At 46.6% G+C, this 144179-nt stretch overlaps 3 protein-coding genes across 7 annotated transcripts in view; 2 read left to right on the top strand and 1 right to left on the bottom strand.

Moving 5' to 3' along the window:
• The window catches only part of SDE2 (SDE2 telomere maintenance homolog), a 26576-nt gene extending 20459 nt beyond the window's left edge, over positions 1 to 6117 (bottom strand). Inside the window, exon 1 of the mRNA XM_056568514.1 lies at positions 5597 to 6117. Within this exon, the coding sequence (XP_056424489.1) occupies positions 5597 to 5818 (222 nt within the window). The 5' untranslated portion in view covers positions 5819 to 6117. The remainder of the gene's footprint in view (positions 1 to 5596) is intronic.
• Positions 6118 to 27339: 21222 nt separating this feature from the next.
• Positions 27340 to 53263, top strand: LOC130363128 (histone H3.3A). Of its 2 annotated transcripts, none has more exons than XM_056568509.1 (4): positions 27340 to 27493; positions 28976 to 29130; positions 35052 to 35205; positions 52776 to 53263. In XM_056568509.1, exons 2-4 carry the CDS (start codon positions 29003 to 29005, stop codon positions 52902 to 52904), a joined length of 411 nt encoding a protein of 136 aa, XP_056424484.1. In that variant the 5' UTR covers positions 27340 to 27493; positions 28976 to 29002; the 3' UTR covers positions 52905 to 53263. The 2 variants fall into 2 exon arrangements, with proteins under 2 accessions (XP_056424484.1, XP_056424485.1); XM_056568510.1 differs by lacking the exon at positions 27340 to 27493 and adding an exon at positions 28812 to 28833.
• Positions 53264 to 57589: 4326 nt separating this feature from the next.
• Positions 57590 to 143364, top strand: LOC130363127 (nuclear RNA export factor 1-like). Of its 4 annotated transcripts, none has more exons than XM_056568505.1 (22): positions 57590 to 57662; positions 80832 to 80898; positions 82397 to 82456; positions 82539 to 82638; positions 83691 to 83774; positions 91261 to 91365; positions 91455 to 91565; positions 93502 to 93571; positions 106964 to 107052; positions 109774 to 109881; positions 112141 to 112250; positions 112358 to 112394; positions 116101 to 116169; positions 117531 to 117586; positions 123779 to 123886; positions 129542 to 129603; positions 131316 to 131431; positions 135408 to 135435; positions 136710 to 136785; positions 137357 to 137539; positions 140311 to 140371; positions 142861 to 143364. In XM_056568505.1, exons 1-22 carry the CDS (start codon positions 57605 to 57607, stop codon positions 142924 to 142926), a joined length of 1824 nt encoding a protein of 607 aa, XP_056424480.1. In that variant the 5' UTR covers positions 57590 to 57604; the 3' UTR covers positions 142927 to 143364. The 4 variants fall into 4 exon arrangements, with proteins under 4 accessions (XP_056424480.1, XP_056424479.1, XP_056424482.1 ...); XM_056568504.1 differs by having other exon boundaries at positions 135408 to 135450; XM_056568506.1 differs by lacking the exon at positions 57590 to 57662 and adding an exon at positions 62254 to 62389 and having other exon boundaries at positions 135408 to 135450.
• The last annotated feature ends 815 nt before the right edge of the window (positions 143365 to 144179 follow it).

The following is a 144179-nucleotide window of genomic DNA, read 5'->3' as shown; positions in this document are numbered from 1 at the left end:
AATGTATGATGTGGGGGGGGGGGGCAGTGGCGTGTGTGTGTATATGTATATGGGGGCAGTGGCGGGGGTGTGTGTGTATGTATGATATGGGGGCAGTGGCTGGTGCATGTATGATATGTGTATGCATGAATGTTTTGTATAGGAGCGGACTGTCACGTCGGGCATTAGGGCAGTTGTACCATCTCATTTTATTTATTTTTAGTGGCACCCGCACTAAATTGCACCCCCAGAATCCCCCCCTTCATACTCACCCGCCAACCAAGAGCCCCACGGATGCACACAAACACCCCCGAACCAAAACTACAACTCCCAGCATGTTACACCATAACCTTAACTGCAGAACTATAAAGTGCAACATGCTGGGAGTTGTAGTTTTGGTTCGGGTCAGCTGCAGAGCTATAGGATGCATCAGGGCATGCTGGGTGTTGTAGTTACTATCTGTAATTCCCAGTATTCCTTGACACAGACTATGGCTCTGCAGCTGACACAAACCAAAACTACAACTCCCAGCATGTTACACTATAACCTTAACTGTCCTACTATACAGTGCAACATGCTGCAACACCCACACAACCATAGGCTACATCAGGGCATGCTGGGTGTTGTAGTTACTATCTGTAATTCCCAGTATTCCTTGACACAGACTATGGCTCTGCAGCTGACACAAACCAAAACTACAACTCCCAGCATGTTACACAATAACCTTAACTGTACTACTATACAGTGCAACATGCTGCAACACCCACACAACCATAGGCTGCATCAGGGCATGCTGGGAGTTGTAGTTATCTACTAACTAAATGCAACTTCCAGCATTTTCTGACACAAAATGCACCATATAAACTGGAGAAGCAGAACCCCCCCCCCCCCCCCCCCCCCCAGTAACACATAAGTCCCTATGAAGACTGAAAAATAGTGATTAAAATATTTTAAAAAGTGCGTATATATGTGAATAAGCCCCTTTCCTAATAAAAGTTTCCAATTTTCTTTAAATAAAAATAATGTACAAAAATAAACATAAGTGGTATCGCTGCATGTGGAAATGTCCAGACTATTAAAATATGATGTTAATTAAACCGTACGGTGAACGGTGGAAATGTAAATAATTGTCCAGAATTGCTAATTTTTGGTCACTTCATATTAGACATTTTTTATAAGGATCAAAAAGTTACATCTAGACTTTTCTGGTCTTGTCTGGGGGGTAAGAGGATCTACAGCTCTCCCCCCCGCTAATATCCTGACATACTGCGATCACCTATTAACCCATTACATCACCGCTGTCAGCAGTGTCTAAAGGATCTTATATCCATCCCTGGTGGTCTAGTGGGGGGGATCGTACTATTTTGGTTGAAATTATTTTATCTACCAGGACAAGTGGATTTTCTTGAGGGACAAGTAGATTGTGTCCCGCTTTAGTCTCTTGGACAAGTAGTTTTTTTTTTTAATTTCCACACTCCTGACAGTCATGGCCGTAAATGTTGGCACCCCTGAAATTTCTCAAGAAAATTAGGTATTTCTCACAGGAAAGGATTGCAGTAACACATGTTTTGCTATACACATGTTTATTTCCTTTGTGTGTATTGGAACTAAACAAAAAAGGAGGAAAAAAAGCAAATTAGACATAATGTCACCAAACTCCAAAAATGGGCCGGACAAAATTATTGGCACCCTTTCAAAATTGTGGAAAAATAAGATTGTTTCCAGCATGTGATGCTCCTTTATACTCACCTGGGGCAAGTAACAGGTGTGGGCAACATAAAAATCACACCCGAAAGCAGATAAAAAGGAGAGAAGTTCACTTAGTCTTTGCATTGTGCGTATTTGTGCGACACTAATCATGGACAACAGAAAGAGGAGAAGAGAACTGTCTGAGGACTTGAGAACCAAAATTGTGGAAAAATATCAACAATCTCAAGGTTACAAGTCCATCTCCAGAGATCTAGATTTGTCTTTGTCCACAGTGCACAACATTATCAAGAAGTTTGCAACCCATGGCACTGTAGATAATCTCCCTGGGCGTGGACGGAAGAGAAAAAATGATGAAAGGTGTCAATGCAGGATAGTCCGGATGGTGGATAAGCAGCCCCAAACAAGTTCCAAAGATATCCAAGCTGTCCTGCAGGCTCAGGGAGCATCAGTGTCAGCGCGAACTATCCATCCACATATAAATGAAATGAAACGCTATGGAGGAGACCGAGGAGGACCCCGCTATGGAGGAGACCGAGGAGGACCCCGCTATGGAGGAGACCCAGGAGGACCCCGCTATGGAGGAGACCCAGGAGGACCCCACTATGGAGGAGACCCAGGAGGACCCCGTTATGGAGGAGACCGAGGAGGACCCCGCTATGGAGGAGACCGAGGAGGACCCCGCTATGGAGGAGACCGAGGAGGACCCCGCTATGGAGGAGACCGAGGAGGACCCCGCTATGGAGGAGACCGAGGAGGACCCCGCTATGGAGGAGACCGAGGAGGACCTCGCTATGGAGGAGACCCAGGAGGAGGACCTCGCTATGGAGGAGACCCAGGAGGAGGACCCCCCCCATGGAGGAGACCCAGGAGGAGGACCCCCCCCATGGAGGAGACCCAGGAGGAGGACCCCCCCCATGGAGGAGACCCAGGAGGAGGACCCCCCCCATGGAGGAGACCCAGGAGGAGGACCCCCCCGCTATGGAGGAGACCCAGGAGGAGGACCCCCCCGCTATGGAGGAGACCCAGGAGGAGGACCCCCCCGCTATGGAGGAGACCCAGGAGGAGGACCCCCCCGCTATGGAGGAGACCCAGGAGGAGGACCCCCCCGCTATGGAGGAGACCCAGGAGGAGGACCCCCCCGCTATGGAGGAGACCCAGGAGGACCCCCCCGCTATGGAGGAGACCCAGGAGGACCCCCCCGCTATGGAGGAGACCCAGGAGGACGACCCCGCTATGGAGGAGACCCAGGAGGACCCCGCTATGGAGGAGACCCAGGAGGACCCCGCTATGGAGGAGACCCAGGAGGACCCCGCTATGGAGGAGACCCAGGAGGACCCCGCTATGGAGGAGACCCAGGAGGACCCCGCTATGGAGGAGACCCAGGAGGACCCCACTATGGAGGAGACCCAGGAGGACCCCACTATGGAGGAGACCCAGGAGGACCCCACTATGGAGGAGACCCAGGAGGACCCCACTATGGAGGAGACCCAGGAGGACCCCACTATGGAGGAGACCCAGGAGGACCCCACTATGGAGGAGACCCAGGAGGACCCCACTATGGAGGAGACCCAGGAGGACCCCACTATGGGAGGAGACCCAGGAGGACCCCACTATGGAGGAGACCCAGGAGGACCCCCCCCCCCTATGGAGGAGACCCAGGAGGACCCCCCCCCCCCCTATGGAGGAGACCCAGGAGGACCCCCCCCCCTATGGAGGAGACCCAGGAGGACCCCCCCCTATGGAGGAGACCCAGGAGGACCCCCCCCTATGGAGGAGACCCAGGAGGACCCCCCCCCCTATGGAGGAGACCCAGGAGGACCCCCCCCCCTATGGAGTAGACCCAGGAGGACCCCCCCCCCCTATGGAGGAGACCCAGGAGGACCCCCCCCGCTATGGAGGAGACCCAGGAGGACCCCCCCCGCTATGGAGGAGACCCAGGAGGACCCCCCCCGCTATGGAGGAGACCCAGGAGGACCCCCCCCGCTATGGAGGAGACCCAGGAGGACCCCCCCGCTATGGAGGAGACCCAGGAGGACCCCCCCGCTATGGAGGAGACCCAGGAGGACGACCCCGCTATGGAGGAGAGCCAGGAGGACCCCGCTATGGAGGAGAGCCAGGAGGACCCCGCTATGGAGGAGACCCAGGAGGACCCCGCTATGGAGGAGACCCAGGAGGACCCCGCTATGGAGGAGACCCAGGAGGACCCCGCTATGGAGGAGACCCAGGAGGACCCCGCTATGGAGGAGACCCAGGAGGACCCCGCTATGGAGGAGACCCAGGAGGACCCCGCTATGGAGGAGACCCAGGAGTACCCCGCTATGGAGGAAACCCAGGAGGACCCCTCTATGGAGGAGACCCAGGAGGACCCCACTATGGAGGAGACCCAGGAGGACCCCACTATGGAGGAGACCCAGGAGGACCCCACTATGGAGGAGACCCAGGAGGACCCCACTATGGAGGAGACCCAGGAGGACCCCACTATGGAGGAGACCCAGGAGGACCCCACTATGGAGGAGACCCAGGAGGACCCCACTATGGAGGAGACCCAGGAGGACCCCACTATGGAGGAGACCCAGGAGGACCCCACTATGGAGGAGACCCAGGAGGACCCCATTATGGAGGAGACCCAGGAGGACCCCACTATGGAGGAGACCCAGGAGGACCCCACTATGGAGGAGACCCAGGAGGACCCCACTGCTGACACAGAGACCTAAGAAAAGCAAGACTACATTTTACCCAAAATTAACTTGAGTAACCAAAATCCTTCTGGGAAAACATCTTGTGGACAGATGAGACCAAGATAGAGCTTTTTGGTAAAGCCCATCATTCTACTGTTTACTGAAAACAGAATGAGGAAAGATAAGAACACAGAACCTACAGTGATATATGGTGGAGGTCAGTGATGTTTTGGGTTGTTTTGCTGCCTCTGGCACTGGGGGCCTTGAATGTGTACAAGATCATGAAATATGAGGATTACCAATGGATTTTGGGTCGCACTGTACAGCCCAGTGTCAGAAAGCTGGGTTTGTGTCTGAGATCTTGGGTATTCCAGCAGGACAATGACCCCAAACATATGTCAAAAAGCCCCCAGAAATGGATGACAACAAAGTGCTGGAGAGTTCTGAAGTGTCAGCAATGAGTCCAGATCTAAATCCCATTGATCACCTGTGGAGAGATCTTATTATTACTGTTGGGAAAAGGCGCCTTCCAATAAGAGACCTGGAGCAGTTTGTAAAGGAAGAGTGGTCCAACATTCCGGCTGAGAGGTGTAAGAAGCTTATTGATGGTTATAGGACGCCACTGATTTCACTTATTTTTTCCAAAGGGTGTGCAACCAAACATTAAGTTAAGGGTGCCAGACCATTTTTGGAGTTTGGTGACATTATGTCCAATTTGCTTTTTTTTCCTCCTTTTTTGGTTTAGTTCCAATACACACAAAGGGAATAAACATGTGTATAGGAAATCATGTGTTACTGCAATCCTTTCCTGGGAGAAATACTTCATTTTCTTGAAAAATATCAGGGGTGCCAACATTTACAGCCATGACTGTGTGTGTGTGTGTGTATATGTATATATATATATATATATATATATATATATATATATATATATATATATATATATACACACACACACACACACTATGGACCCCATACATCTCTACTATATAAGAGCGCCATCTAGTGGAGGCTCAGCACATCATTGTCACCCCATAGTGGTGGCTTAGAACATTATTATGTCACCCCATACTCACTATTGACCCCATAACTCTCCCTTAAATAACAGCGCCATCTAGTGGAGGCACATTACACTATAACTTATGTCACTCTACTTACTACAGACCCCATTACTCTGCCCTATATAACAGCGCCATCTAAAGGCGGCTCGGCACATTACCGCCACTCACCGAGTTCCCACCAGGCAGTAGATCCCGCACCAGAGCTCCCGGTGCCGCCTCACACACCGCCGCCCGGCCGCTCTCCGCTTCTCTCAACCACACCAGCACCGCAGCCATCTTTCCTTCTGGAACTGCTGCAGCAAACACGTCTCGATCAACAAGGGGGCGGAGCCTCGAGGAACCTACGTAACACGTCACGCAGAGGGGGACGGGAAGGAAAGCGGCCGCCATGTTTAGTTAGGGAATCCCTACCTTACGCCTCCGGATACAACATGAGAGAAGATTCTAGAAAGTAACTGCGCAGACAGACAGAAAACCACAGAACCCGAGCCGCGAAAATTACCTAAAAATCTGCACATTTATGTGTATTTTGTGTTATTACCTCTCAATAAAGATTTTGGCCTTAACAAGGATTTTGTATTCGCCAAAAAGTGCGTAGCGACGGGAAAAGGCGAAATGTTGTGTATTTGTTTTCCCCAAGGTTATTGGAAAAGACACCATTATACCCTGAATAAAGATGGCGGCCGCGATCACAGCCGTGGGCGGGGTAGAGTGGTTGATGACGTCTCGCGTTGTGACACGCGGTTGGGAAATGTAGGCGTGGTTAGGGGGGAGTGTGCCTGAGACGCGTCAAGCTGACTGGGGTGTTGTTAGGTGACAGGATGTGAATGTTTTCTCCACATTTCTTAACTTTTCATTTGTAGTTTTGTTGAAATGTAGTTTTTATCCTAAACTTTTATTTTTGTATGATTGTTTTATTATATTTTATCATTATGATTGTTTTATTATATTTTATCATTATGATTGTTTTATTATATTTTATCATTATGATTGATTGTTTTATTATATTTTATCATTATGATTGTTTGAATAGTATTCCAGGATTTGCTTGTCTTCGGGTTAGATTGGAGAAAGTGTAAAGATTCCCAGATGTCTTTCCTGAAAGTCTAAATATTAGTTAAAGTATTATTTTATAAACTGATTATTTATTATTATAAAAAAAAAATTTTATCCCAAAAGTTCTGTGTTTTTCCCAGGCCTTCTCATCTGTAGTTCCTCACCACCTCTGCTTGCTGTCAGTGAAGGGAATGCCTACTCTACAGACCATGTACTATCTCACCTACACTATTCCTAGAATTGTGTAATACAGGATGTGGTTAATCACAAGTATCTACAGGGTATTCACTGATGGCTTATACTACTGGTTACCTACAACTTGTTTCACAACTCCAATCCACCCCTAAGTACCCTAAAATTACAGATATCATTACATTACTGATCCTGAGTTACATCCTGCATTATACTCCAGAGCTGTACTCACTATTCTGCTGGTGAGGTCACTGTGTACATACATTACATTACTTATCCTGTACTGATCCTGAGTTATATCCTGTATTATACTCCAGAGCTGTACTCACTATTCTGCTGGTGAGGTCACTGTGTACATACATTACATTACTTATCCTGTACTGATCCTGAGTTATATCCTGTATTATACTCCAGAGTTGTACTCACTATTCTGCTGGTGAGGTCACTGTGTACATACATTACATTACTTATCCTGTACTGATCCTGAGTTACATCCTGCATTATACTCCAGAGCTGTACTCACTATTCTGCTGGTGAGGTCACTGTGTACATACATTACATTACTTATCCTGTACTGATCCTGAGTTATATCCTGTATTATACTCCAGAGCTGTACTCACTATTCTGCTGGTGAGGTCACAGGAGGCAGTTTGGGGCAGGAGGCAGTCAGGGGCAGGAGGCAGTCAGGGACAGGAGGCAGTTTGGGGCAGGAGGCAGTCAGGGGCAGGAGGCAGTCAGGGACAGGAGGCAGTTTGGGGCAGGAGGCAGTCAGGGACAGGAGGCAGTCTGGGGCAGGAGGCAGTCAGGGACAGGAGACAGTCTGGGACAGGAGGTAGTCTGGGACAGGAGGCAGTCTGGGACAGGAGGCAGTCAGGGACAGGAGACAGTCTGGGACAGGAGGCAGTTTGGGGCAGGAGGCAGTCAGGGGCAGGAGGCAGTCAGGGACAGGAGGCAGTTTGGGGCAGGAGGCAGTCAGGGGCAGGAGGCAGTCAGGGACAGGAGGCAGTTTGGGGCAGGAGGCAGTCAGGGGCAGGAGGCAGTCAGGGACAGGAGGCAGTCAGGGACAGGAGGCAGTTTGGGGCAGGAGGCAGTCAGGGGCAGGAGGCAGTCAGGGACAGGAGGCAGTTTGGGGCAGGAGGCAGTCAGGGGCAGGAGGCAGTCAGGGACAGGAGGCAGTCAGGGACAGGAGGCAGTTTGGGGCAGGAGGCAGTCAGGGGCAGGAGGCAGTCAGGGACAGGAGGCAGTTTGGGGCAGGAGGCAGTCAGGGGCAGGAGGCAGTCAGGGACAGGAGGCAGTCAGGGACAGGAGGCAGTTTGGGGCAGGAGGCAGTTTGGGGCAGGAGGCAGTCAGGGACAGGAGGCAGTCAGGGACAGGAGGCAGTTTGGGGCAGGAGGCAGTTTGGGGCAGGAGGCAGTTTGGATTTATCATAACCTGTGTAGAGAAAAAGTTAAAGGGGTATTCCAGGAAAAAACTTTTTTCATATATCAACTGGCTCCAGAAAGTTAAACAGATTTGTAAATTACTTCGATTAAAAAAAATCTTAATCCTTTCAGTACTTATGAGCTTCTGAAGTTAAGGTTGTTCTTTTCTGTCTAAATCCTCTCTGATGACACCTGTCTCGGGAAACGCCCAGTTTAGAAGCAAATCCCCATAGCAAACCTCTTCTAAACTGGGCGTTTCCCGAGACACGTGTCATCAGAGAGGATTTAGACAGAAAAGAACAACCTTAACTTCAGAAGCGCATAAGTACTGAAAGGATTAAGATTTTTTTAATAGAAGTAATTTACAAATCTGTTTAACTTTCTAGAGCCAGTTGATATATTTAAAAAAAGTTTTTTCCTCGAATATCCCTTTAACCAGTTGCTCATAACAACCAATCAAATCTCTTCTTTTCTTTTTTATAAAGGTCTCAAAAAAATAAAAAATAAATAAATGATCTGATTGGTTTCCTTTGTTCAGTTTTTGATAAATCTCCCCCTTTGTGTTTTTGTGAAAAAAAAAAAAAAAAAAAACAGAAAAAAGCCATATGCGCTGCATGGCATTTTTGGGCCAAAAACACTGCGGCCAGATTGTAGCTAGGAGTCTGTAGGGCAGTGGTCTTCAACCTGCGGACCTCCGGATGTTGCAAAACTACAACTCCCAGCATGCCCGGACAGCCAACGGCTGTCCGGGCATCCTGGGAGTTGTAGTTTTGCAACATCCGGAGGTCCGCAGGTTGAAGCCCACTGCTGTAGGGAATTATGAACACCACACCCACATGGCATTTTTTTATTTTGCCATTTTTTCATCTTTTTGTAGCAGTAAAGGGGTACTCCGCTCCTAGACATCTTATCCCCTACCAAAAGATAGGGGATAAGGGCCCTTATTTACTAAGAGTGGAGTGTAGGTTTCTTTGTGGGTATGACACAGTGGTATGACACTTATCCCCTATCCACAGGATAGGGGATAAGTGTTTGATTGCGGGGGGGGGGGGGGGGGGTCCGACCGCTGGGACCCCCCTCGATCTCCCTAACGGGGCGCCACCATTAGCGCTCATGGTTACGTAGTGTCGACCTAGAGGTCGACGGTGATGCCCCGTCTCCTCCCCGTCCCCCATACAGTTCTATGGGGGATGCGGGGAGGAACGAACGCTGCCTCTCCCGTAGAGATGAATGGAGGAGCCGTGCCGGCTGCAACGTCATGCTGCGGCCGGCACGCCCCCTACACGGGACAGCCGCGACCCCGTACAGAAGATCACAGGGGGTCCCAGCGGTCAGACCCCCCACGATCAAACACTTATCCCCTATCCTGTGGATAGAGGATAATTGTTAATCACGCTGCAGATGTCCTTTAATTCCCTACAATTTTTTTCCCACGGTATTTACTAAGGTTTCCCTACATTTTCCTCTTTTCCCTACATTTTCCTCTTTTCCCTACATTTTGCTTTTTTGTTTTACACATGCTCTGATCAGTCGGGTTTTCCTCAGCTGAAATCCACCACATTTTCTTTGGAAACCTTAGTAAATATGTTGGGTTTTTGTGAAAATGTCGGGAACACGCCCCTTTTCAGACACCACGCCCCTTTTTCGGGTTTTCTTAGCAAAATGGAAAGTTAGTCGGGATTTCTTTCAATTCTGGAGCAAATTCTGGCGCAGAATCTGGCGCAGACAAAATTTCTGGCGCAATGCGACAGAATCTGGCGCACAACCCGACAAAACATGTCGGGTTTGCAATAGTAAATGATGGCCAAGATGTCCGATGGCGGGGATCCGCCGCTGGGACGCCCGCGATCTCTGTGGAGCACCCAGCATTTGTTTAGAATGCTGGGTGCGGGCGGCGGGGTCATGGCGTCACTGCCACACCCCTCATGATGTCACACCACTCCCCTCAATAAAAGTCTATGGGAGGGGGCGTGGCGGCCGTGACGTGGCTGTGACGTGATGAGACTCCGCCCGCTCCAAGCATTGGAAACAAAAGTACCCCTTTAAAGGGATACTCCCACCCTAGACATCTTATGATAGGGGATAAGATGTCTGATCGCGGGGGTCCCGCCTCTGGGGACCCCCACAATGTTGCATGCGGCACCCACCTGTTCCTTGTCCGGTAGCGCTGGAGGGTCTGGGTCATGACCACTGGAACGTAAGTCCGTGACGTCAGGACTCCGCCCCCGTGTGACATAATTCTCCGTCCCCTCAATGCAAGTCTATGGGAGGGGGCGTGACGGCCGTCACGCCCCCTCCAATAGACTTGCATTGAGGGGACGGGGCGTGATGTCACACAGGGGCGGAGTCCTGATGTCACGGACTTCCTTTCCTGTGGTCGTCACGCCCCCTCTCCCATAGACTTGCATTGAGGGGACGGGGCGTGACGTCACACGGGGGCGGAGTCCTGACGTCACGGACTTCCGTTCCCGTGGTCGCGACCCAGACCCTCCAGCGCTTCCGGACAAGAAACAGGTGGGTGCCACATGCAACATTGCGGGGGTCCCCAGCGAACAGACATCTTATCCCCTATCATAAGATGTCTAGGGTGGGAGTACCCCTTTAAGGCTCATTTGCCGTATGCCGTGTTTTTTCTCGCAGAGATGCCGTGAGTTTGATATTTTCTGGCGGTCCCGTGATGAAAGACTCACATGACTTGTAATGAAAAAAAAAAGTAGGCGACATAACGCCAAAGAAAAAGTGCCAATACTAATTCCCACAAGTTTGGATGAAAACACCACAAAAACTGCATCTCGGGAGGGCTGTTTTTTTCGTGGTGTTTTTTTCATGTTAAAAAAAATGGTGAATTTGGGTAAACACTGCATTCCTGCAGTACTTATCCCTCCAGTACTTATCAGCTGCTGTGTACCTTTAAAGTGGTACTCCAGTGGAAAAAAAAAATCTAAATCAACCGATGGCAAAAAGCTCTACAGATTTGTAAATGACTTCTATTTAAAAATCTTAAAGGGGTACTCCAGTGGAAAACAATTTTTTTTTTTCAAATCAACTGGTGCCAGAAAGTTATACTGATTTGTAAATTTCTTCTATTTAAAAATCTTAATCCTTCCAGTACTTATCAGCTGCTGTATGCTCCACAGGAAGTTCTTTTCTTTTTGGAGTTCTTTTCTGTCTGACCACAGTGCTCTCTGCTGACACCTCTGTCCATGTCATGAACTGTTCAGAGTAGGACCAAATCCCCATAGAAAACCTCTCCTACTCTGGACAGTTCCTGACATGGACAGAGGTGTCAGCAGAGAGCACTGCGGTCAGACTGGAAAGAACTCCAAAAAGAAAAGAACTTCCTGTGAAGCATACAGCAGCTGATAAGTACGGGAAGTATTAAGATTTTTAAATACAAGTAATTTACAAATCTGTATAACTTTCTGGCACCAGTTGATTTGAAAAAAAAATTTGATTTTCCACTGGAGTACCCCTTTAAGATTTTTAAACAGAAATAATTTACAAATCTGTATAGCTTTCTGGCATCGGTTGATTTTGAAAAATATTTTTTCACTGGAGTACCCCTTTAAAGGGGGCAGCAAAACAGTGTGGACCTACCTAATACTAGCATTGGGACTTCCATCAGACCCATCCGCCGGGATCAGGCTGAAAACGCAATGCTTATGTTAAAGGGGTACTCCGGTGAAAAACTTTTTTTTTTTTTTTTTTTAAATCAACTGGTGCCAGAAAGTTAAACAGATTTGTAAATTACTTCTATTAAAAAATCTTAATCCTTCCTGTACTTATTAGCTGCTGAATACTACAGAGGAAATTCTTTTCTTTTTGGACCACAGTGCTCTCTGCTGACATCTCTGTCCATTTTAGGGACTGTCCAGAACAGCATAGGTTTGTTATGGGGATTTCCTTTTACTCTGGACAGTTCCTAAAATGGACAGAGATGTCAGCAGAGAGCACTGTGCTCATGATATCAGCAGAGGGCTCTGTATTTCAAACGGAAAAAAATTTCCGCTGTAGTATTCAGCAGCTAATAAGTACTGAAAGGATTAAGATTTTTTTTTAATAGAAGTAATTTACAAATCTGTTTAACTTTCTGGTACCAGTTGATTTAAAAAAAAAAAAAAAAAAAAATGTAAAAAAAATTTTTTTTCACCGGAGTACCCCTTTAACAGTAACAAAGGGCAGTGAATGCCATTCATTTCAATGGCCGAAGTTCGGAGCGTTTGCGCTATTTTCAGTGGACTGCTTCGAACTGAGTCACCAGGTCTGGAAAATGTGCTTTACATGCTGTTTTCAGTTGGAATATACTATATAGCAGTGGTCTCCAACCTGCGGACCTCCAGATGTTGCAAAACTACAACTCCCAGCATGCCCGGACAGCCGTTGGCTGTCCGGGCATGCTGGGAGTTGTAGTTTTGCAACATCTGGAGGTCCTCAGGTTGGAGACCACTGCTATATCGTATGCCATTTTTTTTATTTATATATATATATATATATATATAATATATATATATATGTGTGTGTGTATGTATATCAGGGAGTTGTAGTTTTGCAACATCTGGAGGTCCTCAGGTTGGAGACCACTGCTATATAGTATGCCATTTTTATATATATATATATATATATATATATATATATATATATATATATATATGGTATAGTTCACATTGTGGCAACAAAATACGCTGCATAGCCTGTGGTGTCGTTGTTTTCCAATATAAAAATCTGCTGAGGGAGCGTAGCCTTACGTCTGCATAAACCATTACACATTTGCGCTTCTTCTGTGGCGACGGGCAGGCACGCAGCTGTTGATCTCCGCACAGATGGGCTACGACAGCCTGTGACAGGGCGTAGCTGCCTGTAAATGCGGCCACACCCAGACGTCGGCCCTGTTCCTGGTGTGTAAATACAAGAGTGTCAGCTGCAGACATGATGATAGGCCTGTGACGTGTATAGCCTGCAGGTCAGTACCTGACACACGGTCATCCTGCCTTATACGGTTTACTTCCCATGATCCTCTGCTGCGAACTCGTCCTGCGCCACCGACCGATCGACTAATTACTGTGTACATTGCGTTCTCATGAAACTTTCCTGTAATTAAATGGATGTTACAGAACAATTCACCTCCATCTGTCTGCACTATATGGCGACACAGATGATGCCTCTGTAGCTTCCAAAGCTGAGTTTACACATATTTAAAGGGGTACTCCGGTGAAAACCTTTTTTTCTTTGAAATCAACTGGTGGCAGAAAGTTAAACATATTTGTAAATTACTTCTATTAAAAAATCTTAATCCTTCCAGTACTTATTAGCTGCTGAATGCTACAGAGGAAATTCCTTTCTTTTTGGAACACCAATGACATCATGAGCACAGTGCTCTCTGCTGACATCTCTGTCCATTTTAGCAACCATGCTTAGCAGATGTATGCTATGGGCAGCATGGTGGCTCAGTGGTTAGCACTGCTGCCTTGAAGTGCTGGGGACTTGGGTTCAAATCCCACTAAGGACAACACTAAATAAAGTGTTATTATTATTATAATAATGTCAGCAGAGAGAACTGTGGTCGTGATGTCATCAGAGAGCATTCCAAAAAGAAAAGAATTTCCTCTGTAGTATTCAGTGGCTAATAAGTACAGGAAGGATTAAGATTTTTTGATAGAAGTAATTTACAAATATGTTTAACTTTCGGCCACCAGTTGATTTAAAAGAAAAAAGGTTTTCACCAGAGTACCCCTTTAAAGGGGTTATCCAGGAAAAAAATTCTTTTTTTTATTTATTTTTTTTATCTATCAACTGGCTCCAGAAAGTTAAACAGATTTGTAAATTACGTCTATTAAAAAATCTTAATCCTTTCAGTACTTATGAGCTTCTGAAGTTAAGGTTGTTCTTTTCTGTATAAGTACTCTCTGATGACACGTGTCTCGGGAAACGCCCAGTTTAGAAGAGGTTTGTTATGGGGATTTGCTTCTAAACTGGGCGGTTCCCGACACACGTGTCATCAGAGAGCACTTAGACAGAAAAGAACAACTCAACTTCAGCAGCTTATAAGTACTGAACGGATTAAGAATTTTTAATAGAAGTAATTTACAAATCTGTTTAACTTTCTGGAGCCAGTTGATATATATAAAAAAAGTTTTTTCCTGGAATACCCCTTTAACGCACAGACTCTATGGCGGTAATACACAGAGCGGTTACCATCCGATCACAATAGATCTCAGTGTGGTACCGCACATTATCGGCGCCGATATTAGCCTTTGGTTATGTACGTGCCACTTTGTAAGGCTGCGATTTTGCCACATGTCAGATTTGTTGCGATTCAAAAGTGCAGGAACTCAGTTCCCACACGTTCCTGCAGGACTTGAGCCCTGACTGTACCAGGTATTTGAGTCACATTCTCCATTAGAAGTACATCTCCGGGTGTATGAAAGGCGACAAAAGCCAGGTGAGACCTTGAGAGCGTATGCTGTCCAAAAATAGAGAGAGAGAGAGAGAGACTGTCCAAAAATTAGATGGTATAACCCCCGAGCAGGGCAACAAGGTGTTAAAGGGGTACACTGGTGGAAAACTTTTTTTTTTTTTAAATCAACTGGTGCCAAAAACTTAAACAGATTTGTAAATTACTTCTATTAAAAAAATCTTAATCCTTCCAGTACTTATTAGCTGCTGAATACTACAAAGGAAATTATTTTCTGTTTGGAACACAGAGCTCTCTGCTGACACCATGACCACAGAGCTCTCTGCTGACCTCATGACCACAGTGCTCTCTGCTGACATCGCTGACCATTTTAGGAACTGTCCAGAGCAGCATATGTATGCTATGGGGATTTTCTACTACTCTGGACAGTTCTTAAAATGGACAGAGATGTCAGCAGAGAGCACTGTGGTCATGATGTCAGCAGAGAGCTCTGTGTTCCAAAAAGAAAGGAATTTCCTCTGTAGTATTCAGCAGCTAATAAGTACTGGAAGAATTAAGATTTTTTAATAGAAGTAATTCACAAATCTGTTTAACTTTCTGGCACCAGTTGATTAAAAAAAAAAGTTTTCCACCGGAGTACCCCTTTAATGGACAGATTCATTGATGGAGCCCATAACAGGTGGTACAAGGCCCAGCTGAGAATGTTCGCAGTCCAAAACCCCAACATGTCATTCCCTGCTTTTAAAAGACTGACTATCCAAGTGATTGAGTCCGGGACTGAGTTAGAGGAGGTTTGTTCTCCCCTCACACCTGTTCAAGAGCCACTAGGGGCGGTAGCCAGACCAATACATCACTGTCCCCTGTCCCCGCCGCAGTGCAGCCCACTTTGCCGGCCCTCAGGAAAACAGTCACCAGGCTCAACCCCTGAACGACCTAAATCAGGACTCTCACTTTATGTCGCCTCCTGCCCCTATGTAAAAGTCATTGTAGAAGGTGTACCTCTAGAGGCATTGATAGATACAGGGTCACAAGTGTCTACCATATATAAAAGTGTTTTCTACCAACATTGGGATGCTAGTTTATTGTGTGAGCCTGATGAGGTTAATTTCAGGGTAGTTGCAGGTTATGGGCAATCAGCCCCCAGACATGGATACTGGGAGCCAACTATTCAATTGGGAGAGCATGTACTTACCGGACAGGGAGTGATTGTAACTAATGTGACAGATAAGGGGTCTGCTGAGTTTATATTGGAGATGAACATTATGAAGAATTGTTTACTGAAGTGTTAGATGCCTTGCATGTCTCTTCCCCATCTGTCCCCGTAAGGCCAGCGGGCTGCGCAGCACCACTTGAAAGTTCTACGAGCGCAGCAGAAGTTTGCCAACAAGCAAGGTGAAATCTGCAGAGTACGAGTTCAAGACATCAGGTCGGCGACTTAACAACCCAATACGGAGACCACCATCTGGTGTCGTGCTCATCCTGGAGTCAAGAATAGGGACCGTTAAGCCCTGCTGGAACCTTTGCAGTTAGAAAATCATCCTCTTGTCCGAGCTGCAAGAAGTCTTGTCACTGTCACCAACGGGAGAGTCCCAATGCGGTTAGTAAACCTTTCTGATTCTGCTACTGTCTTACCCAAATACACTCCAGTGGCTCAGCTGTACGTCTTGGTTCCGAAGGACATTGTGACAGAACGTCTGGTGGCCCGACAGCATGCAGCTTGAGTTTTGGAGGGATCCAGTGCAAACCCCCCCCCCAGAGCTCTGATGGGGAAAGCTCCAAGTTGGGGACGACACTACCCCAAGGGACCGAGTCAATCAAGTCATCGATGTCTCCAAAAGGTATCACGAAGCTTTCAGCAAACACACCACAGACTTTGGGAGGACTTCGATGACCGCATCCTCACAGGCGGCAGCCCGCCTATCAAGGAAAGGCACCGCCCAGTCTCGCCAGGCATGTACCAGACTGTCAAGAAGATGCTGACCGATATGAAAGAGGCAGATTTAATACAAGAAAGTCAGAGTCCCTGGGCGGCACCACTTGTCCTGGTAAAACAGAAAGACGGAACCATACGCTTCTGTGTCGACAGGAAGCTGAACAATGTCACAAAAGGACGCTTATCCTTTGCCAAGGATCGAGGAGTCGCTTACAGCCCTCGGGTCTGCTGCTTACTTCTCCACACTGGATTTGACCAGCGGATACTGGCAAGTGCCCATGGCCATGGAGGATCGGGAGAAGACCGTCTTGTGACACCCATGGGGCTGTTCGAGTTTAAAAGTATGATGTTAGGGCTACATAATGCCCCTGCTACGTTCCAGCGTCTGATGGAAAGGTGCCTGGGTCATTTGAATTTCCAAAGTTACTTGTTGTTCCTGGACAATGTCATCGTGTATTCTAAGTCTTTCCAGGAACACCTCATCTGTCAGACGTCTTTCAAGTCTTAATCAAGCATGAATTGAAGATCAAACCATTGAAATGTCACTTGCTCAAACCTCAAGTCCATTACTTGGGCCACGTTGTCAGTGCAGGGGGAGTCCAGCCAAACCCTGAAAAGGTGAATGCAGTCAAGAACTGGCCTACCCCGTGCACGGTGAAAGATGTCAGGAGCTTCCTGGGATTCGCCAGCTACTACCGCCGCTTCATCCCACACTTCGCTCAGAGTGCAGAACCCCTGCATTCCGAGCTCTTAAACGTCTGCTGACAGGACCACCCATCTTGGCGTATCCAGACTACAGTCAGCCGTTCCGGCTATATACTGATGCCAGTTTTGAAGGTCTGGGAGCTGTCCTGTCCCAAGTCCAGGAAGGACAAGAGCGAGTAATTGCCTATGCCAGTCATAATCTGCGAGGAGCAGAGAAGAACAATGCTAATTACAGCTTCTTCAAATTGGAACTTCTCGCCCTTGTATGGGCCGTGACAGAAAAGTTCAAAGACTATTTGACCGCCACGCCATTTACTGTTTCCACAGATAATAACCCGCTGGCCCACCTGAACACTGCCAAGTTGGGTGCCATCGAACAGCATTGGGCTTCAAAATTAGCTAATTACGGCTTCACCATCAAGTACAGGAGCAGAAAGTAAAATGTCAATGTTGATGTACTATCTTGAATGACCCCCATTTTATCAACGGTTCATGAACCAGAATGTTGTGACCGCCTTCATGGATGGTAAACTCAGGTCTGAAAAGGTTAAAGAAGACCTATACATCTGGAAGACTCTTCAAGATGAAAGTCAAGACATGGGGGATCTGTGGACTACTTTCTGGCAAAAAAGGTAACAACACATCTACGCCGGGCCAAGTGTGATTATGAGTTGAAAGGTCTGTGGCGACAATGAAAGTGACTGTTTGTGCACAAAGGACTGTTGTACTGAAATTCTTTGGATCCGGTCTCTGGTGATCGACTTCATCAGATTCTGGTTCCCCGAAGAGATGCGGCGGTGGTCCTCAACGCATACCATGACCAGTCTGGACACTTTGGAGTCAACAAGACCGAAGCCACTGTCAGGCAAAGATTCTATTGGATCGGAATGCGGAGCGACATTAAGAAATGGTGCAGTGAATGTGCTGCCTGTAACTTCACCAAGAATGTGCGCAAGGACGCAAGAGCACCCCTCCACTCCATCCAGAGTGACAGAGCCAACCAGTTGGTCACGCTAGACCATGTGAAATTGTCTCCTACCCGGTCCAAGTATACCTATGCTCTCACCATGGTGGATCATTACTCCAAGTGGGTTGTCGTTGTAACCGTCAAAGATCTCACAGCCAAGACAGCAGCCCAGATGTTCTATTCCAAATGGGGGGAAATCCTTGGGTGTCCTGGGTCTGTCTTAACTGACTAAGGAACGGCCTTCGAGGCCCAACTCTTCCAAGAACTGTGTCAATTCCACGACTGCAAGAAACTCCGGACCACCGCCTATCACCCTTAGGGGAACGGGCTCTGTGAACGTATCAACCAAGTCTTCATCCATATGCTGCGAACAGCTTCTGTGTCGAGGCAAGAAGAATGGCCCCGGTTACTGCCCGAGTTGTTGGAAATCTACAATAATACAGTACACTGTTCCACCGGATACACCCCCTTCTTCTTGATGATGGGTCAACATGGGCAGCTGCCAAAAGACCGAATGTTTGGATTACAGGTCCTGATTAACAATTCTCCACAAGCATCCCTGGAGTGGGTCTCCGACCATCAGAGAAGGATTCAAGCGGCCAAGGAGATTGTCAGTAAGAAATTGGGCGAGCCCAACAAAGGCAACAAGACGACTACAACCATCATGCCTCTGCCAAACCACTCCAGATGGGTGATAAAGTCTGGCTGTGGAAGTTCCCGAGAACTAACAAGTTAGATTCCCTCTAGGAGACAGAACCTTATACGGTGACGGCCATACCCTATCCTGAGTCCGATGTGTACGAAGTACAGAAACTCAGGTGTGAGCCCCAAGTCGTTCACTGGAATCGCCTCAAGATCTGTCTTAAAGATTTACCAGTCCTCCCAGCACCGCCTCCTCCAGATGTCAGACCTGCAAGGGAGTATGTTCCTGGCGAAGGAATCCACTCGTCCATGGATTTTCCCATGTTCTCCCCAAGTCAGCCAGCGTTCTTCTGTGTGCCTCCGACCCAGGGAATCAAATCCAGCTTCTGAATTCGTTGAAGAAGGATCACCTGAAGCTCCAGAGGATTCGAGGGTTCCTGATTCTCCAGAGGTGGTGCTGCGCAGATCCCAAAGGTCAACACAGGAACAGTTACCAGCCAGGTACAGAGAATAGTAATAGTACCTTTGTATAAAGTTATCAGTATAAAATACTATGATATCTAGTCAGTCTTGCATAGATAATGCTAATGTCATGTACATAGTGCTTTGTGTATAACCTAGTCAAATGTCATGCCTAGGTAGGACTGTAGTTAATCAGTCTATAATCCCAGTCCATAATAGTCAATAATGTCAAATGTGTAACCACTTTCCTGTCCATCATGTATAGGGTACTCTACTGGCCAGAGAGTTCTCCTGGGAGCTAGATAAACACATATAGTGACAGAGCTACCATGTATAAAGGTAATCTTATGTTATCTAAAAATGTGTATCCTTGTGTATAACGTTCTGGGGAGAAGTAGGTATAGCCGAAGGGCCCCAGCAGCTAAGGCATTCGGGTAGAAAGCCTCCGGCAGCCCAATCCGAATCAAATGTGTTTATGTATGCAGTTGCAAGACTCAGAAACGTCATATGTCCAACCATGCCGGTTATCTATACCCTCACAAAGGAGCCTGTTAGGACATTCTCACCAATGCCACATGGACTCGTCCCCAGTTATTTGTTGTTTATTCCTCAGACCTGAGAAGGATATTCGGTATCAATGCCCCAGGAATGTTTGTATCACCAGGACCCAGTGGCCACTTTATTGTCATCTCCTGATGCCATCTCATGATCAAAACCAATCAAGCGGTGTTGGAAACCAATACAGTGATCCCTCAACTTACAATGGCCTCAACATACAATAGTTTCAACATACAATGGTCTTTTCTGGACCATTGTAAGTTGAAACCAGACTCAACATACAATGTTACGGACCGTCCAGATCTGTGAAACGTGTCAATGGCCGGAAGAACCGACCAATCAGAATGGGCAATTTACTGGTAAAACCCCTGTATTACTGAAGTGTATGCACTGACTGGTGTCTGGTAGCGCAGTACAGGGAGGTACATGTTCTGTACACTTTACCTAGGCCAGGGTTACCTGCTCCTTTGGACACTAGGTGAGGGCGACTCCATGTTACTTTTTTAGGACATTTTTAGAGATGAGCGAACTTACAGTAAATTCGATTCGTCACGAACTTCTCCGCTCGGCAGTTGATGGCTTTTCCTGCATAAATTAGTTCAGCTTTCCGGTGCTCCAGTGGGCTGGAAAAGGTGGATACAGTCCTAGGAGACTCTTTCCTAGGACTGTATCCACCTTTTCCAGCCCACCGGAGCACCGGAAAGCTGAACTAATTTATGCAGGAAAAGTCAGCAACCGCCGAGCCGAGAAGTTTGTGACGAATCGAATTTACTGTAAGTTCGCTCATCTCTAGACATTTTGTTTACTGTACAGGACCCGGAATAAGCTCCTGTCCTCTGCATAGACCAGTGTTTCCCAAGCAGGGAGCCCCCAGCTGTTGCAAAACTACAACTCCCAGCATGCCCGGACAGCCTTTGGCTGTCCGGGCATGCTGGGAGTTGTAGTTTTGCAACAGCTGGAGGCTCCCTGCTTTGGAAACACTGACATAGACAGTGATTTACAGCTCCCAGCAGATCTTTCTTACTTTTATATGTAAGGATTTGCTTTATCTGCATTAGTTATCTACTTATTTTTCTTTAATCCTCACCTTTTCCTATTTTTGGATGACATTTTGGTGCCTTTAGAACCAATTACTAGGTTTCCATAGAGTTCTGGTCTCAACATACAATGGTTTCAACATTGGTCGTCCCAGAACCAATTAATATTGTAACTTGAGGGACCACTGTAATTGTGTTTTCCCCATAAAATCTTACATTTCTTGTGAGACAGACCACCTTATAGATTGCGCATATCTTGCTTGGAATGCAAGAAGCAATACGTAGGTTCAATGGTACATAGACTGAAACAAAGACTCTCAGAACATATTGCAGGTGCACGTGTGGATGGTAGTATCCACACTCGTGCACTGTCTGGTGCGTCTCGGTACTTAAAGGGATACTCCGCCCCTTGACATCTTATCCCCTATCCAAAGGATAGGGGATAAGATGTCAGATCGCCGGGGTCCCGCTGCTGGGGACTCCGGGGATCGCTGCTGCGGCACCCCGCTATCATTACTGCGCAGAGCGAGTTCGCTCTGCACGTAATGACGGGCGATACAGGGGACGGAGCATCGTTACATCACGGCTCTGCCCCTCATGACATCACGGCCCGCCCCCGTCAATACAAGTCTATGGGAGGGGGCGTGGCGGTCTTCACGCCCCCTGCCATAGACTTGCATTAAGGAGACGGGCCGTGATGTCATGAGGGGCGGAGCCATGACGTCATGCTGCTCCGTCCCCTGTATCGCCCGTCATTACGCACAGAGCGATCTCGCTCTGTGTAGTAATGATGGCGGGGTGCCACAGCGGGGATCCCCGGGGTCCCCAGCAGCGGGACCGCGGCAATCTAACATCTTATCTCCTATCCTTTGGATAGGGGATAAGATGCCAGGGGCGGAGTACCCCTTTAAGGTAATGTCACACAAATGAAGGTTATACCAATAGAACGTCACCAAATCCCTAACAGGCAGAGATAGAACCCACAAATGATGCACTAGAGAAGCGTACTGGATCATGAAGATGGCGACACGAGTACACGAGGGACTCAGAGGTTACATATAATGTTATTTTTTATTCATTATGGTCCAGTACATTGTTATTTGGAGCTTCACGTGAGTTCTGTAATTCTACATATATATGTATTTTTTATGGTTTCCAAATCTTTGATACTATGTGCTAGTAATGTGTGAATTTAGGGTTAATTTCAGGATCGATACAGGAAGTGATGTGCACAATAGGGAGGAGCTATATATTTACCTGTATATTTATTCGGCACCATGCATGTGTTCAGACAGACCATGAGAAAGGCTACATAGCCGAAACGCGTCGATCTTTGGTCTTATCCATTTTTGCTACCTCAATGTTTTTAATAAGGAAGAAATAAAGTTTGTGTTTTATTCATAATCGTGTGTGGAAGTGCTGGGACCATCGCTCCTACTCAGCAGTTATCTTCTATTACAAGTGTCAATAATAAAATAAACTGTACAGGCACTATAGTATGTGTCAGGCAGTAGTACTGTGCAGTCATCGTGTCAGGCAGTAGTACTGTGCACTTATCGTGTCAGGCAGTAGTACTGTGCAGTTATCTTCTATTACAAGTGTCAATAATAAAATAAACTGTACAGGCACTATAGTATGTGTCAGGCAGTAGTACTGTGCAGTTATCGTGTCAGGCAGTAGTACTGTGCAGTTATCTTCTATTACAAGTGTCAATGATAAAGCAAACTCTACAGGCACTATAGTATGTGTCAGGCAGTAGTACTGTGCAGTCATCGTGTCAGGCAGTAGTACTGTGCAGTTATCTTCTATTACAAGTGTCAATAATAAAATAAACTCTACAGGCACTATAGTATGTGTCAGGCAGTAGTACTGTGCAGTTATCGTGTCAGGCAGTAGTACTGTGCAGTTATCGTGTCAGGCAGTAGTACTGTGCAGTTATCGTGTCAGGCAGTAGTACTGTGCAGTCATCGTGTCAGACAGTAGTACTGTGCAGTTATCGTGTCAGGCAGTAGTACTGTGCAGTTATCGTGTCAGGCAGTAGTCCTGTGCCATGTGTCAGGCAGTAGTACTGTGCCATATGTCAGGCAGTAGTACTCTGCCATGTGTCAGGCAGTAGTCCTGTGCCATATGTCAGCAGTAGTCCTGTGCCATGTGTCGGCAGTAGTACTGTGCAGTTCTCATGTCAGGCAGTAGTACTGTGCCATGTGTCTGCGGTTGTACTGTGCCATGTGTCGGCAGTAGTACTGTGCCATGTGTCGGCAGTAGTACTGTGCCATGTGTCGGCGGTAGTACTGTGCCATGTGTCGGCGGTAGTACTGTGCCATGTGTCGGCGGTAGTACTGTGCCGTGTGTCGGCAGTAGTAGTGTGCCATGTGTCGGCAGTAGTACTGTGCCATGTGTCGGCAGTAGTCCTGTGCCATGTGTCGGCAGTAGTCCTGTGCCATGTGTCGGCGGTAGTACTGTGCCATGTGTCGGCGGTAGTACTGTGCCATATGTCGGCGGTAGTACTGTGCCATGTGTCGGCGGTAGTACTGTGCCATGTGTCGGCGGTAGTACTGTGCCATGTGTCAGGCAGTAGTCCTGTGCCATGTGTCAGGCAGTAGTCCTGTGCCATGTGTCGGCAGTAGTAGTGTGCAGTTATGTCAGGCAGTAGTACTGTGCAGTCAGGCAGTAGTCCTGTGCCATGTGTCGGCAGTAGTCCTGTGCAGTGAGGCAGTAGTACTGTGCCATGTGTCGGCGGTAGTACTGTGCCATGTGTCGGCGGTAGTCCTGTGCCATGTGTCGGCAGTAGTAGTGTGCAGTTATGTCAGGCAGTAGTACTGTGCAGTCAGGCAGTAGTCCTGTGCCATGTGTCGGCAGTAGTAGTGTGCAGTTATGTCAGGCAGTAGTAGTGTGCAGTTATGTCAGGCAGTAGTACTGTGCAGTCAGGCAGTAGTCCTGTGCCATGTGTCGGCAGTAGTAGTGTGCAGTTATGTCAGGCAGTAGTACTGTGCAGTTATGTCAGGCAGTAGTACTGTGCAGTTATGTCAGGCAGTAGTACTGTGCCATGTGTCGGCAGTAGTAGTGTGCAGTTATGTCGGCAGTAGTACTGTGCAGTCAGGCAGTAGTCCTGTGCCATGTGTCGGCAGTAGTAGTGTGCGGTCAGGCAGTAGTCCTGTGCCATGTGTCGGCAGTAGTACTGTGCAGTCAGGCAGTAGTCCTGTGCCATGTGTCGGCAGTAGTAGTGTGCCATGTGTCGGCAGTAGTACTGTGCAGTCAGGCAGTAGTCCTGTGCCATGTGTCGGCAGTAGTACTGTGCAGTCAGGCAGTAGTCCTGTGCCATGTGTCGGCAGTAGTAGTGTGCGGTCAGGCAGTAGTCCTGTGCCATGTGTCGGCAGTAGTACTGTGCAGTCAGGCAGTAGTCCTGTGCCATGTGTCGGCAGTAGTAGTGTGCAGTTATGTCAGGCAGTAGTACTGTGCAGTCAGGCAGTAGTCCTGTGCCATGTGTCGGCAGTAGTAGTGTGCAGTTATGTCAGGCAGTAGTACTGTGCAGTCAGGCAGTAGTCCTGTGCCATGTGTCGGCAGTAGTAGTGTGCAGTTATGTCAGGCAGTAGTACTGTGCAGTCAGGCAGTAGTCCTGTGCCATGTGTCGGCAGTAGTAGTGTGCAGTTATGTCAGGCAGTAGTCCTGTGCCATGTGTCGGCAGTAGTAGTGTGCAGTTATGTCAGGCAGTAGTACTGTGCAGTCAGGCAGTAGTCCTGTGCCATGTGTCGGCAGTAGTAGTGTGCAGTTATGTCAGGCAGTAGTAGTGTGCAGTCAGGCAGTAGTCCTGTGCCATGTGTCGGCAGTATATGTCAGGCAGTAGTACTGTGCAGTTATGTCGGCGGTAGTCCTGTGCCATGTGTCGGCAGTAGTAGTGTGCAGTTATGTCAGGCAGTAGTACTGTGCAGTCAGGCAGTAGTCCTGTGCCATGTGTCGGCAGTAGTAGTGTGCAGTTATGTCAGGCAGTAGTAGTGTGCAGTCAGGCAGTAGTCCTGTGCCATGTGTCGGCAGTAGTAGTGTGCAGTTATGTCGGCAGTAGTACTGTGCAGTCAGGCAGTAGTCCTGTGCCATGTGTCGGCAGTAGTAGTGTGCAGTTATGTCAGGCAGTAGTACTGTGCAGTCAGGCAGTAGTCCTGTGCCATGTGTCGGCAGTAGTAGTGTGCAGTTATGTCAGGCAGTAGTCCTGTGCCATGTGTCGGCGGTAGTAGTGTGCAGTTATGTCAGGCAGTAGTACTGTGCAGTCAGGCAGTAGTCCTGTGCCATGTGTCGGCAGTAGTAGTGTGCAGTTATGTCAGGCAGTAGTACTGTGCAGTCAGGCAGTAGTCCTGTGCCATGTGTCGGCAGTAGTAGTGTGCAGTTATGTCAGGCAGTAGTACTGTGCAGTCAGGCAGTAGTCCTGTGCCATGTGTCGGCAGTAGTAGTGTGCCATGTGTCGGCAGTAGTACTGTGCAGTCAGGCAGTAGTCCTGTGCCATGTGTCGGCAGTAGTACTGTGCAGTCAGGCAGTAGTCCTGTGCCATGTGTCGGCAGTAGTAGTGTGCAGTTATGTCGGCAGTAGTACTGTGCAGTCAGGCAGTAGTCCTGTGCCATGTGTCGGCAGTAGTAGTGTGCAGTTATGTCAGGCAGTAGTACTGTGCAGTCAGGCATTAGTCCTGTGCCATGTGTCGGCAGTAGTAGTGTGCAGTTATGTCAGGCAGTAGTCCTGTGCCATGTGTCGGCGGTAGTAGTGTGCAGTTATGTCAGGCAGTAGTACTGTGCAGTCAGGCAGTAGTCCTGTGCCATGTGTCGGCAGTAGTAGTGTGCAGTTATGTCAGGCAGTAGTACTGTGCAGTCAGGCAGTAGTCCTGTGCCATGTGTCGGCAGTAGTAGTGTGCAGTTATGTCAGGCAGTAGTACTGTGCAGTCAGGCAGTAGTCCTGTGCCATGTGTCGGCAGTAGTACTGTGCAGTCAGGCAGTAGTCCTGTGCCATGTGTCGGCAGTAGTAGTGTGCAGTTATGTCGGCAGTAGTACTGTGCAGTCAGGCAGTAGTCCTGTGCCATGTGTCAGGCAGTAGTACTGTGCAGTCAGGCAGTAGTCCTGTGCCATGTGTCGGCAGTAGTAGTGTGCAGTTGTCAGGCAGTAGTACTGTGCAGTCAGGCAGTAGTCCTGTGCCATGTGTCAGGCAGTAGTACTGTGCAGTCAGGCAGTAGTCCTGTGCCATGTGTCAGGCAGTAGTACTGTGCAGTCAGGCAGTAGTCCTGTGCCATGTGTCGGCAGTAGTAGTGTGCAGTTATGTCAGGCAGTAGTACTGTGCAGTCAGGCAGTAGTCCTGTGCCATGTGTCGGCGGTAGTCCTGTGCCATGTGTCGGCAGTAGTACTGTGCAGTCAGGCAGTAGTCCTGTGCCATGTGTCGGCAGTAGTAGTGTGCAGTTATGTCAGGCAGTAGTACTGTGCAGTCAGGCAGTAGTCCTGTGCCATGTGTCGGCAGTAGTACTGTGCAGTCAGGCAGTTGTCCTGTGCCATGTGTCGGCAGTAGTACTGTGCAGTCAGGCAGTAGTCCTGTGCCATGTGTCGGCGGTAGTAGTGTGCAGTTATGTCAGGCAGTAGTACTGTGCAGTCAGGCGGTAGTCCTGTGCCATGTGTCGGCAGTAGTAGTGTGCAGTTATGTCAGGCAGTAGTCCTGTGCCATGTGTCGGCAGTAGTCCTGTGCAGTTATGTCAGGCAGTAGTACTGTGCAGTCAGGCAGTAGTCCTGTGCCATGTGTCGGCAGTAGTAGTGTGCAGTTATGTCAGGCAGTAGTACTGTGCAGTCAGGCAGTAGTCCTGTGCCATGTGTCGGCAGTAGTCCTGTGCAGTTATGTCAGGCAGTAGTACTGTGCAGTCAGGCAGTAGTCCTGTGCCATGTGTCGGCAGTAGTAGTGTGCAGTTATGTCGGCAGTAGTACTGTGCAGTCAGGCAGTAGTCCTGTGCCATGTGTCGGCAGTAGTAGTGTGCAGTTATGTCGGCAGTAGTACTGTGCAGTCAGGCAGTAGTCCTGTGCCATGTGTCGGCAGTAGTAGTGTGCAGTTATGTCAGGCAGTAGTCCTGTGCAGTCAGGCAGTTGTCCTGTGCCATGTGTCGGCAGTAGTAGTGTGCAGTTATGTCGGCAGTAGTACTGTGCAGTCAGGCAGTAGTCCTGTGCCATGTGTCGGCAGTAGTCCTGTGCAGTTATGTCGGCAGTAGTACTGTGCAGTCAGGCAGTTGTCCTGTGCCATGTGTCGGCAGTAGTACTGTGCAGTCAGGCAGTAGTCCTGTGCCATGTGTCGGCAGTAGTACTGTGCAGTCAGGCAGTAGTCCTGTGCCATGTGTCGGCAGCAGTAGTGTGCAGTTATGTCGGCAGTAGTACTGTGCAGTCAGGCAGTAGTCCTGTGCCATGTGTCGGCAGTAGTCCTGTGCAGTTATGTCGGCAGTAGTACTGTGCAGTCAGGCAGTAGTCCTGTGCCATGTGTCGGCAGTAGTAGTGTGCGGGAGCGTGTCTTTGTGTTTGTACACACTCTCCCCGGTGGCTGGGCCTTCCCTCCATTGTTTCTGATTGGCTGGCCGGGTGAGGGAGCTCTCGGCAGGCTTTGTGGCACTCACCAATGTCAGCCATTTTTCAATTGTGTTTGCAGCCAGAAGCCTGTGCTCTCAGCTAGCGGGGAAGGTAAGTTTTCTATGTGCTGATCCCTGAACCCAAACCGGACCCAAAACTCCCGAAACCGAGCCTGGCCCTCCGCCCCCCCTGCCTGGGCTCCCCCCGGCCGCCTCCCGACCCCCCACACAAACTTTTTGGTGTGTACAGAGCGGCGGTGCCCGGTGCCTCCTCACACCGCTCCTGCCCAGCTCCCCCTCCACTACCCGGGGCTCCTTCACTCGACAAAATCCCCCAACCCAGCAGGAGCTGCCCCCCCAGACCGGCACCAGTCTCCCCCTCACACCCCACTCTAACAGGTTGGCCTCCCCCCGGCCTCCACACTTGGGGGGAAAGTGCCTAAAAACCGATGCAAAATGCCCCCCTAATGTCCCCGTGCTCCCCAGTTGTTGCTCAGCTTCACCATCTTGTCTCTCTCTCCGGTCACCATATTTATTCCTCTATAGCAGCTGAGGACAGGGGCCCCATGTGCTTCCCTCTGGGGGGGGCCCTTACAGGTCAGTGGGCCCCACTCTGGGCACCCAGTACCCCTCCCCGTCCTCTGCTCCCCCTCCTCCCGGGGGGTTATTTACACGTGGTCACCTTGATACATTGTATCCGCTTTTAGAATGTTTATTGTATCAGTTTGAAATGTTCACAAGGCGCCGCGGATTAACGGTCACCGCGCGAGCCCCCCGGACTGTCCCCACCCACAGGACCCCCCCAAACTTCTCTCTAAACCCCCCAATACTGACTGCTGTGTAATCATGGGGGGGGGTCCTGCCATCACTTGGGATCAGTTCATAACAGCTGGGACCTGCCTGGTGGGGGAGGGGTGGCTGTAAAGTGCCTGTGCCCCGCAGTTTGCCCTTCTAGGGGGTGATTGTTAGGATTTGTACCCCCCCCCCCCCCCTGAGAACAATGTCCGGGCTTTGTCCTGGTCTGATTTATTTTGTTGTTTTTTATTTTATATTTTTATTTCATTTTTATGTAGTATTATGTCTCATTGCTTGGAGTATATATATATATCTATCTGTCTGCTGTTTCTTAGGGTTCTCAGTATTGGGGGGGGGGGTCCTTATAAAGCTGCATATTTAGGAGGGTGTGGGGAGTTTTTGGGGGTCGATGCTCCCCTTGTAGGATGTATTTTTTGCCAATGTAAATAGAAGCTCAGGAGGAGGAGATCTCAGGGTAGTGAAGCGCCACAGTTTGAAAACCGGTCATGTTAGGTCAGTGGTCTTCAAAGTGTAACCCTCCAGCTGTTGCAAAAACTACAACTCCCAGCATGCCCGGACAGCCGTTGGCTGTCCGGGCATGCTGGGAATTGTAGTTTTTTGCAACAGCTGGAGGGTTACACTTTGAAGACCACTGTTGTAGGTGAATGGGAAGAACTGGAGGTGATGCTGGAGACCATGTTTATTCCAGTCTACTAAATTCTGATTTTTATTTCTGCCCCCCTCCCCTTCCTCCTCTTCCTCCCTCTATGCTGCTGTTATTGGGGTGGGGGGGGAGCAGGTTTAGGACTCCTCTGTTCTCTACACCATGGCTCGTACCAAGCAGACAGCCCGTAAATCCACCGGTGGAAAAGCCCCCAGGAAGCAGCTGGCGACCAAGGCAGCAAGGAAGAGCGCGCCCTCTACTGGAGGGGTGAAGAAACCGCATCGTTACAGGTAAACTGAGGATGAAGGAAGGGGGGGGGGGGGGGGTGACGCGGGGGTTCTACCACTGCGCATGCGTGCAACAGTCAAATCAATCATAACTTACAGTCCCCAATAGATCTTATATATATATTTAAATGTTTTGCATGGACTGTGATACTGAATGGTGACACTGGGAGTTGTTTTAAGAATATTTTTTTAATTTATTTTTTTATTTATGCAAAAATTAAATAAATAAAAAAATGTAAGAAAAAAAATATATACATTTTTTTTTTAAGTGCATTTTATTTTGCATGCATATTGCTGCTGATGGGGAGGGGCATAGCACTGTGCATCGATCAGGGGGGCTTGAAGGGGTTAAATTGGCAAAACTCCCCCTCTTGCTCGCAGCTTGATGCAAAATTGATACAGTTGTGTTTAGTGGTGGAGTGTAGGGGGTTTATGGAGGTTTTTGTGTTTTTTTTTTTTTTTTTTTATGGATTATTTTAGTTTTTTTTTTTTTTTTTTTTGTAAATTGTCCATGTTGGATCAGGTCGGGGTGAGGGATGTTGGATCTTATGTGTTGGGATGGGTGGTTGTGGAGGGAGATTTGGACGTGGTGGGGGGCGGGGTGGAGGTGGCCGCATCCGCCGCTCTGCTCGGTCCGCTCCGCTGCTGTTGGCTCAGTTCCCACCTGATCCGGCGGCAGACACTGTCGGGTGCGCTTGCACAGAGCCGCCGCTAGAGGCCACTGGCGTGCACGGCAGCCTTTACACTGACTGTTCTTGCTGTGTTTACCCGTTGTGTGCTGGAGAAAGTTAATTACCAGCGGTCTAACCTGTCTGACCCAAATCTAGTGAGGTTTTAACAGAGCTGGAATACATTTTTGTTTTGTTTTTGGCAGCAGGGAGAAGGCAGATGTTTATGTAGAAATAAGATTCTGACCCATGCAAGGATTGCAAACCTTGTATATTTCATCATATAGTATCCTGTTTATGTAAACATGTGTAAATGCATTGCTGATCCTGAGTTACTTCCTATACCAGGCTTGCTGACTGTTTATAATGACAACCAGCAGAATAGTGAGTACAGTGAGCTCACCAGCAGAATAGTGAGTACAGCTCTGGAGTATAATACAGGATATAACCATGGATCAGTACAGGATAAGTAATGTATGTACACAGTGACCTCACCAGCAGAATAGTGAGTACAGCTCTGGAGTATAATACAGGATATAACTCAGGATCAGTACAGGATAAGTAATGTAATGTATGTACACAGTGACCTCACCAGCAGAATAGTGAGTACAGGTCTGGAGTATAATACAGGATATAACTCGGGATCAGTACAGGATAAGTAATGTAATGTATGTACACAGTGACCTCACCAGCAGAATAGTGAGTACAGCTCTGGGGTATAATACAGGATATAACTCAGGATCAGTACAGGATAAGTAATGTAATGTATGTACACAGTGACCCCACCAGCAGAATAGTGAGTACAGCTCTGGAGTATAATACAGGATATAACTCAGGATCAGTACAGGATAAGTAATGTAATATATGTACACAGTGACATCACCAGCAGAATAGTGAGTGCAGCTCTGGAGCACAATACAGTCTGTAATGCTGATCAGCATAAGATTTGATGTTGTGGTTCCTAATCCTGCCTTTAATGCACTTGCACTGACTTGTCACCAGGTGGCGTTCTGCATGTCTACAGTATAGTCACGAGAAGCATATATTTTAGGAACTGTCCAAAGTAGGAGCAAATCCCCATAGAAAACCTCTCCTGCTCTGGACAGTTCCTAAAATGGGCAGAGGTGTCGACAGAGAGCACTGTGGTCAGACAGAAAGCAAATTCAAAAAGAAAAGAACTTCCTGTGGATCATAACAGCAGCTGATAAGTACTGGAAGGATTAAGATTTTTTAATAGAAGCAATTTACAAATCTGTTTAACTTTCTGGCACCTGTTGATTTAAAAAAAATAAAATAAAAATTGTTTTCCAGTGGAGTACCCCTTTAAGGGGTTTGTGGTCGTGGGTGACCTTCCATTCTGTTATCGCTGCAGTCAGTGACTATGTAAAGGATCCCTTTATCTCCTGTTTCCTCAATCTATAGGAACATTGTTAGAGTGTAGGGTTCAGGGAGCAGCAGGAAACAGGGCAAAACTGTTGCAAAACTACAACTCCCAGCATGCCCGGACAGCCTTTGGCTGTCCGGGCATGCTGGGAGTTGTAGTTTTGCAACAGCAGGAGGCATGCTAGTTGGGAAGCACTGCTGTAGAATGCTGAAAGATGAGTTTACATTTTAACATTCAGCAACATTCTAATGTACGTTCAAGATCTCTGCTTGCTGTGAGTGAATGGGAACATGCATCTTTACGTTAATGTGATAATTTCGAGCTGGTCTTGTTCACACAGCTGAGCATTTGTTGCAGTGTATTATTCTAGATCAGTGTTTTGTGGCTCTTCAGCTGCTGCAAAACTACAACTCCCAACATGCCCTTAGAGCTAGCTTTAGTTTTGCAACATCTGGAGAGCCACAGATTAGAGGAACACTGAGACAAATACACTGCAACAAAGTTTCAGCTGTTAAAGGGGTACTCCGGTGGAAAACTATTTATTTATTTATTTATTTATTTATTTATTTATATATATATATATATATATATATATATATATATATATACATACATTTTATTTTTTTTTATTTTTTTTAATCAACTGGCGCCAGAAAGTTAAACAGATTTGTAAATTACTTCTATTAAAAAATATTTACCCTTCCAGTACTTATTAGCGGCAGTATGCTACAGAGGAAATTCTTTACTTTTTTCATTTCTGTTTTTTCTTGTCCACAGTGCTCTCTGCTGACACCTTATGCCCGTATCAGGAACTGTCCAGAGCAAGAGAAAATAGCAAACCTATGCTGCTCTGGACAGTTCCTGACACGGACAGAGGTGTCAGTAGAGAGCACTGTGGACAAGACAAAAAATTAATTCAAAAAGAACTTCCTCTGCAGCATACAGCTGTTAAAAGGTACTGCATGGGTAAAGATGTTTTAATAGAAGTAATTTACAAATCGGTTTAACTTTCTGGCATCAGAATTTTTTTTTTCCACCGGAGTACCCCTTTAACAAGACCCAGTCAAAGTTATCACACTAACATAGAGACGCATGTTCCCATCTTGTTACAGTGTATCAGTAGAGAAGATCCGTATTACCACAGACAATAATATAGAGCAGTGTTTTCCTACCAGTGGCATGCTGGGAGTTGTAGTTGTACAGCTGAAGAGCCAGGGATTGGGGAAAAACAGCTCTAGACTGATACACTGCAACAAACTTTCATCTGTGTGAGCGAGACCAGGTGAGAGTGATCACACATTACTGTATAGATGCATGTTCCCCGTTCAGTCACAGCAAGCGGAGATCTTGAAAGTGTATTAGTATCTTGCTGTAGAATATTGAAAATTGGGGCAACATTCCAGTGTGATTTTCAAGAGCTCTTCTTGCTGCAGTCAAATGGATGTTTATGCAGACGGCGATGCAAAATGTTTTATTATTTTTTAAACTTTTTGTGGTAAAATGGGGGGGGGGGGAGGGACAATTTAGATTTTTATTGGGGGAGGGGATTTTTCATTTTTTTAAATACTTTTTCTTTTATTTTACACTTTAATAGACCCATATTTATAGCAATCATTTGATTGCTAATACTGTTCAGTGCTATGTATAGGGCATAGCGCTGATCAGTATTATCGGTGATCTACTGCTCTGGTCTGCTTGATCTCAGAGCAGAAGACCCCGGGAGACGGACGGAGGCAGGTGAGGGGACCTCCGGCCACTATGCTGGATGATCGGATTTTATTTTATTTATTTATTTATTATTTTTCTGACTGGAAATGAAGAATAAAAAAAAACATTTCTAAATATTGTAGTTCACATATTGACCACTAGGGGCACACAACAAAGTGTTTACTTGCACATCTTTGTTGTTGGTGCTGTACAGACTGAATGCTATCAGCAGGGTCAACCCTTTATCAAGTGTTTCTCAATCAGGGTGCCTCCAGCTGTTGCAAAACCACAACTCCCAGCATGCCCGGACAGCCTTTGGCTGTCCGGGCATACTGGAAGTTGTGGTTTTTCAACAGCTGGAGGCACCCTGATTGAGAAACACATGATAAAGGGATGACCCTGCTGATAGCATTCAGTCTGCACAGGTTGTGTTGTAGTATTGCAACTCGGTCCCATTCATTTCAATGGAGTTCAGCTGCAATACCAGGCACAAACTGTGCACAAGAGTGGTGCTGTTATTTTTATTTATTTATTTATTTTTTCTTCTAATCAACTGGTGCCAGAAAGTTATACAGATTTGTAAATTACTTATAAAAAAATCTTCATCCTTCCAGTACTTTTCAGCTGCTGTGTGCTCCAGAGGAAGCTGTGTAGTTCTTTTCAGTCTGACCACAGTGCTCTCTGCTGACACCTCTGTCCATGTCAGGAACTGTCCACAGCAGGAGCAAATCCCCATAGAAAACCTATCCTGCTCCAGACAGTTGCTGACGCGGACAGAGATGGCAGCAGAGAGCGCTATGGTCAGACTGGAAAGAACTACACAACTTCCTCTGGAGCATACAGCAGCTGATAAGTACTGGAAGGATTAGGATTCTTAATTAGAAGTAATTTACAAATCTGTAGAATTAATTAGAAAACCATTCAAGTTCCCTTTTAACCCAATTTCTGCTGCTCCTTCTGCAGTGTCTTGAGATTATTGACATAAGGATGCGCGCATCTAGTATTGCAGTTCTAAGAAAAAGTTGCAACACCCGGAACCTTGTGTAATCTACGTATTTTAAAAGGAATTGTCATTGTCATTACCAAAAAAACATGACAAGCTCTCTTGTCTTGCAGAAACAGTACCACACCTTTTTTATTAATTTTTTTTTTTTTCTCCATTAATGTGGTGCCAAACTGCAGTACCACAAATGACCCCTGAGGACTGGTGGCGCTATTTTTGGGATTAAAACGGTCATGTTTTTCTAATCCTAGACAACCCTTATTAGTCGCCAATCTATGTACGGTAGATGTCAGTGAAATGCCGTCCAGCAGCGGTTCTACCCATACGTATGCACACTTGGCTTGGTTTAGCGTGCATGAATATTGAATAGTCCGTGTCAGTGGTCACCAAACAGTGGCCCTCTGAATTATGCAGGACTACAACTCCCAGCATGCCCGGACATCCATTTGGCACCTGCCTCCAGAATGGGGTTCCCTGACCTGAGGTAGAGAATGATTAGCACAGTGTTTTCCAACCAGGGTGCCTCCAGCTGTTGAAAAACTACAACTCCCAGCATGCCCAGACAGCCTTTGGCTGTCTGGGCATGCGGGGAGTTGTAGTTTTGCAGCAGCTGTAGTCACCTCTCGCATAACCATAGAAATAATGGCAATTCCCAAATTTAAAGGGGATTATTGCAAATGGAGTATAGTTCCTAATATACAAGCTTTTTGTTCCTCATCATTTCAAACACTCTTCTTGCTACACACAAGTCGGGGATGTTTAGCTCACAGAGCATTGTCTAGAATGGATACAATTGTATCACTTCTCAGCTGAGAGCAGGACTAGCTATGTACAATGTATCAGTCTGGAGTCCAGGATGTTTAGCTCACAGAGCATTGTCTAGACTGGATATAATTGTATCACTTCTCAGCTGAGAGCAGGACTAGCTATGTACAATGTATCAGTCTGGAGTCCAGGGTGTTTAGCTCACAGAGCATTGTCTAGAATGGATATAATTGTATCACTTCTCAGCTGAGAGCAGGACTAGTTATGTACAATGTATCAGTCTGGGGTCCAGGATGTCTAGCTCACAGAGCATTGTCTAGACTGGATACAATTGTATCAGACTCTTAGCTGTAAGACTGAATAATGATTTCACGTAAGTTTCCGTGTTGTCTTTCAGGCCGGGTACTGTGGCTCTTCGTGAGATCAGACGTTACCAAAAGTCCACTGAGTTGCTGATTCGCAAACTCCCGTTCCAGCGTTTGGTTCGTGAAATCGCTCAGGACTTCAAAACAGACTTGCGCTTCCAGAGCGCTGCTATTGGTGCTTTGCAGGTAATTTTGTGAATTTGGATATGGGATAAGTAATGTAATGTATGTACACAGTGACCTCACCAGCAGAATAGTGAGTACAGCTCTGGAGTATAATCCAGGATATAACTCAGGATCAGTACAGGATAAGTAATGTAATGTATGTGCACAGTGACCTCACCAGCAGAATAGTGAGTACAGCTCTGGAGTATAATACAGGATATAACTCGGGATCAGTACAGGATAAGTAATGTAATGTATGTACACAGTGATCTCACCAGCAGAATAGTGAGTACAGCTCTGGGGTATAATACAGGATATAACTCAGGATCAGTACAGGATAAGTAATGTAATGTATGTACACAGTGACCCCACCAGCAGAATAGTGAGTACAGCTCTGCAGTATAATACAAGTTATAACTCAGGATCAGTACAGGATAAGTAATGTATGTACACAGTGACCTCACCAGCAGAATAGTGAGTACAGCTCTGGGGTATAATACAGGATATAACTCAGGATCAGTACAGGATAAGTAATGTATGTACACAGTGATCTCACCAGCAGAATAGTGAGTGCAGCTCGGGAGTATAATACAGGATATAACTCAGGATCAGTACAGGATAAGTAATGTAATGTATGTACACAGTGACCTCACCAGCAGGATAGCGAGTACAGCTCGGGAGTATAATACAGGATATAACTCAGGATCAGTACAGGATAAGTAATGTAATGTATGTACACAGTGACCTCACCAGCAGGATAGCGAGTACAGCTCTGGAGTATAATACAGGATATAACTCAGGATCAGTACAGGATAAGTAATGTAATGTATGTACACAGTGATCTCACCAGCAGAATAGTGAGTGCAGCTCGGGAGTATAATACAGGATATAACTCGGGATCAGTACAGGATAAGTAATGTAATGTATGTACACAGTGATCTCACCAGCAGAATAGTGAGTGCAGCTCGGGAGTATAATACAGGATATAACACATTACATTACTTATCCTGCACTGATCCTGAGTTATATCCTGTATTATACCCCAGAGCTGTACTCACTATTCTGCTGGTGAGGTCACTGTGTACATACATTACTTATCCTGTACTGATCCTGAGTTATATCCTGTATTATACCCCAGAGCTGTACTCACTATTCTGCTGGTGAGGTCACTGTGTACATACATTACATTACTTATCCTGTACTGATCCTGAGTTATATCCTGTATTATACTCCAGAGTTGTACTCACTATTCTGCTGGTGAGGTCACTGTGTACATACATTACTTATCCTGTACTGATCCTGAGTTATATCCTGTATTATACCCCAGAGCTGTACTCACTATTCTGCTGGTGAGGTCACTGTGTACATACATTACATTACTGATCCTGTACTGATCCTGAGTTATATCCTTTATTATACTCCAGAGCTGTACTCACTATTCTGCTGGTGAGGTCACTGTGTACATACATTACATTACTTATCTTGTACTGATCCTGAGTTATATCCTGTATTATACCCCAGAGCTGTACTCACTATTCTGCTGGTGAGGTCACTGTGTACATACATTACTTATCCTGTACTGATCCTGAGTTATATCCTGTATTATACCCCAGAGCTGTACTCACTATTCTGCTGGTGAGGTCACTGTGTACATACATTACATTAGTTATCCTGTACTGATCCTGAGTTATATCCTGTATTATACTCCAGAGTTGTACTCACTATTCTGCTGGTGGGGGTCACTGTGTACATACATTACATTACTTATCCTGCACTGATCCTGAATGTACACAGTGACCCCCACCAGCAGAATAGTGAGTACAACTCTGGAGTATAATACAGGATATAACTCAGGATCAGTACAGGATAAGTAATGTAATGTATGTACACAGTGACCTCACCAGCAGAATAGTGAGTACAGCTCTGGGGTATAATACAGGATATAACTCAGGATCAGTACAGGATAAGTAATGTATGTACACAGTGATCTCACCAGCAGAATAGTGAGTGCAGCTCTGGAGTATAATACAGGATATAACTCAGGATCAGTACAGGATAAGTAATGTAATGTATGTACACAGTGACCTCACCAGCAGAATAGTGAGTACAGCTCTGGGGTATAATACAGGATATAACTCAGGATCAGTACAGGATAAGTAATGTATGTACACAGTGACCTCACCAGCAGAATAGTGAGTACAGCTCTGGGGTATAATACAGGATATAACTCAGGATCAGTACAAGATAAGTAATGTAATGTATGTACACAGTGACCTCACCAGCAGAATAGTGAGTACAGCTCTGGAGTATAATAAAGGATATAACTCAGGATCAGTAATGTAATGTATGTACACAGTGACCTCACCAGCAGAATAGTGAGTACAGCTCTGGAGTATAATAAAGGATATAACTCAGGATCAGTACAGGATCAGTAATGTAATGTATGTACACAGTGACCTCACCAGCAGAATAGTGAGTACAGCTCTGGGGTATAATACAGGATATAACTCAGGATCAGTACAGGATAAGTAATGTAATGTATGTACACAGGGACATCACCAGCAGAATAGTGAGTACAGCTCTGGAGTAGGGGTGTGAATCGCGATACCAGTGTGGCGATTCGATATATCCCGATTCTGTTTAAAAAACAGTCTTTTACGCTTTTATTAAAACTTTATTTTATTTTTTGTACACTTTATTAGTCTTTTAGGAATCATTAGATTCCTCTGACAGATGAATAGAGTTCTATTGAACTCCATTTATCTGCGATCCATTGATAGAGTCTGGTAGGGATGTAAGAAAAAGTCGATTCTCGTGATAATCGCGATTTTTCATTTGCCGATACAGAATCGATTCAAAATATTTTTGAATCGATTCTTTTAGGGATGTGAAATTTTTATCTGCGGACGCCCGTATCTTACCTGCCAACGAGCCCCCGGAGCTCCGGTACAGGTGTTCGGTCCCCGGGCTGTACTCTTCTTACTTCCTGTTAGTCCGGCACGTCACATGGAGCTTCAGCCTATCACCAGCCGCAGCGATGTCCCGCCTCCGCTGGTGATAGGCTGAAGCTCCATGTGACGTGCCGGACTAACAGGAAGTAAGAAGAATACAGCCCGGGGACCGAACACCTGTACCGGAGCTCCGCGGGCTCGTTGGCAGGTAAGATAAAGTGCGTTTTATTTTATTTTGCAGCCCGGACGGGATAACATGAGAAAAGTGTGCACCGGAGTACTAGATCGCCGCTGTCAAAGCTGACAGCGGCGTCTATTGGGATCTATGAATGCTCCCAGGTGGGCGATATATCGGGATATATCGCGATGTATCGTCACCTAGACGGTATCGCGATATATCGGGATATATCGAATCGCCACACTGGTATCGCGATTCGAATCGAATCGCCAAATTCTTGGCGATTCACACCCCTAGAGTCTGGTCCAGCCATGATCTATCAATGACAGAGCCACGGAGAGCATACACATCTCCCTTTAGACGCCGCTGTCAGCTTTGACAGCGGCGATCTAAAGGGTTAATAGCCAGCCGCGGCGATCGCCGCATGCTGGCTATTAGCGGCGGCCCCCGGCTACTAAGAACAGCTGGGGACTGCAGAGTATGGAGCGGGCACGAGTCGGGAGCCCACTCCATACACACTGCAGAGCGCCGCATGCTGGATATTAGCGGCGGTGATGCATCAGCGGCCCCCGGATACTGAAATCAGCTGGGGGCCGCAGAGTACGGAGCGGGCACGAGTCGGAGCCTGCTCCATACATCCAGATACATCCAGATACGTCAGATCTGGCTGACAAAATGTGGAACTTGTATCTCCTGATGCCCGGGACATGCTGTTCTGTGCATCAGGAGATACAAATTCCACATCACTAAAGCGATTTTTCACTTGCCGATACTGAATCAATTCAAAATATTTTTGAATCGATTCAGTATTGGCAAGTGAAAAATCGTGATAATCGCGGAAATCGATTTTTTTTTTCTTACATCCCTAGTACATAGTGACCTCACCAGCAGAATAGTGAGTACAGCTCTGGTGTATAATACAAGATATAACTCAGGATCAGTGCAGGATAAGTAATGTAATGTATGTACACAGTGATCTCACCAGCAGAATAGTGAGTACAGCTCTGGAGTATAATACAGGATATAACTCGGGATCAGTAATGTAATGTGTATATACACAGTGACCTCACCAGCAGAATAGGGAGTACAGCTCTGGAGTATAATACAGGATATAACTCAGGATCAGTACAGGATAAGTAATGTAATGTATGTACACAGTGACCTCACCAGCAGAATAGTGAGCACAGCTCTGGTGTATAATACAGGATATAAATCGAGATTTTCCTAGCTTGTGACGGAAAATATTAGTTATATGAAGACAGGAGGCGAGTATCTTATGCATTATTCTTTCTTTAATAATGCCCATAGCAGAACAAAATTCAATAACAATCAGTGTAAAGAAAAAACTACAACTCCCAGCAGTCCCGGGACCACAGCAGCCACTCCTCGTCTGTAGCCCCTATATAAGGACTGCCCACATATGGATCCTCCTCTTTCTTCACGCGAATCAGAGCCGCATAGGAAGCCGAAACGCCAGCCAGACATCCACACCGCTCCTTCAATCTTCGGCCAGTAAGGCCAGAACTCAGAAAACGAGGCCACTCGACGGCCTAACTTCGTCCCAACGGGGACTGTAGAGAACTCCAGCAGTGCTTAACCAACAGGTTATTAGTAGACAGGAAACCAGCCAATGCCTTCAGTATCCTGAAAAGACAATAAAAAAATCATAACAGGGTGGGTAGGGAGGGAAGATACTCGCCTCCTGTCTTCATATAACTAATATTTTCCGTCACAAGCTAGGAAAATCTCGATTTATATATCAGACAGGAGGCTCATATCTTATGCAAGTTCAAAGCTAATAAGTATCGACAGAGAAACAAAATCAGAAATAGTATTACAAAACTGACATGGAAACATGGTCCTCCGGTCTGAAGTAGAACCGGCGAAAGGTAGACTCTGAAGACCAATCAGCAGCCATGAGCAAGTCAGAAAGGGAGCCCCCTGCTGTGACTATTTTGGTAGCCATCGCACCCCTAGAAGAATGAGCTCCAAACAGGGAGACGTCTATGCCCGCCATATCCATGGCGGAACGCACCCAACGAGCCAAGGTAGCGGAGGCCACCGGATGGTGAGGTCTGACATAGGATATAAGAAGTTGTGAGAAATCCGGAGACCGTAAATCTGCAGTCTGCGATTCATACGCCTGTAGGCAACGAACCACACAAAGTCGAGGATGCGCGGGAAAAAACGGGTAAAAGACCGAGTGGATACCTGTCTTGGTCCGTCGGACCACGGAAAACTTGACTCCCTGAGGCGAAAATTGTCGCCTAGAGACGTCCAAAGCCTTCACGTCCGAGACGCGTTTGATAGACACCAAACATAAAAGGACCGTCAGTTTATACGACAGCAGTTTTAGGGGAAGATCGTCATTGTCTTCCCAAGAGACAAACATCTCGAGCAACCTGGAGACATCCCAGGTCGACTGATATCTCGGCCGCGGGGGCCGGGTAAACTTAATGCCACGCAACAGTCTACATACCAGTGGGTGTTTGCCCACCGGCAAAGAGTCCACTGGGCAATGGTAAGCCGCGATAGCCGATCGGTAAACGTTGATGGAACTATAAGATTTGCCGGATTCAAAGGAATCCGCCAAGTAGTTCACCACTACAGACACAGGTGCATGTACGGGATCAATCTGTCGTTGATCACACCAACGAACCCAGAGCCTCCAGGCTGATCGATAAGCCGATCTAGTCCCGGGGGCCCAGGCCAGGGCGAGGAGATCCCTAGCTGATCTTGAAAGATCCTGGTCCGCATCCGGGACCCCGAGACCAACCACGCTAGGAGAGGAAGGTTGCCCTCCAACACCAGAGGGTGGAGATCCCCGGCCGGGTTGGAGAGGAGCTGTGGAAATTGGGGCAGAAGTCTGGGGTAGTCCACTGCCATCCCCAGAAGGAGAGGGAACCACGGTTGTGTGGGCCACCAGGGGGTGATCAGTACAATCGTCGCCTTCTGGTTCATCGTATGTAGAAGAACCCTGGAGATCATCTGGAATGGGGGAAACGCGTAGTGCGTTCCCCTGGGCCAGATGAGACGGAAAGCGTCGACTGCCGACGCCTCTGGGTCCGGTCTCCAGCTGAAAAAACGAGGTAATTGATGGTTGAGGCGAGAAGCGAAAAGATCCGTACACAATGGACCCCAAAGCTGTCTCAACCGTAGAAAAACTGATCGATCCAGCCGCCAATCGCTGGAGTCTAGCAAGTAGCGAGAATTCCAGTCGGCCACCGTGTTGGAGACCCCCGGAATATATTCCGCCACCGGGATAATGTTGCGATCTAGACAGAAATGCCAGAAGTCCCTGGCAAGATCTGCAAGCATCTTGGACCTGGTGCCCCCAAGGCGGTTGACGTATTGGACCGCCGCCACGTTGTCCATGCGTAACAAAACGCAACAATTGGACGCTTGTGGCAAGAAGCTCTTGAGGGCAAAAAATGCCGCTAAGAGTTCCAAGGCATTGATGTGCAGGGCGACCTCCGTGGCGGACCAAGTCCCTCCTGTGGAAGCCTCCCCGCACCGCGCGCCCCAGCCGAGACGACTCGCGTCCGACTCTATGATGACGTCCGGGCAGGAATTGAATATGGTTTTGCCGTTCCACTCGACGGCATGACGAAGCCACCACTGCAACTCCTCGATGGCTGCCGGACAAAGAGGAACTTCGTCCGCATACCTGAGGCCCTGGCGCAGGTGCATAATCTTGAGTCTCTGAAGGGCCCTGTAATGCAAGGGGGCCGGGAAGATGGCTTGGATAGAGGCTGCTAATAGGCCCACCAAGCGCGCTAGTACCCTTAAGGATAAGGACCCTCTGCGTAAGACCGCTCTGATTTCCTTGCGGATCAGGGCCAGTTTGGATTTGGGAAGGCGGAGAACGGCTTGATTGGTGTCCACCAAGAAGCCAAGGAACTCCATCTCTTGCAGAGGGATCAAAACCGATTTTTCTCGGTTGATTATGAATCCCAGATTCTGCAGAAGTAGCACCGTCCATGACATGTGGAGAGAAGCTTGCGTTTTGGAGCGGGCCATGATGAGGAGGTCGTCCAGATAAATGATCAGACGGACCCCTCTGCTCCTCAAGGATGCCACCACTGGTTTCATCAGTTTGGTGAAGCACCACGGAGCTGATGACAGGCCGAACGGAAGGCAAGTAAATTGCCACATGTGGTTCCTCCAGAGGAAACGAAGAAGGTGCTGGGAATCTTGGTGGATAGGGACGGTGAGGTAAGCGTCTTTCAAATCCACCTTCACCAGCCAATCGCCTGGTTGTAACAAATCGCGAAGGGAGTGAATTCCCTCCATCTTGAAATGGCGATACGTGACATGTTGGTTTAGTTCCCGAAGGTTTATGACCGGACGGTAACCGCCCCCTTTTTTCTTCACTAGGAAAAGGTTGCTTACGAACCCCAGGGAAGAAGGGTCGATCTCTCGGATCGCCTGCTTGGACAGGAGATCTTGAATCTCGTTGTCTATGAGCAACATGTTGTGTTGTGAAAAACGGATAGGGGCTGGCTGTATACCCAGGACCGGTAGAGATTGGAGTTCTATGTGAAATCCCGCTACTGTCTGTAGGATCCACGCGTCTGCCGTAATCGCAGACCAGGCGTGGGAAAAATACATCAGGCGCCCCCCCACAGGGATGTGAGCATGTGGAATATCTGGCACACTTACCGGTAGTTGGACGGGAACGGGGATATCCGCGTCCGCCACGTCCGCGCCAAGGTCGACCTCTGGGAGGGAAGAAAGGCGACGGTTGTGCCATTGGGACAGTGTAGGACGGAGGAGCCTGAGGGTACTGGTATTGGGCAGAGGGTCTGCCTTGTGGCCTATAGGAGGGGGTGCGGCCGGCAGATCGGCCTCTACCTCTGCCGGCCCGAGGAAAAAGCTTATTTGCCCCCGATCTCTTTAATGAGGTTTGGGCTTTATCCAGCCCTGTAAACAGGCCGACAAACCTGTTGATGTCTTTCATCAAGTTGTCCCCAAATAGCATTCCTGCTGCTGCAGGCCCAGACTCAGTTTCAGCTAGGTGGGACAGCTGCGGGTCGAGGCGCATAAGGATCGACCTACGACGTTCAGTCGAGCAGGTGGTGTTGGCCGTACCTGCCAGGCATATGGCCCTCTGGGCCCACCCCCGGAGTTGACGGGTATCGACGGGCTGATCTGTCGATGCGGCCTGCTCAGACAGGTTGAGTATCTTGGTGAGAGGGCCCATTAAGTCTAAGATACGCTCCTGGATAGTTTTAAATGAGCGTTCTATTCCCTTCTTAGGGAATTTACCCGATTTCATTAGGTATTTCATCAAAATGGGGTCCACTTCGGGGGTTGCCACTACTTTATTGGGAATAAAGGGCCTGGGACACTCAGCTCTCAGCTTGTTACGGCTGGTCCTGTCTAGGGACTTACGAGCCCAGAGCTCCACATACTGGGCCACGTGAGGAAGTGGGGACCATTCACCCGATCGTGGATGAGAGATGGAATCAGGGTGAAAAAGGGGTTCACCTAGGGAGTCTAGGATCACAGTGCCCTGTGTAACAGGGTTGGCGTCGGTGTCGAACGCCGTATCCCCAGCATCCTCGATATTAGGGTTTGATTCAAAGTCGTCAGACTCGCTGGATGATCCCGACGAATCCTCGTCAGAGGAATCTACGTAAGAGTCGGGTTTGGTCCGTCTAGCGGATCTGTGCCTCTTCTCATGTAACTCCCTGAGGCCCAGGGGTCGAGTGGAGTCTGATGGATGCTGGGGTTGGCAGGCCGGGGTAGGGGCTGCCTGGAGCACATTATTATCTTCCCCTGCCGGGGAGTCAGATGCCGCCAATGTGTGTTTCCTTTTATGGGAAACCTTTCCCTTCTTAATTGGCGGTTCACCGCCTTGGAATGGCGGGACAGATGCACAGGATACCGCTGGTAGTGATCCAGAGGTTACCATGGCGGAGGCCAAAGCCGCCTGAACAGACTTATTAATTAAGTCTTGTATCTGGTTGGCGGTCATAAATTGGGCCGAGTCTAAAGAGCTCTCCCCTCTACTGGGAGCAGATGAGGGTTCCTCAGCCATAGTGACTAACAGGTAATCTGAGGGAGAACTAGTGGGAAAGAGAAGGATTGATGAGGGGGAGGAATAAATTCCTGAAATCTACTAGGTTATCTGTAGGAGAAACTAGAGGGAAGAGAGAATGGTAGATGAGGGGAAGGAATAAATTCCTGAAATCTACCTACAATATATGTAAGGGAAGTATTGGTACAGGCTCCGTCCTCCACACCGCTAGCGTTGCACTGACGCAGCGGTGGGAGGTGAGCCCAAGAGTCCTTGTACCCGGGGACGAAGTCTCGCGAGACTACGTCCGGCTGGGCGTTGATTGGAAGGCGCAGGAGCGCGGTCCAGTGACGAAAGGGAACTCCGCCCCTCTCAGCGTGTAGGCCGCGAAGAAATGCGGCCGGCACGCGAAGATCCGCCCCTATCCCGCGCGCGCGAAGCGCAGAAACGTAGGAGAAGAAGGTAAAATGGCGCCGGGAGAGGGGGGGATGGAAAGCGGTGGAAGGTATGAGGAGCGGAGAGTTGGAGAGAGAGAGTGAGGTGATGAACCGGAGTAATGAGAAAACTAGCGCCGGGGAAATAGTTGTCCGAAACGGAGTAAAAATCGCATAGAATGCGAATGGGTGAAGATAATCGCGAATATCTTCTCCCAACACCACAATATCTATAATAGGTATGACTAACAATTAAGGAAAATATCAAAGTATTAATCACAGATAGCACTTAGCTTGTATGCTCTGCCATGAGCAGAAAGAAAGAGGAGGATCCATATGTGGGCAGTCCTTATATAGGGGCTACAGACGAGGAGTGGCTGCTGTGGTCCCGGGACTGCTGGGAGTTGTAGTTTTTTCTTTACACTGATTGTTATTGAATTTTGTTCTGCTATGGGCATTATTAAAGAAAGAATAATGCATAAGATATGAGCCTCCTGTCTGATATATAACTCAGGATCAGTACAGGATAAGTAATGTAATGTATGTACACAGTGACCTCACCAGCAGAATAGTGAGTACAGCTCTGGAGTATAATACAGGATATAACTCAGGATCAGTACAGGATGTCATGTAATGTATGTACACAGTGACCTCACCAGCAGAATAGTGAGCACAGCTCTGGTGTATAATACAGGATATAACTCAGGATCAGTACAGGATAAGTAATATAATGTATGTACACAGTGACCTCACCAGCAGAATAGTGAGTACAGCTCTGGAGTATAATACAGGATATAACTCAGGATCAGTACAGGATAAGTAATGTATGTACACAGTGACCTCACCAGCAGAATAGTGAGTACAGCTCTGGAGTATAATACAGGATATAACTCAGGATCAGTACAGGATAAGTAATGTAATGTATGTACACTGTGATCTCACCAGCAGAATAGTGAGTACAGCTCTGGGAGTATAATACAGGATATAACTCAGGATCAGTACAGGATAAGTAATGTAATGTATGTACACAGTGACCTCACCAGCAGAATAGTGAGTACAGCTCTGGAGTATAATACAGGATATAACTCAGGATCAGTACAGGATAAGTAATGTAATGTATATACACTGTGATCTCACCAGCAGAATAGTGAGTGCAGCTCTGGGGTATAATACAGGATATAACTCAGGATCAGTACAGGATAAGTAATGTAATGTATGTACACAGTGATCTCACCAGCAGAATAGTGAGTACAGCTCTGGAGTATAATACAAGTTATAACTCAGGATCAGTACAGGATAAGTAATGTAATGTATGTACACAGTGACCTCACCAGCGGAATAGGGAGTACAGCTCTGGAGTATAATACAGGATATAACTCAGGATCAGTACAGGATAAGTAATGTAATGTATGTACACAGTGACCTCACCAGCGGAATAGTGAGTACAGCTCTGGAGTATAATACACTATATAACTCAGGATCAGTATCTGATTGGTGATTACTATGTTGATCAACTCAGTAGGTGAATAAATTATATTTATAAGCTGCTTTCATTTTGCTACTTATTTGTGTGGTTACAAAAGTCTGGCTATGTAATACCACCTTTCACCTGTAGTGGCTGCTGACACCATTTTCCTCTGTCCCAATTAAGTTAACCAGGGGGGTGGGTAGTCAGACCCATTTCGTTTTTGGTTGCGATAAGACAAAACCCCTTATATATTAGACATCTTTATTTATTTGCTGCTGTTTCTTTAACATGATGGTTGCTGATGGACGCGTCAAACAATGACTTGTATATCGCAGCAGTAACGTAATAACCGAGCACGCTGCATTTGTATAATGGCCGCCGCGCTACAGTATGCGGGTTTATTTTATCGGAGCCGTTCTTTATATTTGGATTTTTATTAAAATAGCCCATAGCTCTTTTTGTAATGTGAAATCCTCGTCTGTACATTGTGCGGTGCTCCGCTGCGCGGCTTATTGATATTCAAGAAGCGGCTTCCTTGCCGCCTCTGAACTAAACACAAGACGATCCATTAAAGGGGTATTCCCATTTTAGGCTGCTATTGGCATTTTTGGGCACAGAATGAGTGAAAAGATTGCTGTTTATGCATCGGAGGGCACCGCACATGCATAGTCCAGTGTTTTCCAACCAGTGTGCCTCCTGCTGTTGCAAAACTACAACTCCCAGCATGCCCGGACAGCCAAAGGCTGTCCGGGCATACTGGGAGTTGTAGTTTTGCAACAGCAGGAGGCACACTGGTGGGAAAACACTGCTCTGAGCATTGCTGTTGGTCTCCCATTCACTGCCCAGACCGTGATACCTGCTGTTTAGCATGCTGGGAGTTGTAGTTTTGCAACAGCTGGAGGCACCCTGATTGGAAAACACTGACCTAATCGTTCTCCACCTGGATGTGGTGGGCATCTCTTTGGGCAAGTCAGGGGACCAGCAGGGTCAGGTTAGGAGAAATATACAAGAAATCTGGTTAAGTATAAAACTAAACTGCAGGGTCAGACTACGCAGGGTTTGTTTGTAGTCTGTTGCCATGGAGACGTATAGTATTACAGATATGAGGTTAATAATTATCTACTAATTTGCTCTCCCAGCATGTATGCAGGCCTATTTTGTATAGAAAGACCTGGTAGTGCAATGGACCAGCAATACTGATATATGTATGAATGTGAATTAACTGATGTCACAAAGTTAAACAGATTGGTAAATTACTTCTATTTAAAAATCTTAATACTTCCAGTACTTATCAGCAGCTGTATACTACAGAGGATGTTCTTTTTTTATTTTTTTTATTTCTTTTTTGTCTTGTCCACAGTGCTCTCTGCTGACACCTCGGTCCATGTCAGGAACTGTCCGGAGCAGGAGAGGTTTACTATGTGGATTTTTTCCTACTCTGGACAGTTCCTGACATGGACAGAGGTGTCAGCAGAGAGCACTGTGGTCAGACAGAAAATAAATTCAAAAAGAAAAGAACTTCCTCTCTAGCATACAGCAGCTAAGTATTGGTAGGATTAAGATTTTTAAATAGAAAGTTAAACAGATTTGTTAATTACTTCTGAGACCAGTTGATGAAAAAGCAAAACAAAAAACTTCCATTGGAGTACCCCTTTAAGGCTGGTGAATGGGCTGGACAATCTAATGCTATGTATGCAGCTAATACACTTTTGGAGTTAAGGATTCAGGATATAAGTTGCAGTGAGATGGGTGACTGGGTCTAACATACCTGTGCTAGTGTTGATGGGTTTGCAATATAATGATGATTTTCTACCCGGGCTTAAAGGGGTACTCCGGTGGAAGAAAAATTTGTAAAATCAACTGGTGCCAGAAAGCTAAACAGATCTGTAAATTACTTCTGTTTAAAATTTTGAATCCTTCCAGGACTTATCAGCTGCTGTATACTACAGAGGAAGCAGACCACAGTGTTCTCTGCTGACACCTCTGTCCATATGAGGAACTGTCCAGAGCAGGGGCAAATCCCCATAGCAAACCTCTCCAGCTCTGGACAGTTCCTGACATGTCCAGTGGTGTCAGCAGAGAGCACTGTGGGCAGACAGAAGAGAACAATTCAACTTCCTGTGGAGCATACAGCAGCTTGTAAGCACTGGAAGGATTAAGATTTTTTTAATAGAAGTCATTTAAAAATCTGTTTAACTTTCTGGCACCAGTTGATAGGAAATTTTTTTATTTCACCGGAGTACCCCTTTAAAGGACATCTGCAGCAATACAAACACTTATCCCCTACCCTCAAGATAGGGGATAAGTGTTTGATCGCGGGGGGTCCGAATGCTGGGGCCCCCGGCGATCTCCTGTACGGGGCCGCGGCTGTCCCGTGCAGGGGGTGTGCCAGCCGCAGCATGACGTTGCGGCCGGTTTGCCTGCTCCATACATCTCTATGGGAGCAGCATTCGTGCCTCCCCGCATCCCCCATAGAACTGGTCGCCTCTAGGTCGTCGCTACGCGCCTTAGCGCTCACCATGAGCGCTTATGGCGGCGCCCCGTTAGGGAGATCAGGGGGGGTCCCAGCGGTCGGACCCCCCCCCCCCCTGTGGATAGGGGATAAGTGTAATCCCGCTGCAGTTGTCCTTTAAGTGTCAAGAAGGTGGAGCAAGGATAATGAAGTGCCGCAGCATCACTTGATTGACATTCAGGACCATTTTCTAAAAAGGTTATATCAGACCATACCATGAGAATATCTATGTAACCTGTAAACGTCCTTGTGACACTAAGGGTGCGTTCACACGACTTATTCAAGAGGAATTTACTCGAGTAATTCCTCTTGAATTCTCCGCTCCAAATTAATGCCCATCTCCTCTGCCCATTGACTTTGATGTTTTTTCGCTGTCCTGTTCACACTGCGGAAATTCTGCTAGCGGATTTCCGACGCTGAATTCCGTTCCGCTTGAAGAAAGAGCATGTTCATTCTTCAAGCGGAATCCGCTAGCAGAAATCAATAGAAGTCAATGGTGAAGAAAATTTTTTTCCCGACGTCGCGTTTGCGTGGAAATGGCTGAAAAATCCTTCACTTCTTTCTCCCCCATTTCCTCGCGATTTGCTTGCGAAAAGAAAATTCTTTTTTCGGCAAGTACATTTTTCAGCATGAATTCCTCATGATTTGCTCAGTGTGAACGCACCCTTATAGTGTATGGCGTGCGCATTATAAAAAAACATTGTTGCATATTTTGTTCACTTTGTACTATTTTATTTTTATTTTTTCCTGGGTTCATTGTAGATTTTATGGTGAAATTATTGAGGTCATTACAAAGTAGAATTGGTGGCGCAAAAAACATGCCCTCATATGGGTCTGTAGGTGGACAATTGAAAGCGTTATGATTTTTGGAAGTTGAGTAGGGAAAAAACAGAAGTTCAAAAATGAAGAAAAAAAAAAAAAAACTGTGGTCCTTTTAGGGGTAAAGAAATCCTGATCCAGTGATCGCCATCAGCCACTCATATTCCCTGCAGTGACCACTAAAGGAGAAATGCAGTATTACACGGAGGTTTTGTCGGTGAATGAGAGGAGAGTGCTGAGCAGGAGACGCCCTTCTTTAAAGGGGTACTTAGCAGAAATACATCCTTCGGATTGGGGTTAAGATGTCTGATCGCAGGGGGACCCCCGCGATCTCCGGGCCGGCAGTAGCTGTGTCTGGAACATGGAAACTTGGAGCTTCCGTGTTCGTGACGTCACACCCCTCCATTCATGTCTTTGCCAGGGGGCGTGATGGCTACTACGTAGCTGTCATGCCTCCTCCCATAGACATGAATGGAGGGGGCTTGCGGCTGTAGTCGCCAGTCATCTGGCATGGAGCAGAGTATGCTCCGTTCGTGGAAGACTGGGGTGCTGCGCCAGAGATTGTGGGGGTCCCCAGCGGCGGGACCACCTCGATCAGACATCTTATCCCCTATCTAAAGTATAGGGGATAAGATGTCTGATCGCGGTGGAGTACCCCATGGTGTTTGATACGAACGGGTCCGTTCTGTCGCTCCTGCACGTGTATTCGGGTAGAAGGCCATTCTTATTCAACGCACTGTCTCTTTAATTATCCATGAGATGCGGCGCTCATCCATCGCCTCCATTGACTGTTAGTCTTCTGCAGAAAGCTATTCGGCAAAATAATTGCTTTTTAAATTATTCCCGTATAAAACAGATGAGCGTAATAATGGTAATAATTACACCCGGTCTTCTGTTTTTTCGAGGCCACATAATTGGACTCCAGGATGAAGAGCTTTGTTTACGCGCCAATTAAAATTATCAATGCTTCTAGGTCAGACTAATAGTTAAAGGAAATAGGCAGCCATAACAACTTATCCCCTATCCACAGTTTAGGGGTTAAGTGTCTGATTGTGGGGGGTCTGACTGCTGGGACCCCCTGCGATCTCCTGCACAGGGCCCCGGCATTGCCTTGGCTCTCCCATGCAGGAGGCGTGCTGGCCACAGCATGATGCCGCGGCCGACACGCCTCCTTCATGTAGTCCTATGGGAGAGGTGGGGAGGCAGCGTTCCTGCCTCCCGCCTCTCCCATAGAGCTGTATGTGGAGGGGGCGCGCGTTAGCAGCTCTCACAGAGCGGTAATGCCAGGGCCTGTTTGGGAGATCGCCAGGGGGTCCCATCTGTCGGACCACCCCTGCGATCGAACACTTATCCCCTATCCTGTGAATAGGGGATAAGTTATGGCTGCAGTTGTCCTTTAAGCTCTCAGGATAACGCTATTGTATAGAACAGTCTTTTGTCCAAACAGTGTACCTCCAGTTGTTGCAAAACAACTCCAAGAATGCTACGCAGCAGGTATCCTGGTCTGGGCAGTGGATGGGAGACCAACAATGCTCAGAGCAGGATGTCCCATACAATAGCCATCATTTACTATTGCAAACCCGACATGTTTTGTTGGGTTGTGTGCCAGAATTTGTGCCAGAATTGAAAAAAAAAAGAAAAGTAACTCTCCATTTTACTAAGAGCACCCGAAAAAGTGGCGTGGCTGTTGGTAAAAGGGGCGTGGTAACTGAAAAAGGGCATGTACCCCACATATTCACAAAAAAAAAACAACATATTTACTAAGGTTTCCACAGAAAATGTGGTGGATTTCAGCTGAGGAAAACCCGACGGATCAGAACATGTGTAAACAAAAAAACAAAATGTAGGGAAACCTTAGTAAATACTGAAGAAAAAAATTGTAGGGAATTAAAACCCACAAAGAAAACTACACAACACTCTTAGTAAATAAGGGCCATTGTGGGGGAGATTTATCAAAACCTGTCCAGAGGAAAAGTTGCCCATAGCAACCAATCAGATCGCTTCTTTCATTTTCCAAAGGCCTTGTTAAAAATGAAAGCAGCGATCTGATTGGTTGCTATGGGCAACTCAGCAACTTCTCCTCTGGACAGGTTTTATAAATCGCCCCGTGTCTCCAGCCAAAGGCTGTCCAGGCATGCTGGGAGTTGTAGTTTTGCAACAGCAGTTAAACCCTGCTATTGCAGCTCCTTAATCACCATTATAGACACGAACAGGATAGAGATGGCTTCTATGTCTCTGTCTCATAGGGCCTAAACTTTGGGGATCTGGAAACCAAATACACTGCACCCTAACATTAATACATATCCTCCTTAATGGGGTACGCCGCCCCTAGACATCTTATCCCCCTATCCAAAGGATAGGGGATAAGATGTCTGATTGTGGGAGGGGGGTCCAGCCGCTTAGACACTGTGTAATGCTTAATTTCTCCTGAGGTGGCGCTGCAGGGAAATGTAAAAGCAGCATTTATGCCAAATCTGCTATAAAAAAAAAGCATAAATATTGGCTTTATATAGGGGGAGATTTATCAAAACCTGTGCAGAGGAAAAGTTGTCTAGTTGCCCATAGCAACCAATCAAATTACTACTTTCATTTTTTCATAGGCCTTCCTAAAAAATGAAAGCAGTGATCTGATTGGTTGCTATGGGCAACTCAGCAACTTTTCCTCTGGACAGGTTTTGATAAATCTCCCCCTATGGTTGTACTTGGGCCTTGTTCAGACATGGCCTATCCCCTATGCACACAGGTTATTCTTTAGGGCGGTGTTTCCCAACCAAGGTGCTTTGAGCTAGGGATCGACCGATTATCGGTATGGCTGATATTATTGGCCGATAATCACGATTTTGGGCATTATCGGTATCGGCAATTACCTTGGCAATTAAAAAACCGATATCGGTCGATCCCTACTTTGAGCGCCTCCAATACTACAACTCCCAGCATTCTGGGAATTGAAGTTTTGTAACACCCGTTTTTTTTCTTTTATAGAAATGTGATGTTTTAGGTCAGTGTTTCCCATCCAGGGTGCCTCCAGCTGTTGCAAAACTACAACTCCCAGCATGCCCGGACAGCCAGCGGCTGTCCGGGCATGCTTGGATTTGTAGTTTTGCAACAGCTGGAAGCACCCTGGTTGGAAAACACTGTTTTGTTATTGTAGATCAGTTTTTTTTCCAGTATATTTAAAAAATGTTATGTCTCCTTTTTGTCTTATAGGAGGCTAGCGAGGCCTACCTGGTCGGACTGTTCGAAGACACCAACTTGTGTGCTATCCACGCCAAACGCGTCACAATTATGCCAAAAGACATCCAGCTAGCACGCCGCATACGCGGAGAACGCGCTTAAAGAAAAAAAAAAGAGAGAAAGAAAGAAAAAAAAATTCCTATCTTGTCATCTTCAAACTCAAAAATAAATCTCTTCTTCCTTGTAATTGGTAGTTTGAACGTTAGATATATATATTTTTTTTCTTTTTCCTCCGTGGGGTTAAAGGTACCTAAATATATGGTTGTGAATGGAAATGTAGGGGACAGGTTCAGGTGCGGGCAAACTTCTTCCATTTTTTTTTTTTTTTTCATTTGTGTGTTTTTTTGTTTTTTTTCCCTCCCTTTTTTGAAAGGCGGGGAATGACATCCTCCATTTTAGAGCATATCTGAGGCACAGCTGAGGCAGCCATTTTGTGAGCTGAACTTTTATTCAGCCTGAAATTCAACAGGAACCCGGCCGCCGTAGAGGCATATGACGCACCTCTCCTTCGCCTCTGTGGCGTCTCCAGTTCTTATTGAAGTGGATTTGTTTCATAAACACTGGTGCTGCCCTCCGTAAAATGGCTGCTTCCTCTCTTTCAGCTCACAAAATGGCTGCCTTGGCTGTGTAGGGAAGGTTGGGCACATTTTCTATATACTGTTAACAGCTACAGAAGATCTTTCAGTGGGTTAATAACATAAAACATGTCAAGTTTATAAGAAAAAAAATTATAAATCGGTTAGATTTTTTTGTTTTTTGTTTTTTTCTGGACAATGCCAGCATTTGGAAATTACTATAACTTTTTTTTTTTTTGAGTAAAATTCCTATTGAAGGCGACTTAAGTGTTTGTAGCATTTTTTTGCCATGTCGTAAAATTCCATCCATTCACTCTCCTTTATTTTTTTTTTTCTAACGGAGTCGTCCGACATTCAGCTACATGTTTTTAATGTTGTCGTCTGTCTTCTGTGCTGTCCTGTAAGTTTGCTATTAAAATACATTAAACAACTTTTTTTGTTTTTTTTTTGGAGATTCTTATTTTTTTTTTTATAAAAATGGAATTTGGTAGCAACAAGTAGGTGAATAGGTCATCCCCTTAAAGGGCATCTGTACTGTATCTAGAGCGGAGTTTTCCGTAGCAAAGTTTTTTATTTTTTATTTTATTTTCATGGTTAAAGAAGCACTCCAGGGTTTTTTGTTTTAATTTTTGCCCATATTGCGCATGCTTTCCATCACTAGTCCTACAACGCCATCTGATTTATTCCGGCACAGCTGCAACCGTGCATTTCATTACTGTAACTGGCTCATGTGATCACCAGTCTGACCCAAAGAAAATCACAGTGCTTAATGGGGTTATCCAGGAAAAAACTTTTTTTTTTTTTTTTTTTTTTAATATGTCAACCGACTCCAGAAAGTTAAACAGATTTGTAAATTACTTCTATTTAAAAAATCTTAATTCTTTCAGTACTTATGAGCTGCTGAAGTGGAGTTGTTCTTTTCTGTCTAAGTGTTCTCTGATGACACGTGTCTCGGGAACCGCCCAGTTTAGAAGCAAATCCCCATAGCAAACCTCTTCTAAACTGGGCGGTTCCCAAGACAGAGATGTCAGCAGAGAGCACTGTTGCCAGACAGAAAACAACTCAACTTCAGCAGCTGATGATTATTGAAAGGATTAAGATTTTTTAATAGAAGTAATTTACAAATCTGTTTAACTTTCTGGAGCCAGTTGATATAAAAAATTTTTTCCCTGGAATACCCCTTTAATGTGTCCTGTGCCAGCTCTATCTCTATACTGCTGCTGCTATCTCTATGGGATCAGGACATATAGTAGTTATACACCTCCCCTCCAGCTCTATCTGTATACTGCTGCTATCTCTATGGGATCAGGATTTATGGTAGTTGCACACCTTCTCTGAGGTTGTGTTCACACATTGCATTTCATGCTGAATTAGTTTTTACTATGGGTCTCCCAAAATCGTGGCAAAAATTTAGCTATTTTACTGAAGTTGTGCAATGTTTTTTTTTTTTTTTTTTTTTTTTTTATATTGTAAAAGCATGAAAAATACAGTAAAAATTCAATGCGTGGACATAGTCTTCCTAAAACACCTCTGTTGTGACTATGGGTCAAATAATTTTCACCTCATGATATTTCTCTAAAAAACGCATTTTGAATAAGAGAACCCATCAAAACTGCACATGTGATCAAACCTTAACCCACTTGTGAGTCTTATTAGTTCACTTGGTTGACCTCAAGCTCCAGCAGCCTAATTAGATGACCAGGTGCAGGGATCAGACTCCACCCCCTCTCTCTGCAAAGTCAAAGGATTTACTAGAAATTTAGGCAGCGTTGGGAATTAATTTCAGTGATTGAGTTGCAAACACCCAATGCCTGACACATTCGGAAAAACAGGTAAGCACTAGACATGCACAAGAACCTCTATATTCTCTAACAGCCTATCCTGCACTATATAAGCAAACAAAAAAAATTCCTGGAGTGCTTCTTCAAGATGTCACACACATCATCTGTTTCTTTCTAGAAACACAACTTTTTGAGATTAAGGCTATGTTCACACGGTGGAATGTCCGCATGGAAAAGTTCTGTCAGGATATTCCACAGACAGCAGAGCGCATGCCGGCGCTACGACCACTCGGAAATGTGCCGTCGCATAAGCAGTAATGCATTTCTGAGCGGAAAGTCTGCTGTGAGAACAGAGCAGCTGAATCCCATTGAAATCAGGCTCTTATAATTTGGTGTGCCCAGTAGGGTTGCCACCTGGCCAGTATTTTACCAGAACAGCTGGTATTTTGGCCACCCTGCCAGTATTTTTATATAAAAAATGCAATTGCCGGTATTTATCCAACCAATCCTCCAACTCCAGGAATGTTGTACCATAAACTATACCAGTGTTTCCCAACCAGAGCGCCTTCAGCTGTTGCAAAACTACAACTCCCAGCATGCCCGGACAACCAACGGCTGTCCGGGCATGCTGGGAGTTGTAGTTTTGAAACAGCTGGAGGCACACCGGTTGGGAAACACTGGTCTATACTATATACTACTATAAGGTCCAACATGCTGGGAGTTGTAGTTTTCATTTGGGGCAGCTGCAGAGCCACAGGGTGTATTGGCATCCTGGGAGTTGTAGTTAGTAACCAACTGCAACTCTCAAATTTAATTAAAAAAAATAAAACTATCAAAAAGTCCCCATCAAAACAAAAATGGTACTGTAAAAATATACAGACTGGGGCACAAAAAAATGAGCCCTCACACAGGCCGTATAAGGAGAAATGAAAAGGTTATTGGGGTCAGAATAGGACAAGTTCCCCCGCATATGTGTATCCTGTGATGTCACGCATAAATAATTATGCAAATTAGAATGGTCAGTAATTATTTTTTTTTTGCAAGAAAGGTGTCAAGATGAGCGAATTTACAGTAAATTCGATTTGTCACAAACTTCTCGGCTCGGCAGTTGATGACTTATCATGCGTAAATTAGTTCAGCTTTCAGGTGCTCCGGGGGGCTGGAAAAGGTGGATACAGTCCTAGGAAAGAGTCTCCTAGGACTGTATCCACCTTTTCCAGCCCACCGGAGCACCGGAAAGCTGAACTAATTTATGCAGGAAAAGTCAGCAACTGCCGAGCTGAGAAGTTCGTGACGAATCAAATTTACTGTAAGTTCGCTCATCTCTAGTGTCAACCCTAGTGCCCAGATACATTTGGCCTAAAACTTGTTAAAATGAAGACTGCAGACATTGGGAGAAAACAAAACCCTGTGAAGGAGATTTATCAAAACCTGTGCAGAGCAAAAGTGGTGCAGTTTCCCATAGCAACCATTTAGATTGCTGCTTTTATTTTTATATACACATATAATTTATTTATTTTTATTAAAGAAGCAATCTGGATGGCTGGTGCACAATTATAGACTCACTGGGGGAGATTTATCAAAACCTGTGCAGAGGAAGAGTGGTGCAGTTGCCCATAGCAACCAATCAGATTGCTTCTTTCATTTTCCACAGGCCTCTTTAGAGGCTTTCAGGTGCTCCCGTGGGCTGGAAAAGGTGGATACAGTCCTAGGAAAGAGTCTCCTAGGATTGTATCCACCTTTTCCAGCCCACGGGAGCACCGGAATGATGAACTAATTTATACAGGATAAGTCATCAACCGCAAAGCAGAGAAGTGCGTGACGAATCAAATTTACTGTAAGTTCACTCATCTCTAGTTGCTACCTTGCTTGCCCCAAAATACCAGCCATGCTAATTTGCATAATTAATTATATATGTGTGATGTCACATTAATCGCCTCCCCCTCTGACCCCTGTACCATAATCATTCCAGTTGATCCCCTCCCCCTGTGCAATACTCTTTTACTCATTTCAATTGATCCCCCCCTCTGAACCCCATATCTTAACCATTCCAATTGATTCATTCAACTGATCCCCTTGTGCCATAAACAGGCAAACTGATTTATTGCCCCTCCCACCGATCCCCCTTTGCCATACTCATTTAACCATTTCAATTGTTTCCCCCCCCCTTGTGCCATACTCTTTTACTCATTTCAATTGATTACTTACAAGCCCCCTCCATGTATCTCTGGGATTTATGTGGGGGCTTGTCGGCCACCGCATCATGCTGGGGACTGACACGCCCCTTTCCTTTGCACTGCCGGGGACCCGAACTGGAGATTGCGGGGGGCCCAGCGGTCGGACACCCCCCCCCCCCCTCCTGTGTGCTATAACTTATTCCCTATCCTTCAAATAGGGGATAAGTTATATACCACTACAGTTTTCCTTTAAGGCTGCAGTGAAAGTAATGACCGGTTCTCTTTCTGTGGCCCCTAGGGGTCCGGTCTGGAGTCTGTATTTATTAGGTGAGTCTGTCTTTAGGTTTTTGTTTTTTTATCTGTATTTGTTAAGAGGGGCAAGTGTGGGGTCTGTATTTATTCAGGGGGTCTGATTTGGAGTCTGTCTTTCTTGAGGGAGTCTAGTGCCTGTATTTCTGGCCTGGGGCCTGGTTTATGGTCTTTGTTTAGTGGGTCAGTTTTTAGTCAGTTTGGTTTGGGAGCTGTATTTATTTAGGGGGTTTATGCTGAACTATGTATTTCTGGCCTGGGGCCTGTATTTGTTTAGAGGGTTGTCTCTGGGGTTTAAGTTTCTATAGAGCAGTGATGGCGAACCTTTTTGAGCCCGAGTGCCCGAACCGTAATGCACACCAACTTTTTTCCCCTCAAAGTGCCAGCACAGCAATTAAATCAGAATACACATTAGCTTGGCAGTATAGTTCCCCCACATTAGGTGCAGTATAGTTCCCCACATTAGGTGCAGTATAGTTCCCCACATTAGCTTGGCAGTATAGTTCCCCCACATTAGGTGCAGTACAGTTCCCCCACATTAGGTGCAGTATAGTTCCCCCACATTAGGTGCAGTATAGTTCCCCCACATTAGGTGCAGTACAGTTCCCTCACATTAGGTTGGCAGTATAGTTCCCCCACATTAGGTTGTCAGTATAGTTCTCCACATTAGGTGCAGTATAGTTCCCCACATTTGGGTTGGCAGTATAGTTCCCCCACATTGGGTGTACTATAGTTCCCCACATTTGGTGCAGTATAGTTCCCAGCACATTAGGGTTGGCAGTATAGTTCCCCCACATTGGGTGCAGTATAGTTCCCCCACAAGGTTGTCAGTATAATTCCCCCCCCCCCCCCCACACACACACACAAGGTTGGCAGTATAATTCCCCCCCACAAGGTTGGCAGTATAATTCTCCCCACAAGGTTGGCAGTATAATTCTCCCCACAAGGTTGGCAGTATAATTCTCCCCACAAGGTTGGCAGTATAATTCTCCCCACAAGGTTCGCAGTATAATTCTCCTCACAAGGTTGGCAGTATAATTCCCCCCACAAGGTTGGCAGTATAATTCCCCCCACAAGGTTGGCAGTATAATTCCCCCCACATTAGGCAGGCAGTGTTCCCCCCCACATTAGGCAGGCAGAGTTCCCCCACATTAGGCAGGCAGAGTTCCCCCACATTAGACAGGCAGTGTTACCCCACATTAGACAGGCAGAGTTCCCCCACATTAGGCAGGGAGTGCTACCCCACATTAGACAGGCAGTGTTACCCCACATTAGACTGGCAGTGTTGCTCCACATTAGACTGGCAGTGTTGCCCCACATTAGACTGGCAGAGTTCCCCCACATTAGACAGGCAGTGTTCCCCCACATTAGACAGGCAGTGTTTCCCCACATTAGACAGGCAGTGTTCCCACACATTAGACAGGCAGAGTTCCCCCACATTAGACAGGCAGAGTTCACCCACATTAGACAGGCAGTGTCCCCCCACAGACATACAGCCTCCAGCCATATACAGTGTATGGCTGGAGGCTGTTTGTCTATGTTGGCACACCGAAGATGACGTCCCGCTGGTCACTTACCATGCGCGCGTCATCCTCGGTCCTCCCCGATGCTCTGCTCTGCTTTGCTTTACGGGCGCATGCATGGGACGTCAGTGACGTGACATCCTTGCATGCTCTACCTCTCGGCGGTCCCTGCGTTTTTAAAGCTAACGCGGGACCGCAGAGAGGTAACCGGGACATCCTTGTGTCCCGAAATGACCTTTCGGGACACAGGGATGTCCGGAATGTGACAAGGGGCCTGTGGCCACGTGCCCACAGAGTGTGGCCTCCACGTGCCCGTATGACCTCCCTACAACGCCTGGACATGCTCCTGATGAGGTGGAGGATGGTCGCCTGAGGGATGTCCTCCCAGACCTGGACTAAAGCATCCGCCAACTCCTGGACAGTCTGTGGTGGATGGAGCAAGACTTCCCAGATGTGCTCAATCGGATTCAGGTCTGGGGAATGGACGGGCCAGTCCATAGCATCAATGCCTTCCTCTTGTAGGAACTGCTGACACACTCCAGCCACATGAGGTCTAGCATTATCTTGCATTAGGAGGGACCCAGGGCCAACCGCACCAGCATATGGTCTCACAAGGGGTCTGAGGATCTCATCTCGGTACCTAATGGCAGTCAGGCTACCTCTGGCAAGCACATGGAGGGCTGTGCAGCCCCCCAAAGAAATGTCACCCCACACCATTACTGACCCACTGCCAAACCGGTCATGCTGGAGGATGTTGCAGGCAGCAGAACATTCTCCACGGCATCTCCAGACTCTGTCACATGTGCTCAGTGTGAACCTGCTTTCATCTGTGAAGAGCACAGGGTGCCAGTGGCGAATTTGTCAATCTTGGTGTTCGGAGTTGGGATGTAAGCACAACCCCCACCTGTGGACGTCGGGCCCTCATACCACCCTCATGGAGTCTGTTTCTGACTGTTTGAGTGGACACATGCACATTTGTGGCCTCGCTCTACCTGAGCCACTTGTGTGGGTTGTAGACTCCATCTCATGCTACCTCTAGAATGAAAGCACCGCCAGCATTCAAAAGTGACCAAAACATCAGCCAGGAAGCATAGGAACCGAGAATTGGTCTGTGGTCACCACCTGCAGAATCACTCCTTTATTGGGGGGTGTTTTGCTAATTGCCTATAATTTCCACCTGTTGCCTGTTCCATTTGTACAACAGCATGTGAAATTGATTGTCAATCAGTGTTGCTTCCTGAGTGGACAATGTGATTTCACAGAAGTGTCATTGACTTGGAGTTACATTGTGTTGTTTAAAGGGGTACTCCGGTGCTTAGACATCTTATCTCCTATCCAAAGGATAGGGGATAAGATGCCTGACCGCGGGAGTCCCGCCGCTGGGGACCCCCGTGATTTTGCACGCGGCACCCCGTTTGTAATCAGTCCCCGGAGCGTGCTCGCTCCGTGTCTGATTACGGGCGACCACAGGGCCGACGGCATGTGACATCACGCCTCCGCCCCCGTGTGACATCTCGCTCCGCCCGTCAATGCAAGCCTATCGGAGGGGGCGTGACAGCTATCACGCCCCCTCCCATAGGCTGGCATTGATGGGCGGAGCGTGACATCACACAGGGGCGGAGGCATGATGTCACACGCCGTCAGCCCTGTGGTCGCCCGTAATCAGACCCGGAGCGAACAGGCTCCGGGACTGATTACAAACGGGGTGCCGTGTGCAAGATCACGGGGGTCCCCAGCGGCGGGACTCCCGGGGTCAGGTATCTTATCCCCTATCCTTTGGATAGGGGATAAGATGTCTAGGCATCGGAGTACCCCTTTAAAGGACATCTGCAACGGAAAACACTTATCCCCTATTCACAGGATAGGGGATAAGTGTTTGATCGCGGGGGTCCGAATGCTGGGACCCCCGTGATCTCCTTCAAGAGGTCGCAGCTCTCCCATGCAGGAGGTGCGCCGGCCGTAGCATGACGTGGCAGCCGACACGCCTCTTCCATGTAACTCTATGGGAGAGGCGGGGAGGCAGCGTTCGCGCCTCCCCGCCTCTACCATAGAACTGTATGGGGACTTGGCGTAACCAGCGACCTCTCAGGTCGACGCTACGCGCATTAGCGTTCACACTGAGCGCTAATGCCGTTTAGGAGATCACGGGGGTCCCAGAGATCGGACCCACCACAATCAAACACTTATCCCCTATCCTGTGCATAGGGGATGTGTTTTCCGCTGCAATTGTCCTTTAGGGCTGGGTTCCCACTGTGGAATTTCTGGGCAGAATTTCTGACGGAGATCGAACCAGTGGCACTAGGACCGCGCAGACTACATTGCCGTCCCCTTGGATGGCAATGCATTTCTGAGCAGATCTCCCCAAAGATCCACCCAGAAATGCATTGCAGTCTATGGGGGCAGCAATGCAGTCTGCTCGGTCCTAGCGCCACTGGCTTGTTCTCCGGAAGAAATTCTGCCCGGAAATTCTGCAGTGTGAACTCAGCCTAAGTGTTCCCTTTATTTTTTTGAGCAGTGTATGTTGCTTTACAGGTCCCTAATCGCCCCATTGCTTCTTGGGATTTTGCTGACATGTATTGTATCTTCTCCCCCTTGGCAGTCCGGGCATGCTGGGAGTTGTAATTTTGCAACAGCTGGAGATCCACAGTTTGGCAACCACTGCCCTAGAATATCGTCTTTGTAAAAAATAAGAGTAGATTTACTTGTATTTTACATTTGGATTTATGGCGCGTCATCTCTATGGCCGCATCATTACACTTCGTCTGACAATAACGTATGCAAACTTCTGGACTTGACCTCGTGGCAGCGCCGCACAATTGTCACCTGACCAGGATGGCGCAACAGGGAAGCTGCATACAAATGGAGAAATTTTCACCTTATTGTAAACGTTTTATGAAATCCTAATTTATCCAAATTTGAATGGAAATAATAACAGAAAAAAAAATTTTTTAGAAAAATATTTAGTTTATTTCTCATTGCCCCTCATTCTCTCTCCCCCCCCCCCCCCCCCCCCGCTGCCATATTCATCTGCACGTCACAATTATTTATCTAAGTCGCCTAGCAACAGCTACCCCTTTCAATAAAACTTTATTGACAACTGCAGCACGCCTCCCGCTCAGGCGCTTGTTCGGGGGCGGTGACTTCTCTGACGTCATCGGAAGGCGCCGTGCGCGGCTGCGTGCAGGCGTGGTGATGACGTCAGAGGTAGTCGGAGTTCCTGCGGTAAGTAGTGAGTACATGGCGGGTGTTCTGACGGTGTTATACGGGTGTATGTTGCCCTATAGAGGGTGTGCAATGTCCCATACTGGCCTCTAATCACCGGGGGGAGGGGTGTCAAGAGCAATGGCGACCCTATAGGACACAGTGTAGAGTGCAAAGGGGGGGGGCACACTGCAATTGAGGGTCCCTGGTACTCTAAAGCGCGCCCCCTATGGGTCTCTCTTGCAGTCCACCAGTAATGGCTACAAAACTTATAGGGGGAGATGTATCAAAACCTGTCCAGAGGAAAAGTTGCTGAGTTGCCCATAGCAACCAATCAGATCGCTTCTTTCTTTTTCCAGTGACCTTTTCAAAAATGAAAGAAGCACTCTGATTGGTTGCTATGGGCAACTTTACCTCTGGACAGGTTTTGATAAATCTCCCCCCTCCATAATATGTCTTATAGGAAGATTTTTTTTGTTGCCCATAGCAACCAGCCATTTTACCATAGCAATATGAGATGTGAAAGTTGAGCTGGGAATGGTTGCTATGGGCTACCAAGAGATTCTTACTATTAGACGCACTACAGAGGTGTGGAAATAAAAAATGGAGCGCAATCTACCTCCATAGTGGACCCCTACCCGCGATCACGCTGTGGGGGGGGAGGCTAGATCCACCCCACTAGACCACCAGGGATGTTTATAAGAAACCAGGCTATTAGCGGCGGCCCCCAGCATCTGAAATCAGCCAGGGGCTGTTAGGTATGGAGCGGCCGTACACCCTGAGCGCCAGTGTGAGGTGCAGACTTGCGTCCCATGCAAGTCTGCACCCCCCTCCTCCCGTCAGTCTGCACCTCACAACGGCCTTTTTAAAAAAAATAAAGTCGGTCCGGTCCTGCTAACCCCATACAGGGCTAAATGTATGAAAAATTCACCTGCCTGGCGCCCGGAACTACATGTCCTGGGAGTCGGGCGATAGATTTCCACATCCCTGCACTAGGAGAGTCCCTGGGAGGAAATAAAAAATAAATAGCACCCCCCTGTGGAACACTTGGTATTACTGCATCAGCTGGTCATTGATTGACTTGGGCGACGACCTAAACAGTCACCAGTGTGCTCAGAGATATGTGCGAATTGCGACAAGAATTTGCAGTCTGCGTCTATCCCGCCACAGCTTTAGAGGTTACCTATCGGATCGAAGAGGAGACCCACCCACTGATCGCTAGAACGGAAAAAAAGGTGATCAGCAGAAAGTCGATGAGACCTCATAGATCAGAACAGTGTTTCCCAATCAGTGTGTGCATCCAGCTGTTGCAAAACTACAACTCGCAGCATGCCCGGACAGCCAAAGGCTGTCCGGGCATGCTGGGAGTTGTAGTTTTGCAACAGTCGGAGGTACCCTGATCTAAGGGTATGTTCACACAGGACTCAAATGCTGCCGATTTTCCCATTTATCTTTAATAGTGAAATAAAAATCTGCAGCGTTTCAGTCCTGTGCGACCATAGTCCTTATGGCAAAACTGTCCTTGTTGCCTGTAATGACCATTCAGAGATCAGTTTACCAAAGCAGTAAAGAATTGAAAGGTTGCTATAGGCAACAAAGACAGTTCTACCATCATACAGCTTTTATAAATGAGGCCCATAGACCTCCCTTGACGCCAATCACTCCCGGACTGGTTGCACATTAGAGGCTTCTTATGAAAAATAAAAAATAAACAGTAAGGCTATGTTCACACGGTTAAATGTCCGCAAAGAAAGTTTCCATGCGGACATTCCACCAACAGCAGAACGCCGGAGCTAGGACAGCTCAAAAATGCGCCGTCACATAGATGCCACTGCATTTACGTGCGAACGTAGCCTGAGGCTTTACAGAGGAGCTGTAATACTTAAAGGGGGTTATCCAGGAAAAAAAAAATGTTTTATATGTCAATTGGCTACAGAAAATTAAACCGATTTTGTAAATTACTTCTATTAAAAAATCTTAATCCTATCAGTACTTACGAGCTGCTGAAGTTGAGTTGTTCTTTTCTGTCTAAGTGCTCTCTGATGACACGTATCTCGGGAGCTGTCCAGATTAGAAGCAAATCCCCATAGCAAACCTCATCTACTCTGTGCAGTTCCCGAGACAAGCAGAGATGTCAGCAGAGAGCACTGTTGCCAGATAGTAAAGAACAACTCAACTTCAGCAGCTGATAATTATTGGAAGGATGAAGATTTTTTAATAGAAGTAATTTACAAATCTGTTTAACTTTCTGGAGCCAGTTTATATATATATATATATATATATATATATATATATATATATATATATAAATAAAAAAGTTTTTCCCTGGATAACCCCTTTAAAGTATTGGTATTGCGCTTTGAAATTCCATTAGAAAATTCCTGTGCGGTAGAATCCTATTGCTGGTAATGGGATTCCACTGCACAGTGCACACTACAGAATTTTTGCGGCAGACATTCTGAAATTCTGCCGCGGAGAAGAATGATCTTGTTCATCTTTTCAGCGTAATGTGTCTGTAATGCTTTGCCGTCTATGGAGATGACAATGATTCAGTCGGTGCAGGCTGTCCGGGCATGCTGGGAGTTGTAGTTTTGCAGCAGCTGGAGACACCCTGGTTGGGAAACAATGGTTTATGTAGAGGACAGGAACTTCTTCAGGGTCCTATACAGTACACACACTGTCCCAAATGGAGCCCCCCTTACTTGGTGTCCAAAAGAGCAGCTAACCCTGGCACAGGTAAGGAGTAGTACAGAACTTGTAGTTTCTCCCTGTACTGTAGGGGGCGCTACCAGACACCAGTCAGTGCATGCACTTCAGTAATACAGGTGATTTACCAGTAAAATGCCCATTCTGATTGGTCAGTTCCTCCAGTTGTGACACGTTTCGCAGATCTGGACTGTCCGTACATTGTATGTTGAGTCTGGTTTCAAGTTACGATGGTCCAGAAAAAAACATTGTATGTTGAGGCCATTGTAAGTTGAGGGATCACTGTACTTGAATATCTGGAGACATCATGAGTGCAGCGGGCAGTGAGGATCTCAACTGTACTATGACTGTGCAGACCTGCACCGTTCACATTGACGACAGTGCAGACTGAACAGAATTCCGCTGACACAATGGACAGGTTCGATTTTCGGCAGAATTCGATTCCACGGAGGAACTTCTGATGCTGAATTTCCGTCGTTTGAACGGTGCAATGTAATCCCATTGACTGCAGAGGGAAGCTGCTTCAATTGGATTTTGCGTAGGAGATTTGGAGAGTGTGGACTGACCCTTAAAGGAGTAGTCCGGCAAAATATACCTTCTAATCGTGGGGGTCCCATCGGTCGAAACCTCCGACGTCAGACACTTATCTCTTGCCCGTCACCTCAGCAATGGGAAACGAGCATTTATATGGGACTGATGAAAGACCTGAGTACAGCACTTGGGTCTATCTGTCGACCCTATAGAAATGAATGGAGGGTGTTTGTCTGTAGCACGTGCTCCTTTCACGTTGTTGGGGCGCCGGGCAGGAGATCATGGGGGGTCCCAGCAATCGGGACCGCTCCCCTGCGATCAGACTCTTATTCCTTCTCCTGAGGAAAGAAGATAAGGTGTATTTCATTGGCCATGTTCACACATGCTGATTATGCTGCGGGTTTTCTGCTGCAGATTTGATCACTGACTTTTCTGCAGAAAATCTGCTGCAAAAAATCTGCAGCGTTTGCAGTATAGTTCATGTGAACATACCCTTTCTACTTTGAAACAAATTAAAGTATTTAAAAATCATTTTCAGAAAGTCCGCAGCATATATAGTACATGAAAACATATCCTAAGGCAGGTTCAAACAGCGTAAAATATGCCTATGAATGCCGTAATTGGAAGAAAGTAAAACAGGCATTAAAGGGGTACTCCGGTGGAAAACTTTTTTTTTTAATCAACTGGTGCCAGAAAGTTAAACAGATTTTGTAAATTACTTCTATTAAAAAATCTTAATCCTTCCAGTACTTATTAGCTGCTGAATACTACAGAGGAAATTCTTTTCTTTTTGGAACACAGAGCTCTCTGCTGACATCACGAGCACAGTGCTCTCTGCTGACATCTCTGTCCATTTTAAGAAATGTCCAGAGTAGGAGAAAATCCCCATAGCAAACATTTGCTGTTCTGGACAGTTCCTAAAATGGACAGAGGTGTCAGCAGAGAGCACTGTGCTCGTGATGTCAGCAGAGAGCTCTGTGTTCTAAAAAGAAAACAATTTCCTCTGTAGTATTCAGCAGCTAAAAAGTACTGGAAGGATTAAGATTTTTTTAATAGAAGTAATTTACAAATCTGTTTAACTTTCTGGTAACAGTTTATAAAAAAAAAGTTTTCCACCGGAGTACCCCTTTAAAAAAGGCGTTTTTTTTTTTTTAAATGTCTGTGAATTTTACAATGTGTGAACACGGCCTAAGGCTTCATGCACATGGCAAAACTAGGTGGGAGCAGAAATCCTGCATGGTGCCATTGTGTGTCGGCTTAGATCAGAGTTTTCCCAACTAGGGTGCCTCCAGCTGTTGCAAAACTACAACTCCCAGCATGCCCGGACAGCCGTTGGCTGTCCGGGCATGCTGGGAGTTGTAGTTTTGCAACAACTGTAGTTACCCTCATTGGAAAACACTGGCCTAGAGTCACATGCAGAAGATCTCATTCACAAGCGCGAACAGGAGTTTTACGCCTCTCCTAAAAAAACGTACGTAAAAACTGCACTTTTTGAACAAAGCTTAAACGTTATGTAAATAAAGCTGAATCTTTGTATATATTTACTGTATATTTATATTCCTTATTGTTTTCAAGTTTCTGCCGAAGGCTTGATCCCATTCATATGGTAATTCGGCAAGAGATTAAAATATGTCGCATACAGCATTTTATTCATCTGGCGAAACCACACAGGAGGGCGTTTATGCCAGAGGGTAACGGATCCAGCTTGCAGCATCTGGGACAACGTACATATGTGAGACGCAACCCAGCCAACCAAAGGCGGCATTCACACCACGTTTTTGCGACACAGTTCCTATATACGTGTTCAATTTGAAAACCGTACAGAACCGCATTGAAAACCGTATGCACTGACTCTCCATTGAAAACCGTATGCCAAAAGATGCATCTGTTTGCATCCGTTTTGCGTCCTGTACGGTTTTGTCCGTTTTTTTTTACCGTCCCCAAAACAGTAGCCTATCACGGTTTTTGGTCCGGGTGAAAAACCGTATATGTTTTTTTTTTAACATGGGAGTCAATGGGAACCGTAGAGAACTGTATGTGCGTACGGTTCCATCCGGTTTGCACCATACGGTTTCTGACTTCTTTCTTGGAATTTCAATCAAACAAGTGAATCTTTATTCCTAATGGAGTGAAGAGTTAAAAACGTATAAGTTTTTTCTTAAAAAAACGGATGCAACCGGACATCATTTTTTAAACCATGAAGGGGTTAAAATTTGTACACACGTTTTGATACAGTTTTGTCCGGTTTTGAGGAATCAGTTTTTCATCAAAAACCTGATATGGGAACTGTATTGCAAAAACGTGGTGTGAATGAGGCCTAACCCTTATCAGGTTTTTGATGAAAAACGGATTCCTCAAAACCTGACCAAACTGTATCAAAACGTGTGTACAAATTTCAACCCGTAAACAGTTAAAAACCGTATACGGTTTGAAAAATGACGTCCGGTTGCATCTGTTTTGTAAGAAAAAAAAGTATACGTTTTTAACTTTTCACTCCATAATGAATAAAGTTTCACTTGTTTGATTGAAATTCCAAGAAGAAAAACTGTGCAAAGTCAAAAACCGTATGGTGAAACCCGGATGGAACGTTGCGCACATACAGTTCTGTATGGTTCCCATTGACTCCCATGTTAAAAATAAAAACGCATACGGTTTAATACAGTTTTTCACCCGGACCGAAAAACGGGGTAGACTACGGTTTTGGATACGGGAAAAAACCTGACAAAACCGTACAGGATGCAAAACGGACACAACCTGATGCATCGTTTGGCATATGATTATCAATGGAAAGTCAATGCATACGGTTTTCAATACGGTTCCGTACGGTTTTCACATTGAAAATGTATACGGGAACTGTACTTCAAAAACGAGGTGTGAATGCCGCCTAACCTGTTTTTTGCAATACGGCTCCCATATCAGTTTTTTTGTTAAAAGACGTATGTCTCAAAACCGGACCGAACCATGTACAACCGTATATACCTCTGTATGGTTTTAAACCGTATACGGTTTGAAAATGGATGTCCGGTTGCATACGGTTTAATACGTTTTTTGAAAGAAAAAAAAAAGGATACGGTTTTATGTTTGTCCTTAAAGGGGTACTACCCCCCGACCCCCCCCCCCCCCGGCATCTTATCCCCTATCCAAAGGATAGGGGATAAGATGTTAGATCGTCGCGGTCCCGCTGCTGGGGAGCCCGGGGATCGCCGCCGAGGCACCCCGCCATCATTACAGCACAGAGAGAGTTCGCTCTGTGCGTAATGACGGGCGATTCAGGGGCCGGAGCAGCGTGACGTCATGGCTCCGCCCCTCATGACATCACGGCCCGTCCCCTTAATGCAAGTCTATGGCAGGGGGCGTGACGACCACCACGCCCCCTCCCATAGACTTGTATTGATGGGGGTGGGCCGTGACGTAACGATGCTCCGTCCCCTGTATTGCCCGTCATTACGTGCTGAGCGATCTCGCTCTGCGCAGTAATGATAGCGGGGTGCTGCAGCAGCGATCCCCGGGGTCCTCAGCAGCGGGACCCCGGCGATCTGACATCTTATCCCCTATCCTTTGGATAGGGGATAAGATGTCTAGGGGCGGAGTACCCCTTTAATTAAATAAAGTTCTTCTTGTTCTATTTGTGGGAAGAACTTTTGGCGTGCCCTGCGCATGTGCACACTTCAAAACCGGATGTAATCGGACGGACATGCGGTTCAGTGCGGTTCTCATAGGCCGCCATAAAAAAAAAAAAAAATAAAAAAAAAAACTGCGTATGGTTTATATACAGTTTTTCACCCGGACATAAAACCATAGTAGACTTCGGTTTTGTGTTAGGGAAAAAAAACGGATAAAACCGTAAATTATGCAAAACGTACACAACCTGATGCTACGCTTGGCATACGGTTTTCAATAAAATGTCTATACATACGGTTTGCAATACGGTTCCATACGGTTTTTACACTGGAACCGAATTGCAAAAACGAGATGTGAATGCAGCCTAAGGCTGCATTCACATCTCATTTTTGCAATACGGATCCCGTATCAGGTTTTATGTAAAAAAAAAAAAAAGTGTGTCTCAACACCGGTCCGAACTGTATACAACCGTGTACAACCATATATACCTCTGTACGGTTTTAAACTGTATACGGGTTGAAAACGGATGTCCGGTTGCATACGGTTTAATAAGTTTTTTTTTTTTGGAAAAAATAAATAAACGGATACTTTAAATAAAGTTCTCCTTGTTCTATTTGTGGGAAGAACTTTCGGCGTGCACTGCGCATCTGCCAACTGCAAAACCATATTGTGCAAACCGGATGGAACCGTACGCACATACAGTTCTGTACGGTTCCCATTCACCACCATTTAAAAAAAAAAAAAAAAAAAAAACATATACGGGTTGTATCCAGTTTTTCACTCAGACATAAAAATGTAGTAGACTACGGTTTTTTGTACAGGAAAAAAACTGATAAAACTGTAAATGATGCAAAACGTACACAATTGCATGCTACGGTTGGCATACGGTTTTCAATGACGCGTCTATACATACGGTTTGCAATACGGTTCCATACGGTTTTTACACTGAAACCGGATACGGGAACCGTAATTGCAAAAACGAGATGTGAATGCAGCCTAAGACTGGGTAAAAATGCCCACTTTTATCCCTGACTGAAAAATTATATAACTTAAAGGGGTACTCCGGTGAAAACCTTTTTTCTTTTAAATCAACTGGTGGCAGAAAGTTAAACATATTTGTAAATTACTTCTATTAAAAAATCTTAATCCTTCCAGTACTTATTAGCTGCTGAATGCTACAGAGGAAATTCCTTTCTTTTTGGAACACTGATGACATCACGACCACAGTGCTCTCTGCTGACATCTCTGTCCATTTTAGTAGCCATGCATAGCAGATGTATGCTAAGGGCAGCATGGTGGCTCAGTTGTTAGCACTGCTGTCTTGCAGTGCTGGGGACTTGGGTTCAAATCCCACTAAGGACAACAATAAATAAAGCGTTATTATTATTATTATAATAACGTCAGCAGAGAGAACTGTGCTCGTGATGTCATCAGAGAGGATTCCAAAAAGAAAAGAATTTCCTCTGTAGTATTCAGCAGCTAATAAGTACAGGAAGGATTAAGATTTTTTAATAGAAGTAATTTACAAATATGTTTAACTTTCTGCCACCAGTTGATTTAAAAGAAAAAAGGTTTTCACCAGAGTACCCCTTTAACTTTTATCAGTACGTCTCTTCTTAATCTTGTGAGCTACAAAAATTGGAGTGTGAATTAAAAACCCAGCACATGCGGACATCCATGTATAATTGTTTGCTGATCACCATACAGTATGGAGGAAACGTTACCTGCAGTGTATGCATAGGTTATGATGCCTGGACTTAAAGGGGTATTCCAGGAAAAAACTTTTTATGTATCAACTGGCTCCAGAAAGTTAAACAGATTTGTAAATTACTTCTATTAAAAAATCTTACTCCTTCATTCCAATAATTATCAGCTGCTAAAGTTGAGTTGTTCTTTTCTGTCTGACAACAGTGCTCTCTGCTGACATCTCTGCTTGTCTCGGGAACTGCACAGAGAAGAGGTTTGCTATGGGGATTTGCTTCTTTACTGGGCAGTTTCCGAGACACGTGTCATCAGAGAGCACTTAGACAAAAAAGAACAACTCAACTTCAGCAGCTCATAAGTACTGAAAGGATTAAGATTTTTTTAATAGAAGTAATTTACAAATCTGTTTAACTTTCTGGAGCCAGTTGATATATAAAAAAAAATTTCTTCCTGGAATACCCCTTTAAAGGACATCTGTAGTGCAATATAACTTATCCCCTATCCGAAGTTTAGGGTATAAGATATAGATCGCGGGGGGTCTGAGTGCTGGGGCCTCCCGGGATCTCCTGGATGGGGCCACGGCAGTATGGGGGAAAGGGGGTGTTCCGTCCCCGCATGACGAGGCAGCTGACATGCCCCCTCCATGTACCCCATAGAGATACATGGAGGGGGCGTGTCTGCCGCGGCTTTCTGCTGGGGATGAAACTGCACTTCCTGCAGACTGCCGCGGCCGCGTACAGGAGATGTCGGGGGTAGCCCCAGTGCTCGGACCCCCCCGCGATCAATAACTTATACCCTATCCTTTGGATAGGGGATTAGTTTATGTTGCACTGGAGTACTCCTTTAGGGTGCGTTCACACGCTAGTAACTAGTAGCGGGTTCCCCAATACGAGTTACACTACCATTCATTTGAATGGGTCCACGGACAGTCCGCGAATCTGACACTATTGCGGACATGTCTGTGAACCGAAATAAATCAATGGTAGCGTAACTCGCAGCAGTATTCCCACAGCGGGAAACCCGCTGCTAGTAATAGCGTGTGAACGCACCCTTAAAGGGGTACTCCACTGGAAAACATTTATTTTTTTAAAATCAACCAGAAAGTTAAACAGACTTGTAAATGACTTCTATTAAAAAATCTTAGTCCTTCCAGTACTGATCAGCTACTGTACGATCCATGTATGTATGTATGTTATTAAAGGGGTACTCCACTGGAAAACATTTTTTTTTAATCAACTGGTGCCAGAAAGTTAAACAGATTTGTAAATTACTTCTATGAAAAAAATCTTAATCCTTCCAGTACTTAGCTGCTGTATGATCCACAGAAAGTTCTTTTCTTTTTGAATTTCCTTTCTGTCTGACCACAGTGCTCTCTGCTGACACCTCTGTCCATTATAGGAACTGTCCAAAGTAGGATCAAATCCCCATAGAAAACCTATCCTTCTCTGGACAGTTCCTATAATGGACAGAGGTGTCAGCAGAGAGCACTGTTGTCAGACAGAAAGGGAATAAAAAAAAAAAAAAAAAAAAAAACTGCCGGCGGAGCATACAGCAGCTGATAAGTACTGGAAGGATTAAGATTGTTTTTTTAATAGAATTAATTTACAAATCTATTTAACTTTCTGACACCAGTTGATTTAAAAAAAGTTTTCCGGTCAAGGGCGTACACGTAAAAAAAAAAAGTCAAAAATTGCGTATTTTTGGTCACTATACCCTAAAAAAAAATGTAAAATGCGATCAAAAAGTCCCATCAAAACAAAAATGGTACCGATAAAAACGTCAGATCACGGCGCTAAAATTGAGCCCTCATACGCAAAAATGTAAAAGTTATAGGGGTCAGAAGATGACAATTTTAAACATACAAATTTTGGTGCATATAATTATAATTTTTTTTAAGTAGTAAAAAAAAAAAACTATATGTTTGATATCATTGCGACCGTATGGACCTACAGAATAAAGATGGTGTCATTTGTACTGAGAAGTTCACAGTGTAGAATCTGAAGCCCCCAAAATTAACAAAATGGCGTTTTTTTTTTAATTTATTTTTATTTTCCCCCCAAATATTTTATTTCTGGTTTTGCTGTAGATTTGGTGGTGAACTTATTAACGGTATTACAAGTTACAAATGGTGGCGCAAAAATCAAGCCCTCATAGGAGTCTGTAGGTGATTTTTAGACGATGAAGAGGAAAAAAAACAAAAGAGCAAAAATGAAAAATGGCCTGAGAGGGAAGGGGTTAACCCCCTTTGGAAACAGCCTATTTTGTCCTTTAAAGGGGTACTCCGCTGCTCAGCGTTCGGAACAAACAGTTCCGAACGCTGGAGCCGGCGCCGGGAGCTCGTGACATCATAGCTTCACCCCCTCATGATATCACACCCCGCCCCCTCAATGCAAGTCTATGGGAGGGGGCGTGACGACAGTGTGGGTGTGATGTCACGATCACGGCCGTCCACTCCAAGCGTTCAGCATGCTCTGGCACGGGACTACCCCTTTAAGATGTTTCCAGACATTCTGTAGTGTGAATGCGCCCGTAGGCCTTTTACATTGATGAAAGGAATGTCTTCGGAGGTTACTAACAATCGGGAGCTCGCTGACAATAAGGTGAGATCTGTGGTTTTAGGACTCATGAATAAATATCACTACAACAAATTTAACCCATCAACGCGGCTGATGATGTAACGGAGATAGCGTCCTCCCAGTCTTGCCACTTAGGTGCTGCAGTAACTATTAAAGGGGTACTCCAGTGGAAAACTTTTTTATTTTTTTAAATCAACCGGTGCCAGAAAGTTAAACAGATTTGTAAATTACTTCTATTAAAAATGCTTATTCCTTCCAGTACTTATTAGCGGCTGTACACTACAGAGGAAATTCTTTTCTTTTTGGATTTCTGACCACAGTGCTCTCTGCTGACACCTCTGTCCATTTTAGGAACTGTTCAGAGCAGCATAGGTTTGCTATGGGGATTTACTCCTGCTCTGGACAGTTCCTGACATGGACAGAGATGTCAGCAGAGAGCACTGTGGTCCTGACAGAAAAGAAATCCCCAAAAATGTCCTCTGTAGTATTCAGCAGCTAATAAGTAATGGAAGTAAGTAATGGATTAAGATTTTTTTAATAGAAGTAATTTACAAATTTGTTTAACTTTCTGGCACCAGTTGATTTGAAAAAAAAAAAAAAAAAAAAAGTTTACCACCGGAGTGCCCCTTTAAGGGGTACTCCGCTGCTCAGCGTTTGGAACAAACAGTTCCGAATGCTGGAGTCGGCAGCTCGTTATGTCATAGCCCCGCCCCCTCATGAAGCCACGCCCTGCCCCTCAATGCAAGTCTATGGGAGGGGCGTGACGGCTGTCACGCCCCTCCCATAGACTTGCATTGAGGGGTGGGGGGGGGGGGTCACGTCATGAGGGGGAGGGGCTATGACATCACGCGCTCCAGCGTTCAGAACAGTTTGATGTAAACGCTGAGCAGCGGAGTACCCCTTTAATGGTCGGTAAAGGAGTTAGCTCAGATCCCGGCTGTTGTAGCAGGGTATTGGCTGTAATATACTCCTCAGCCTGCGCCATAGGCAAAAAGGAGGCTCAGTCTTCATCCACCAATATGACTGACATGTCCCGAACCTGTACTAGTGAGGCAACTCTGGTTTAGGGTGCGTTCACACGGAGTAATTCAAGAGGAATTTAAAGGAGTAGTCCAGTGGTGATTCAGTGGTGAGTAACTTATCCCCTATCCTAAGGATAGGGGATAAGTTGCAGATCGCGGGGGGTCCGACCCCTGGGGCCCCCCGCGATCTCCTGTACGGAGCCCCGACAGCCCGCGGGAAGGGGGCGTGTCGACCTCCGCACGAGGCGGCGGCCGACACGCCCCCTCAATACAACTCTATGGCAGAGCCGAAGCGCTGCCTTCGACAATCTCCGGCTCTGCCATAGAGATGTATTGAGGGGGCGCGTCGGCCGCTGCTTCGTGCGGAGGTCGTCACCCGCTATCTCAGCGGAGAGCCGGGGCCCCGTACAGAGAGATCGCAGGGGGCCCCAGCGGTCGGACCCCCCGCGATCTCAAACTTATCCCCTATCCTTAGGATAGGGGATAAGTTTTTCACCACTGGACTACCCCTTTAATCGAGTAGTTCCTCTTGAATTCTCCGGTTAGAAATAAGTAACATCTGTTTTGCCATTGACTTCAATGTATATTACTCTGCACTGTTCACACTGCACTGTTCATTCTTCTTGTGGAATACGTCAGCAGAAGTCCATTGAAGTCAATGGTAAAAAAAATTCTAGGTAAAATTTGCACGGAAATGTACGCGGAAATTTCATGCGAAAATAAAAGAGAAATTCTAATTGGTTGTTGTAGTCCATCAAAAAAAAAAAAAAAAAAAAAAACAGTTTCCTCCTATATTCCGTGCAGAATTCCGTGTTAATTCTGCGCAAATTCCATGTAAATTGCACGCAAAACCTCCTAAATTCCGCTGTGGAATTTTTACGCGAGGATTCCTCTCCAATTCCTCAGTGTGAACGCATCCTTAGACTGGGTTCACACCACGGATTTGCAATACAGTTCCCGTATACGTGTTCAATTTGAAAACCGTACAGAACCGTATTGAAAACCGTATACACTGACTCTCCATTGAAAACCGTATACACTGACTCTCCATTGAAAACCGTATACACTGACTCTCTATTGAAAACCGTACGCCAAAAGAAGCATCAGGTTGTGTCCGTTTTGCATCCTGTACGGTTTTGTCAGTTTTTTTCACCGTAGCCTACCACGGTTTTTGGTCCTGGTGAAAAACCGTATGTGCGGACGGTTCCTTCCGGTTTTCACCATACGGTTTTTGACTTTGCACAGTTTTTTTCTTGGAATTTCAATCAAACAAGTGAAACTTTATTCATAATGGAGAGAAAAGTTAAAAACGGATACATTTTTCAAACCGTATACGGATTAAAATTTATACACACGTCTTGATACAGTTTAGTTCGGTTTTGAGGAATCCGGGTTTTATTAAAAACCTGATTGGGGAACTGTATTGCAAAAACGTGGTGTGAACCCAACCTCAGCGGCCCAAAGTGTTCATTTATTGGGGCTGCTGGGATCTGTAGAAAGGTTCTGTGAGCGCTCTAGTAGACCAAACAATGCTGTTATGTTCAACATCCTTGATCTATTTTGTGCTGTGCAGGGTCACACACAGCATTTTTCAGCGGTTTCCACCATGTTTTTTATTAGTGCTGCGCCAAAGAATATGTTAACGTCTATAGGGAATGATATGCACTTTATAGGGTGCAGATTGTGTTTTATAGCTGATACCCACTAGCATTGGCATCTAGGAGGATAGGCAGCAAGTGATGGCGCCCTACAAGAGACATCACTTATGGTTTAAAGGGGTATTCCAGGCCAAAACTTTTTTTTATATATCAACTGGCTCCGGAAAGTTACAGATTTGTAAATTACTTCTATAAAAAAATCTTAATCCTTCCAATAGTTATTAGCTTCTGAAGTTGAGTTGTTATTTTCTGTCTAACTGCTCTCTGATGACTCATGTCCCGGGAGCTGTGCAGTTCCTATGGGGATATTCTCTCATCATGCACAGCTCCCGGGACGTGACATCATCATTGAGACAGAAAACTTCAGAAGCTAATAACTATTGGAAGGATTAAGATTTTTTAATAGAAGTAATTTACAAATCTGTTTAACTTAATGGAGACAGTTGATATATAAAAAAAGGTTTTGCCTGGAATACCCCTTTAACCCCTTAAGGACCAGGGACGTACTCATACGTCCCAGCGAATTTTGCATCCCTCCGCGCGCCGGGCGGGTTGCAAAACTGGACACCTGCTGAAATCATGCAGGCGTCCCAGGCAAACGCCGAGGGGGGGTCCCGGGACCCCCACATGTCGACGATCGCCGCAAATCAATGAATTCACACTTGCGATTTGCGCGATTAAGGGTCTATGGTGACCCGGAATATAAGGGGGATCGCGGTTGTCTAAAACACCTACGATCCCCCTGAAGGCATAGGAGTGAGGGGGCAGGGGTGCCACCCCTCCTATCCCTGCTATTGGTATTCTAGATGCGACCACCAATAGCAGATCGGGGGCGGGCTGGTTAATTTTCGTTTTCCCCGTTCTGCCCACCCACAATAGGCGGGGCAGAACAGGGAAACGACAGAGGACCGGCGCCGAAGATCCACTTACCGATCTGCGGAGACTGCAGGCGACTATTAGCGTCGGAGATCGGCGGGCGGCGATGTCGTGCAGCAAGCTCCCTGGTTCCGACGGAAGCTGGTAAGTTGCCTAGCAACATCTGGAGGGCTGCAGTCCGAGACCACTATATAGTGGTCTCTATACTGTAGCACTCCAGATGTTGCAAAACTACATATCCCAGCATGCCCAGACAGCTGTTTGGGCATGCTGGGAGTTGTAGTTTTGCAACAGCTGGAGGGCTACAGTTTGAGACCACTATATGGTAGTCTCTGAACTATAGCCCTCCAGATCTTGCAAAACTACAACCCCTAGCATGCCCACACAACTGTTTGCTGTCCGGGCATGCTGAGATTTGTAGTTTTGCAGCATCTGGAGGGCCACAGTTTGCAGTGGTCTCTATACTGTAGCTCTCCAGATGTTGCAAAACTGCAAATCCCAGCATGCTGGGAGTTGTAGTTGCGATCCCTCCAGCTGTTGCAAACTACGTAGTTTTGCAACAGCTGGAGGCACACTGGTTGGAAAATACGGAGTTAGATAACAGAACCTAACTGAAGGTTTTCCAACCAGTGTGCCTCCAGCTGTTGCAAAAGTACAACTCCCAGCATGCACGGTCTGTCAGTACATGCTGGGAGTTGTAGTTTTGAAACAGCTGGAGATTTGCCCCCCCCCCATGTGAACGTTAAGGGTACATTAACACCGGCAGGCAGTTTTCTGCTTTAAGTATGAGCTGCGGCAAATTTTTCGCCGCAGCGCAAACTCCTAGCAGGGAACTCACTGTAAACCTCCGCCAGTGCGAATGTACTATAAAAACACTACACTACACTAACACATAATAAAGGGTAAAACACAACATTTACACCCCCTTACACTGTCCCCCCCCCCCCCCCCCTAATAAAAGTTAAAAACGTCTTGTACGGCAGGGTTTCCAAAACGGAGCCTCCAGCTGTTGCAAAACAACAACTCCCAGCATTTCTGGACAGCCACTTACTGTCCAGGCATGCTGGGAGTTTAGCAACAGCTGGAGGCACCCTGTTTGGGAATCACTGGCGTAGAATACCCCTATGTCCACCCCTATGCAATCCCTAATTTAGTCCTCAAATGCGCATGGCGCTCTCTCACTTCAGAGCCCTGTCGTATTTCAAGGAAACAGTTTACGCCCACATATGGGGTATCTCCGTACTCGGGAGGAATTGCGTTACAAATTTTTCTTTTTCTCCTTTTACCCCTTATGAAAAGGAAAAGTTGGGGTCTACACCAGCCTGTTAGTGTAAAAAAATTTTTTTTTACACTAACATGCTGGTGTTGCCCTTTACTTTTTATTTTCACAAGAGGTAAAAGGGAAAAAAAAGACCCCCAAAATTTGTAACGCAATTTCTCCTGAGTACGGAAATACCCCATATGTGGGTGTAAAATGCTCTGCGGACGCACAACAAGGCTCAGGAGTGAGAGCGTACCATGTACATTTGAAGCCTAAATTGGTGATTTGCACAGGGGTGGCTAATTTTACAGTGGTTCTGACATAAACGCAAAAAAATAAATACCCACATGTGCCCCGATTTTGGAAACTACACCCCTCACGGAACGTAACACGGGGTATAGTGAGCATTAACACCCCACAGGTGTTTGACAAATTTTCGTTAAAGTTGGATGGGAAAATGGGAAAAAAAAATTTTTTTCACTAAAATGCTGGTGTTACCCTAAATGTTTTTATTTTCTCAAGGGAAAGGCCACTTGTGTTTACAAAGCCCCCATAGTGCCAGAACAATGGACCCCCCAACATGTGACCCCATTTTGGAAACTACACCCCTCACGTAATGTAATAAGGGGTATAGTGAGCATTTACGCCCCACAGGTGTCTGACAGATTTTTGGAACAGTGGTCCGTGAAAATGAAAAATGTAATTTTTTATTTGCTCAGCCCACTGTTCCAAAGATCTGTCAAATGCCATTGAGGTGTAAATACTCACTGCACCCCTTATTAAATTCTGTGAGGGGTGTAGTTTCCAAAATGGGGTCACATGTGGGGGGGGGGTCCACTGTTCTGGCACCACAGGGGGCTTTGTAAACGCACATGGCCCCTGACTACCATTCCAAACAAATTCACTATTCAAAAGCCCAATGGCGCTCCTCCTCTTCTGAGCATTGTAGTTCGACCGCAGGGCACTTGACGTCCACACATGGGGTATTTCCATACTCAGAAGAAATGGGGTTACAAATTTTGGGGGGTATTTTCTGCTATTAACCCTTGCAAAAATGTGAAATTTGGGGGGGAAACACACTTTTTTTTTTTTTTTTTACATATGCAAAAGTTGTGAAACCCCTGCGGGGTATTAAGGCTCACTTTATTCCTTGTTACGTTCTTCAAGGGGTCTAGTTTCCTAAATGGTATGCCATGTGTGTTTTTTTTTTTTTTTTTTTGCTGTTCTGGCACCATAGGGGCTTCCTAAATGCGACATGCCCCCCGACCAAAATTTGCTCTCAAAAAGCCAAATATGACTCCTTCTCTTCTGAGCATTGTAGTTTGCCCGTAGTGCACTTCAGGTCAACTTATGGGCTACCTCCATACTCAGAAGTGATGGGGTTACAAATTTTGGGGGGTATTTTCTGCTATTAACCCTTGCAAAAATTTGAAATTTGGGGGGAAACACATTTTTGTGAAAAAAAAATATATTTTTTTTACATATGCAAAAGTCGTGAAACCCCTGTGGGGTATTAAGGCTCACTTTATTCCTTGTTACGTTCCTCAAGGGGTCTAGTTTCCAAAATGGTATGCCATGTGGGGGATTTTTGCTGTTCTGGCACCATAGGGGCTTCCTAAATGCAACATGCCCCCCAAAAACCATTTCAGAAAAGCGTACTCTCCAAAATCCCCTTGTCGCTCCTTCGCTTCTGAGCCCTCTACTGTGCCCGCCGAACACTTTACATAGACATATGAGGTATGTGCTTACTCGAGAGAAATTGGGCTACAAATATAAGTATACATTTTCTCCTTTTACCCCTTGTAAAAATTCAAAAATTGGGTCTACAAGAACATGTGAGTGTAAAAAATGAAGATTGTGAAATTTTCTCCTTCACTTTGCTGCTATTCCTGTGAAACACCTAAAGGGTTAAAACACTTACTGAATGTCATTTTGAATACTTTGGAGGGTGCGGTTTTTATAATGGGGTCATTTGTGGGGTATTTCTAATATGAAGACCCTTCAAATCCACTTAAAACCTGAACTGGTCCCTGAAAAATTGTGAGTTTGAAAATTTTGTGAAAAATTGGATAGTTGCTGCTGAACTTTGAAGCCCTCTGGTGTCTTCCAAAAGTAAAAACTCGTCAATTTTATGATGCAAACATAAAGTGGACATATTGGAAATGTGAATAAATTTTTATTTTATTTGGAATATCCATTTTCCTTACAAGCAGAGAGCTTCAAAGTTAGAAAAATGCTAAATTTTCAAATTTTTCATCAAATTTGGGGCTTTTTCACCATGAAAGGATGCAAGTTACCACAAAATTTTTCCACCATGTTAAAGTAGAATATGTCACGAAAAAACAAACAATCTCGGAATCAGATTGATAACTAAAAGCATTCCAGAGTTATTAATGTTTAAAGTGACAGTGGTCAGATGTTCAAAAAACGCTCTGGTCCTAAGGTGTAAAATGGCTGGGTCCTTAAGGGGTTAATGTAACTTTTTTTTTTTTTTTTTTTCCCCTGCAGCTTTAGGAGACCATTTTACTACGAAAGCCCAAACAGTTACCATGGAAGGAAACTGCTACCAGTTACGGTATGGATGTTCAGTACCATATGGGATAACGTCAGTCTGCGTATTGATAAAGGAACCTACAGGACTCAAACTTTAAAGGGGTACTCCACTGGAAAACATTTTCTTTTTAAATCAACTGATGCCAGAAAGTTAAACAGATTTGTAAATGACTTCTATTAAAAATTCTTAATCCTTCCAGTACTTATCAGCTTCTGTATACTACAGAGGAATTTTTTTTTCTTTTTAGATTTCTTTTCTGTCTGACCACAGTGCTCTCTCCTGACACCATTTTAGGATTTGTCCAGAGTAGGAGAAAATCCCCATAGCAAATATATGCTGCTCTGGACAGTTCCTAAAATGGACAGAGGTGTCAGCAGAGAGCATTTTGGGCAGACAGAAAGGAAATTCAAAAAGAAAAGAACTTCCTCTGTAGTATACATCATCTAAAAAGTACTGGAAGGATTGTGTTTTTTTTTTTTTTTTTAAATAAAAGTAATTTACAAATCTGTAATTTACAAATCTTTCTGGCACCAGTTGATTTAAAATAAAATGTTTTCCAGTGCGATCGAGCAGACCAGAGCAGAAGATGACCGATAACACTGATCAGCATTATGTCCTATACATAGCACTGAACAGTATTAGCAATCGAATTGTTGCTATAAATAGTCCCCTATGGGGACTATTAAAGTGTAAAAAAAATGAAAACGTAAATTGTCCCATTTTCCCTGTTTCACCCCCAAAAAGTGTAAAAAAAGAAAAAAAAAGTAATATACATATTTGGTATCGCCACGTGCGTAAATATCCGAACTATTAAAATATAATGTTAATGGTACCATACGGTGAAGGTAAAAAAAAAATACTAAAAAAAAAAAGGCCAAAATTACAGCTTTTTTATAACATTTTGTTCCGAAATAAATTGATAATAAATGTATTACAAGTTTTATATAAGCAAATATAAGGTATCAATAAAAAGTACAGATCACAGCGCAAAAAATTAGCCCTCATACCGCCGCTTATACGGAAAAATGAAAAAGTTATAGGTCTTCAAAATAGGGGGATTTTAAACGTACTATTTGATTAAAAAGTTTACGGTTTATTTTTTTTAAGCGCAATAGTAATAGAAAAGTATTTTTTCATGGGTATCATTTTAATCGTATTGACCCAAAGAATAAAGAACACACATCATTTTTACCGTAAACTGTACGGCGAGAAAACGAAACCTTCCAAAATTAGCAAAATTGCAGTTTTCTTTTTAATTTCCCCACACAAATAGTATTTTTTTGGTTGCGCCATACATTTTATGGTAAAGTGAGTGATGGCATTACAACGGACAACTGGTTGCGCAAAAAACAAGCCTCATACTAGTCTGTGGATGAAAATATAAAAGTTATGATTTTTTGAAGGCGAGGAGGAAAAAACGAAAACGTAAAAATAAAATTGTCTGTGTCCTTAAGGGGTTGAAAAAAAATAAAATGGTGACACGTTCCCTTTAACTTTGTGTCTATTTTAATCCTAACAGAGTGCAGCTATCAGCCAAAGGGAAGCGAGTGGTGAAGGGGCGATACAGCGACCCCGTCCGGTACGTTCTTAGCATTACATGACGTTTGCTTTGCCATTTGTATTGAATTTTATTTTTATTTATTTATCTTATTTTCTTGAAGGAATCCTTATGGATCTAAGCGGCATAAATATGGGGAAACGATGGAGAATTGCAGCAACCAGAAGTATCACAAACTCAAAAACTTGTGGTTTAGGATAACGGTGCGTTGTTATTCAGCGCAGTCTGCGTTATCCATAAATACATAAAGACCTTTCACATCTACCCTGTCGAAGCGATCTGAAGCCGGAGGAGAGTGACTCTGGAGGGGTCTCATTTCCACAGTTGAAACTGGTTAAAAGGGAACTCATCAGTTTCACCCGCACTAACCTGTTGGTACAGATGTGTAATGTGGGTGACACTGATGATAACCATACTTACCTAACCCCGATCCATTGTCTTGTTGTCCTCCTCATTCAGGCGGCCTGCTTGGTGTGCAGGCTGAGATTCAGGAGCACGCTGACGTCACCGCTACGGTTTCTTCACTCAGCACGGCTGTGAGCTTGCTCACAGCCATGCTGAGTGAAGAAACAGTAGCGGTGACGTCAGCGTGCTCCTGAATCTCAGCCTTGCGCACCAAACCTGCCGCCTGAATGAGAAGGATGACGGGCAAACGAGACCATGGATTGGGGGTAGGTAAATATCGCTATCAGTATCATCCGCACTACACCTCTGTACCAACAGGTTAGTACTAGTGAAACTTCCCTTTAAATGAGATCTCTAGCGAAAAATAACTTATCTCCTATCCACAGGACAGAGGGTAAGTAGCTGATCGCAGGGGGGGTCTGACTGCTGGGGCCCCCCGCGATCACTGGGACAGGACCTGGCACTCAGTTAGGCCGAAACGCGCTCCATCCATTGCTATAGGTGGCCGAAAACACCAGAGTACAGCTCTCGGGCATCATCGGACGCACCCATAGAAACGAATGGAGCGCGTGCCATTTACCGGTAGATGATACACGCTCCTCACTGAGAGCGCCGGGGTCATCAGCTACTTATCCCCTGTCCTGTGGAGAGGGGATTAGTTATTTTTCACCGGAGTACTCCTTTAAAGGGAACCTGTTACATTGAAAATGCAGTCTAATCTGTAGACAGCATGTTCTAGGTCAGGAGAAGTAAAGTAAGTAAAAGTCCTGTAATAATTTGCACATTTTCCTGAGCACTGACTGTCTCATCTGAAGACACTGTAACATAGCCTGTGTCTCTCTGTCAGTAGATTCCTTATGGACGGAAATATGATAAAATGTGGTTATTGAGTTCCATCGAACATGAGTGTGGCTTTCACTTCCAAGCTTTACAGGTACGTCTATTCTCGTGTCATAGGACATAGACCTTACCATGGAAATGTCATAAGGTTATTGTAAAGTCCCGTCACAATTATTTGCCACATTATTCGATGCATTAAATTAGCAATTTGAAAGCTATTCACCTGCACTAAACCCAAAATCTGGGTTAGGCTGGGTTCACATCACGTTTTCTCCCATACGAGAGCGCATACGGCAGGGGGGAGCTAAAACCTTGCGCTCCCGTGTGCCTTTCTATGCGCATGCGCTTTTTCCCCGGCCCTAAAACCGTGGTCAACCACGGTTTTAGGTCCGGTTGTAAAAGCGCATACGGCGCAAAAATGAGCCGACCGGACCGAACGTTTCACTCCGGCCGGCTCATTGAAATGAATTACATATGGGAGCGCATAGAAAGGCATACGGGAGCGCGAGGTTTCAGCTCCCCCCTGCCGTATGCGCTCCCGTATGGGAGAAAACGTGATGTGAACCCAGCCTTATAGTGCAGGTGAATAGCTGTAAAGGGAAGGGTAGCTTACATTTTTATGTGCTTTATGTCCCAAGTTCTTCCCGTTAAAACTGCACTCTCATTGTGCTGTAGGGCACATTGGATCGGGGTGCCAGCTCCCCTGCCTCATTAATATTCCATCCCTGGCCTGGCCCTTTCTGTGACGTGAGGCCCAGCTGTAGCAGGTAGTAGAGCGCTCACCCCCCTGCTCTGACTGCACTAAAGATGGCCGGCATGAGGGCAGAATATTGATGAGGCAGGAGAGCTGGGCAAGCCGGCTCCCTGCCTCCAATGCACCCTGCAATACAGTTGTAACGGGCAAAACTTTAGACATACAGCACATAAAAATGTAAGTGACCCTTCCTTTTACAGCTATTCACCTGCACTATAACCCAGTATATTGTCACATTCTCTTTAAACAAATTCCCTCTACATTGAAAATAAAATAATTTACCAAGAATGTTTTGCAACAGAAGGCAGACCGGTGACTTAGATTCATTGTCAATTTATTGATTTTATGGGGAAAAGCTCTTTAACTCCTTAAGGACAAAGCCCATTTTGGCATTGAGGACAAAGCCAGTTTTCATTTTTGTTTTTTCCTCCTCGTCTTTTAAAAGCCATAACATTTTTCCATCTACGGACCCATATGAGGCTTGTTTTTTCGCGCGACCAATTGTATTTTGTAATGAGACCTTTCATTTTTCCATAAAATATACCGCACAACCAAATAAAATATTTTTGGTGGGAAATGGAAAAAAATGCAATTTAACTATTTTTCTGTGATGTGACTAAAAATCAGCAATTTTGGACTTAATTTTTTTTATATTTGTGTCATCTACTGGACAGGATTATACACTTTATTATTTCGCACATTTCCACATGCAGGGATACCAAATATGAGTTTTTTTTTTTTTTAAAAGGGGGAGGGATCTTAATTAGGGGAGAGGCTTCTTTGTATCAAAAAACAAAAAAAAATGTATTTTATTTTATTTGCGCTTTTTAATGCCCTATAGGGGACTATTTTATATGCAATCTTTAGGTGCTAAGAATGAATGATGCTTAGCATTACTCGGTGCTATCTGTGATCTACTGATAGAGCCTGGCTCAGCAGACCTCCAGCGCTTAAAGGGTTACTCCACTGGAAAACATTCATTTTTTTAAATCGACTGGCTCCAGAAAGTTAAACAGATTTGTAAATTACTTTCTATTAAAAAATGTTAATCCTCTCAGTACTTATGAGCTGCTGAAGTTGAGTTGTTCTTTTCTGTCTTAGTGCTCTCTGATGGCACCTGTCTCGGGAACTGTCCTGAGTAGAAGCAAATCCCCATAGCAAACCTCTTCTACTCGGTGCAGTTCCCGAGACAGGCAGAGATGTCAGCAGAGAGCACTGCCTTGACAAAGCGTCATTGGACGCGAAACCAGCGCTCGTCGGCGTCTTGGTCCAGCTACTTTCCGTCCTGTTATGCTGCGATAAAGTAGGCTTTTAATTGCAAAATATACCCGGTGCCGTGGCTCTCTCTTTTTAAGTGATGATTAAAAATTTTTTTTTTTCCAGTGGAGTATCCCTTTAAGTGCCATGATTGCTATTGATCAGGGTACTTATGGGGTTAAAGACGGATAGCCGCAAGATCGCCATTCTCAACCATTGACTGTGAGTGCAGCTGCTCAGAATGTAAATGTATAAATGTACATAATTGTGCGTTAAAGGACAACTGCAGCGCAAGATAGGGGATAGGGGATAAGTGTTTGATCACGGGGGTCCGACCGCTGGGACCCCCCCGAGATCTCCGTAATGGGGCCCCGCCATTAGCGCTCATAGTGAGCTCTAAGGCGCGTAGCGTCGCCCTAGAGGTCGACGGTGACGCCCCGTCTCCTCCCCGTCCCCCATACAGTTCTATAGGGGAGTCGGGGAGGCACGAACGCTGCCTCTCCCATAGAGATGCATGGAGGAGGCGTGCCGGCTGCAACGTCATGCTGCGGCAGGCACGCCTCCTGCACGGGACAGCCGCGGCCCCGTACAGGAGATCGTGGGGGGTCCCAGCGGTGGAACCCCCCGCGATCAAACACTTATCCCCTATCTTGTAGATAAGGGATAAGTGTATATTAAGCTGCAGTTGTCCTTTAAGCACCAGGGCGTACATTGACATTGAATGTTTTTAAGGGGTTAAAGGGAACATGTCATCACATTAAAGGAGTAGTGCAGTGAAACATAACTTATCCCCTATCGATCCTGGGGGGTCCCAGATCCCTGGGACCCCCTGGGATCTGCTTAACAGGGCCCGGCATTCTGCCACAAGCAGCCGTTCCGACCCCCGCAGGAAGCTGCGGCCGACACCCCCCTCTCCATGTATCTCTATGGCAGTGTTTCGCAACCAGGTTGCCTCCAGATGTTGCAAAACTACAACTCCCAGCATGCCTGGACAGCCAACGGCTGTCCAGGCATGCTGGGAGTTGTAGTTATGCAACACTTGGAGGCACACTGGGAAACACTGCTCTATGGGATACATGGAGAGGGGGGGGTTGACGGCCGGTGCTCCGTGTTTGGGTCGGAATGCCCCCTTCCAGCAGACTGCGTGGTCCTCATTCAGGAGATATCGCTGGGGGTCCCATTGCTCAGACCCCCGTGATCTATAACTTATCCCCCATTTTTTGCTTAGGGGATAAGTTATTTTTCGCTACAGAACATCCTTTAATGCTGAATGAGCCACAAGTCATTAGAGCGCTCCCCGGTGGCTTCTGCCGGCCTTGATTGATGGGTCTCTCACTGTTTGGACACAATGAAGGATCTATCAGTCAAGGCCGGCAGGACGGGAAGCAGCCACCGGGGACAGCCCTGATGACTCCGTGGTTCAGGCTGCATGAAAGTGATGCAGCACCTACATGAGTCAGTCCATCAATGCAATCGTGTCACTAAAGAGGCAAAGAAACTACAACATAAATCAACCTACATAAATCTCACCCTGTATATATAACCAAAAATAAGACACAAAGAATATAGCAATAGGACTTATTGTAATACATTTTGTATATTAAAAAAAATAACAACAAAAAGAATCACACCCCTAAAACACATACGGTATATACACACAGACATATTCAAATGACATATTATAAACGGTATTAGATAGTACCAATTGGTTGCTAAGGGATACGCCCAAGGTACCGTATTTTTCGCCGTATAAGACGCACTTTTTCTTCCCCAAAACTGGGGGGAAAAAGTCGGTGCGTCTTATACGGCGAATACACCCCTATCGCGGCGGTCCCTGCGGCCATCAACGGCCGGGACCCGCGGCTAATACAGGACATCACTGATCGCGGTGATGCCCTGTATTAACCCTTCAGACGCGGCGATCAAAGCTGACCGCCGCGTCTGAAGGGAAAGTGACACTAACCCGGCTGTTCAGTCGGGCTGTTCGGGACCGCCGCGATTTCACCGCGGCGGTCCCGAACAGCCCGACTGAATAGCCGGGTTAGTGCTTACAGGACACCGGTAGGGACCTTACCTGCCTCCTCGGTGTCTTCTCCGTTCAGGGATCCCCTGTATGGCCGGCGCTCTCCTTCCTCGTCATCACGTCGTCGCGTACGTGCGTCGGCGTGCGTAACGACGTGATGGCGGCGACGGAGAGCGAGGATACCCGGCCGGCAGCAGAGACGTTCCGGAGCGACGGGGACAGGGCGACAGCGATGGAGCGACATCCAGGGCAGCAGTGACGGGTCCGGAGCGGCGGGGACACATAAGTATTACCTCCTATGCAGTGGTCTTCAATCTGCGGACCTCCAGATGTTGCAAAACTACAACTCCCAGCATGCCCGGACAGCCGTTGGCTGTCCGGGCATGCTGGGAGTTGTAGTTTTGCAACATCTGGAGGTCTGCAGGTTGAAGACCACTATTGGGTTAAAAATCTTAATTTTTTTAGATTTTGCACCTATAAATTGGGTGCGTCTTATACGCCCTGGCGAAAAATACGGTATCTCCTATCATGTATACTAATACCAGTGGTGGCAGCACTAGAAATAATGCAAAAAAATATACAATGTAATAGTGGACCAAAGTGCAGAATGCACCATATAAAAAAAAATCTAAATGTAAACAGCAAATGTGCCAATATGCATAATTTAAAGGGGTATTCCAGCCAAAAACTTTTTATTATATATCAACTGTCTCTGGAAAGTTAAACAGATTTGTAAATTACTTCTATTAAAAAATCTTAATCCTTCCAATAGTTATTAGCTTCTGAAGTTTTCTGTCTAACTGCTCAATGATGATGTCACGTCCCGGGAGCTGTGCATGATGGGAGAATATCCCCATAGGAACTGCACAGCTCCCGGGACGTGAGTCATCAGAGAGCAGTTAGACAGAAAACAGCAACTCAACTTCAGAAGCTAATAACTATTGGAAGGATTAAGATTTTTTAATAGAAGTAATTTACAAATCTGTTTAACATTCCAGAGCCAGTTGATATATAAAAAAAAAAAGTTTTGGCCTGGAATACCCCTTTAAGGTGCAGCACTGGGCCACTCTGCATACAATTGATAACCAATAGACAATATGTAGGATGGTCTACTCCGGTGTTCCCCCACCTCACACTCCCAACGTGTTTCACTCCGCTTCGTCCGGGAGTGACCTGTCATGAAAGTGATAACAGGTTCCCTTTAAAAGGGGTACTCCGGTGGAAAACTTTTTTTTTTTTTTTTCAACTGGTGCCATAAAGGTAAACAGATTTGTAAATTACGTCTATTAAAAAAATCTTAATCCTTCCAGTACTTATTAGCTGCTGAATACTACAGAGGAAATTATTTTCTTTTTGGAACACAGAGCTCTCTGCTGACATCACCAGCACAGTGCTCTCTGCTGACACCTCTGTCCATTTTAAGAACTGTCCAGAGTAGGAGAAAATGCCCCATAGGAAACATATGCTTCTCTGGACAGTTCCTAAAATGCACAGAGGTGTCAAAGTAGAAGAGGTTTGCTATGGGGATTTGCTTCTAAACTGGGCGGTTCCCGAGACACGTGTCATCAGAGAGCACTTAGACAGAAAACAACAACTCAACTTCAGAAGCTCATAAGTACTGAAAAGATTAAGATTTTTTAATAGAAGTAATTTACTGTAACTGGGTCATGTGATCACCAGTCTGACTCACAGATAATCACAGTGTTTTAATGTGTCAGGGAAGGTGGTCAGTCCTAGGTCAGCTGACTTCCTGTGAACTTCAAAATGACAAAACCTATCAGATCCTTCATGCCAGCTCTCAGACACCTTCCCTCCAGCTCTATCTGTATACTGCTGCTGCTATCTCTATAGGATCAAGATATATAGTAGTTACACACTTCCCCTCCAGCTATATCTATATACTGCTGCTATCTCTATGGGATCAGAATATATAGCGGTTATACACCTCCCCTCCAGCTCTATCTGTATACTGCTGCTGTTATCTCTATAGGATCAGGATATATAGTAGTTATACACCTCCCCTCCAGCTCTATCTGTATACTGCTGCTGTTATCTCTATGGGATCAGAATATATATATATTAGTTATATACCTCCCCTCCAGCTCTATCTGTATACTGCTGCTATCTCTATGGGATCAGGATATATAGTAGTTATGCACCTCCCCTCCAGCTCTATCTGTATACTGCTGCTGCTATCTCTATAGGATCAGGATATATAGTAGTTACACACTTCCCCTCCAGCTATATCTATATACTGCTGCTAGAAAAAAGAAAGATAGCCGGCACAACAGCCTAATACACGGGTGCACACTGCCATGGCATCAGAGTATACAAAAAAAGAGGATTGCAGCAGCACACATTGGTCAAAAAAATTGAGGCTCTTAGCGCACTTTTTGATCAAAACGTGTCCCCCATCCACCACGGGGAGGTGGCCTCATTTAGGATGGGAACCTAGCACAAATTCTGAGCCTAACACTCAACTATCCACTCACCTCTGCTGGGCATATAGCCTCTGACTGGGTGACATGCTGGATCCATTTAAAACTCCACCTGTGAGAAAGGGGGAGGGGTGCACAGCTAAACAGGGTGCCATTACCCCCTGAATTGTACACACAAGAAAAAAGAAGAAAGATAGCCGGCACAACAGCCTAATACATGGGTGCACACTGCCATGGCATCAGAGTATACAAAAAAAGAGGATTGCAGCAGCACACATTGGTCAAAAAAATTGAGGCTCTTAGCGCACTTTTTGATCAAGTGATTAGCTGTGCACCCCTCCCCCTTTCTCACAGGTGGAGTTTTAAATGGATCCAGCATGTCACCCAGTCAGAGGCTGTATGCCCAGCAGAGGTGAGTGGATAGTTGAGTGTTAGGCTCAGAATTTGTGCTAGGTTCCCATCCTAAATGAGGCCACCTCCCCGTGGTGGATGGGGGACACGTTTTGATCAAAAAGTGCGCTAAGAGCCTCAATTTTTTTGACCAATGTGTGCTGCTGCAATCCTCTTTTTTTATATACTGCTGCTATCTCTATGGGATCAGGATATATAGTAGTTATATACCTCCCCTCCAGCTCTGTATACTGCTGCTGCTATCTCTATGGGATCAGGATATATAGTAGTTATACACTTCTCCTCAGCTCTATCTGTATACTGCTGCTATCTCTATGGGATCAGAATATATAGCGGTTATACACCTCCCCTCCAGCTCTATCTGTATACTGCTGCTGTTATCTCTATGGGATCAGAATATATATTAATTATATACCTCCCCTCCAGCTCTATCTGTATACTGCTGCTGTTATCTCTATGGGATCAGAATATATATTAGTTATATACCTCCCCTCCAGCTCTATCTGTATACTGCTGCTATCTCTATGGGATCAGGATATATAGCAGTGCCTATTCCTATCAATGTCGGTGTAATGTAGGACCGGACATGGTCCCCCCAGAGTTAGAGATGCTCTTTGTAAATTCTTCTCCCTACTTCCTAAGGACACCTATGAAGAATATCTTTGTCTAACCACTAACAATGACTATTGATCCCTAGTTCCGCTACGTAAACCACATGGCCACTTTCTTTGTGGACAATTTTTCCATCGCCAGATCTTTGGTTCAAGCGTCTAAGAAGATACAAGGTGAACAGTTCCACAAGGTATCCGCTGGTTTTATTCCAAACACTGTTTGTTGCAACATTTTAGGGGAAACTCCTGGACAAATGTCGATATATTAACATTTTTGCAGATCATTATTAAAGCAGAACCTTTCTACAGCCCGAACGAACAGATGGATATGAGTATTCTCAGCCCGTTGGATTCAGTAAATTACCTGGATCACTCGGCTGAACACATCCAGGTAACACCTACTTGCCTGTCGTGTCTTTCTTTAGATGCATCTGAAACGACTAGTCTGCTTAAAGGGGCATTCCAGGAAAAACATTTTTTATATCAACTGACTCCAGAAAGTTAAACAGATATGCAAATGACTTCTATTAAAAAATCTTAATCCTTTCAATACTTATCAGCTGCTGAAGTTGAGTTGTTATTTTCTGTCCGGCAACAGTGCTCTCTGCTGACATCTCTGTCTGTCTCAGGAACTGCACAGAGTAGAAGAAGCTTGCTATGGGGATTTGCTTCTAAACTGGGCGGTTCCCGAGACAGGTGTCATCAGAGAGCACTTCGACAGAAAAGAACAACTCAACTTGAGCAGCTCATAAGTACTGAAAGGATTAAGATTTTTTAATAGAAATAATTTACAAATCTGTTGAACTTTCTGGAGCCAGTTGATTTATAACGGCTGTCCGGGCATGCTGGGAGTTGTAGTTTTGCAACAGCTGGAGACACCCTTGTTGGGAAACAATGGTTTATGTAGAGGACAGGAGCTTCTTCAGGGTCCTATACAGTACACAAAGTGTCCCAAATGGAGCCGCCCTTACTTGGTGTCCAAAGGAGCAGCTAACCCTGGCACAGGTAAGGAGTAGTACAGAACTTGTAGTTCCTCCCTGTACTGTAGGGGGCGCTACCAGACACCAGTCAGTGCATGCACTTCAGTAATACAGGTGATTTACCAGTAAAATGTCCATTCTGATTGGTCAGTTCCTCCAGTTGTGACAGGTATCACAGATCTGGACTGTCTGTACATTGTATGTTGAGTCTGGTTTCAAGTTACAATGGTCCAGAAAAAAACATTGTAGGTTGAAACTATTGTATGTTGAGGCCATTGTAAGTTGAGGGATCACTGTAATTGGATTGTCTGTGTAATACAGAACAGAACAGGTCCTCCAGAGCAAGAGACACTCTTTGTAGGATCCTGAACTTCCTAATAATTAAATTCTTTAAAGGGGTACTCTGCCGCTAGACATCTGATCCCCTATTCAAAGGATAGGGGATAAGATTAGAGATGAGCGAATTTAGTGATTCGATTCGTCCCGGACTACTTGGCTCGCCGGTTGCTGACTTTATCCTGCATAAATTAGTTCAGCTTTCCGGTGCTCCGGTGGGCTGGAGACTCTCTCCTAGGACTGTATCCACCTTTTCTAGCCACCGGAGCACCTGAAAGCTGAACTAATTTATGCAGGATATAGCCATCAACTGCCGAGCCGAGAAGTTTGTGACGAATCGAATTACTGTAAATTCGCTCATGTCTAGATAAGATGTCTGATTGTGGGGATCCCTCCGCTGAGGACCCCCGTGATCTCCCTGCTGTACCCGGCGTTTGTTTAGAAGGTCGGGTGCAGCGCCGGAGGCTCGTGATGTCACGGCCACGCCCGCTTGTGATGTCACGGTCACGCCCCCTCAATACAAGTCTATGGAAGGGACTCATGAGTGGGGCGGGGCTATGACGTCAGGAGCTCCTGGCTTCAGCGTTCGGAACAGTTTGTTCCAAACGCTGAGCAGCGGAGTACACCTTTAATTCCTGTGTACGCATCCATCCCTGTATGGACATGTGACGTTACCGAGACGTCCCGGACTTATTTCTTCCCGTATTGGGCACCTTACCCTTCATGCTGTCAACAATAATTTTCTAGTTTGTCTTAGACCAGGTTCACATATGTCCAGTGATCCAACATAATTGTCTTTCATGCCAGATGGTCCTAATCAAGTCTACATCCTATTCTATCTATGGGATACATATCTATTCTACCGATCCATCCTCTCCATCTGGGATAGATCCGCCTATGTTTTCAGGCCTTTATCTCTTTCCAGCAAAACTAGACTAGAATTTGGTAAAAATCCAATGTGTACTATCCGACGATCTGTTTTAATGCTTTTATCCTGTCACGTCCTTGCAGTCATGCCTGTGGAAAAGGTACAACCAAGTATTTCAGAGCCTTGACCTGAGCGACCTGGGAAATGATCCAGGTAAGAAGCATCTCATAGAACTCTTGTTCAGCTTTACTGATGGTCCATAAATGTGGAACCATAGATTTACAGTACAGGGATAATAATACACACAGTGATGTCACAGTACAGGGATAATATACAGTGATGTCACAGTACATGGATAATACACAGCGATGTCACAGTACATGGATAATACACACAGTGATGTCACAGTACATGGATAATACACACAGTGATGTCACAGTACATGGATAATACACAGTGATGTCACAGTACAGGGATAATATACACAGTGATGTCACAGTACAGGGATAATACACAGTGATGTCACAGTACAGGGATAATACACAGTGATGTCACAGTACAGGGATAATACACAGTGATGTCACAGTACAGGGATAATACACAGTGATGTCACAGTACAGGGATAATACACACAGTGATGTCACAGTACAGGGATAATACACAGTGATGTCACAGTACAGGGATAATACACAGTGATGTCACAGTACAGGGATAATACACACAGTGATGTCACAGTACAGGGATAATACACACAGTGATGTCACAGTACAGGGATAATATACACAGTGATGTCACAGTACAGGGATAATACACACAGTGATGTCACAGTACAGGGATAATACACACAGTGATGTCACAGTACAGGGATAATACACACAGTGATGTCACAGTACAGGGATAATATACACAGTGATGTCACAGTACAGGGATAATACACACAGTGATGTCACAGTACAGGGATAATACACACAGTGATGTCACAGTACAGGGATAATACACACAGTGATGTCACAGTACAGGGATAATACACACAGTGATGTCACAGTACAGGGATAATACACACAGTGATGTCACAGTACAGGGATAATACACACAGTGATGTCACAGTACAGGGATAATACACACAGTGATGTCACAGTACAGGGATAATACTCACAGTGATGTCACAGTACAGAGATAATACACAGTGATGTCACAGTACAGGGATAATACACACAGTGATGTCACAGTACAGGGATGATACACACAGTGATGTCACAGTACAGGGATGATACACACAGTGATGTCACAGTACAGGGATAATACACAGTGATGTCACAGTACAGGGATAATACACACAGTGATGTCACAGTACATGGATAATACACACAGTGATGTCACAGTACATGGATAATACACAGTGATGTCACAGTACAGGGATAATATACACAGTGATGTCACAGTACAGGGATAATATACACAGTGATGTCACAGTACAGGGATAATATACACAGTGATGTCACAGTACAGGGATAATATACACAGTGATGTCACAGTACAGGGATAATACACACAGTGATGTCACAGTACAGGGATAATACACACAGTGATGTCACAGTACAGGGATAATACACACTGATGTCACAGTACAAGGATAATACACACAGTGATGTCACAGTACAGGGATAATACACACAGTGATGTCACAGTACAGGGATAATACACAGTGATGTCACAGTACAGGGATAATACACACAGTGATGTCACAGTACAGGGATAATATATAGTGATGTCACAGTACAGGGATAATACACAGTGATGTCACAGTACAGGGATAATACACAGTGATGTCACAGTACAGGGATAATACACAGTGATGTCACAGTACAGGGATAATACACACAGTGATGTCACAGTACAGGGATAATACACACAGTGATGTCACAGTACAGGGATAATACACACAGTGATGTCACAGTACAGGGATAATATACACAGTGATGTCACAGTACAGGGATTATACACAGTGATGTCACAGTACAGGGATTATACACAGTGATGTCACAGTACAGGGATAATATACAGTGATGTCACAGTACAGGGATAATACACAGTGATGTCACAGTACAGGGATAATACACAGTGATGTCACAGTACAGGGATAATACACACAGTGATGTCACAGTACAGGGATAATACACACAGTGATGTCACAGTACAGGGATAATACACAGTGATGTCACAGTACAGGGATAATACACAGTGATGTCACAGTACAGAGATAATATACACAGTGATGTCACAGTACAGGGATAATATACAGCAATGTCACAGTACAGGGATAATATACAGCGATGTCACAGTACAGGGATAATACACACAGTGATGTCACAGTACAGGGATAATACACACAGTGATGTCACAGTACAGGATAATACATACAGTGATGTCACAGTACAGGGATAATACACACAGTGATGTCACAGTACAGGGATAATACACAGTGATGTCACAGTACAGAGATAATATACACAGTGATGTCACAGTACAGGGATAATACACACAGTGATGTCACAGTACAGAGATAATATACACAGTGATGTCACAGTACAGGGATAATACACAGTGATGTCACAGTACAGGGATAATACACAGTGATGTCACAGTACAGGGATAATACACACAGTGATGTCACAGTACAGGGATAATACACAGTGATGTCACAGTACAGGGATAATACACACAGTGATGTCACAGTACAGGGATAATATACAGTAATGTCACAGTACAGGGATAATACACACAGTGATGTCACAGTACAGGGATAATACACACAGTGATGTCACAGTACAGGGATAATACACACAGTGATGTCACAGTACAGGGATAATATACACAGTGATATCACAGTACAGGGATAATACACAGTGATGTCACAGTACAGGGATAATACACACAGTGATGTCACAGTACAGGGATAATACACACAGTGATGTCACAGTACAGGGATAATACACACAGTGATGTCACAGTACAGAGATAATTATCGTGCCCCCTTATATCTGGTTTTGCTGATTGTGAGGCCTTTTATCAGGTAGAGGCAGAATTCTTGGTAGGAAATATCGGTGCAGTGAGGTTAATGCAATTAACCCCCGGACCCTGCGGCGGCTGCGGCTCAATGTCAGGCGCACTGAGATGCTCATTGTGAAACTACGGTTTGCTACGTTGCCTTCTGGCAGTGTTCCCTGTGTGTAATTGCTTTTAGCAAGCAGCAGTCTGTGTCATTTAAGGCTGAGTTGCAGTCATCGGTTACATTGTATCTGTGCGGCGAAAATATCTGTGAATGGAGAATGTGCGACCAGGATCTGCTTATTGTGCATGAAAATTAAAATGGATTGTGAACCCAAGAAAATGTGCTTACAGTTCTGTGATGTGACAGTCTGGCATGAAATCAGGTTATCTCTGTACATACATCAGTGCTACAGGGCCTGCTGTCACCCTCTAGTGGACAGAGGAGAGTATAGCAGACCAGTCATGTCTGTAGTGCAGGCTCATTTCTTCTATGTGGTGTTTGTATGGCAATAGGAAATATCATGGAGAGCACACGACTATTCTACAAAGACAATGGAGTCACTGTGTACATACATTACATTACTTATCCTGTACTGATCCTGAGTTATATCCTGTATTATACTCCATAGCTGTACTCACTATTTTGCTGGTGAGGTCACTGTGTATATACATTACATTACTTATCCTGTACTGATCCTTAGTTATATCCTATATTATACTCCATAGCTGTACTCACTATTCTGCTGGTGAGGTCACTGTGTACATACATTACATTACTTATCCTGTACTGATCCTTAGTTATAGCCTATATTATACTCCAGAACTGTACTCACTATTCTGCTGGTGAGGTCACTGTGTACATACATTACATTACTTATCCTGTACTGATCCTTAGTTATATCCTATATTATACTCCATAGCTGTACTCACTATTCTGCTGGTGAGGTCACTGTGTACATACATTACATTACTTATCCTGTACTGATCCTTAGTTATAGCCTATATTATACTCCAGAACTGTACTCACTATTCTGCTGGTGATGTCACTGTGTACATTACATTACTTATCCTGTACTGATCCTTAGTTATAGCCTATATTATACTCCAGAACTGTACTCACTATTCTGCTGGTGAGGTCACTGTGTACATACATTACATTACTTATCCTGTACTGATCCTTAGTTATATCCTGTATTATACTCCAGAGCTGTACTCACTATTCTGCTGGTGAGGTCACTGTGTACATACATTACATTACTTATCCTGTACTGATCCTTAGTTATATCCTATATTATACTCCAGAGCTGTACTCACTATTCTGCTGGTGAGGTCACTGTGTACATACATTACATTACTTATCCTGTACTGATCCTGAGTTATATCCTGTATTATACTCCAGAACTGTACTCACTATTCTGCTGGTGGGGTCACTGTGTACATACATTACATTACTTATCCTGTACTGATCCTGAGTTATATCCTGTATTGTACCCCAGAGCTGTGCTCACTATTCTGCTGGTGAGGTCACTGTGTACATACATTACATTACTTATCCTGTACTGACCCGGAGTTATATCCTGTATTATACCCCAGAGCTGTACTCACTATTCTGCTGGTGAGGTCACTGTGTACATACATTACATTACTTATCCTGTACTGATCCTGAATTATATCCTGTATTATACACCAGAGCTGTATTCACTAGGGATCGACCGATTATCGGTTTGGCCGATATTATCGGCCGATAATCACGATTTTGGGCATTATCGGTATCGGCAATTACCTTGCCGATAATGCCCCCACCGCACCGCGACCGCCCCCCCCGGTCCCGCTGCACAGCCATGGCCCCATTGCCTCCCCCATCCCCGGTTTTATAATTACCTGTTCCCGGGGCCCACGCTACTTCTGGCTCCTGCTGCGTCCTGCGTTACGCTGTGCGCAATGACGAGTGACGTGACCAGACGCGACGTGACATCACCGTCGGTGCGCACAGTGACAGCTCAGGAGGACGCCACCGGAGTCAGATGTAGAGTGGGCCCCGGGAACAGGTAATTATAAAAACGGGGATGGGGGAGGCAATGGGGCCATGGCGGTGGGGTGGTAGCGGTGCAGCGGTGGGGGGTGGCAGTGATTGGACTCAGGACCCCCGGACAGGCAGGGGGAGAGAAGCGGGTAGCGGTGTCGCGGGGGGATAAATAGCCGATAACTTTTACCGGAATATCCGTATAAGTTATAGGCTATCAGCCCTAACCTCCACAGATTATCGGTATCGGCCCTAAAAAAACGATATCTGTCGATCCCTAGTACTCACTATTCTGCTGGTGAGGTCACTGTGTACATACATTACAATACTTATCCTGTACTGATCCTGAGTTATATCCTGTATTATACTCCAGAGCTGTACTCACTATTCTGCTGGTGAGGTCACTGTGTACATACATTACAATACTTATCCTGTACTGATCCTGAGTTATATCCTGTATTATACTTCAGAGCTGCGCTCACTATTCTGCTGGTGAGATCACTGTGTACATACATTACTTATCCTTTACTGATCCTGAGTTATATCCTGTAGATCTTTTATTAAAAAATCTAAAACATTACAAAAAGAACAAACATCACCATAACAATAATACAAACAACATACACCTGTATAATATATACAAAAATGAGTCCATATTAGTCCAAAATTGTCCATCCAAGTATCTTCTGGTCCAGCCTCATTCTCACCAAACACACCGCTATAATAACAACAACTACTAAACACTCTACAATAATAATAATACTTACAGTAATAATAATAACAACAATAATAACTAAAAACTGGTCCGGTTGCATTTCCCCACCCAAAATAATAAATATGTCAAACCCCCAACAAACACCGCAAACAGAAAAACAGAATATACAATGTATTTTTTTTTTTTTTGGCCCTGAGCTGGTCCCGCATCCCATGCCCCCAGTACATGATAACAGACGTCCATGAACCAGTCCAGGATTTATTTATTTTTTTAAATAAAAAGTCCCACACAGAAACCCCCCTCCCCCCATCTACCCACCACCCAACCTAACACTGAACCCCAACACAACACAACCCCTAGAAAAAAATAAATAAATACAATATATATATACATATATACACATATACATAAATGTACAAACAAAACAAATATATACAAAATAATACAAACTATACAAACCAAACAACAATAAGGCTTTTCAATCACACAAACCCCTAAAGCTCAAGTTCAGTGCCTGCAAGCCCTATATCACCATATATCTACAGCACAAAACAAAAAGACTCAGCCCACCACCAGGGGGAGACAACAGGCTAAGGCACTTTAAAGGCAGAGCCCCTCCACAGACGAGAGGCCCTGCCAGCACCCAGCCTCTCGTACTCCAGAGAACGCACCTTCACCAGGTCACCAAGAATGTTCCTAACCACCTCACCCACAGGGAGGATTTTACGCTGCGTCGACACTAAACACCGTGCGTTCCACGTGTAATACCTGACCACTGAGCTGACTAGGAATAAAGTGCACCGGTCCCAGCCTCCAAGGTTTCTGAATACCCCATAGGCCCATTCCGCATAGGAGAGACTGGCCAGCCGAGGCCAACCAATGGAAGCGCCCACCCTGTTGTAAACCTCTGTGTTAAAGGGACAATGAAGCAGAAAATGCTCCATGCTTTCCAGCATGCCTCCACACTCTTCGCGGGGACATCCCCGGTCATCAGAGCTCCTGCACTTCAGATTGTCCCTCACACACAGTTTCCCATGGAAGCAGCGCCAAGTCAAGTCCCAAAACTTCAAGGGGATCCTGATAGAATTCAAAAGCTCTAAACCCACCTCCAGATCCCGACTTGGGCAGTCCTTGAGCGCCAATGGCCTCTGGAAATGAGAAGACAGGACCCTCTTGTCAAGGAATTTCCTCGACAGAGTCCTAATCTCCCACATCCCCAGACCCCACCGACGAATAACCTTCAGAACCAGGGTAGCATAAGCCGGGAGATGCCCGTGTGGTGTGCGAAGATCCTTCACTTTCCCTCCTGTCTCCCATTCCTGGAAGAAAGGCCAAAACCATCCCCTACAGGAGGATACCCACGGAGGAGCCCTCTTACCAGAGGTTTGCTATATTGGTCTTAAGAAAGGTATTCACTAGGAATACCACAGGGTTGACCATACACAACCCCCCTAGTCTCCTCGTACGGTAAGTAACCTCCCTCTTCACTAGGTTCAGTCTATTCCCCCATAACATTTGGAAGAACACACTGTAGACCCGGGTCCAAAGAGGTTCTGGCAACATGCATACACTGCCCAGATATATCAGCAAAGGGAGCAGGAAAGTTTTCATCAGGTTAACCCTTTCCCGGAGGGTCAAACACCAACCCTTCCACTGATCCACCTTCTGAGCGGCGATCTTAAGGCTGCTTTCCCAGTTTTGTTTGGGGTAATCCCCTTGACCAAATTCGATGCCGAGGACTTTTGCGGATTCCTGGGGCTCTGGAATGGCGTCCGGGAGATCAAAATCAGGATCTCCCCCTCCCAGCCAGAGACTCTCACACTTATCCTGATTGATCTTGGACCCGGATGCCTCCGAGTAGCGGTCCACCTCTGACATCACCCATCTGCCCTCCTCTTGTGAGGAGACAAACACGGTGACATCATCAGCGTACGCTACCGCCCTCAGAGCCGAATCCGGCACCACCAGGTCCATTCTCACCCCCGCCAACGGTCCACAATCAATTCTTCTAAGGAAAGGATCGATTGCAAACACGTACAGCAAAGGGCTCAAAGGACAACCCTGACGGACACCAGACCCAACCTCAAAAGAGCCGCCAATCCAACCATTCACAAGCGGGAAACTCTCTGCCCCTACATACAAGGTCTTAAGCCAATCAACAAACCCCCCTGGCAGACCATATCTCAGAAGGACAGACCAGAGGTACTCATGGTTAACCCGATCAAACGCTTTTGCCTGATCCAAGGACATCAAGTACCCCTTCCAGTGGCCAGCCCTACCCTGCTCCACAGCCTCTCGGACACTGAGCACAGCACTAAATGTACTGCGGCCCGGAACAGAGCAATGCTGAGCCCCCGAAAGGAGCCGGGGTGCAAACTCCACCAACCGGTTAAACAGCACTTTTGCCAGAATCTTTCTGTCCGCATTGAGAAGTGCTATGGGACGCCAATTCTCAATGTGGGACGGGTCTTTACCCTTTGACAGGATGATCAGCGCTGACCTCCTCATTGACTTTGGCAGAGTGCCCGAGGATAGACACTCATTAAAAACCGCGGTCAAGAGGGGAACCAAAGTGTCCTTAAAGGTCTTATAGAACTCAGATGTTAAGCCATCCGGACCGGGTGACTTCTTGAGGGCAAGCCCATCAATAGCCATCCTGACTTCCTCTTCCCGGATCATCTCTGTCAAAACGTCAAGAGAGGGGTCTCGATATAGATCCTTCCTTCCCAAGAGGTGCGAGTAGAAGGATCTGACAACCTCCAGGATCCCTGATCTGGACCTTTTCAAGGATCCCGTACTATCAATCAGTCCTGAGACTACTTTACTATTCACTGACATCTTGCAGTTTCTGTAAGGGTCGGGCGAGCGGTACTTCCCGTAATCCCTCTCAAAAACCAAAGATGCGTGTCTGTCATACTGGCACTTCATCAACAAGGACTTCACTCTGGAGATATCATCACGACTACCTCCAGTCGAGACAAGGTTCTCAAGTTTCTTCCTCAGGCCCTGGTACAAGCGGTACCTGTTTAGGCTTCTGAGGCCCGAGAGCTGGCGGAAGAATCTCGCAACCCTTTCCTTGAAGATCTCCCACCACTCTGACTTACTGCTACAAAGGCCCAGCAATGGTACCTGGCTCTGAAGAAAATCCTCAAAGGACTGTCTTATCTCTGCTTCTTCCAAGAGAGACGAATTCAGCTTCCAATAGCCTCTGCCCATCCGGGGGGTCTCTGTGACATTCAGAGAAAACAAAATTAAACAGTGATCGGAGAACTCCACCTCAACAACAGACACTGCTGAAGAGACGGCTTCCTCCTTTAAATAAAACCTGTCTATCCTAGACCTACAACTACCCCTATGATAGGTGAATCCCGCGTGGCCTGGGGTGTGCCGGATGTGGACATCCACCAGGCGAGCCTCACTCGCTATGCTATTAAGGGCGACGCTATCATAAGTCAGCTTGTCTCTGGCACCTCCCCTGTCTTGGGGCCTCGTGACAGCATTAAAGTCCCCTCCAAAGACCACCTGCCGACTTGTAAAAAGATAGGGCTTGATCCTCATAAAGAGACACTTCCGGTCCCACTTAGACTGTGGGCCGTAGATGTTAATAAGGCGAAGTTCTTGTCCCCTCATGAGGACATCTAAGATCAGGCACCTCCCCATTTCTAACTCGATAACCCGTCGGCATTCTACCGCTGCGGTAAAAAGGACCGCCACTCCGCTATATGGCTCGGCCCCAAGAGACCAGTAGGAGGGCCCATTCCTCCACTCTCTTTTAGCCTTGTAGATAGATGACATATCTGTTAGCCTGGTCTCCTGCAAAAATAAAATATCAGCATTAATATGGGCAAAAAAATCATAGGCAGCAAAACGAGCTGTATCTGACTTAATGCTGGCGACATTAATGGACGCCAGCGTCAACGGAGAGGGTGCTGCCATCGAGGGTGATTGAGTTAAACAGCTTTCTTTTTCCCACTCCCCTTCTCACCCTCCACATCAGAAGAACTCTTCACCCTTTTTAGAGAAATAGAAGTGTCCATCTCACCAGACGTCGTTTTACTTTCCTCATCTCCGGATTCTAGGCCTGTCCCTTCCCCTGAGGACATAACCTCCCCAGGGGAAGAGGACTCGGTGCCCCCTGGAAGCCCCTCTGCCACCTCCCCCTCATCCTCCCCTTCCGAAGAAGAGGAGGAGATGTCCATGAGGGGTCGGAATCGATTGGAAAGGCCAACCAGAGGGGAGTCAGTTTTGCCTTCCTTTGGCACCTGGACCAGGGTGGGAGAAGATCTTAAATCTCCCTTTTTTCTACTTGTACCCCGCTTTCGTGTCTCCTTCTGCCATCCCCCATCATCCTCCTCCACGCTATCTGAGGAGATGGCACCTTCCTCATTCTGGATCCTCCTGACCTCCTCATTCAACTCGCCATCCCTCGGGGTCTCAGCAGCAAGGTTGGCCTCTGGGACAGAATCAGAGGTCGTCCTGGTGACCCGGGCTTTCCCCATCACCCTATCCCTTTGGCGTTTATCAAGACGTCTTAGTTGGGCTGGTGTCTTTCTCTTGCTGTTCCTCACTGACCCCTCAGTTCCTCCACCCCTGCTAGTCCCCTCCCCAGCAGATTCCGGCTCGTGATCTTCACCCGCTGGGGACAAGACCGCATTAGCGAAAGAACGAGGACAACGACTGAATGGGTGACCTAAGTCACCACACAGGTGACACCTAATCTCTGCACAAGATGCGGCAAGATGGCCTACACCCCCACACAAGGCACATTTCTGCACCGTACAGTTTGCACTGAAGTGTGTGGGGTCACCACATCTGTGACAGAGCTTCGGCTGACCCCGGTAGAAAATCTGGATACGATCCCTACCGAGAAAGGCAGAGGATGGAATATGGGTAACTGTATTTCCTGAACGCTTAAGTTTTACCAAAAACGTCCAGGCTCCTGACCAGATGCCAAACTCGTCCCTGTTCTTCTGCGGGACCCCCATTACCTCGCCATACCGTCCTAACCAGGTGATGATGTCAACACAAGAGAGTGATTCGTTACAGGTCAAAACGGTCACTTTTTTATTTCGTTTTGACGAGACAATGCCTGTACGGCAAAGTCTCGCCAGCCGGGCTCATTCTTTACCAATTCATAACTCGACCAGAAAAGCTCAAGCCCCTCTGGCCGAACAAAACTGATATCGAATTCAGGAGTACCGTAGGGATGTATCAAGGCGAAGATATTGATTGCCTTGAAGCCCATCTTTAGCAAGAGCTCAACCACTTTGGTCCTTGAAGGACACATATCTTCGCCCTGCCACTGAAGACTAACCACATTCCTACGGTTACTACCTGCCCCGGCTGTTGGGAGGGACCACACAGTATCGCCCCCTCTTTCCTCTCGGAAGGCAGAGAGACCGTGTCTCTCTATCCAGAAGGACAGATCAACTGCTCTACCCTCTACATTAATCGACCTTTCCCCCTTTTTCAGAGCTTCCAGGAGACGTCGCTGCAATAAACCGTCCCTAGAGTCAGGAGACGAGGAAAATATTCTACTTCCCCCAGCAGTGACATTGGCATAACTCCTATGGTCTGTCACCACTGGGGGGGCAACCGGACCAGACCCTACACCTACACCACTGCCAATGACAACATCCCCACCACCCCCAATGACAACATTAGCACTTCCCCCAACAACATTGTTTCCAATAGCCTCATCTGTAGTCCCATCACCACCACCCCCAATTACAGCAACAGCAAAATCACCTTCTCCAATAACATTAACCTCCATCCTCTCCCCAGTCATACACCCCGCACCCCCATTTACCTTCTCATTCACTCTAGCTGGACCAGAAATAGCAAATCCGGGAAACGAGGATGATGATGTTTTTCCCCGTTTTGCCTCGGCATCACAGGGCACTGGGGCTGGGACAACCTCCGCTGGCCCTTTAAGGGACCGGGCAGCATGCTTGCCCGGTCTAGAGGAGGCCCCAGCCCTGTTCTTATTAGTGCCCTCCGCCTCATCAGCATCATCTCCAGTCTTCTCATGGCGCCGCTGATCAATGAAAAATAAACGTTTTTCTTTACTTTTAGGAGTGTCTGTTATGCCCTTTGTTACCTCCGGCACTGAGTCACCCCCCTCTCCCACAGGGGAGCGAACTACAGCACCGGAGTCTGCCTCTATGCCCACCGCTGGGCCGCCCTCATTGTACGGCCTTGCAGCCGATGCCTTCTCTGCTCCATCCCTGCTACTGCAAACAGGCATGGAGCTCTGCGCCCTTTTAGTATCTGTACTCTCCCCGCACCTTTGCACCGAGTCCACCACAGAACACGGGCTGGGCTGGGTAACGGGGCTTGCACAATGAGCTGACCCTGCGGCCGACTCAGGATTTACAGGGAGGGGGGTGTAGATGTAACTCACCACTTCTTGCTGCTTTGGCTTGGTCTTCTTCTTCTTACCCCCAGGTGCCTCATTTGGGAGCTCATCTCCAAACACCAGATTCTGAGGACACACTGGGGATTCCAGCATGCGGATCTGGGCCATTAGCGCCCCTCCCTGGTAGCTGCTGTCACTGTCCTCCCCTGAGTCGGCAGGTGATACTGCTGGTTGCTGTGCAGGGGGCCCACTGTACGGGGCCTGCTGCTGTTGCCGCAGGCCACCAGGTGGATCTGGCTGTTGTTCTTCCTCCATCTCCTCCACATCATCCACCTGGCTCTCAGGTTGCAGCCCCATCAACCTTTTATTTTTATCTTCTTCTTTCACCCTGAAGCGCTCCTCATTTTCCAGTTTCTCTTTAAATGGCCCACTCTTCGCCAGTAATTCTCCTCTCCTCCAAAGCTTGTATTTCAGACATGAGTCTCTTTATCTGCCCCTGGATCTCTGTCTTTTTCCTTTTTGGAGTTACCTTAGCCCTGGCACGGGCACAGCGCAGTTCCTCTCGGAGCCTCCTGATGGCCTTACAGGCGTCTTCATACTCACGGAGGTGACTTTTTACCCGGGAGGTATAGGTGGAAATAGACTCCCGGGTCCTCAGCACTCCCCAGCCTTCCTCACTGAGGTCGGCTTCACCTCCGTGAGCAATCTGCCTTCTTCCAGACAAACCCAGCTTTCCGCTGGCTGCACCCAGCTTTTCCGAGGAGGATCCAGCTTTGCAGCTTCTCACCTCTGTGGGGGGAGTTGGAGCAGCATTGCTGCGACTCCTAGTAGAACGCCTCACCCCCAAATCCTCCGATGTACAGGCCGCTTGCTGGCCTCTACTGCTCCCCTGCGGCCTAGTCCGAGGAGCAGAAGCCTGGGCCTCTCCTCCCTCACTCATGCCTGGAAACCCACTCCCTCCCTGGGGAGGAGGAAGCAGGTCCCAGGTGAAACAGATGGAAATCCCTGGAGCTCAGGAGGCACAGCAGACACCACCACACAGCTGAAGCACGACCACACCCGCAACTAATTGGTCAGCACCCCAGAGCTGTACTCACTATTCTGCTGGTGGGGTCACTGTGTACATACATTACATTACTTATCCTTTACTGATCCTGAGTTATATCCTGCATTATACTCCAGAGCTTTTCTGGCACCAGTTGATTTAAAAAAAATTACAATGTTTTCCACCGGAGTACCCCTTTAAAGTTTTTTAGATTTTCTGACAAGTGAAAAAAATGGAAAAACATTTCCAAAAATTTATACAAAAGGTGAAAAATTTGATGACACATTCCCTTTAAAACCAGCTATAGTACTCAGAGATAACATGGTATATTACACAGGGCGCCATGTGGTCAGCCCAAGACTGATACAATAATATTATTATAAAAATATGAATATGTTCTTTTCTTCCTATAGATTTGCTTTCTGCCAACGTTTTCTTTTCTGTGAACAACGCTTCAGCGACAGAGGTCGTATTACAGATCATCTCGGAGTATTACCCCCAGGTATCAGTGCAGTTCAGATGACCATACCCACCTCTGTCCCCTCCAAACAACAAAGAAACACAGATTATAGGCAGCACATGTAGCAACGATGTATCCATATGGCGGCACACACTGCTGGGTACAATGCTATAACCTTTACCGTAAATGATTTACCGTAAATGATCTATGCCAGGGATCTCCAGCCTGGTGCTCTCCCGCTGTTGCAAAACTACAACTCCCAGCATGCCCTGAGGTGCCATTTTTGCAATAGCTAGAGAGCCACAGGTTGGAGGCAACTAATCTACTAGTCTTAGCGGTCTGCACTCTGGGACCCCCCACAGTCACTGCTTTTATATATTAACAAGCATATTTGGTCCAATCATCTATGTCAATGTTTCCAAACCAGTGTGCTTCCAGCTGTTGCAAAACTACAACTCCCAGCATGCCCGGACAGCCTTCGGCTGTCCAGGCATGCTGGGAGTTGTAGTTTTGCAACAGCTGGAGGCACACTAGTTGGGAAACACTGATTTATGTTTATAAAAAGTGGAAAACTTTTTTTTTTTAAATCAACTGGTGCCAGAAAGTTAAACAGATTATGTAAATTACTTCTATTAAAAAATCTTAATCCTTCCAGTATTTACCAGCTGCTGTATACTACAGAGGAAATGGTTTTCTTTTTGGAACACAGAGCTCCCTGCTGACATCACAAGCACAGAGCTCTCTGCTGACATCTCTGTCCATTTTAAGAACTGTCCAGAGTAGGAGAAAATCCCCATAGCAAACATATGCTGCTCTGGACAGTTCCTAAAATGAACAGAGATGTCAGCAGAGAGCTCTGTGTTCTAAAAGAAAATAATTTCCTTCAGCAGCTAATAAGTACTGGAAGGATTAAGATTTTTTTAATAGAAGTAATTTAAAAATCTGTTTAACTGTCTGGCACCAGTTGATTTAAAAAAAATAAAAAAAATAAGTTTTCTGCCAGAGTACCCCTTTAACCCCTTAACGATGCAGGACGTAAATGTACGTCCTGGCGAGGTGGTACTTAACGCACCAGGACGTACATTTACATCCTATACATAACCGCAAGCATCGGAGCGATGCCCGGGTCATGCGCGAAAGGTCCCGGCTGATGATAGCAGCCAGGGACCCCCCGGTAATGGCCGACATCTGCGATCGCGCGGATGTCCGCCATTAACCCCTCAGATGCCGTGATCAATACACATCACGGCATCTGCAGCATTGCGGTCACTAAAATGGATGATCGGATCGCCCGCAGCGCTGCCGCGGTGATCTGATCTTCCAGAACGGCAGATGGAGGTCCCCTCACCTGCCTCCGCTGCCTTCCACGGGTCTTCTGCTCTGGTCTGCGATCCGCATGGTCCTAGCACTGATGGATTTCAGTGGTGCCCACTACAGACAGATTCCCTGGGCGGAAATTCAGCACTGTGGACGGGCCCTAACACACCCTTTGAGTTCGTTTTTTTAGGGCCAATACCGATAATCTGTGGCCTTTCAGGCCGATAGCCGATAACTTATACCGATATTCCGGTATAAGTTATCGGCTATTTCTCCACCCCCCCAAGAAGCCGCTGCAGATCATTGATTTAAAGCAGGCGCTTTAAATCAATGATCTGCAGCGGCTTTGGCTGAATCAGAGACCACCGCCGCCACCCGCTTCTCTCCCCCTGCCTGTCCGGGGTCCTCCCAACCACCGCCGCTGTCCCCCAGCCACCCCCTACCCCCGCACTGCCACCGCTGCCCCCCAGCCACCCCCCCCTACCCCCGCACAGCACACCGCCCCCACCGCCGCTGCCCCATTGCCTCCCCTATCCCCGGTTTTATAATCACCTGTTCCCGGGGTCCGAGTTCTGCGTTACTTTTGGCTCCCGTCCTGAGCTGTCACTGTGCGCACTGACGGTGACGTCACGTTGAAGACGTCACTGCGCTGCGCAGCGCACAGCGTAACGCAGACTCCGGGAACAGGTAATTATAAAACCGGGGATAGGGGAGACAATGGGGGCAGCGTGCAGTGTGGTGGGGGGGCGTTACATTATTGGATTATCGGCAAGGTAATTGCCGATAACGTCAAAAATCGTGAATATCGTCCGATAATATCGTCCAAACCGATAATCGGTCGATCTCTAGCCCATATTACTGGGGAAATTTGGGGTCACTACCTGTGTAAAGTCTACCGTCCTCCTTTATTGAAGGCCCTATTCACATTACATCTTGGGGCTACATGCTCGGTATGTGTCGGTCTTGAAACGTTGTGGGAATATTGGTATCTCTGTCTAGCCAACTAGAGATGAGCGAACTTACAGTAAATTCGATTCGTCACGAACTTCTCGGCTCGGCAGTTGATGACTTATCCTGCATAAATTAGTTCAGCTTTCAGGTGCTCCCGTGGGCTGGAAAAGGTGGATACAGTCCTAGGAGACTCTTTCCTAGGACTGTATCCACCTTTTCCAGCCCACCGGAGCACCTGAAAGCTGAACTAATTTATGCAGGATAAGTCATCAACTGCCGAGCCGAGAAGTTTGTGACGAATCGAATTTACTGTAAGTTCGCTCATCTCTATAGCCAACCTCACAAGGACCAGGGCACACCCCTCAAACCTCTTCTTGAATTTATTTATTTATTTATTAATGAATTAACTAAATAATTAATTTTATTTATTTAATATTTGATTTATTTATTTTATTTTTATTTATTTAAATACATTTGCTTTTCATTTTTTTGCAGCTCCTGTCTCTAAATTTGAGTCACAACAATCTCACCAAGCTGACGGGGTTTGCTCACCTCTTCTACCTGACCCCCCAGCTGCAGAGTCTGAACCTCTCCTACAATAAGGTGCGTGGCTTTCCTTGTGACATTGTCTTGTTATTGAGGTTCTACAACAGTTTTGGAATAAATATATGGAATAATAGTCTTAAAATAATGTGGAATAATATAGGATTACAACATGGAAACATAGAACCCAATAAATATCTCCATATAAGATTAACCCAATAAATAAATAAACTCAGGCAAGAAATTGTGGATAAACAAGGCCGCGATTTTTATTAAACAAGAAAAGAATTAACATGTAATGCTTTATTAAATTCATTTTATATTTATATAAGAAAACACAATTAATTTAAATAAATTAAAATAAAATATGTCCACTCGAGAATCGAGCGACTAAACCCCAATACAAACATCGCGACTGGAAAATAACTAATAAGGAATAGTATAAAAGGGTAAACTTAGAAATAAAATAAAATATGGTGGGAGGGGAGGGGGAGGGAGGGGCAGCTTGTAAACCGCCGTCTGCAGCGCAAGACACGGTGACGAAATCTATAAACTTCAAGGGGACCTCGAGAGGCAACTGGCCAATCAGGTAAGTGACAATAACAGACAATGCATGTGCATAAACCTACATTTATTTATTTATTTTTTTTGAATAAAAATTGTGGATCACCTACACACTGAACCCAGTATGAGTTCATGTTTCCATGGTCCCCCAATTTTTATTCATTGGGGTCCTTACAGGAGGAAGATGCTAAATCTACTACTGCATAGAGATAGATATAAAGGGGCATTCCATCCAAAAACCGAATAGGGCAGTGGTCTTCAACCTGCGGATCTCCAGATGTTGCAAAACTACAACTCTCAGCATGCCCGGACAGCCGTTGGCTGTCCGGGCATGCTGAGAGTTGTGGTTTTGGAACATCTGGAGGTCCGCAGGTTGGAGACCACTGGAATAGGGGATACCGTTGTGATTGCAGGGGGTCCGGCAGTGCTCGGCCGTCTCCAGCAGGTCCTGGAAGCATTGAATTGAGCGGTTTTTACGCAAGCTTGATTTGCTTCTCCAATCCTATTCCTCCGATCATAAAACGTATCACTAATGGTGCACCAAAATGAACATTTTGGACTAACACCGAAAAATTGCTTGGCTGAAACCTGAAACTGAAAATGACTCAATATATATTATAATAATAAAATAATTAAAGTGTTCAGATTACTAGAGCAAATGGGGAGCGAAGCGTGCTGCCCTGTGCTTCTCTTCCTGCGCACATTATGCGTCCTCCCTGGTCATGTGACACAGAGCCATGAGAGAACGTGCTTAGCACTGACTTCTCCCAGCTAGGTCTGAGCAAGATAGCAAAAGTTAAAGGGGTGTCCAAAGGATAGGGGATAAGGTGTCTGACTGCTGGGAGTGCTAGGCTTCGTAGCAGCCATGGTCGTCGCGCCCCCTCCATTCAATTCTATGGGAGAGACGAAAATACAGCGTTCTCTTTTTTTCTCCGTATCGCCCATAGAGAGATATGGAGGGGGCTCCGGGCTGTGGTCACCAGTAATCCTGCACTGAGCGGAGATCGATCCATGCATGCACTGGGGTACTGTACAAGAGATCGTGGGGGTCCCAGAGGTCAGACCCCCCCCCCCCAATCAGACACTTATCCACTATCCTGTATATAGAGGATAAGATAGAGGCAGAGTACCCCTTTAAAGGTGTCATACAGTGCGAGTAAATGGTGTCCTACAGCAGCGTTTCCCAACAAAAACAATGCTAGATGGGATGCAAATATTTTCATGCTCTGGTGGTAGGGTGCAACCATTTTATTTTTACCCCCTTAACGACCAAAGACGTATATTTATGTCCTTGGCCGACTCCTGCGATATAACGCAGGGTCACACGTTGACCCCGCGTCATATCGGGTCTGTCCCGGCATGTATCTGAAGCCGGGACCCGGGGCTAATAGCGCGCGGCAGCGATCGCGGTGCAGCGCGCTATTAACCCTTTAGACGCGGCGTTCAAAGTTGAACGCCGCGTCTAAAACGAAAGTGAAAGCTGCCCGGCTGCTCAGTGGGGCTGATTGGGACCACCTCAGTGAAAATGCGGTGTCCCGATCACGAGCGGAGGTCCTCTTACCTTCCTCCGGCGTGTCCCTTCGGCGATTGATTGCTCCAAGCCTGAGATGCAGGCTTGAGCAATCGACCGCCGATAACACTGATCAATGCAAAAACTGAAAAACCCATGGTCCTTAAGGGGTTAAAAAACCACAATGAGCTCTACTTTATATATTAGGCTTTAGTAATCATTCACGACTCCATTTTCTTTTGTAGCTTTGCAAAGTCCAGGACCTGGATCTGATCCACAACCTGGAGCTGAGGGAGCTGTGGCTGAAAGGAAACCCTCTTCACGGGGCTGTAGAAAGCTTCTCCGCCTATTACAGGTACAGCGGGCTGCGTTTTTACCATTCCTTCTATTATTTAATCTTTTTTCTATTAGACTATTGAACAAATGCAAAATTCTGATCTTTTTTTATTTTGCTTTTCACAGGTTGATAACCTATCACTTTCCTGCTATTGAAAAATTGGTGAGTATTAAAGGGGTACTCTGCTGCTCAACGTCTGTAAAAAAAAAACCAAAATAAATAACAGTTCCGAATGCTGGAGTCGGTGCTGGGAGTTCGTGACGTCATAGCCCCGCCCCCTCATGATGTCACGTCCCGCCCCCTCAATGCAAGTCTATGGGAGGGTGCGTGACAGCCGTCACGCCCCCTCCCGTAGACTTGCATTGAGGGGGCGGGGCGTGACATCATGAGGCGGCGGGGCTATGACGTCATGAGCTCCTGGCTCCAGCGTTCGGAACAGTTTTGTTCCAAACGCTGAGCAGCAGAGTACCCCATTAAGTAGGGATGTCCTAATACCATTTTTTTTTGGTAGGTCTGACCGAGTACAAGTACCGATACTTTTTTTAACAGGGAATTAATCAGCAAATTTTAGCATATATAACGCTCGACAACATGTTGTATATGCTAAAATCATTATCCTCACCATCCCTGGGGGACATTTGTGCTGTTATAAAGTCCCCCCTGCTGCCCGGCAAGTAGTCTCCTGGGCGGGGACTTACACTTATTAGCTCCCGTTGCTCTTGCCGTGGCCCCGCCCTGATGGCTTGAATAACGACTCCCGTCACCGATCTGCTCCCTAAGCAGACGGAGCAAAGCGGTGACGCGTGCCGTCAATCAAGGTGAGGGGGCTGGACCACGGCCGAAGCAACGTGAGCTAGTAAGTGTAAGTCCCCGCCCATGAAACTACTTGCCAGGCAGCAGGGGGGACTTTATAACTTAATATCTTCACCATCCCTGGGAGCACAAATGTCCCCCGGGGATGGGGAGGATAACGGTTTGAGTATATATAACACATTGTTTAGCGTTATATATGCTAAGATCTGCTGATTGATTCTCTTTAAGTACTCGCCGATACCAATTACTGATTTTTTTTAAATGTCATGTGACAGTTTATTTTTTTAAGTTGTTGTTTTTTTTTTATGGGAAAAATGGGGGGTGTTTTTTTTGTAAAGTTTTTATTAGAGGAAGGGCTATATATATATATATATATATATATATGTGTATATGTATAGCGTAGCATTGATCAGTGTCATCGGTGCTCCTTTACTACTGCCTGCCATGGCTGGCTGCAGTATAGTAGCGTTGCCGTCCTCTGAGCTGATCGGGACACCACGATTTCACCGCAGGGACCCTGATTAGCATCCCTGAGCTAACCCGCAGTTATTTCAGGACTTTTAGACGTCGCAATCAACTTTGATTGCAGTGTCTAAAGGGTCAATTCTGGACATCCCCTCAATCTGTGATGTTCGGCATTAGTCACAGGTCCCGGCTGTGATGCACGCTGCATAGTTCGGCAACCTCCATGATAGCTGCCGGCGGGGGTCCTGCTTCACTACTTTTTACATCCACAAAGCCATATGAGGCTTGTTTTTTTTTTGCAAATTTCATTTTTTAGCAATGCACTGGACGGTAAATATCACAGGTTATCTTTATTCTGTAGGTCAGTTCAATTGCAATGTTACCCAGTTAAAATAGCTTTTCTATTATGGTACTCTTTGACCTACACAGAGTCTTCTATTACAGGCTGCCCTATAAACATTTGTTTTAAAATCAACTGGTGCCAGAAAGTAAAACAGATTTGTAAATTACTTCTATTAAAAAAATCTTACTCCTTCCAGTACTTATCAGCTGCTGTATGATCCACAGGAAGTTCTTTTCTTTTTGTATTTCCTTTCTGTCTGACCACAGTGCTCTCTGCTGACACCTCTGTCCATATCAAGAACTGTCAAGAGCAGGATAGGTTTGCTATGGGGATTTGCTTGTACTCTGGACAGTTCCTGACATGGACAGAGGTGTCAGCAGAAAGCACTGTGGTCAGACAGAAAGGAAATTCAGAAAGAAAAGAACTTCCTGTGGAATATATAACAGCTGATAAGTACTGGAAGGATTAAGATTTTTGAATAGAAGTAATTTACAAATCTGTTTAACTTTCTGGCACCAGTTGATTTAGAATTTTTTTTTTTTTCCAGTGGAGTACCCCTTTAACTTATCAGACCCCCGCGGTCTTGCTGTGGAAGGTCTGATGAGCGCCCCCGAACCCCCGGCAATTGTCATTTCAGCTTTTATACGCTATGATAGGCATTGATCACTGCATCTAAAGTGTTGATTGCTGATGTACGTCATTAGCGGTGAGTCCAGGCTGCTGATAGCAACCGTTACTCACTGGTTATGAAGCGACCTCAGCTCCTGAGTCTCCTCTTCTTTCGTTGGAATCCGGATCCATGTCGGATGTTCTGCTACAGAACTTCTGTGATGTGCACTGAGCAGCAGAATCCCAATGAGAATCCCCACACAGAATTGATATCCGTAGTGTACATGGGCCCTTAATCATCACCTCCATAAAATTGGGAGGTAAAACCCTGAGTGGGCGCAGTTTCCCCAGAGGGGAAGCACCGCCCCCAATCAAGACATTACCTAAAGCAGTAATTGCAGGGACAGTAATGCATTCAATTACTTTTAGATGGAACTAGAAGGTGTTGCCTGTACCCCTCAGCTGTTGCTGGGTGGCTGTCCTTTCCCTAGAGCAGTGTCTCCCAACCAGGGTGCCTCCAGCTGTTACAAAACTACAGCTCCCAGCATGCCCAGACAGCCAAAGGCTGTCCGGGCATGCTGGGAGCTGTAGCTTTGCAACAGCTGGAGGCACCCTGGTTGGGAGACACTGCTTTAGAGAAAATGTAGTTTGCAGCTACATGTTCGCACATCCACAACATGCCCAACCGGTTCTCACGCTTCATAACCAGTGAGTACCGGTTGCTATCAGCAGCCTGGACTCACCGCTAATGACGTACATCAGCAATCAACTCTTTAGATGCAGTGATCAATGCCTAACAGGTCGTTACTATACTTAATGATCATGAAGTGCAAGCCCACTAGCCACGTCACGGCCACCTGTAAGTGGCGGGTCCTTAACGTCCCTAGCATAAAATGGTGGCGACCACCACTGCCGCAACACCAGCGCCCACAGGGGGAACGACCCGCTGGCAGAGGAGCTCCAATACCGCCCGAACCAGTCCTGGGCCCGCGCCTCCGCACAGACACGGCGCTGCGGGAGCAATGGCCGCCGCATAGCGCAGCACCAGTGTGTCAGCATTCTGCCCCTCCCCCTCAGCCCAGGCCTAAATAATTTGGCAGGAAGCCACAAAGGGCCCTATTCTTCCTGCCAGACACATGGTAAGTGAGCTTTTACACCTGGTCCCCCTGGTGCGGTGCTGTGCAGCGTCCATTACTGCTGCGGCGCCGTTTCTGTCGGGAGGTGTGGCCCAGGGACTGGTTCGGGCAGCAGTGGTGCTGCTCTGCCATTGGGCCGTTCCCCCTGTGAACACTGGTGTTGCGGCGGTGGTGGTCAACGCTCCTGCACACTATAGTACTCTGCTCCTTCTTTGGGACAGTGTTGGACACCCATCAGAATTAAATTCCTACATTTTTTATTTTATTTTACTGTAAATTTTTATTAAGGTTTTTTCAGTACAGTAATAAAACAACGTAGAATAAATTCTAATACAAACATGAGTCAGAAATAGTAAATTCCTACATTTTTTATCAACACACTCCTAATCTAACACAACTTTTCTGAATTCCTGTATGCACCCCATCTTTTCCGCTCCCCCGCAGACTTCTCCTCCTACCCCTTCCCTCCTATGTTTTATCTCTGGTATCTTCTCTTTTATAGGACGGGCGGTTATTTAAAGAGAATCTGTATTTTGAGCAAGAAGAACCCAAACCGCTTCCAGAGTCCAAGGTATATAGAACCTTTATCCACCCAATTTCCTTATATAATGTGACCGAAATATTGGGGGTCTCTAGTGTTACCCTCCACAGGACATTTTGGGGGCCTAAGTGGGTTGTGGAATATTAGAAAATCACGGCTGCTGTTATTCAGAAACAGCGACATCCTTATACATACCGTATATACTCAAGTATAAGCCGAGTTTTTTAGCACGATTTTTCGTGCTGAAAACACCCCCCTCGGCTTATACTCGAGTGAACTCTCCGCCTGTCAATCCCTTCTCAGTGGTCTTCAACCTGTGGACCTCCAGATGTTGCGAAACTACAACTCCCAGCATGCCCGGACAGCCATCGGCTGTCCGGGCATGCTGGGAGTTGTAGTTTTGAAACATCTGGAGGTCCGCAGGTTGAAGACCACTGCGGCCTTCGTCATCATCCAGACCCCCCCCCCCCCTTTAGTTTTCTACTCACCTCCCCTCGGTGGGAAGGAAGGGTGAGCTGGTCCGGGCCATCTATGCTGCAGGGACCGTCCGGTGGGAAGGGCTAGTTGTTCTGGGCTGTCCATCTTTACCGGGGGGGGGGGGGGCCTCTTCTCTGCTCCGGGCCGTTCGTCCCTGCGCATAAACGTCCCTGTGCGTCGTCGTCAAGGCAACGTCACTAGTCCAGGCCCGGAGCGGTGAAGATGGACAGCCCGGAAAGTCTAACCTTCCCCACCGGACGGTCCCTGCAGCATAGATGGCCCGGACCAGCTCACCCTTCCTTCCCACCGAGGGGAGGTGAATAGAAAACTAAAGGGGGGGGGGGGGGGGGTCTGGATGATGACTAAGGCTGCAGTGGTCTTCAACCTGCGTACCTCCAGATGTTTCCCATGCTGGGAGTTGTAGTTTTGCAACATCTGGAGGTCTGCAGGTTGAAGACCACTGGATCATTGACAGCTGGTGATGATGACAGGGGGGATGATGAAGGGGGGAGATGATGACAGGGTAATGATGAAGTGGGGGGATGATGTCGGGGGTCTGGATGATGTCGGGGGTCTGGATGATGTCGGGGGTCTGGATGATGACGGGGGTCTGGATGATGTCGGGGGTCTGGATGATGACGGGGGTCTGGATGATGTCGGGGGTCTGGATGATGTCGGGGGTCTGGATGATAACAGAGGGGGATGATGACATGGGGGGGATGATGTATTTCCCACCCTAGGCTTATAGTCAAGTCAATAACTTTTCCTGGGTTTTTGGGGTGAAATTAGGGGCCTCGGCTTATATTCGGGTCTGCTTATACTCGAGTATATACGGTAGGTTGTCACATGGAAATGTCTGATTTTGACCGAACTGCGCACAAATAATTTTTAACAAAATGTATTTTGTGTCCTAGGGAAGCTTTTTTGGTAGCGACGAGATCAAAACTTACCTAGCAAAGTTTCTGCACCAGTAAGCCAAATGTATCTCCGTACGAATTGTATGATGTTGGCCGGATGGAATCAAAGGTTTAAATATGTTTTTGTAGACCAGTGTTCACATACCAGGGTGCCTCCAGCTGTTGGAAAACTACAACTCCCAGCATGCCCGGACAGCCAAAGGCTGTTATTGACATTGCAGCTGACTCTGATACGAAGCACCAAAGAAGCACTCCATTTTTATTTATATTTTTGCTCATATCATGCACACTCACCATCACTAGTCGTAAAATGCAGTTTTATTCCAGAACAGCGGCATTTGTGTGTTTCATTACTATAACTGGGTCATGTCCTCACGAGTCTGACTTCCTGTAAACTACTGTAATCAGATCACTCCTGCTAGCTCCGAGACCACTCCCCTCCAGGTCTATCTGTATACTGCTGCTGCTATCTCTATAGAATAAGGATATATAGTTATACACCTCTCATCCAGCTCTATCTGTATACTGCTGGTATCTCTATGGGATCAGGATATATAGTAGTTATACATCTCTCATCCAGCTCTATCGGTATACTGCTGCTATCTCTATAGAATCAGGATATATAGTAGTTATACACCTCTCCTCCAGCTCTATCTGTATAATGCTGCTATCTCTATGCTTTTCTTGCTGAATGTTTTTTTTTAATGTTTTTTCAGCGATTTTCCCAAAATTGGGCTTTTTTACTGCAATTGTACAAATCACTGTAAAAGTGCAATTTTTGCGACAATATATTCAAATTGCAGCATAAACAATTGCAGCCCCCTCCCATAGACTTGCATTGAGGGGGAGTGGCCATGATGTCACGACCCTCCGGCGCTGCACCCGATGCTCTAAACGAATGCCAGGTGCAGCAGGGAGATCACTGGGGTCCCCAGCAGCGGGACTCCCACGATCAGACAAAATCAATATGTTTAAAATCCCCCTATTTTGACCACCTATAACTTTTTCATTTTTCCGTATATGGGGCGGTATGAGGGCCCATTTTTTTGCACCGTGATCTGTACTTTTTTTTATACCACATTTGCTTATATAAAACTTTTAAATCACTTTTTATAAATTTTTTGGGGAATAAAATGTGACAAAAAAAGCAGCAATTTTTGACTTTTCTTTACATTTTTTACGTTTACTCCGTTCACCGTACGGGATCATTAACATTATATTTTGATAGTTCGGACATTTACGCATGCAGCGATACCAAATATGTTTATTAAATTTTTTTTATGCTTTTTGGGGGGGAAAAAGGGACAATTTCCAATTTTATTGGGGGAGGGGATTTTTTACATTTTTTTCAAGCCTTTTTTTATTTTTACATTTTTCTAACTTTTGTTTTACACTTTTTATGTCCCCATAGGGGACTATTTATAGCAATCACTTTATTGCTAACACTGTTCGGTGCTATGCATAGGGCATAGCACTGATCAGTGTTATCGGTGATCTTCTGCTCTCGTCTGCTCGATCTCAGACCAGAGCAGAGGACCCCGGGAGATGGCCGGAGGCAGGTGAGGGGACCTCCGGCCGCCATTTTAAATGATCGGATCCCCGCAGCAGCACCGCGGGCGATCTGATCATCTATTTAAAGTGCGCAGTGCCATGGATGCCGTGATCTGTATTGATCACGGCATCTGAGGGGTTAATGGCAGACATTGGTGTGATCGCTGATGTCCGCCATTACCAGCGGGTACCCGGCTGCTGATAGCAGCCGGGACCTGCAGGGCATGACACGAGCCCCGCTCCGATGCTCGCGGTCATGTACAGAACGTAAATGTAGGTCCTGATGAGTGAAGTACCTCCGCACCAGGACGTACATTTAAGTCCGTGGTCGTAAAGGGTTTAACTTGAGTAAGATAGATTTTCAATATGTTATTCTATCTCCAAAGCAATAAACCTTATGACAAGTCCACTTATATGGAACAGAGACCCCACAGCGCCGTAATGTGGAAAGCACAAAGGCGAATAACCAGGAACCATTTCCGGAATTCATTCAGGGACCAGGTACAACCATAGAAACACTTTATAGTTGGCTCCTCTCACGCCATATTGGTAGACACTTTAGCTGTTCTTTTCACCACTTTCTATCATTCCCATATAGAAAACCTCTCCGCAACCTCCTTCTCCCATTGTTTCATATTAATAAATTTACATGAAGGGCAAACTAAATTAGAATAAATAACTAAAAGGGTTTGAGGGCCTGAAGGAGACTAAACACAGTGGTTAAAAAAATGTAGACACAGTGGGGGGAATTACCCTGGTTAGGGTGGGTTCACACCACGATTTTCTATACAGTTTTTGGATACGTTTAAAAAAAAACAGAAAAAAAAAACGTATGCAACTGTACAGAAAACCGTGCCTATAGACTTTCCATTCATTCCTAAAAGGTCCGGTGGGAAAACCACATACGGGGCAAAAATGAGCCGTCCGGAGTCAGCGTTTCATTCCGGTCGGCTCATTGAAATACATTACATACGGGCTGCATATGGCTGGGATACGGGAGCGCCTGGTTTATCACTCCCCCCCAACCGTATACGGTCCCGTATTACTGAAAACGTAATGTGAACCCAGCCTTACAAAATTGACTGCAAATAGCATTGTTAAAAAAAAAGTTGCACGGGTTAAAAAGTCGCAGTGAGGCAACATACAAAGTGGTGAAGTAAGGAATGTGATCAGCACCAGATTTATCACTTGCCCTGCACCATGCAGTAAATCTGGTGCAGGTACACTGTTTCCACCACATGAATTAATGGAGTAAAAAGACATTCACCTACACCACTCTTGATGAATACCACCCAGTGACATCAGAAGTAATAGTCTGGAGAGTACCCTAGAAATGGGTAATGTGGTCATAACAAAAAAGGCTCAGATGCTGGCATAAGACGGGCAGTTTGAAAGTACTCAGGGGTGAAGTCCTGGGAAAAAAAGTGTGGGAACTCACCCAAGATTTCCACTTAAAGGGGTACTCCGCCTCTAGACATCTTATCCCCTATCCAAAGGATAGGGGATAAGATGTTTGATTGCAGGGGACCCACCGCTGGGGACCCCCACATTGTCCCTGCTACACCCGGCATTTGTTGGGTGCAGCGCCGGAGGCTCGTGACGTCACGGCCACAGCCCCTCAATGCAAGTCTATGGGAGGGGGCATGACGGCCGTCATGCCCCCTCCCATAGCCTTGCATTGAGGGGGCATGGCCGTGATGTCACAAGCCTCTGCCCCCCCTTCGCCAGTCATTCGGCATGGAGCGAAGTTCACTCCATGCACCGGATGTCTGAGGTGCCACAGCCGAGCTCGCACAATTAGACATCTTATCACCTATCCTTTGTCTAGGATGTCTAGGGGCGGAGTACCCCTTTTTAAGGGCTGCAGGACTCCTGCTAATGGGAACTGCGTTCCTACTGTGGAAAAAGTGCAGGAACTCCGTTCCCACAAGTTCCTGCAGGACTTGAGCCCTGGGTGAATCCCAAGTCTATAAAGAAAGTCACCGGTCCAATATAGATAGCCACCATTGGAAAGCCTGAAAGCCAAAACCAGAACAAACATGCAGCAGCAGCAGGCGTATTAGGAGAGGCCAAATGATGAGCAACATTTAAAGGGGTATTCCAGGATTTTTTCTTTACTATGCTACAGAGGCTGTAAAATTAGTGTAGTTCAAAATACATTGTCTGTAACTGTGTTTAATGATGGTCTCGCAATTCTTATTTGATTTTTGCCCCATGTTTATTTTTATCAGCATACAAAATAAGTGTCGTCTCAGGTTTTCCCAGGATGCAGTGCGGCCGGAGACATTACATCACTAGTCAGGTGTTCAAAGGGAGCGTGTCTGCTTCCATGGGTGGAGCGACAGCTGTGTGTGTGTGGGGGGGGGGGGGGAGGGATCAGGATCATCCTACACAGGGTGGTTGATGTGTTGGAGGGAGAAAAGTGACCTCACACTTACAAACAAGGAATCCTGGGACATGTAGTTGAAATGAGCCATTTCACAAAAAAAAAAAAAAAAAAAAAAAAAAGCAGCAGTGTAAGTACTAAAGTCCCTGCCCCAGAAATCCAAATTAGAGGAGAGGGCACAAATAGTTGGCCTTCTGGGGGGACTCAGGGCAATAAGTCCATAGGCATAGAAGAACAAGCAGCCTGTTCTATAGCCGACCACTGTGAAGGAGAGAACATAGCATGGAGATAAACCAATGGCACCAAACGGGCTGCATAGTAATATTAAAGGGGTTATCCAGGAAAAAACGTTTTTTTTATATATCAACTAGCTCCAGAAAGTTAAGCAGATTTGTAAATTACTTCTATTTAAAAAATCTTAATCCTTTCAGTACTTATGAGCTGTTGAAGTTGAGTTGTTCTTTTCTGTCTAAGTGCTCTCTGATGACACCTGTCTCGGGAACTGTCCAGAGTAGAAGCAAATCCCCATAGCAAACCTCTTCTACTCTGTGCAGTTCCCGAGACAGGCAGAGATGTCAGCAGAGAGCACTGTTGCCAGACAGAAAAGAACAACTTAACTTCAGCAGCTTATATTGGAAGGATTAAGATTTTTTTTATAGAAGTGATTTACAAATCTGAATAATGCAGAAAAAACGGCACACACCCGTACTTCGTGCACCGATATCTTTATTCCGTGGAACATATAACAACAAAACACAGGGAACAGGCAGGAACGCCAGGGAACACGAGGTGTTGTTACAGCTGTTTCACGGGAACTCGGCCTGCTTCGTCAGACTAATTTACAAATCTGTTTAACTTTCTGAAGCCAGTTGAATACCCCTTTAAGTAAGATGAGTAATGATGAGACTCCACTTCCTCTCTGCAAAGCCAGAGGATTCATGGGAAGTGTATCATAAGGAAATCATTTCAGGGATGGAATTGCAATGAGTATTGCTGAAAACCCCATGCCTGCCATATCAATTAAAACAGGTATGCACAAGACATACACAAGAACCTGTAAATAATAGTCCATGCTGCACTATAAAAGCAAAAAAAAAAAAAAAGTCCCAGAGTGCTTCTTAAAACAGTAAAATGTTTGCTGCCTGCAGCCACCACTAGGGGGAGCTCAGTGCCTGCAGTTTTAAACAGCTCCATTTGATCTTAAAGGGGTACTCTGGTGGAAAACTTTTTTTTTTTTTAATCAACTGGTGCCAGAAACAGATTTGTAAACTACTTCTATTAAAAAATCTTAATCCTTCCAGTACTTTTTAGAGGCTGTATACTACAGAGGAAATGATTTTCTTTTTGGATTTCTCTTCTGTCACGACCACAGTGCTCTCTGCTGACCTCTGCTGTCCATTTTAGGTACTGTCCAGAGCAGCATATGTTTGCTATGGGGATTTTCTCTTACAGTTCTTAAAATGGACAACAGAGGTCAGCAGAGAGCACTGTGGTCGTGACAGAAGAAAAATCCAAAAAGAAAAGAATTTCCTCTGTAGTATACAGCCCCTAAAAAGTACTGGAAGGATTAAGATTTTTTAATAGAAGTAATTTACAAATCTGTTTAACTTTCTGGCACAGGTTGATAAAATAAATAAAAAATAAAGTTTTTCACCAGAGTACCCCTTTAAGATCAAAGGGAGCTGTATAAAACTGCAGGCAATGAGCTCCCCCTAGTGGTGGCTGCAGGCAGCAAACATTTTACTGTTTTAAGAAGGGACTTTTTGTTTGCTTTTATAGTGCAGCATGGACTATTATTACAGGTTCTTGTGTATGTCTTGTGCTTACCTGTTTTATATGGCAGGCATGGGGTTTTCAGCAATACTGAAATGATTTCCTTATGATACATTTTTTGTCCATTTAAGGTATGTGCCCTTGATGCCAAGTTATGTATGTTTTAAATGTACAGGTATTACCTGTCAGGGGTGGATGGTCCCCTTTTTAGATATTCATACGCCCCCGGGTCCAACATCCCTCTGCATTATATATTACTGTCATCTCCAGCATTTCCTGGGATCCGGTGCTCCTCTTTATGCTTTCTATTCATATCAATAGTCTCTACGTCAGTGTTTTCCAAACAGTGTGCCTCCAGCTGTTGCAAAACGACAACTCCCAGCATGCCCGGACAGCCAACGGCTGTCCGGGCATGCTGGGAGTTGTCGTTTTGCAACAGCTGGAGGAACACTGTTTAGAAAACACTGTTCTACGTATTTTCAAGGCCTTATGGTGCAGCTTACTGATGTTATTGTTGTTTTTTCTTGTCCTCCAGGTACTTCACCCTGTACGATTCAGGGGAGCGTAAGACCCTCCTGCCTCTGTACCACGAGAACGCCTGCTGTTCTTTCAGTTTACCTAACGTCTTCTATCCACGAATCTGGTGAGTGTTCTGAGAATCGCCTTTACCCTTTGGGTACGTTCACACGCGCGGATTTTCAGCGGATTTTACGCTGCGGATCCGCTGGTGAAGGCCCCGCTCTATGCTGGCTTTACATGTGCCTGCTCGTAGCTGCAATACACCTCTACCAGCAGGCACACTGCGATGTGAGAGTCGCAGTATACTCGCACATCGCGGGAGCTCTCTGCCTAGCTCAGAGCAGGGAGAGTGGACGCGATGTGTGAGTACGCCACGCACTTCGCTGCACTGTGTCTGCTCGTAGTGGCGTATTGCCGCTACCAGCAGGCACATGTAAAGCCAGCATAGAGCGGGGCCTTCACCAGCTAAATACGCTGCGAAAATCCGCGCGTGTGAACGTACCCTTTAGGTGGCCAAGACATGACCTCTGCTTACATCACCACTAGAGATGAGCGAACTTACAGTAAATTCGATTCGTCGCGAACGTCTCGGCTCGGCAGTTGATGAGTTTTTCTGCATAAATTAGTTCAGCTTTCCGGTGCTCCGGTGGGCTGGAAAAGGTGGATATAGTCCTAGGAGACTCTTTCCTAAGAATGTATCCACCTTTTCCAGCCCACCGGAGCACCGGAAAGCTGAACTCATTTACGCAGGATAAGTCATCAACTGCCGAGCCGAGAAGTTCGTGACGAATCGAATTTACTGTAAGTTCGCTCATCTCTAATCACCACCCATTAGCTAGGTCGAGGTTACGTTATTCTAATATCTACAACTTTCTCATTTATGTTTTATTACAGTTCCACACCGTTTTCCAGATCTCTTCTTGATGACAATGAATTTAACCCCTTAAGGACCAGGCCAATTTTATTTTTGCGTTTTTGTTTCTTCCTCCTTGTCTTCTAAAATCCATAACTCTTTTATGTTTCAATCCACAGACCCATACGAGGGCTTGTTTTTTTGCGTGACCAATTGTACTTTGTAATGACACTTCTTATTTTACCATAAAATGTACGGCAAACCCCAAAGAATGTTTTTTTTTTTTAGGGAGGAAATTTAAAGGAAAACCACAATTTAGCAAATTTTGGGGGGTTTCGTTTTCACACTGTACACTTATCGGTAAAAATTATGTGTTCTTTATTCTGTGGGTCAATACGATTAAAATGATACCCATGATTACATACTTTTCTATTATTGTACTTTTAAAAAATATATATTTCTATTGTTCTTTAAAAAAAAAAATAATAATAATAAATAAATAAATAAATAAAAACCTGCATAAGATAATATATAAATATATATATATATATATATATATATATATATATAAATATACCGTATTTATCGGCGTATAACACGCACTTTTTAGGCTAAAATTTTTAGCCTAAAGTCTGTGTGCGTGTTATACGCCGATACACCCCCAGGAAAGGCAGGGGGAGAGAGGCCGTCGCTGCCCGCTTCTCTCCCCCTGCCTTTCCTGGGGTCTAGAGCGCTGCTGTCGGTCCTCTTCACCCCCTGGTTATCGGCGCCGCTGCCCGTTCTGTCCCCCTGACTATCGGTGCCGGCGCCGATAGCCAGGGAGAGAGAAGCGGCGCCGACAGCCAGGGGGAGAGAAGGGGCAGCGGCACCCATTGCCGGCGCCGCTGCCCCGTTGCCTCCCCCCATCCCCGGTGGCATAATTACCTGAGTCGGGTCCGCGCTGCTCCAGGCCTCCGTCGTGCGTCCCCAGCGTCGTTGCTATGCACGGCGTGGCGCTCTGACGTCATGCGCCGCGCCGTTCAGCGCATAGCAATGACGCCGGGGACGCACGCCGGAGGCCTGGAGCAGCGCGGACCCGACTCAGGTAATTATGCCACCGGGGATGGGGGGAGGCAACGGGGCAGCGGCGCCGGCAATGGGTGCCGCTGCCCCTTCTCTCCCCCTGGCTGTCGGCGCCGCTTCTCTCTCCCTGGCTATCGGCGCCGGCACCGATAGTCAGCGGGACAGAACGGGCAGCGGCGCCGATAGCCAGGGGGTGAGAAGGGCCGACAGCAGGGCTCTAGACCCCAGGAAAGGCAGGGGGAGAGAAGCGGGCAGCGACGGCCTCTCTCCCCCTGCCTTTCCTGGGGGTATATCGGGGTATACACGCGCACACACGCACCCTCATTTTATCATGGATATTTGGGTAAAAAACTTTTTTTACCCAAATATCCTTGGTAAAATGAGGGTGCGTGTTATAGGCCGGTGCGTGGTATACCCGATAAATACGGTAATATAAAAAAAAATAAGACATCTTATCCCCTATCCTTTGGACAAAATCAGTTGAAAATCGCCCTATTTTGACCACCTATAACTTTTTCATCTTTCCGTATACGCGGCTGTATGAGGGCTCATTTTTTGCGCCGTGGTCTGTACTTTTTATACACGATACCACGTTGGTGTATATGAAACTTTTAAATCACTTTTTATTAATTTTTGGGGGAATAAAATGTGACAAAAAAAGCAGCAATTTTGCCCTTTTTTTTATTTATTTTTTTTATGTTTACTCCGTTCACTGTACGGGATCATCAACATTATATTTTCATAGTTCGGACATTTACGCACTCGGCGATACCAAATATGTTTATTACATTTTTTTTTACGCTTTCTGGGGGTAAAATGGGAAAAAGGGACAAGTTACATTTTTATTGGGGTAGGGTATTTTTCAAATTTTTTTTAACTTAATTTTTTTAGAAACAGTACATGCAGTGCCATTTCATTACCCTCTTTGTGCCAATTAGCCTCTTGTGCCAATACATCAGCCCCTGTCATTTCATTACCCTCTTATTACCCTCTTGTGCCATTTCATCAGCCCCTCGTGCGATGTCATCAGCCCCTCGTGCCATGCCATCAGCCCCTCGTGCCATGCCATCAGCCCCTCGTGCCATGCCATCAGCCCCTCGTGCCATGCCATCAGCCCCTCGTGCCATGCCATCAGCCCCTCGTGCCATGCCATCAGCCCCTCGTGCCATGTCATCAGCCCCTCGTGCCATGCCATCAGCCCCTCGTGCCATGTCATCAGCCCCTCGTGCCACGTCATCAGCCCCTCGTGCCATGCCATCAGCCCCTCGTGCCATGCCATCAGCCCCTCGTGCCATGTCATCAGCCCCTCGTGCCATGCCATCAGCCCCTCGTGCCATGCCATCAGCCCCTCGTGCCATGTCATCAGCCCCTCGTGCCATGTCATCAGCCCCTCGTGCCATGTCATCAGCCCCTCGTGCCATGCCATCACTCCCTTGTGCCATGTCATCAGCCCCTCGTGCCATGTCATCACTCCCTCGTGCCATGTCATCAGCCCCTCGTGCCATGCCATCACTCCCTTGTGCCATGTCATCAGCCCCTCGTGCCATGTCATCACTCCCTCGTGCCATGTCATCAGCCCCTCGTGCCATGTCATCAGCCCCTCGTGCCATGTCATCAGCCCCTCGAGCCATGTCATCAGCCCCTCGTGCCATGTCATCAGCCCCTCGTGCCATGTCCTCAGCCCCTCGTGCCATGTCATCAGCCCCTCGTGCCATGTCATCAGCCCCTCGTGCCATGTCATCAGCCCCTCGTGCCATGTCATCAGCCCCTCGTGCCATGTCATCAGCCCCTCGTGCCATGTCATCAGCCCCTCGTGCCATGTCATCAGCCCCCCGTGCCATGCCATCAGCCCCTCGTGCCATGTCATCAGCCCCTCGTGCCATGTCATCAGCCCCTCGTGCCATGTCATCAGCCCCTCGTGCCATGTCATCACCCCCTCGTGCCATGCCATCAGCCCCTCGTGCCATGCCATCAGCCCCTCGTGCCATGCCATCAGCCCCTCGTGCCATGCCATCAGCCCCTCGTGCCATGCCATCAGCCCCTCGTGCCATGCCATCAGCCCCTCGTGCCATGCCATCAGCCCCTCGTGCCATGCCATCAGCCCCTCGTGCCATGCCATCAGCCCCTCGTGCCATGCCATCAGCCCCTCGTGCCATGCCATCAGCCCCTCGTGCCATGCCATCAGCCCCTCGTGCCATGCCATCAGCTCCTCGTGCCATGCCATCAGCCCCTCGTGCCATGCCATCAGCCCCTCGTGCCATGTCATCAGCCCCTCGTGCCATGTCATCAGCCCCTCGTGCCATGTCATCACTCCCTCGTGCCATGTCATCAGCCCCTCGTGCCATGTCATCACTCCCTCGTGCCATGTCATCACTCCCTCGTGCCATGTCATCAGCCCCTCGTGCCATGTCATCAGCCCCTCGTGCCATGTCATCACTCCCTCGTGCCATGTCATCAGCCCCTCGTGCCATGTCATCAGCCCCTCGTGCCATGTCATCAGCCCCTCGTGCCATGTCATCAGCCCCTCGTGCCATGTCATCAGCCCCTCGTGCCATGTCATCAGCCCCTCGTGCCATGTCATCAGCCCCTCGTGCCATGTCATCAGCCCCTCGTGCCATGTCATCAGCCCCTCGTGCCATGTCATCAGCCCCCCGTGCCATGTCATCAGCCCCCCGTGCCATGTCATCAGCCCCCCGTGCCATGCCATCAGCCCCCCGTGCCATGCCATCAGCCCCTCGTGCCATGCCATCAGCCCCTCGTGCCATGCCATCACCCCCTCGTGCCATGTCATCACCCCCTCGTGCCATGTCATCAGCCCCTCGTGCCATGCCATCAGCCCCTCGTGCCATGCCATCAGCCCCTCGTGCCATGCCATCAGCCCCTCGTGCCATGCCATCAGCCCCTCGTGCCATGCCATCAGCCCCTCGTGCCATGCCATCAGCCCCTCGTGCCATGCCATCAGCCCCTCGTGCCATGCCATCAGCCCCTCGTGCCATGCCATCAGCCCCTCGTGCCATGCCATCAGCCCCTCGTGCCATGCCATCAGCCCCTCGTGCCATGCCATCAGCCCCTCGTGCCATGCCATCAGCCCCTCGTGCCATGCCATCAGCCCCTCGTGCCATGCCATCAGCCCCTCGTGCCATGCCATCAGCCCCTCGTGCCATGCCATCAGCCCCTCGTGCCATGCCATCAGCCCCTCGTGCCATGCCATCAGCCCCTCGTGCCATGCCATCAGCCCCTCGTGCCATGCCATCAGCCCCTCGTGCCATGCCATCAGCCCCTCGTGCCATGCCATCAGCCCCTCGTGCCATGCCATCAGCCCCTCGTGCCATGCCATCACTCCCTCGTGCCATGTCATCACTCCCTCGTGCCATGCCATCAGCCCCTCGTGCCTGCTGCCGGGTAGCCCTATGTGTCTGCTTGTAGCAAATCTGCAGCTAGAAATCCATCCGCAGCAGAACGCCCACTCTAGTGACTATCATCTGCGCGTGAAATATGTTGCAGGTGCGCTACATGTGACCCGACCCTTAATAGGGTTTTTTATGATTTATGTTTTTGACCGTGTGTGATCTGTGGACATGCGCCAGTCTAACCAACTGCACCAATTTCCAGAATAAGTGAGCGTGTAGCTCTGGATGAGGCATTATGTCCCCTTCACTTTGTATTTAGGCACTTTAGTATAGGATGGTGGGCCTGGTACTGCAGCTTCACCCCTCTCATGTGAATTGGGCTCAGCCCAGGACGAGCTGCATTACCAGGAACAGCCATAATTTATGGGGGCGCCGGTGTGTCTTTGAGGTCCCTGCAATGTTGGACTGGTTCCAGACCAATCAGTGTTGTAACTGAACTCTGTCTGTGTTTTAGCTTCCTTCGGATTAAAGAATACTGGAAAGAGAACCGGAACCTCCTCAGAGTGAGAAGACCAGGTACAGGCTGAGCCGCCATTTTATCATAGATCAGTGTTTCCCAACCAGGGTGCCTCCAGCTGTGGCAAAACTACATCTCCCTGCATGCCCATACAGCCTTCATCCGGTCATGCTGGGGGTTGTAGCTTTGCACGAGGTGGAGGCACTCTGGTTGGGAAACACTGCTGTGAGCATTGTTATTGGTCTCCCATCCGCTGCACAGACCATGATACCTGCTGCTTAGCAATGTGGAAGTTGTAGTTTTGCAACAGCTGGAGGCACCGTGGTTGGGAAACACTGTCATAGATTCTGGAAGACTGATGTGGAATTTTGGATATGGCATATCTTTTTATTATAATTATTTATATTTATTATTCCAGTCCGCTCTTTGCTATTATGTTGCTTCGGGATCGACCGATTATCGGTATGGCCGATATTATCGGCCGATAATCACGATTTTGGGCATTATGGGTATCTGCAATTACCTAGCCGATAATGCCCCGCCCGCACCGCGACCGCCCCCCGACCCACCGCACCGCGTCGCACCCCCCACCGTAGCGCTGGGCGGTATACCGGTATGGATTTTTGCCCATACCGCTATACCGGTCGGGCCCCTCCCCCACCCTCCGAGTCAATAAAAAAAATTAAACTTACCTGTAATGGGGGTGGTCCAGGCCATCCATCCTCCCTTCCTGTAGTGTCTGGCGGCATTCCGGGTAGAGGATGACCCGGTCCGGGCTGTCTTTCTCCGGCGGTCATCTTCTCCACTCCGGGCAGGCTCCGGCCTAGTACGCTGCATAGACGCCGCTACGCTCTGACGTCAGGTGCGTCGCTGCGCACGGGTGTCACTGCGTAGCGGCGTCTATGCAGCGTACTAGGCCGGAGCCTGCCCGGAGTGGAGAAGATGACCGCCGGAGAAGAAGGACAGCCCGGATCGGTTCACCCTCCACCCGGAATGCCGCCGGACACTACAGGAAGGGAGGATGGATGGCCCGGACCACCCTGACAGGTAGGGGGAGAGAAGCGGGTAGTGGCAGCGGCCTATGGCACCGCAAAATCCACCGCAGAGCATTGATTTAAAGCGCCCGCTTTAAATCAATGCTCTGCAGCGGTGTCGAGGGGGGATAAATAGCCGATAACTTATACCGGAATATCGGTAGAAGTTATCGGCTATCGGCCCTAAAAAAACGATATCGGTCGATCCCTAATATTGCTTTTGTTTAGTATTAGTGGGTGACCCGCATGATGTCCACTCTTAGTATTCAGGCTGGTGGCTTATAGGTAATTTCAGGGTATTGGAGGGGGAATGCAGTGTCTGGTTGAATGCAGTTGTCTTAGGCTGCGTTCACATCACGATTTCTCCATCCGACTTGAGTTCACGATTTTATAACTTAAAATCGTATGAAATCGTAAATAAAGTCTGATCCATTGACCTCCATTAAAAAAATCGGATCCATTACACACATGCGATTTTATCCGCATCCGATTTCCCGAGATTTTTGTTCAGGTCGGAAATCGTGGTCAAACCCGATTTCAGACCCGAACAAAAATCGTGTGAAATCGAATGCGGATCAAATCGAATGTGTGTAATGGATCCGACTTTATTTACGTTTTCATACGATTTTCAGTTATAAAATCGTTTACTCAAGTCGGATGGAGAAATGGTGATCTGAACGCAGCCTTAAATTTTGAGGTTAATATTTATTAATGTATTTGTGTTCCTTTTCTTTTAGAAGTGAGACGTCAGCTGATAAAGTATAACAGGCTGCAGGTGGTCGGCTTCCTCTGCAATCTCCCGAACACGGAGCACGACCTCCCGTCCATGACCCTGGATGTCAGCCTCCAGACTGTGAGTCGCATGTTCTGCAAGAACAGTGTTTCCCAACCGGGGTGCCTCCAGTTGTTGCAAAACAACAATTCCCAGCATGCCCGGACAGCCTTCGGCTGTCCGGGCATGCTGGGAGTTGTAGTTTTGCAACATCTGGAGGCACCCTGCTTGGGAAACACTGTACTAGAAGGATGGACAATAATTCCCTCAGCTGCCTGCAGCATTTCTTCCTTTTTTTGAATGGGTGGATTGTCTTGGTGACAAATATGTGGATTTCTGCCCTGTTAAAATGAATGGAGGAGTTATACAAATCTGCTGCATGTGAATAAGATCTTGTAGTGAACTTCAGTGTTAAAGGGGTAGTCCAGTCCTGCAAAACTTATCCCCTAAGGATATCCTAAGTAGTGTTGCTCGCGAATATTCGCAATTCGAATATTATTCGCGAATATCGCATATTCGCGAATTCGCGAATTTCGCGAATATAGCGCTGTATATTCGTAATTACGAATATTCGTTTTTTTTTTTTTTTTTCTTCACAGTACACATCACAGTGATCATCCCTCTCTGCTTCCAGCTTGTGTGGTGTAAAGAAGGCTATAATACTACTGTGTGAGACTGGCGTGCGAAAATTCGCATGTGCGAAAATTCGCATATGCGAAAATTAGCATATGCTAATTTTCGCATATGCGAAAATGCGCATATGTTAATTTTCGCATACGTGTATTTTCGCACATGCGAAAATAAAACGAGAGTATAACGAATATGCGAATATTCGCGAATATATGACGAATATTCGTCCATATATTCGCGAATATTCGCGAATTCGAATATGGCCTATGCCGCTCAACACTAATCCTAAGGATAGGGGATAAGTTTCAGATCGCGAGGGTCCAACTCGCTGGCTAGAGAGCGCGTGTTGACCAAGGCACGAAGCGGCGGCCGACACTCCCCCCCCCCCCCCCCCCAATACATCGCTATGGCAGAGCCGGAGATTGCCGACGGCAACACTCCGGCTTTGCCATAGAGTTTTATTGAGGGGGCGTGTTGGCCACTGCTTCGTGCCGTGGTCGACATGCCCCATCCCGCGGGCTGCCTAAGCCCCATATGGGAGATTGTGAGGGGTCCCAGCCTTAGGATAGGGCAGTGTTTTTCAACCACTGTGCCGCGGCACACTAGTGTGCCATGACATAGTGTAAGGTGTGCCGTGGGAAAAACACCCGCCGGGTGTTTTCGCCACGGGACATCTGTGTCCCGAAAGTTGTTTTTGGGACACAGGGATGCCTCTAAGTCCCTGCAGCCCCGCATTTACTTTAAAAACGCTGGGACCGCCGGGAGGTAGCGCACGCAGGGACGTCACTGACGTCGAATGCGTGCGCCCATAGCAACAATCGCGGAGGACCGGAGCAGCGAGGAGGACGCACGCTGTCAACTTGGTAAGTGTTACCAGCGGCGCGTCTCCTTCGGTGTTCCGAGCACCGCTCCTCCGGTCCCGGGACCTACTGCTATAGCCGGACCGGAGGAGCGGTGCTCGGAACACCGAAGTGGGGCAGTACACAGGCATACAGCCTTCAGTAATACACTGTATGGCTGAAGGCTGTATGTCTGTGGGGGAACTGCACCTAATGAGGGGGGACTATACTGGACCTAATGTGGGGGGACTATACTGGGCCTAATGTGGGGGAACTATACTGGACCTAATGTGGGGGCACTATACTGGGCCTAATGTGGGGGGGACTATACTGGGCCTAATGTGGGGGGGGACTATACTGGGCCTAATGTGGGGGGGACTATACTGGGCCTAATGTGGGAGGGACTATACTGGGCCTAATGTGGGGGAACTATACTGGGTCTAATGTGGGGGAACTATACTGCACCTAATGTTGGGGAACTACAACCTAATGTTGGGGAACTACAACCTAATGTGGGGGTAACTATACTGCCAACCTAATGTGGGGGAAATAAGATAAGATATATGCAGTGTGCGTAGGAATTTGTTCATAGTTTTTTGTTTTTTTTTACTTTAGTCCGGCCCTCCAAGGAGACAAGTGCAGTAAGTACTGAGTGACAGTGAGACAGATAAATATATATAGTGCAGTGTGTTTATTCCCTTTTTTGCTCGTCAACCTCGGTAGCGGTGCCCTGCGGAAAAAAAAATTTCCGAGGTGTGCCCCGACCCGAAAAAGGTTGGGAAACACTGGGATAGGGGATAAGAGATTGTGAGGGGACCCTTAGGATAGGGGATACGTTTTCAAGACTGAAGATCTCCTTTAAAGGGGTTAACCAGCTTAAAAAAACATCACAGGATAAGAAAAAAATTTCTGATTGTGGTGGGCTGACCGCTGGGACCCTCTGCGATCTCCAGAACGGGACCCGAGTCCTCCCACTGAGCGCTTCAGCCCACCACCTTTCAAGATGTACTAGTCTGCTCGGCCAATCACCGGGCGCAGTGTTGTCCCGCCTCAGTCAGTGATTGGCTGTGCAGGCTGTCACTGTTAGGACTAGTTAGTCTTGGAAGGTGGGGGCCAAAGTGCTTGGCGGGAAGCGTTGGGCCCTGTTCCTGAGATCGTGGTCGGACCTCTCACGATCAGGCACATCCCCAACCCTGTGGATAGTGGATACGTGTTTTTTTTAGCTGGAAACCCCCTTTAAAGCATACGAAACGTTGGAGCCGGCGAAGGGAGCTTGTGATGTCATAGCCCCGCCCCCTCATGAGGTCACGTCACACCCCCTCAATGCATGTCTATGGGAGGTCACGCCGTGACGTCATGAGGGGGCGGGGCTATGACGTCACGAGCTCCCAGCGCCGGCTCCAGCGTTCGGAACAATTTGTTCCTAACACTGAGCAGCGGAGTACCCCTTTAAATATAATGCTTCTATTTGTTACTTACTAGGTCATACAGATACTTTACATGTCTTTTTAGCTTTGATTCTAGCTTATGTATCTAGCGTCTGTATTTGGCTCAAAAATCCCTCTGTTCTGCTGCTCACTCATTCTGACATCCACCGCTCAGAAATGAGCATGTCCGAGGCAAGCACTGAGCCCGCCCTCACTCTCCATACATTCACTTCCTCCCTGAGTCTGCTGTGCTGGGTCTCTTCATCCAATCACTGCAACCTGCTCCGTAACCCCCTTCCTTTCTGTTTTCATGCTGCAGTCTTATAGGACAGGAGTGAGCACAGAGTAGTGCTAGTCCTGCCTGTGCTTCAGCAGGGACAGAAATGATGCTGCAGCTGGACGGGATTGTGTTCTGGATGCTATGGGGACCCCTAGTGGTCTTTTTTTAATAAACCAGGATTTCTATAATAAAGGAAATAACATTTTCTTATGAAGTATATTAGAAAGGCTAAAGTTTTGCCAAGATGTTCAACATTTTGATTCTGACAGCGCCCATTTAAAGATCATTGCAGTCGGAGGAGAAGAATCTCTTATGTTTGTCCAATATCTATGGATCGGAGTCATCCCATAGCGTCTGTTTACCCAGCATTTGGGCTTTATGCAAACCGCATAATTTTGGTATCTGCATAAAATTGTAATTCTTTTAATAAACTAAAATAATAGTTAAAAACGCTTTCTGCTTTACTTAATGCAGTTTTTCCTAACCAGAGTGCCTCCAGCTGTTGCAAAACTACAACTCCCAGCATGCCCGGACAGCCAACGGCTGTCCGGGCATGCTGGGAGTTGTAGTTTTGCAACAGCTGGAGGCGCCCTGGTTGGAAAACACTATTTTGAGGCCCTGTTTTGCCACCATAACCAGACCAGACAAGGAAAGCAACGCCCAGCTGTCTCTGTTTGCTATCAGGCACTTGTGTCTTTGCCTTTCTCCTGGAGGCTCCCTTAGACTTGTAGTTCGCAATGGACACCCTGTCCGGGCATGCTGGAAATTGTAGTTTGGCAACAGCTGGAGGCACCCTGGTTAGGAAACACTGGCCTAATGGCTATAGGGATCTCCCTGGTTACTTATTGCTTATTTCTGTTTTATACTTCTTCTCTCCTCAGGCGTCCATCATGTGTTTCACGGTTGAAGGTAAATTCAAGGAAGGTGAGTTCTCTAAAAAAATGGAAGACAGGGATCACTGGGTGGATCCGCCATCATATATACGATGTATGTGGCCTAATGGGGTCGAGCCAGTCTTATGTATTTAAGGCAATTACTATAAAGCGTATCAGCTCCTCACAGTGTTTACTTGCTGTCTGTGAATAGAAATAGATTTACATTTAGGGGCTAAAACTATTTTGGTCATATCCCGTTTACACAGCTGCAGGTTTGTTACAGTCTAATCAGGTCTTTCTCTTGTAACAAGACCTGCAGCAGGATCCAGATTTGAATGTAAACACGAGTGTTCTGATTCCCTGACAGCAAGCAGAGATAGAGAACACTGTGAGGAGTCAAAACACAACGCATAGAGTTCCAACAATGTTCATTGGACAAAAAATGTTTGAAATGGAAATAAAACCGTTTAAAGAAGTAAGATATCTGATCGGGGGGGGGGGGGGGGGGGGTCACGATCTCACGTATGGGGCCCCGACTTAGGTCCTGTGTGTAATGTTTCGCACTCAGCACGTCATTCATCTCTATGGGAGAGGTGGAGTTACAGCGTTTGTGTGTCTCCACCTCTCCCATAAATGTGAATGGAGGGGGCGTGTTTCAAATGGTTGAAAAGCTGGGTACGAAACGCACAGATTCACAGACTGGGAAGGGGCGTTCCCCAGCAGGCGTGACATCATCTGTAGCCATACAGGGGAGAACTTCCTCCCTCACTCTGCTACACACAGCTTAGAGCAGTTCAGTGCGAGATGAGCTATGATTGGCTAAGGCTGCACACCACGCCCCTCATTACTCCAGACTGCATTTCCTGATTTTGGACTTCTACCAGGCAAGCAGGAGTCCAAAGTCTGTGCAAGAGATGAGGGGGGGGGGGGGGGGGAAATGTGCTCTGGACAAGTAGGGAGACACCTAGTGGCAGCTTTTTTAAACAAAAATAAAACATAGAAAACGTATTTTTTTGTTTAACAAAGTAAAGATTTTTATATTTACCATAAGGAGTTCCATATAGCAAAAATTAGTTTTAATGCCAGCGCCCATTTAAAGGGCTTCTTCAGGATTCGATAAAGTCATAGCTGCTGTCTTCCAGATGCAGCGCCACTGAGGTTGTGTGTGGTATTGCAGCTCAGTTCCATTGAAGTAAATAGAGCCGAGTTGTAATACCGCACACAACCTGAGAACAAATGTGGTGCTGTTTTAGGAAAATGTTTCTTAAATCCTTGATAACCCCTTTTCATGCACTTTTATCCTGACAGTACACACGAGTTGCCACAAGACTCCCTTCATCCCCTTCAGAAGAACCTTCATCATTGTCCCGGCCGCAGAAGACAGGTATGAGAAATGGACCGGGAAATGTAAGACCCCTGATTTAGAAAGGTACTGTTTTGTGTATACAGCTCCTATTCGGACCACTTTGTCTCCATGGTAACAGACTACAAACAAACTTTGTAGTCTGACCCTGCGGCCATGTTTTTCTTTTTACCATCTGCCTCTAACCTGCAAAATTTGTAGAGAAAAGATGGAGGGGGATGAATCAGGACCAGACTACACAGGGTTTTTTTTTTGTTGTCTGTTACCATGGAGATAAGCCATGTGGGCGCAAAACACTATATTGTCCCTTTTGTTACATTTTACCTGCATTGATACATTGTATCAGTCCGGACTGTGTAGCAAACAGAGGATTGTCTAGACCAGTGTTTCCCAACCGGTGTGTCTCCAGCTGTTGCGAAACTACAACTCCCAGCATGCCCGGACAGCCGTTGGCTGTCCGGGCATGCTGGGAGTTGTAGTTTTGCAACAGCTGGAGGCACACTGGCTGGGAAACAAGAATGTTCCCTTTCCCTGATAGAAAGTGTCGTATGGTTTTGATACGTTTTTCATCTTTTTTTTTTCCTCTTTTCAGCGCTCAGATTTTGAACGATCAGATGGTTATACTCAATACCTACGTCAGTCCGCAAGAAACGTCTTCAGGTCTATCCCCCAAATCCGCGCCGGCGATCTGCAAACAGTCCCCTCCCCCCGCCGCAGGCGATACCGCCGCTTCCTTCTCTAAGGACACAGGGATGAAACTGGACTGGGCTCTCAAGTGAGTGTGTGGGATACTGTATCTAAGTGTATGGTGCACGGTCCTTCCAAAATTCAAGCACAATTTACTTTATACAGTGACCCCCCGACCTACGATGGCCCCGACATACGATCATTTCAGCATACGATCACTCTCAGACGCCATCGCATTTTGAAGGCAGCATCAACATACGATGCTTTTGTATGTCGGGGCCATCGCATAAACGGCTATCCTACAGCGCAGACTGCTTCAGCTTCCACCGGATAGCCGTTTACGGTGCCCCGTGTGGTCCGCTGACGATCACTTACCTGTCCTCGGGGCTCCGGCGCGTCCTCTTCGGGATCCCTCCATCGTCGGCGCTCTCCATCGTCGTCATCACTTCGCTGCGCACACCGTCCCGTCATCCAATAGGAGCGGTGTGAATAGCGACGTGATGGCGGCGACGGAGCGTGCGGATGCCAGGGAAGCAGAGGCCTTGCCGGAGCATTGGGGACACCCCGGGGACACGGCGACAGCGATGGAAGGCGACATCCAGGGCAGCGATGACGGTCCGGAGCGGCGGGGACAGGTGAGTATAACCTCCAATACCAGTGGTCTTCAACCTGCCGACCTCCAGATGTTACAAAACTACAACTCCCAGCGTGCCCGGACAGCCGTTGCTGGGTGGTGTAGTTTTGCAACATCTGAAGGTCCGCAGGTTGTAGACCACTGTCCTATACTTTACATTGCACGGATCCCTCAACATACGATGGTTTCAACAAATGATGGTCCATTTGGAACGGATTACCATGGTATGTTGAGGGACCATTGTATATCTCAAAAATAGAGTAACACAGCCGCTCATCCACCATTTGTATAATGATCTGATTGCTTCTCAGCATAAATTCAAAAACTAACAGGTTGTTATTATACATTTTGATCTAAAAGTACAAGCCCACTCGCCACGTCAAGGCCACCTAGTCAGAGAGGGTCCCTAACCCAACATTGGCGAAGTGCCAGTCGGCTGCCACCATCGCCGCAAAACCATGCCCACAGGGGGAGCGACCCAGTGGCCAGGCAGCCCCACAGTCACATTGGTGTGGTTACACTGTGGCAGTCATTGTTTCTGTGATGCTTTGTCTGTGAGGTGGTGCGGCCGGTGGGCTGCGTGACCACTGGATCATTCCCCCTGTGGGCATGATGTCTCGGAGGCGGTGGTCGCTGCCCGTTTCTACGCCAATGTTGGGTTAGGGACCGACTCTGACTAGGTGGTCGCTGCCCGTTTCTACGCCAATGTTGGGTTAGGGACCGACTCTGACTAGGTGGTCGCCGCCCTGTGCTACGCCAATGTTGGGTTAGGGACCGACTCTGACTAGGCGGCCTTGACGTGGCGAGTGGGCTTCGTACTTTTTGATCACAATGTATAACAACAACCTGTTAGTATTTGAATTTATGCTGAGAAGCAGTCAGATCATTATACAAATGGTGGATGTGCGGCTGTGTTTCTTTTTCTCTATTTTTACTTTATATATCTACATGAGTGTCCCTCAACCAAAGGTGCCCCCTGCTGGGAGTTGTAGTTTTGCAACAGCTGGAGATCCTCAGATCAAGGCACACTAATCCAGAGGCTAAAAACCTGTGCAGACCTTATACTTCTCACAGCTTAGGGGAACTTTGCTACAGGACATCTTATTCCCTATCCACAGGACCCCGTGGTGTCTGATTGTAGGGAGTCCGACCACTGGGACCCCCCACGGTCTCCTGCCCAGCACCCCGGCTCTCTTCATGCAGAGATCCCCCTGCGCTCTGTGCGCGGTTTACTGTCGTTCACGGTACGAACCGGTGACTGACACATCTCTATGGGAGAGCCGGAGATACAGCACATTTAAAGGGGTACCCTGCCCCTAGACATCTTATCCCCTATCCATAAGATGTCTGATCGCGGGGGTCCTGCCGCTGGATACCTCCGCAATCTCTCCTGCAGCACCTACTTGTCATCAGCTGCACGAAGCGAAGATCACTCCGTGTCTGATGACTCACGATACAGGGGCCGGAGTATCGTAATGTCACGGCTCCGCCCCCTTGTGACATCACACCCCGCCCCCTCAATGCAAGTCTATGGCGGCGGCACCCGCGATTAGACATCTTATCCCCTATCCTTTGGATAGGGGATAAGATGTCTAGGGGCGGAGTACCCCTTTAAGGGGTCCTGTGGATAGGGAATGTTCTGTTCTGGAGTCCCCTTTAACTGCTAGGGCACTCAAATACATTAAAGGAGAACTGTAGTGCAATATAACTTATCCCCTATTCGAAGGATAGGACATAAGTTACAGATCGCGGGGGTCCGACTGCTGTGGATGCGTTGTGTCATCCCTAGCAGAAAGCCGCAGCAGACACGCCCCCTCCATGTATCTTTATGGGACACATGGAGGGGGCGTGTCGGCAGCCCCCCCCCCCCTCCAGCAGACTGCCGCGGCCCCGTACAGGAGATCAGGCTGCAGACTCCCCACCACTAGGGGGCGCTCACTGCTTTATCATTGCATTCAATAGAAGCTGTATAAATATGTATGCAGCTTCCCCCTAGTGGACACGTATGGTATAGTCATAAGAAAACACTGGGGTCTCATGTCCCTTATTGTATCTGGAAAAGAACAGAGGATCTGCTGATTGGTTGTCATCCATGAAAATATTGACTTCTTATTGATGTATTGATCCGGACGCTTCCTACCATGAAGAAGTTATCATTACACCCCCCCCATAGTGACGTCACCTTGCAGTTTTATATGACATTGTTTCTCCTTTTCCCTGTACAGATGTCTTCAGGACAACAACTGGGACGTGCAGCAAGCGATGGAAATGTTTCATGTCCTAAAGGTAAATAAATGGATTTAGTAACTAAACTCTATATAGCAGTGTTTTCCAACCAGGGTGCCTCCAGGTGTTGCAAAACTACAACTCCCAGCATGCCCGGACAGCCAAAGGCTGTCCGGGCATGTTGGGAGTTGTAGTTTTGCAACAGCTGGAGGCACCCTAGTTGAGAAACACCGCTCCAGCTACATCTCCCAGGTTTTCATGATAGTTGAAGACATGCTGGGAGTTGTAGTTTTGCAACAGCTGGAGGCACACTGGTTGGGAAACACTGCTCTATGGGGACTCCACTGAACGGGGCAGAAAATCTTGGACCTGCACAATAGTGGAATGTTTTATGTTGGTTTTGTCCATATTATGCGCAATCACAATCACTAGTCCTACAGCGCCATCTGTCTTATTCCAGCGCAGCTGCATCCATGTGTTTCGTTACCGTAACTGGGTCATGTGATCAGCAGTCTGATCCACAGAAAATCACAGTGCATAACAATGGTCAGGAAGTGGTCAGTCCTGGTTCAGGTGACTTCCTGTGAACTTCAGGATGACATCATCACCTATCCGATCCCTCCTTCTAGATTGCAGCTCTATCTGTGTATTGCTGCTGTTATCTCTATGGCATCAGGATATATAGTAGTTATACACCTCCACCCCCAGCTCTATCTGTATACTGCTTCTGTTATCTCTATGGCATCAGGATATATAGTAGTTATACACCTCATCCCCAGCTCTATCTGTATACTGCTGTTATCTCTATGGCATCAGGATATATAGTACAGTGGTCCCTCAACATATGATATTAATTGGTTCCAGGAGAACCATCATATGTTGAAACCATCATATGTCGAGTACATATGTCTATGTAAAAATGGTAATTGGTTCTGGGGCCTCGGAACCATTGTATGTTGAATACATATCTCTATGGGAAACTGCTAATTGGTTCTGGTATGACCATTGTATGTGGAGTGTATGGGGAGTGTTTAACAAACCAGGGTGCCTCCAGCTGTTGCACAACTACAACTCCCAGCATGCATGTACAGCCATTGACTGTCTGGGCATGCTGGGAGTTATAGTTTTGCAACAGCTGGAGGCACACTGATAGGGAAACATTGATGTATGGGGTGTATAGTGTGTCTATGTATTGTATGTGATGTGTGACATCGCATACAGTACTGTACAGTTCTTTAAATACCTTCAGGGGGGGGACAGAATGTCCTCCATTACCATCCTGCCGACTACAGCTCTATAGGAAAGGAAGGGGAGGGCAGCCAGCAGCTCATTGGATGCCTGCAGCAAGATGCACAAGGCTATTGGCTATGGCTGCACTGGGGGGCGGGGCTTACACGGAGCTCACAGTGGAAGCCTGTATGAGTTAGCAGGACAGCATGTGAGTAACAGGAGGCAGAACGGGGCACACGGGGACATTATACAACTATCTGTCAGTTGCTGAAGTTGTCAGCGCTGTCAGATAGCTGTTTGTACGATGGCCCCGACACACAGCAGCATCATATGTCGAGGCTGCCTTCAACATACGATGGGCTCTGAGAGGCCATCATATGTTGAAATGATCATATGTCGGGGCCATCATAAGTCGGGGGGTCACTGTAGTTATACACCTCCACCCCCAGCTCTATCTGTATACTGCTGTTATCTCTATGGCATCAGGATATATAGTAGTTATACACCTCATCCCCAGCTCTATCTGTATACTGCTGCTATCTCTATGGGATCAGGCTATATAGTAGATATACACCTCCCTTCCAGCTCTATCTGTATACTATCGAACACATGGAGAAGGAAAATGTCGGCACTGCCGCACTCACGATTCTGCCGGAGTATACTGGATCACTGCACCTTCAGGTCCAAATGCCACAAATCCGGTGCTCAGTCCGCCATAAGCATAAGCGTAGAAAACTTGAAAGAAGAGATCGCAGACGGCACTCACGGAAACAGCAAGAAGTTTATTCGGGATCGCTGGTCCACGCAACAACAACGACAGGTAAGTCGACCGGTTTTGCGCTAAACAGAGCGCTTACACGTGACCTCCCACGTCACGTGTAAGCGCTCTGTGTAGCGCGAAACCGGTCGACTTACCTGTCGTTGTTGTTGCGTGGACCAGCGATCCCGAATAAACTTCTTGCTGTTTCCGTGAGTGCCGTCTGCGATCTCTTCTTTCAAGTCTATCTGTATACTGCTGTTGCTATCTCTATGTGACCAGAATATATAGTAGTAGTTATACAACTCCCCTCCAGCTCTATCTGTATACTGCTGCTGTTATCTCTATGGCATCGGGATATATAGTATTTATACACCTCCCCTCCCAGCTCTTTCTGTATACTGCTGCTATCTCTATGGGATCAGGATAAATAGTAGTTATGCACCTCCCCTCCAGTTCTATCTGTATACTGCTGCTACTGCTATGTCCATGGGATGAGCATATTAGTAGTTTTTCTTGTTGTTTTTCTTATTGTTAATTAAGTTTTTGTTTTGTTTATTAGAACAGGGGCGCCATTCCTCAGGAGGCCTTTGAGGTGGAGACGGCAGCCGGCGACACGTCTGGATAACTATGAGCCGATGTGACTCTGACCCGAGTTCTGATTCCTTGGAGGAGATTCTTTCTTTAATTTATTGTTCTGTTCCTGGAGCTGAGACTTCAGAGTGTATGTCCTTGTGTTTGTCTCATTGGGGCCTGTTCAGACAACCATAAGAGGGTCGCAAACCCCGCCCCTGCGGTTCACACGTACTGAATCATCATAGGATCCAATGATAGAAGTCCAGTTCACTTTCACCGTGTTCAGTCTGGATAGGAGGATGCGGCCCTGTTATGGCCGTCTGAATGGCGCCCAAGGTTCTGCAGAGATTCTGCGCTGTTCTGTTGAGCTCCTCTGTGAGAAGTTGTTAGTTTTGTATGGGAAAAAAATACTGTTAAATATACTGTAGGGTTTTAGTGTGAATGTTCACTTTTGTATTATAAAACATCCATTAAAGGAAGTGTTCCGATACTAGATCGTATTATATTCTGAGTCCAGGGAGTGATCACATGACCTCACCTAAAGAGAACCTGTCACTAGAGGCAGCATTATACCTGGACCTGTGGGGGCGGAGCATGAGAGATTTTCTAACGTTACCCCAGTAATGTGAATAGTCATAATATGTGAAACAATATGGCAGATTTCCTTTAACACCGGTGCCTACAGGCGGCCCCCCATTATGTCCCTCCTATACAATAGTCCCAACATTTACCTTAGATTCGTTGTCGAAAGTTCTGTGCCTATAAAATGCATTCCATACATATGATGATTCTGGATAAAAAACAAATTCAGGTAAATAGGAGAGTGCGCATAAGGGAAGAGTTTTGTTATGAGAACCTATCGGGCCCTGTAAGGACATAATGTCATCACAACCTTCATCACAAAGCTGTTAATTGTTTAATAGGAATATCGGACCAAGCGGACAGGGACACTTCTCCAAAGTGCCAAATTCTACCCCCACATCAGGATTTTTCTTCTCTGAGATCTGGATCCATCTGACCAGGTCATGTTTCTCCACAGTGATCTGGATCCATCTGACCGGGCCATGTTTCTCCAGTGATCTGGATCCATCTGACCAGGTCATGTTTCTCCACAGAGATCTGGATCCATCTGACCAGGTCATGTTTCTCTATAGAGATCTGGATCCATCTGACCAGGCCATGTTTCTCTATAGAGATCTGGATCCATCTGACCAGGCCATGTTTCTCCAGTGATCTGGATCCATCTGACCAGGTCATGTTTCTCTATAGAGATCTGGATCCATCTGACCAGGCCATGTTTCTCTA

The sequence above is a fragment of the Hyla sarda genome, chromosome 3 (assembly GCF_029499605.1).
Source record: "Hyla sarda isolate aHylSar1 chromosome 3, aHylSar1.hap1, whole genome shotgun sequence".
NCBI classification, from domain to species: Eukaryota; Metazoa; Chordata; class Amphibia; order Anura; family Hylidae; genus Hyla; species Hyla sarda.
This window is presented reverse-complemented; position numbering and strand designations above follow the sequence as displayed.

Bases quoted from the DNA above. Each gene is read 5' to 3' on its own strand.
- LOC130363127 (XM_056568504.1), top strand. From the start codon at position 57,605: ATGACCGGTTCTCTTTCTGTGGCCCCTAGGGGTCCGGTCTGGAGTCTG. The intron at 83,775-91,260 runs GTACGTCTATTC...ATTGATCCCTAG, and splicing joins TTCACTTCCAAGCTTTACAG to TTCCGCTACGTAAACCACAT. The intron at 135,451-136,709 runs GTGAGTTCTCTA...TTATCCTGACAG, and splicing joins TGAAGGTAAATTCAAGGAAG to TACACACGAGTTGCCACAAG.
- LOC130363128 (XM_056568509.1), top strand. From the start codon at position 29,003: ATGGCTCGTACCAAGCAGACAGCCCGTAAATCCACCGGTGGAAAAGCC. The intron at 29,131-35,051 runs GTAAACTGAGGA...GTTGTCTTTCAG, and splicing joins AAGAAACCGCATCGTTACAG to GCCGGGTACTGTGGCTCTTC. The intron at 35,206-52,775 runs GTAATTTTGTGA...TTTGTCTTATAG, and splicing joins CTGCTATTGGTGCTTTGCAG to GAGGCTAGCGAGGCCTACCT.